Source organism: Arachis stenosperma, chromosome 3, assembly GCF_014773155.1.
Source record: "Arachis stenosperma cultivar V10309 chromosome 3, arast.V10309.gnm1.PFL2, whole genome shotgun sequence".
Classification (NCBI taxonomy): Eukaryota; Viridiplantae; Streptophyta; class Magnoliopsida; order Fabales; family Fabaceae; genus Arachis; species Arachis stenosperma.
In genome coordinates, this window is record NC_080379.1 from 42448692 (window position 1) to 42592870 (window position 144179).

The 144179-nt window shown below is 34.4% G+C and overlaps 8 protein-coding genes and 2 pseudogenes across 14 annotated transcripts in view; 4 read left to right on the forward strand and 6 right to left on the reverse strand.

Moving 5' to 3' along the window:
* Positions 1-46807: 46807 nt before the first annotated feature.
* LOC130967715 (40S ribosomal protein S7) lies at positions 46808-49804 on the forward strand. Of its 2 annotated transcripts, none has more exons than XM_057892705.1 (6): positions 46808-47051; positions 47292-47376; positions 47467-47540; positions 47629-47752; positions 49240-49422; positions 49524-49804. In XM_057892705.1, the coding sequence occupies exons 2-6, from the start codon at positions 47302-47304 to the stop codon at positions 49641-49643; spliced, it is 576 nt and encodes a 191-aa protein (XP_057748688.1). In that variant the 5' UTR covers positions 46808-47051; positions 47292-47301; the 3' UTR covers positions 49644-49804. The 2 variants fall into 2 exon arrangements, with proteins under 2 accessions (XP_057748688.1, XP_057748689.1); XM_057892706.1 differs by having other exon boundaries at positions 46882-47003.
* Positions 49805-50230: 426 nt separating this feature from the next.
* LOC130965985 (uncharacterized) lies at positions 50231-51392 on the reverse strand. The gene is made up of 6 exons (XM_057890734.1): positions 50964-51392; positions 50852-50876; positions 50685-50768; positions 50561-50590; positions 50373-50478; positions 50231-50297 (listed from the first exon to the last, which is right to left on the reverse strand). Exons 1-6 carry the CDS (start codon positions 51390-51392, stop codon positions 50231-50233), a joined length of 741 nt encoding a protein of 246 aa, XP_057746717.1.
* A 934-nt stretch (positions 51393-52326) lies between these two features.
* On the reverse strand, positions 52327-53983 carry LOC130970501 (uncharacterized). Of its 2 annotated transcripts, XM_057896605.1 has the most exons (8): positions 53642-53983; positions 53472-53556; positions 53270-53391; positions 53153-53177; positions 52971-53054; positions 52836-52865; positions 52647-52752; positions 52327-52556 (listed from the first exon to the last, which is right to left on the reverse strand). In XM_057896605.1, exons 1-8 carry the CDS (start codon positions 53828-53830, stop codon positions 52493-52495), a joined length of 705 nt encoding a protein of 234 aa, XP_057752588.1. In that variant the 5' UTR covers positions 53831-53983; the 3' UTR covers positions 52327-52492. The 2 variants fall into 2 exon arrangements, with proteins under 2 accessions (XP_057752588.1, XP_057752589.1); XM_057896606.1 differs by lacking the exon at positions 52836-52865.
* A 4783-nt stretch (positions 53984-58766) lies between these two features.
* LOC130968799 (zinc finger protein BRUTUS-like) lies at positions 58767-64006 on the reverse strand. 3 transcript variants are annotated; one of them, XR_009081741.1, is made up of 6 exons: positions 62051-62517; positions 61647-61875; positions 61158-61326; positions 60946-61038; positions 59771-60207; positions 58768-59606 (listed from the first exon to the last, which is right to left on the reverse strand). XR_009081741.1 is itself a non-coding variant. In XM_057894263.1 (5 exons), the coding sequence occupies exons 1-5, from the start codon at positions 62227-62229 to the stop codon at positions 60128-60130; spliced, it is 750 nt and encodes a 249-aa protein (XP_057750246.1). In that variant the 5' UTR covers positions 62230-62517; the 3' UTR covers positions 58767-60127. The 3 variants fall into 3 exon arrangements, 1 of the variants encoding a protein (XP_057750246.1); XM_057894263.1 differs by having other exon boundaries at positions 58767-60207; XR_009081742.1 differs by lacking the exons at positions 58768-59606; positions 59771-60207; positions 62051-62517 and adding exons at positions 62774-62983; positions 63679-64006 and having other exon boundaries at positions 60407-61038.
* A 58-nt stretch (positions 64007-64064) lies between these two features.
* Positions 64065-65811, forward strand: LOC130968798 (50S ribosomal protein L3, chloroplastic-like). Its single transcript, XM_057894262.1, has 2 exons — positions 64065-64581; positions 65099-65811. Exons 1-2 carry the CDS (start codon positions 64065-64067, stop codon positions 65386-65388), a joined length of 807 nt encoding a protein of 268 aa, XP_057750245.1. The 3' UTR covers positions 65389-65811.
* A 60-nt stretch (positions 65812-65871) lies between these two features.
* Positions 65872-67605, reverse strand: LOC130965986 (callose synthase 3-like; annotated as a pseudogene).
* Positions 67606-83983: 16378 nt separating this feature from the next.
* Positions 83984-85384, reverse strand: LOC130965987 (uncharacterized). The gene has a single exon (XM_057890735.1). The coding sequence runs from the start codon at positions 85382-85384 to the stop codon at positions 83984-83986; it is 1401 nt and encodes a 466-aa protein (XP_057746718.1).
* A 9798-nt stretch (positions 85385-95182) lies between these two features.
* LOC130965988 (uncharacterized) lies at positions 95183-99366 on the reverse strand (annotated as a pseudogene).
* A 1221-nt stretch (positions 99367-100587) lies between these two features.
* LOC130965294 (beta-adaptin-like protein C) lies at positions 100588-101945 on the forward strand. Of its 2 annotated transcripts, none has more exons than XM_057890044.1 (2): positions 100588-100807; positions 101429-101945. In XM_057890044.1, exons 1-2 carry the CDS (start codon positions 100799-100801, stop codon positions 101792-101794), a joined length of 375 nt encoding a protein of 124 aa, XP_057746027.1. In that variant the 5' UTR covers positions 100588-100798; the 3' UTR covers positions 101795-101945. The 2 variants fall into 2 exon arrangements, 1 of the variants encoding a protein (XP_057746027.1); XR_009081211.1 differs by lacking the exon at positions 100588-100807 and adding an exon at positions 100939-101073.
* A 38210-nt stretch (positions 101946-140155) lies between these two features.
* LOC130970267 (AMSH-like ubiquitin thioesterase 1) overlaps positions 140156-144179 on the forward strand; it is a 4457-nt gene continuing 433 nt past the window's right edge. The window contains exons 1-13 of one of the 2 annotated variants that reach the window (XM_057896293.1): positions 140156-140453; positions 141112-141176; positions 141321-141396; positions 141479-141658; positions 141816-141910; positions 142131-142236; positions 142344-142390; positions 142644-142977; positions 143075-143164; positions 143351-143413; positions 143498-143572; positions 143676-143738; positions 144058-144110. In XM_057896293.1, coding sequence (XP_057752276.1) covers positions 140340-140453; positions 141112-141176; positions 141321-141396; positions 141479-141658; positions 141816-141910; positions 142131-142236; positions 142344-142390; positions 142644-142977; positions 143075-143164; positions 143351-143413; positions 143498-143572; positions 143676-143738; positions 144058-144110 — 1361 coding nt within the window. In that variant the 5' untranslated portion in view covers positions 140156-140339. Of the gene's footprint in view, positions 140454-141111; positions 141177-141320; positions 141397-141478; positions 141659-141815; positions 141911-142130; positions 142237-142343; positions 142391-142643; positions 142978-143074; positions 143165-143350; positions 143573-143675; positions 143739-144057; positions 144111-144179 lie in introns of both variants that reach the window. The other variant, XM_057896292.1, reaches the window with a different exon arrangement.

Here is a 144179-nt window from a genome sequence, read left to right on the forward strand (position 1 = left end):
GGAGAAGAAGTGGAAGTTCATGAGGTTATAGCCCAAGAAATCTATAAGGTGGCGGACAAGTCCTCTACCTTAGCAAGGTTAGCCTTTCCTAATCTCATTTGTCACCTCTGTTATTCAGTGGGAGTTGACATAGAGGGAGACATCCCTATTGATGAGGATAAGCCCATCACTAAGAAAAGGATGGAGCACACAAGAGACCCCACTCATCATGAGATCCCTGAGATGCCCCAAGGGATGCACTTTCCTCCACAAAACTATTGGGAGCAACTGAACACCTCCCTAGGAGAATTGAGTTCCAACATGGGACAACTAAGGGTGGAGCATCAAGAACACTCCATCATCCTCCATGAAATTAGAGAAGATCAAAGAATCATGAGGGAGGAGCAACAAAGACAAGGAAGAGACATTGAGGAGCTCAAGCACTCCATAGGATCTTCAAGAGGAAGAAAGAGCCGCCATCACTAAGGTGGACCCGTTCTTTAATTTCCTTGTTCTTTATTCTTCTGTTTTTTGAATTTCATGCTTATGTTTATCCATGTTTGTGTCTTGTGATCATTAGTGTCTTAGTGTCTATGCCTTAAAGTTATGAATGTCCTATGAATCCATCACCTTTCTTGAATAAAAACGTGCTTAATTGAGAAAAAAGGAAAGGATTGCATGAATTTTGAATTTTATAATAGTTTAATTATTTTGATGTGGTGGCAATACTCTTGTTCTCTGAATATATGCTTAAACAGTGCATATGTATCTTGAATTTGTGGTTCATGAAGGTTGGCTCTTGAAAGAATGATGAAAAAGGAGACATGTTACTGAGGATCTGAAAAATCATAAAAATGATTCTTGAAGCAAGAAAAAGCAGTGAATACAAACAAAAAAAAAAGAGGCGAAAAAAAAAACCGAAAAAAAAAGAGAAAGAGAAAAAGAAAGAAAAAGAAAGAATAAAGTTGTGATCCAAGGCAAAAAGAGTGTGCTTAAGAACCCTGGACACCTCTAATTGGGGACTTTAGCAAAGCTGAGTCACAATCTGAAAAGGTTCACCCAATTATGTGTCTGTGGCATGTATGTATCCGGTGGTAATACTGGAAGACAGAGTGCTTTGGGCCACGGCCAAGACTCATAAAGTAGCTGTGTTCAAGAATCATCATACTCTACTAGGAGAATCAATAACACTATCTGGATTCTGAGTTCCTAAAGAAGCCAACCATTCTGAATTTCAAAGGATAGAGTGAGATGCCAAAACTGTTCAGAGGCAAAAAGCTAAAAGCCCCGCTCATCTAATTAATACTGATCTTCATAGATGTTTTTGGAATTCATTGCATATTCTCTTCCTTTTATCTTATTTGATTTTTAGTTGCTTGAGGACAAGCAACAATTTAAGTTTGGTGTTGTGATGAGCGGATAATTTATACACTTTTTGGCATTGTTTTTAGTATGTTTTTGGTATGATCTAGTTAGTTTTTAGTATATTTTTATTAGTTTTTAGTTAAAAATCACTTTTCTGGACTTTACTATGAGTTTGTGTGTTTTTCTGTGATTTCAGGTATTTTCTGGCTGAAATTGAGGGACCTGAGCAAAAATCTGATTCAGAGACTAAAAAGGACTGCAGATGCTGTTGGATTCTGACCTTCCTGCACTCGAAGTGGATTTTCTGGAGCTACAGAAGCCCAATTGGCGCGCTCTCAACGGCGTTGGAAAGTAGACATCCTGGGCTTTCCAGCAATATAAGATAGTCCATACTTTTCCTAAGATTTGATGGCCCAAACCGGCGCTCAAAGTCACCCTCAGGAATCCCAGCGTTAAACGCTGGAACTGGCACCCAAATGGGAGTTAAACGCCCAAACTGGCATAAAAGCTGGCGTTTAACTCCAAGAAGAGTCTCTACACGAAATTGCTTCATTGCTCAGCCCAAACACACACCAAGTGGGCCCGGAAGTGGATTTTTATGTCATTTACTCATCTCTGTACACCCTAGGCTACTAGTTTTCTATAAGTAGGACCTTTTACTATTGTATTTTCATCTTTTGATCACTTTAGATCTCTAGATCCGGAGCTTTTGATCATGTTTTATGATTGAACTCAATTTGGGAGGCTGGCCATTCGGCCATGCCTAGACCTTATGCTTATGTATTTTCAACGGTGGAGTTTCTACACACCATAGATTAAGGTGTGGAGCTCTGCTGTACCTCGAGTATTAATGCAATTACTATTGTTCTTCCATTCAATTCCGCTTGTTCTTGTTCTAAGATATCACTTGTTCTTCAACTTGATGAATGTGATGATCCGTGACACTCATCATCATTCTCACTTATGAACAAGGTGACTGACAACCACTTTTGTTCTACAAGCAACCAAGGCTCTAGTGAATATCTCTTGGATTCCTGATTGCACGATGCATAGTTGATCGCCTAACAACCGAGTGCTCGCCTGACAAACGAGCCAACCATTCCGTGATATCAGAGTCTTCGTGGTATAGGCGAGAACTGATGGCAGCATTCAAGAGAATCCGGAAGGTCTAACCTTGTCTGTGGTATTCTGAGTAGGATTCAATGATTGAATGACTGTGACGTGCTTCAAACTCCTAGCAGGCGGGGCGTTAGTGACAGACGCAAAAGAATCAATGGATTCTATTCCGGCCTGACTGAGAACCGACAGCTGAATTCCGCGTGCTGTGACAGAGCATATGCAATCGTTTTCACTGAGAGGATGGGAGGTAGCCATTGACAACGGTGAAACCCTACACGAGCTTGCCATGGAAAGGAATAAGAAGGATTGGATGAAGACAATAGGAAAGCAGAGAGACGGAAGGGAAGGCATCTTCATGCGCTTATCTGAAGTTCCTACCAATGAATTACATAAGTATCTCTATCTTTATCTTTTATGTTATTTTCGTTCATCACCATATCCATTTGAGTCTGCCTGACTAAGATTTACAAGATGACCATAGCTTGCTTCATACTAACAATCTCCGTGGGATCGACCCTTACTCACGTAAGGTATTACTTGGACGACCCAATGCACTTGCTGGTTAGTTGTGCGAAGTTGTGTAATGCCATGGAATTGAGCTACCAAGTTTTTGGAGTTCATGACCGGGGATTATGAGAGTTGTGAAAAGTATTGTTCACAATTTCGCGCACCATGGGGTTAGGGTCAAGGTAGGATCATTTATGGTTAAGTGGACTAGGATTTGAATCTTTGATTAGCATAGACTTTCCCACCTAACCTATTTAATGACCTATACAAGTTCAAACTACTCTAACTACCCATTCTTCACTCTTTCACATACTCATGTATTCCTTTTAAATTTCCAACACCTATGCATTGATTCCTTTTATTGGCTTCACTTTGGGGCATTTTGTCCCTTCTTTATTGTATAATTTTTTTTTCTTTTCCATCATCATTTTTCCATTTTTTTTCTTTTTCTTTGCATCATTTTTTTTCTTTATATATTTTCCCCGGCAACGGCGCCATTTTGATGATTGGATTTTTGACGGTTTAGAATTTCACAAATGAAATCTTGTCGAAGTATAGTCTCTAAACCAACAATAATCCTTTCATGCAAAAATTTGTTTGTCACAAGTACAAACCCCTAAAATCTATAAACCGAAGTATTTAAACCTCGGGTCGTTCTCCCTAGGATTTACAATAAAGTGTCTTGTTATTGGTTGTGAGTTATTTTGGGGTTTTTGAGATTATAGACAAGAATTATAAAATGGCAAAGGAAATAAACTAACAACTAACGAAGCTCTTGGCAAGGTATGAGAACTAAAAGTCCTATCCTAGTTATCCTCTTCAATTGTGATAACAAATTGTCCATTGCTCCCACTTAGTTAACCTCTAACTATGAAGGAAAGTCAAGTGGATGATTCGATTTGATTCCTCAAGTCCTAATCAACTCCTAAAGGAATGACTAGCTTTAGAGGCATTCAAATCAATTAGCAATCTCTAATTATCAATCAACAAAGGAATTAGATAACTCAAGAGTCACTAATTACTCCACCTAGGCCAAGAGATACAAAACCTATACTAAAATCCAAACAAGCATTTTATCAAACACTTGGTAGGCATAAAAGGAAAATATAGTAAATCAACAACAAGAATGAAATCTAACAACAATCATTGAAAGAAATTAACAACAACAATCAAAAGAAACACTTTTATTATGAATTACCTTTATTGAATTGGAAGAGAGTAAAGAGGAACAATACTAGATCTATAACAAAATACAAGAACAACATAAAGGAAATTGCAATAAAAGAATGGAAGAAGAATGAATGTAACAACAAGGGATTGAGAAGATAGAAGTAGAAGAAGATGAATCTAAATCTAAATCTAAGAACTAAACTTAATCCTAATCCTAATTCTAGAGAGAAGTGAGAGCTTATCTCTCTAGAAACTACCTCTAACTCCTAAAACTATCTAACTAATTATCTACCAACTAGTCTATGGATGTGAATGTATTAATGTGTTAATGTGTTGTCAATCCCCTTTAATCCTTGGCTCTTATATGCATTTTGGCGCCAAAGTTGGTTGCTGAAACCTTCCCAAAATCGCCAGGCACGTGTTGCATTAGTGAGGTCATGTGCTATCATCGGCGCGTGCGCGCATGGTACGCGTGCGCGTCCTTGGCTTGTCTCGCAATGTGCGCGCGAGCGCCTTGTGCGCGTGCGCGTGCATGGCTGACTTTGCTTCTTTGACTTTTTATGTTTCTCTCCATTTGTATGCTTCCTTCCTTGTTTCCTTTGATCCATGCCTAGCCTATTTCATCCTGAGATTACTAGCAAACATATCAAGGCATCTTATGGAATCAAAGAGGAAATAGAATTCATCAAAATAAGGGTTAAAAAGCATGTTTTTACACTTAAGCACAAATACGGGAGAGATTACGAAATCATGCTAATTCCTAGGCTAAATGTGGCAAAAGGCTCTCAAGATGCTCTAAATTTAATACAAAACAAACCGTCAAGTTGGGGTTTGTCACCCGCCTGAGTAGGTAGAGTTCGACGGCTCGTGCCGCCGAACAGCCGTGATTCTCCGTTCAGCCAACCAACCGATCAACACCAAGACCCCCGAAAGACGTCCTTTCGGAGGAACGGGAGCCGATAACGCCAAAATCATGCAAGAGCTCAGACACAGGATACAAACCTTGAAAGGAAGCTGGCAGCGAGGAGTCGATCCCACGGCGACGTCAGCCGATCCCACGGTGACGCCAACCGATCCCGCACCCGCACCCGCTCCCTTTCCCGAAGATATGAGAATCAAGAAAAAAGCCCGACAAAGCACGACAAAACGCATACGCAGGCGACCTTTCGGCCTACCCGAGGTAGGTCTGAGAGCCACGGGGAATCCCAAAGAGGGAAAGCCAAGAAACAACAGGAACCCATCATCATGGGAGCCACCCCTTTCCACCCCTCGATCCTCAAGGTCCGACTGCCGAAGAATTTTGACAAGCCAACGGATATGAGGTACGACGGGACTAAGGATCCCCAGGAGCACCTCACACCTTTTGAAGCAAGAATGAATTTGGAAGGAGTAGGCGACACGGTCAGATGCCGAGCATTCCCTGTGACGCTGGCCGGCCCAGCGATCCGATGGTTCAACGTACTCCCATAAGGGTCTATCACGGCCTTCGCAGACATATCCCAAAGCTTTCTAGCTCGGTTCACAACACGCATAACCAAGGAAAAGCATCCGATTAACTTACTAGGGGTTATCCAAAAACCTGGAGAGCCGACCAGAAAGTTCTTGGACAGATTCAACGACGATTGCTTGGAGATCGACGACCTTACGGACTCGGTTGCTAGTCTCTGCCTAACGAGGACTTTAGGAAGCACCTCACTACCAAGCCCGTTTGGTCCATTCAGGAAATTCAAAGTATGGCCAAGGAATACATCAATGATGAGGAGGTGAGTCAGGCTGTAGCAGTTAATAAACGGCAGCTTCCAAACCCCTCAACTCGGCAGGCCCCAGGTCGACAGATACAAAAAAGCTCCCAGGGACGGAACCCTAGCTAAGCAACCCAAGCAACCACCACGAGTAGGGAGGTTCACAAGCTACACGCCACTCACGGCGCCCATAGTGGAAGTCTACCAGCAAATTACGGACAAGGGAATCCTATCCAGACCCAGACCATTGAAAGAAAGAACGGGAGGCAACAAAAGCCTCTACTGTAATTATCACAATGGTTTCGGTCACAAGACCCACGACTGTTTCTACCTCAAAGATGCTTTAGAGCAGGCCATTCGGGAAGGAAAATTGAGTGAGTTCTCCCGACTTATTCGAGAACTAAGGAGACGGGAACGGGAGCGCTCAGAAGAAGATCGTAGCCGGACTATCAAGGCTAGACAAGAGCCTACAGGGAACACCGACAACCCCCAACTTTTGTGGTTAACAGTGTGGTCGGACGCGATGCCCCCCCAAATGCAAGTTAGCAGTAAAGAAGGATACCCGGATCCTTTCTATCTCGACAGGAGGTCCCACCGCCTTAAGCGGAAGACCTCCCATGATATCCTTCGTCCCAGAAGATCAGTGGTTTCACGATCTCCCTGAGAACCCCCCATGGAAATCACGACAATGGTTGGGACCGGGTTGGTCAGGCGAATCCTCGTCGATACTGAAGCTGACTCCAACATCCTATTCAGGAACATGTTCGACGCCATGGAACTCTGGGAGCCCGACCTCAAGAGTCACCAGCACGGGGTCATGGGGCTAGGCGACAACTATATAAAGGTCGATGGGATGATCTCTCTCCCAATCTGCCTTGGAGCCGGTGATACTAGGAGGTCGGTTATGGCAGACTTCGTAGTCCTCAGAGACTCCACGGCCTACAACATCATTATAGGAAGAAAGACCATCAACGAATTTTCAGCCGTGATATGTACTAAATTCCTAATAATGAAGTTCGTGACGGACAAAGGAGCTGTTGGCTCCATTATGGGAGACTTAGAAGCGGCGGTCGCCTGCGACAATGCCAGTCTCTCCCTAAGGAAAGAGTCTAAGAAGGCAGCCGGCATGTTCTTGGCAGACATGGATGTAAGGATAGAAGACAAGCCGAGACCAGAACCAAAAGGAGTCATGGAGAAGTTCCAGAAAGGAAAGACGGTAGAGCAGTTCACCTTCGTAAACAAAAATCTGCCCCATGAACTCAAGGGCCCCCTCATGGAGGTCGTAAGGGCAAACGGTGACCTCTTCGCATGGATGCCATCAGACATGCCAGGCTTGGATCCCGAAGTCATGTCTCGCCGACTAGCCGTCAAACCAGACGCAAAGCCAGTAGCACAGCGGCGAAGAAAGATGTCCCAAGAAAGAGCCAATGAGGTCGCCAAAAAAATAGTTAGGCTACATGAAGCCAGAGTTCATCAAAGAGCTCGAATACTCAACATGGCTATCCAACGTCGTCCTAGTAAAAAAAGCTAGTGGAAGATGGAGAATGTGTGTCGACTATTCCGACCTGAACAAAGCATGTCTTAAAGACTCTTTCCCCCTCCCCAACATCGACACCTTGGTAGACTCGGTGGCAGGATATCATTTCCTCAGCATCATGGATGCATACTCCGAATATAATCAGATCCCGATATACCGACCTGATGAGGAAAAGATGGCGTTCATAAAACCAGGAGGCACTTATTACTACAAGGTAATGCCATTTGGATTGAAGAATGCAGAGTCCACCTACCAAAGACTAATGAACAAATTCTTCCATGACCTCATCGGTAAGACAGTAGAGGTTTACGTCGACGACATCTTGGTAAAAATAGCAGAATAAAGCAGCCTTATAGACGATCCCGAAGCTGTCTTCAAAGCGCTAAGAAAATTCAAGATGAGGCTCAATCTACTCAAGCGCGTATTTGCCATGGAGGCCGGGAAGTTCCTAGACTTCATGATAATACAACGGGGGTAGAAGCTAACCCATACAAGTGCGAAGCCGTCCTCAAAATGAGAAGCCCAGGGTGCGTCAAAGATGTGTAGCGACTCACCGGGAAGCTCACAGCTCTATCCCGATTTTTCGGAGCCTCGGCAGAAAAGGCCCTCCCATTCTTCAACCTAATGAAGAAAGGAATCGCCTTCGAGTGGACCCTGGCATGCGAAGAAGCGTTCAGCCATTTCAAAAAGATACTCTCAGAACCACCCGTGCTCAGCAAACCCAGAGAGGGAGAACCTTTGTACCTATACCTGGCGGTGACCACACAGGCCATGGCGATAGTTCTTGTCCGAGAAGAAGATAAGACTCAATGCCCAATATACTTCATCAGCAAAGTACTCTGAGGGGCGGAGTTGAAATACACCAAGCTAAAAAAATTGGCTTATGCCCTGCTAACCTCGTCGAGAAGGCTCAAACAATACTTCCAAGAGAATGTGATCATCCTAAGAACCGACCAGGCCATTCGGCAAGTCCTCTAAAAACCCGACCTCGCAAGGAGAATGATGGCATGAGCAGTAGAGCTGTCCCAGTATGACTTGCAATACGAGCCCAGACAGGCAATCAAAGCCCAAGCAATGGCAGATTTCCTAGTAGATGTCACAGGAGAGACACCCGACATACCGAACACACGGTGGAAACTCCACGTCGACGGAGCATCCAACCAAATGTTCGGAGGGGCCGGGATCATTCTCAAGAACTCGGCAGGGGTAGCTTACGAACAGTCGATCAGGTTCGATTTTCCAGTCTCCAACAACCAGGCAGAGTACGAGGCACTGATAGGAGGGCTAATCCTAGCTAAAGAAATCGGAGCATCAAGGATAGAAGTTAGTTGTGACTCCCAGATCGTCACATCCCAGATAAACGGCAGCTACCAGGCCAGGGACACACTACTACAAAAATATCTAGAAAAGGTAAAAGAGTTATGCAAAAGCTTTGAGGAGGTCGCAATCCAGCATGTTCCTAGGGAAAGGAATGCCCGAGCAGACCTCCTCTCCAAACTAGCAAGCACCAAGCCTGGGACGGGGAACAGGTCTCTAATTCAAGGGCTGGCAACCGAACCAACAATCATCTTATGCGCAACCCAGACTCCAAGCCCCCCTCATGGATAGACCCTATCTTCCGATACCTGAAGCACGACGAAACACCCCAAGACGAGAAGGAAGCACAAGCCACCAAGAGAGAAGCCCCCAAATATGTGATCATACAAGGGCAGTTGTACAAGCGAGGGCTCCACCAATCCCTGCTCAAATGCCTACGCCCCGACCAGACGGACTACGTCTTAAGTGAAGTCCATGAGGGGTGTTGTGGTCACCATATTGGAGGAAGGTCGTTGGCAAGGAACCTTCATCCGAGTATGATATTACTGGCCCACAATGATGTCGAACGCCCAGGAATTCGTCAGAAAGTACAAAAAATGCCAAGAAAACGCCAACTTCCATAAAGCCCCACCTGAGGAACTTAGTTTGATCATGGCACCCCAACCTTTTGCCCAATGGGGAGTCGACCTCTTAGGGCCATTCCCATCTGGGCCTGGACAAGTAAAATACTTGATAGTAGCCATAGACTATTACACCAAGTGGGTGGAAGCGGAACCACTAGCTAGCATATCTTCAGCGAATTGCCAAAAATTCATGTGGAGGCAAGTGGTCACCAGGTTTGGAATCCTAGAAACCGTCATATCAGATAATGGGACACAGTTCACCGACAAAAAGTTTAAAGAATTCCTATCAGGACTAGGAATCAAGCAAAAGTTCTCTTCAGTCGAACACCCCCAAACCAAAGGGTAGGTAGAGGCAGCTAACAATGTCATCTTAAAAGGGCTAAAATAGCGACTTGAAGGAAAGAAGGGCTCATGGACAGACGAGTTAGCCTTAGTCTTATGGTCTTACAGTACCTCTCCCCAATCATCTACCGGCGAAATCTCCTTCCGACTCACATACTGGGTCGACGCAGTCATCCCAGTCGAAGTCGGGGAGCCGAGTCCAGGTTACTCATCGGAGGATGAAACGAGGCAGTCGAAAAAGATCTGATTAACGAAACAAGATAAATGGCACATCTAACATAGATAACAATCAAGCAAAGGATAGCCCTAAGGTACAATGGCAAAATGCTAAAAAGAAGTCTCGGAGAAGGCGACTTGGTCTTACGACGCAACGACATAGGGCCGCCAACCCCAGGAGAAGGCAAAGTGGCCGCGAACTGGGAAGGTCCTTACAGGGTAAGAGAAGTCCTCGGCAAGGGCGCCTATAAGCTGGAGAGGTTGGATGGAAGCGAGGTAGCAAAAACATTGAACATGGCAAACCTAAAGAGGTTTTACTCATAAGAAGGAGCAACCACATGATCTGACAACCTCACTCCCTCCACTTTAATTTCTTTTGCATTCCCTTTTTATTTTCCTTTTCTTTCACTTGATTATATATTACATTACTTCTTTATTTTAAGTCCTACCTATGCATATATAATAACTTTGTCTTTTGCAAGATATACGCCAATGCGACAAAATGACAAAACGACGACTGGTCGACCTGACGGAAACCTGGGACTTATCACCCTGGGAACCAAAGAGACTCAAAAGATAACTTAAAAAGCAATAAGCGACATAAATGGTAAATACCATAAAAACGGTAAACCAATCATAAAAAAGGCTACGACGACCCGAATAAGCGAAAGTGACAAAGTAAGCAAAAGCCACGATGGCCCGAGCAAGCAAACATAACCATAAAACGGCTTAATCAAAATAAAACATCAAAGTATTCGTTACAACCAAAGGCACCTTAAACATGCCCAAAGAGAAAAAGCAAAAAATTACAAAGGTAAGGAATATAAAAGCTAAAGAGAGGAATCCATCTCAAGGCTTGAGGATGTCAACAATCTTCCCGTCCTCCGCCGTCTTGAAAGCGCCCACCTGAGAAAGGTCGAGATCGGGAACCAGCACAGCCACCTGAAGCTTAATCCCCTCCTCGGTCAGCTTCACGGCCTCCCGGGCCCCTTGGAAATCTCTTTATTTTTCTTCTTCAGAACGGCTGCCTCCTGACAAGCTGTCGTTGCTGAGCTCTCCGCCAGCTTCAGTTTCTCCTCCAAATCCTTAATTTTCTTCTCAGCAGCAGCAGTCTCACCATGGGAAGCATGCAGATCTTTCATCAAGGCGAGGTCCCGCTCCACCAACCTATTGATTTCCTTGGCATCTTCCTTAGCCTTCTCCTCCTGCTCAGAAAACTTTTTCTTCAAAGACTCCTCCCGAGATCTTGAATTGGTTAGATCATTTTGGGAGTTCCAAAGCTTCCCCTCCATGGCATGCATGTTTCCCAAGACAGGTTCCACCTTCTTGGCGATAGCGGCAGCAAGGAGGAGACTACGATAGATCCACCTTGTTTGACCCGCAAGGTCGGCATCCCAGAAGAACTCTTTAGTACCAGGAAGCAATTAGGACTCGATAAAACCCCCAGCATCAAAGTTTTTTTCCATAACACAGAGGGCCTTCCCCGAGTCCCGCTTTCTCTTCTTCGGGTTGCCAACGACTTGCAGGTCGTCATCACTAGACCCCAAGTCCTCCTCTCCGAAAGGAACCTCCTCCTCCACACTTGGGTTCCTCGGGGCGTTCTCAGGAGGGACCTCAGCTGCCTCCACACGATCATCCCCAGTAACCTGGCCACTAGCCTCGCTAGTGACCTCCTGATCCTGACTCACCGAAGGGGTAGCCGAGGAGTCCTCATCACCCTCATTACCATCTCGGGTGAGGTTCATCAACTCAGCCATAGTAGTCTTTTCACCAGCCATGGAAACTGCAAGAAAAAGGCAAAAAGTGTGAGCAGCAGGAAAGTAAAACACTAAGCAAAAAGCACAAGAAAAATAAACTCACCAACATACGACCGACCGGTCTCCCGATCCCCCTTAACCATATGAGGATTAAGATTTTTCTCGCCAAAAATGGCCAACAAAATGTCAGCAATATTACGCTCTTCCGGGCTCAACCAATCGTAGGATATTTTTATCAAGTAGTCAGATCCCGTCCCGAAACTCCAATAAGTCGGGATCTGCCTTTCTCCCTCGGCGGTAAGCCAGAAGGGTTGATGGCCCTCAGCTGGTCTGAATTTAAAAAAAAATATGCTTAAAGTCATGAAAGGAATCCTTGAAGAGACAAAAAATCCTCCGACCTTGTTGGGCCCTAAAAGATATGTATCCTTTCTTTGTTTTCCCTTCCCGAGAAGGGTTGGTAAGGAGGAAAAAGTAGAGGAAAACATTCACAGAGACCGGAATCTTCAAGTATTCGCAAACTATCTCGAAGCATCGAATGGCAGCCCAGCTGTTCAGGTGCAGTTGTGACAGAACAACATCGCACCGGTTCAGCAAACCCATAACGAAAGGAGAGAAGGGAAGGCGGACTCCTAAGGTTATGAACATGGGTTTATAAACCCACAACCAGTCAACAACTCGAGGAGAGGCCAGGTTCTTTTGACAGACACGCTCCCGATCAGCAGGAACATAAACCTGGTACAATGCCTCCTCGGGTCCTCCTCCTCACAAGAGCCCGTCCTGGCAAAGATCCTGGAGGCTCTCACGGGTGACCTTAGATGGGGTGTCCTTCACATCGGAAGTAACCCAGGCGTAGTGATCAACAAAATCGGCCAACGACCGCTGAGCCAGGTTCGGAAGCACGGGGCGTTCAGCCATACCTACAGCGGGGGCACCACTTAGTTAGCACGAGAGGTCGGGAACCCTAAAAATAGCAAAAAAAAAAAAATACAAGCCCCTAGATACCCCTACGCTAACCCAACACTAACCCATAACTCAAGCAAAATCTAAAGAAAACCCAGTGGCGCCACCTCTAAAAGAAGAAGTAGCAAAAACAAGTGGAAACCCAGGCATGCATAGGGAAAAACGCGCAAAGAAGAACACACAAAAAACCAAAAGGAAAAAGCAAACAAAGAAAAACCATAAAAACAACGTACCAGGAAAATGCTGAATCCGCAAGGTTGAAGGAAGAATCCAAAGGAAAGAAGGAGCACCGAAAGCAGGAAGAAAATCGATGCAGCAGTAAGAACAGGGAAGAAAGTAGAAGCAGCAGCAGCGCAAGTGAACAAGAAGAAGGAGAAAAGAAGAGTGGAGTTATAAGGAGGTTACAAAACAAAAGTAGGGCAAAAGGCGTAACTGTCGAGAAAGAGCACCAAAAGGCAGCGGCATATTCGCCATTTCACACGAATTTCAAATCATGAAATGATGGGCATTTAATGCCCAGCGTAGAAGCCAAGGAGGCAGCGTCAGAGACGAGATGACCACGCGTGAGAAACACAAAACGCCATCAACAAGCTCCCAAGAAGAAGAACACATCCCGTTTCGGCGAGTAGGACAAACGCGCCTAGCCACGGGCCCCAAACCTCAAGGCTAGTGCGTTGGGGGCACTGTTACGGACTGCTACAAGTCCAGCCCAACTAGCCGTCGGGTCGGGGCACCACCCCTGACCCAGGCCCAAAATTATCCCGCACAACAGGGAGAATCCGACGGGTCGGTTCCTAACACCCGACCCGGGACACGCCCGACTTACCCTCTGACCCAAGTCACCAGTCGAGTCGATACCCTCGGGGCAGCACCCGAAGCCCCGACCCAAAGTCCGGAATGACTTGCTACTCCCACGTGGACTAGGTCAGCTCACAGAAGTTTCTTGGCCAGTGGGCTAGGTCATTTAATGGGCCCTCCCAGCATAATATATAAGGCGAGAAGTCAGCTCTCCCCCAAGGTACGTAACCCCCTACCTAATTTGGCTATCACCTCGTACGAACACTGACTTGATCGTCGAAGTGTCCTTGCAGGTGGCCATCCCCCTCGTCACACCATCTCTAGCGTCTCCAACTCGCAGTCCACATCTCTTTTAGCTCCAAGCCAACTCAAGGTTTCGTCCACTCTCCCTCTCATCATCACCCGACCCGTAGAGCACCCGAGATATCAAGGTAACGAACACATGGGTACAAATGGTCATTTATTCATTCTTTTTGTTTCACTCTCTTAACAAGAATAAAAACAAGAAAAGGAGAAAAAAATCAAACAAAAAAGAAATAAAAAACACTACAATAACACCAGAAGAAGGAGAAGAAAGAGAAGAAATAAAAAAATGCAGCAATATCAACAACAATAAAGGATAACGATGAGGTAGAAACATGCGAAAAAAAGAAGAAACACAAAAAAGAACTAGCAGAAGGAGGACGAAGAGGAGGAGGAGGACGAGAAGGAGAAAAAAAAGTGCAACAATAGCAACAACAATAAAGAACGACGATGAGGTGGAAAGTACAAAAGAAGAGTACTGTCGGATTTACCGGCGGAATAACAAAAATAATCTACCGGTAAATTTGTTACCATTGGATTTTGCATTGGATACAATCCGTCGATATAAATCTCGCTGGTAATTGATTACCTGTGGATTTATTTTTCTGACTGTAATTTTCGCAGAATCAACATCAGAATATGATGTGAAGGTTACAAAATTATGATGCCAGTTACCGTTGAAAATTACCCGACAGTAAATTTGGCACCAGACATTGTGACTTTGCGTTGAGTTATTGTTGAAAAAATTTGACGGTGATTTTTTTATTAAACTGGAAGATCATTATCATTGGATAATTCTGACGGTAAATTCGACAATAGATTTTTTTTAATATTTAATGGACCCAATAGTTAATAATTGATAATCAATTTCCAAAAAATAATAATTTATATATAATGTAAAATATCAAATATACAAAATAAAAATACGAAAGATTAAAATTCTGCTAAATTAATTAAAACAAAGCGTTAATGACTATGGAGCTTAATAATCAACCTGTTCGTAACATGTGAATTTGTGGTCATCTCTATCTGAAATAATATATATAATTATATTACAATAGTTTAATAAAAAAAAAAAGATATAAGATAGAATTAAGGCTAGTGTGTGTTATAATTATATGATCTTATTAAATAAAATTTAAACATACAACAAATTAGTTATACTAAAAAAAATTAAACTAATTTAATTAAATTTAATTGATAAAAATACTTGAATATGTAATAAAACCGATTGATTATATAGATGTTATTCTCTTTTATATATCACAATAAAAGTGCCTATATAAGTAGATATTTTTCTCTATATTACTACAAATTAAATTTAATATTAACATGACAAACTTATTGAGAACTTTAGATGTTATTAACTCACTCTAACATTACTTTGCTCTCTATTTTTATATATTATAATAGACAACCAATAATAAATAATAGATGTATAACATTTAAATAATGTCAAATTAAAAAAGTAAAATTATTTATCTTTTTTTAATGCCACTCATCTATACAAAAAAAAACATCTTTCCATACTAAATCTTAAGAATAATGTAGGTATAATTAGTTCATTATAACACTATTTTAATCTTTTCTTTTATATATTATAATAGATAATATAACAAATGAATTTCATAAAATAAAAAGAATTCTTCAAATAGCATATAAAATATTAGAATTTAGATCCATAATATATGAAATCATCTTTTATAGTGTCATTTTTATATAATTAGATAGCATAACATTATAAAAATTATAAAATTAATGTTAAATTTTTTATATAGATGTTATTCCCTATAGTATTATATAATTAGATAACATAATATTATAAAAGTGACTATGTATATATTTTTTCTTTATATTGTTACAAAATAATCGTAGTATCATCAATGGTAAATTTATAAAGAACGAATATTTTAGGTGTCATAAATTCATTATAACATCATTTTAATCTACTATTTGTACCAATTCAATCACTTTTTTAATTTGGAAGGGCTCAAAATCATTTTTTCATTTATTAGAAAATTCGTTTAATTTCACCGCCTTATTAATACCCCAAAAAAGAATAAAAAAAATCCATGATGAAATCAATTAGTAATACCTAAACCCTTCAAAAGTATTTCAAAGAACACACCTCTCCATCAATACCACATAAAAAAGTGAAAAATTTATCACATCGGAGTTTTATTTAAACTTAATTAAAAATATATAGAGAAAATTTAGAAAATATTCGTAATAACTAATAACTTAATTACTACCTTGAGCAATATCCAATGCATTGTAATAACAATAGTAAATGACCTGAAAAAGCTCTCCGACATCTGCCTATACATAATGACAATTCATGCGAAGTCGCAAATCGGTCCCGAATAGTGTCATCACATTCAGCGAAGGCAACACAGACAATTTCAACAATAATCAATATTATTGCTACTACACATCTAACAATGTTTCTAGCCATTAATCTTCTCCTTTTAATCATGCAATGTATATGTATGATAAACAAGGTTTTATATATAAGCTTAGAATATTCAATAACATTATTTTTCACTATATAAGTTTAAAAGTAGGAATTTTATTTATTTATTTAGTTTGCGTCTCCTCCTTATACTGAAGAGTTGTGAATTACTAATATAAACAAAAAAAAATTATTATGGCAAAAAGTCATCTTAATTTAATTTTTTTCTTTTAAAAAATTATTTTAGCTGGATTGCCTCTTGATAAATTCAACAGATATTTATTTAGAAAATAGACATTATTGTAAGTTGATATTGTGTATATAGTGCTAAAAGTTAAATATCGGTTACATATGTTAGATATTTTATAAAATAAATAATTTATATGTTAGATATTTTATAAAAATAAATAATTTATGTACCTTCAATTATAGTCAGAAATCTTTAATTCAATTTAGAATTTTCAATTTTTGAATCACCAATTTAAATAGAATTAGAGTATTTATTGTAACAAACTATAAATTTTTTGGATTAATTTTCTTTGATTATTAAACATTTTTCTAAATTTTTATAAACAGTCGTATTCTTTTTATCAAAAAATAAACCAATTGCCAATGTAATAAAAATTAATTAATAATTACAATATCATCTAAACTAATTTTTATATTAATAAATTAGACTACAAATAAAACAAAAATTCTAACATTCTCCCACTTGATCTAACATTTGTTACATGTAATTTGTAATTATATACTATACTTAAACAATTAAGACAAATTATACGAATCATAGCGGTAGTCTTCATTAATTAAGTATTACTTTCTACGTATTACAATGTAAATTTTTTTAATTAAATAAACTCTTTATGTGGTATTTCTGTAGGAATAAGCCCAATGCTTATTTTAGGTTCTTCACTAAATTTTATTTGTCATTCTCAATCATGTATGCGCATATATACTAATCAAATGAGAAAAAATAATAATAAGAATTTTATATCCAAATATGTCATATAATACAACATAAGTCATATAATAAGTGATGTTATGGAACATAAACCCATAGTGATAACATGATTCTTAAACAATCCTGATGGCATGTCTTTTGTCAAAAGATTAGTTATCATCTGTTTAGTACTAATATGCTCTATCTGTACCTCATTTGACCTAACTCGGTCTTTTATGGCTAAGTACTTAATATCGATGTGCTTACATTCGACTACTACTTCTATTATTCTTAGCCATAAATACAGCAACGGAATTGTCACAATAATCTCAATAGTCTAGAGATACAATCTATAATCTTAAGTCCAGAGATGAAATTCTTCAACCAAACACCTTGTGATGTAGCCTCAAAACAAGCAACAAACTTGACTTCTATAATAAAAGTGTCTACAAGTGATTGTTTTGTACTCTTCTAAGATACTGCTCCATCAGCAAGCACAAAGATGTATCTTAACGTTAACTTCTTAGAATCAACACATCCTGCCAAATTTGAATATGAGTATTCAATAATTTTTAAATTGACGGTTCGTTTATATGTAAGCATGAAATTCTTGGTCCCTTTAAAATACCTTAAGACCTTCTTTGCATCTCTTCAATGGATAATACCTGAATTACTTGATATCTTTCTAACATGCCAACAGCAAAAGCATATCAGGTCTTGTATAGTGTTGAGTTTGAAAAACTTGAATTTAATTGAAATAATGATCAAATATTATTAAAATATTAATTAAAAAATTATTAAATTATTATTTGCTTCCAATGGTTTGTTTAATATGTTTGTTAGTGTGCAGTATTAATATTGGGCCAAAAGACAAGATAAGCCCAACGTGTTATTAATCAAGCCTTCTACAAAAATTAATATAAGTGGCTGAATGTCTGATGAGCGGATATTTTATACGTTTTTTGGTAGTATTTTCATAGAGTTTTTAGCATGTTTTATTCACTTTTTGTTATGTTTTTATTAAATTTTATTCAAAAATCACATTTCTGGACTTCACTATGAGTTTGTGTGTTTTTCTGTAATTTCAAGTATTTTCTGGCTGAAATTGAGGGACCTGAGCAAAAATCTGATTCAGAGGCTGAGAAAAGACTGTAGATGCTGTTGGATTTTGACCCTCCTGCACTCGAAGTAGATTTTCTGGAGCTACAGAAGCCCAATTGGCACGCTCTCAATTGCGTTGGAAATTAGACATCTTGGAATTTTTCGCAATGTATAATAGTCCATACTTTGCCCGAGATATGATGGCCCAAACTGGCGTTAAACGCCAGCCAGAGACCCTTTTCTGGCGTAAAATGCCAGAACTGGCACCAAAACTGGAGTTAAATGCCCAAACTGGCACACAAGCTGGCATTTAACTCCAAGAATGGCCTATGCACGTGAAAGCTTCAAAGCTCAGCCCAAACACTCACCAAGTGGACCCCGGAAGTGGATTTCTGCACTATCTGTACTTAGTTACTCATTTTATGTAAACCTAGGTTACTAGTTTAGTATAAAAACTACTTTTAGAGATTCATTTTGTAACTTATGACATTTTTTACATTTCATATTGTATCTTCTACGGCATGAGTTTCTAAACCCCATAGGTGGGGATGAGGAGCTCTGCTGTGTCTCAATGAATTAATGCAATTACTATTATTTTCTATTCAATCACGCTTGATTCTATTCTAAGATACTCACTCGTACTTCAAAATAGAGAAAATGATGATCCGTGACACTCATCAGTATCCTCAACTTTATGAATGCGTGCCTGACAACCACTCCCATTCTATCTGAGCTCAACATAGTCATTAGGCGACAGCTTGAGTGCGTATCTCTTGGGTCTTTGATCCACGGACCGAGTCCGTGAGATTAGAACCTTCGTGGTAGAGGCTAGAACCAATTGGCAGCATTCTTGAGATCTGAAAAGTCTAAACCTTGTCTGTGCTATTCCGAGTAAGATCGGGAAGGGGATGATTGTGATGAGCTTCAAACTCACGAATGTTGGACGCAGTGACAGTGTGTAAAATGATAGAGAGATCCTATTCCGACACAAGTGAGAACCGACAGATGATTAGCCATGCGGTAGCTGTGCCTGGTATTTTTCATCCGAGACGAGAAATCCAACAGTTGATTAGCCATGCAGAAACCGTACTTGGACCATTTTCACTGAGAGGATCATACAGCCTGCCATGGAAGGAAGCCATGCGTGTTTGGAGAAGAACACAGTAGGAAAACAGATATTCAGACGATAGAACATCTCCGAAACCTCAACCTGTTCCTGATTACTGAATCACAAGTATCATTTATTTCATGTTATTTACTTTTCATAAACAAAATCATTTTTATCATTAATCTCCTGACTAAGATTTACAAGATAATCATAGCTTGCTTCAAGCCGACAATCTCCGTGGGATCGACCCTTACTCACGTAAGGTATTACTTGGACGACCCAGTGCACTTGCTGGTTAGTTGTGCGGAGTTGTGAAAAGTGTGATCACAATTTAATGCACCAAGTTTTTGGCGCCGTTGCCGGGCATTGTTCAAGTTTGGACAACTGACGGTTCATCTTGTTGCTTAGATTAGGAATAATTTACTTTTGTTGGTTTAGAGTCTTCTGTTTGAGTCTAGTTTCATGTTTTAAGTTTGTTGTCCTTTGAGTTTTTATTTTCCTAAAGATTTCCAAAATTTGTTCTTGGTGTTCATCTTGATCTTCAAAGTTTTCTTGGTGTTCATCTTGACATTCAAAGTTTTCTTATTTGTTTCCTTTGTTTTGATCTAAAAGTTTTAAGTTTGGTGTCTTTTTATTATTTTTCTCTTTCCTCATTAAATTCAAAAAAATAATAATAATATATTTTCCTTTATTTACTCATCATTTTCAAATTTCTTAGGTTGACTTAGTCAAAATTTTTAAAATTTAGTAGTTTCTTGTTAGTCAAGTTAAAATTTCAATTTCAAAAAATTAACCTTTTTAAATCTTTTTCAAAACAAATTCTTTTTCAATTTTCTTTTTTATATTTTTCGAAAATCTTTTATAAAATTTTTCAAAATCTTTTTCTCTTTCTTTATTATTTTCGAATTACTTGTCCTATTTCATTATTTTGATTGAAAAATTTTAAGTTTGGTGTTTTCTTGTTAAGAAAGTTTCAATCTTTAAAATTTTAAATCATATCTTTTCCAAATCTTTTCTTTTCTTACAAGTATTAATTTTCAAGTATCTTTAATTTTAGGACATATCTTTTTCAAAACTTCCTAACCACTTTCTCTCTCCTCATTTTTTTCAAAAATCCACACAAAAAATTTTCAAATCTTTTTTAATTAATTAATTAGTTTAGTTTTCTAATTTCTTTTATTTCTTTTTCCCTTCTTAATTTTTGAAACTTATATTTAATTTTTCATTTATTTTATTTTATTTATTTTATTTTATTTTTGATTTTCAAAAAAAGAGAGAAAATTGTTTATTTGCAATTCACATCATCTCCCTTTCTCCATCATGGACCTAAGTGAAAATGAACAGTCCAGAAGGACTCTGGGGTCATATGCTAACCCCATTATTGCTTCATATGGAAGTAGTATCTGTATACCCTCCATCAGAGCCAATAATTTTGAGTTAAATCATCAGCTCATTATCATGGTGCAGTAAAATTGCCAGTATTCTGGTCTTCCACAGGAAGAACCTACTAAGTTTCTAGCAGAGTTCTTACAAATTACTGACACAGTACGTGATAAGGAAGTGGATCAAGATGTCTACAGATTATTGCTGTTTTCATTTGCTGTAAAAGACTAAGCTAAGAGGTGGTTAAACAACCAACCCAAGGCCAGCATAAGAACATGGAAACAGCTGTCAGACAAATTCCTGAATCAATATTTCCTTCCAAAAAGGATGACACAGCTAAGGCTGGACATCCAAGGCTTTAAACAATAGGATAGTGAACCTCTTTATGATGCCTGGGAGAGGTACAGAAGGATGTTAAGGAAATTCCTCTCTGAAATATTTTCAGAATGGGTGCAGTTAGACATCTTCTACTACGGACTTACAGAAAAGGCCCAGATGTCTCTAGACCACTCAGCTAGTGGATCTATACACATGAGAAAGGCAATTGAAGAGGCTCAAGAGCTCATTGATACAGTTGCTAGAAATCAGCATCTATACTTAAGTAGTGAGTTCTCCATGAAAGAAGAGGCTAAAGCAGTATCCACTAAACTTAGTCCTCCAGAATAAGTTGTTGAACTCAATCAGCAATTATTTTTTTTATAATAAAACAGTTAGCAGAATTTAAGGAAATACTACAAGACACTAAAAACGCTAACAAGAATATGGAAGCACAATTGGATCAGACAAGACAGCAGTTATCTAAACAGATAATAGAAGAGTGCCAAGCTGTTCATTTATGGAGTCGAAGATATTGAATGTTTCAACTCAAGGCAGCAGGAAGCCAAGAAAAGAACAACTGACAGAGGATGACCAACCCACTACCCAAAATCCCTCTGAGGATAGTAAGAGCCCAGAGAGGAATGATTCTGGCATTCAAACGCCAGAAAAGGATGAAAAAGTGGCGTTAAACGCCCAGTGGATGGCCAATTCTGTCGTTCAAATGCCAGAAAAGGGTGGCAATCTGGCATTAAACGCCCATATAGCCCCCAATTTTGGCGTTCAAACGCCAATGAGGGATCAGACACCTGCAAGTGCTGATAACAACCCCCTTAAGCAGGCTTCTCCAACCACTTCTGTAGGTAGTAAACTTGCAGCAAATAAGGTTGAAGACTATAAAGCCAAGATGCCTTATCCTTAGAAACTCCACCAAGCGGAACAAGATAAACAATTTGCCCGCTTTGTAAACTATCTCAGGACTCTTGAAATAAAGATTCCATTTGCAGAGGCACTTGAGCAAATACCCTCTTATGCTAAGTTTATGAAAGAGATCTTAAGTCATAAGAAGGATTTGAGAGAAACTGAAAAAGTTTTCCTCATTGAAGAATGCAGTGCAGTCATTCTAAAAAGCTTACCAGAGAAGCTTAAAGATCCCGGAAGCTTTATGATACCATGCACAATAGAGGATTCTTGTACCAAGACAGCTCTATGTGATCTTGGGGCAAGTATCAACCTGATACCTGCATCCAGTATCAAAAAGCTTGGTTTGACTAATGAAGTTAAACCAACCCGGATATGCCTCCAACTTGCTGATGGTTCCACTAAAATTCCATCAGGCGTAATTGAGGACATGATTGTCAAGGTTGGGCCATTTGCCTTTCCCACTGACTTTGTGGTGCTAGAAATGGAGGAGCACAAGAGTGCAACTCTCATTCTAGGAAGACCTTTCTTAGCAACTGGACGAACCCTCATTGATGTCCAAAAAGGGGAGGTGACCCTGAGAGTCAATGAGGATGAGTTTAAGTTGAATGTTGTCAAAGCTATGTAGCATCCAGACACCCCAAACGACTACATGAGCGTCGATATTATTGACTCTCTGGTGGAAGAGGTCAATATGACTGAGAGTCTCGAATCAAAACTAGAGGACATTTTTAAAGATGTTCAGCCTGATCTAGAGGAACCAGAGAAAATAAAAGAACCTCTGAAAACTCCTCAGGAAAGGAAAAGCCTCCTAAACCTGAGCTCATAAGCTCTGCTTTAAAGCCATAGGAAGAGAAAGCACTAATTCAGGTGCTAAGGACACACAAGATAGCTCTTGGGTGGTCCATAAGTGATCTTAAGGGCATTAGTCCAGCCAGATGCATGCACAAAATCCTATTGGAGGATGATGCTAAGCCAGTGGTTCAACCACAAAGGCGGCTAAATCCAGCCATGAAGGAGGTGGTGCAGAAAGAGGTCACTAAATTACTAGAGGCTGGGATTATTTATCCTATTTCTGATAGCCCTAGGTGAGCCCTGTCCAAGTTGTTCCCGAGAAGGGAGGAATGATAGTGGTTCATAATGAAAAGAATGAACTGGTTCCTACAAGAATAGTTACAGGATGGCGTATGTGTATTGACTACAGAAGGCTCAATACAGCCACTAGAAATGATCATTTTCCTTTGCCATTCATAGACCAGATGCTAGAGAGACTAGCAGGTCATAAATACTACTGCTTTTTAGATGGCTATTCAGGTTACAACCAAATTGCAGTAGATCCTCAAGATCAAGAGAAAACAATATTCACATGTCTATCTGGGGTATTTGCCTACAGAAGGATTCCATTTGGTCTATGCAATGCACCTGCAACCTTTCAGAGGTGCATGCTCTCTATCTTTTCTGATATGGTGGAGAATTTTTTGGAAGTCTTCATGGATAAATTCTCAGTATTTGGAGACTCATTCTGCTCATGTCTTGACCATCTAGCACTTGTTTTGAAAAGATGCCAAGAGACTAATCTGGTTTTAAACTGGGAGAAATGTCACTTTATGGTGACTGAAGGAATTGTCGTTGGGCACAGAATTTCGAACAAGGAAATAGAGGTGGATCAAGCTAAGGTAGAGGTAATTGAAAAATTACCACCACCTGCCAATGTTAAGGCAATCAGAAGCTTTCTGGGGGAATGCAAGATTCTATAGGAGGTTTATAAAGAATTTTTCAAAAATTGCAAAATCTATGAGCAATCTGCTAGCTGCTGACACACCATTTGTCTTTGACATAGAGTGTCTGCAGGCGTTTGAGACTCTGAAAGCTAAACTGGTTACAGCACCAGTCATTTCTGCACCAGACTGGACATTACCATTAGAACTAATGTGTGATGCCAGTGACCATGCCATTGGTGCAGTATTGGGACAGAGGCATGACAAGCTTCTGCATGTCATTTATTATGCTAGCCGTATTTTAAATGACACACAGAAGAATTACACAACCACAGAGAAGGAGTTACTTGCAGTGGTTTATGCCATTGACAAGTTCAGATCTTATTTAGTAGGATCAAAAGTGATTGTGTACACTGACCATGCTGCTCTAAAATATCTCCTCACAAAGCGGATTCAAAACCAAGGCTCATAAGATGGGTGTTGCTTCTATAAGAGTTTGATATAGAAATAAGAGACAGAAAAGGGACAGAGAACCAAGTAGCTGACCACCTGTCCTGGATAGAACCAGTAGCAGGAGCATCCCTCGCTCATACTGAGATCTATGAAACCTTTCTGGATGAGCAATTGTTTGCCATTTAGGAAGTACCATGGTTTGCAGACATTGCAAACTATAAAGCTGTGAGATTTATACCCAAAGAGTACAGTAGGCAGCAAACAAAAAAATTAGTTTCTGATGCAAAGTACTACTTGTGGGATGAACCATATATCTTTAAGAGGTGTGCAGACGAAATAATTCGTAGATGTGTACCTAGAGAAGAGGCACAGAAGATCCTATGGCACTGCCATGGATCACAATATGGAGGACATTTTGGAAGTGAGCGAACATCCACAAGGGTTCTCCAATAATGTGGCTTCTACTGACCTACTCTCTATAGAGACTCCCGAGAGTTTGTACGTAACTGTGACAGTTGCCAGAGAGCTGGTAATCTGCCTCACGGTTATGCCATGCCTCAGCAAGGGATCTTAGAGATTGAGTTGTTTGATGTATGGGGTATTGACTTCATGGGACCTTTTCCACCATCATATTCAAACACTCATATTCTGGTGGCAGTAGACTATGTATCTAAATGGGTAGAGGCAATTGCAACACCCACCAATGATACTAAGACAGTGTTGAAATTCTTTCAGAAGCATATCTTCAGCAGGTTTGGTGTCCCTAGAGTACTAATCAGTGATGGAGGCACTCATTTCTGCAATAAACAGCTTGACTCTGCTCTGATCCGATATGGAATTAACCACAAAGTAGAAACTCCATATTATCCACAGACAAATGGGCAGGCTAAAGTCTCAAATAGAGAACTTAAACGAATCTTGGAATGGACTGTAAGTACCCGTAGAAGGGATTGTGCAAGAAGTCTGGATGATGCTCTATTGGCATACAGAACCGCATTCAAGAATCCTATAGGGACCTTTCCATACCAGCTTGTGTATGGAAAAGCCTGTCATCTGCCAGTGGAACTGGAACACAAGGCCTACTGGGCGACCAGGTTCTTAAACCTTAATGCTAAGGTAGCTGGAGAGAAGAGATTACTCCAGTTGAATGAGCTAGAGGAGTTCAGACTCAATGGTTTCGAAAATGCTAAAATTTATAAGGAGAAAGAAAAAAAGTGGCATGACAGAAAGCTATCATCTAGAGTCTTTAAGCCAGGATAGAAGGTTCTACTATTTAACTCTAGGCTCAGATTGTTCCCTGGAAAACTGAAATTCCGGTGGAAGGGGCCATATGTGATTACAAGTGTGTCATCATATGGATATGTAGAGCTTTGGGATATTGACTCTGACAAAAAGTTCATTGTTAATGGGCAGAGAGTCAAACATTATCTTGAAGGCAATGTTGAGCAAGAATGCTCAAAACTGATATTAGATTAAAGCTCAGTAAAGTCCAGCTAAAGACAGTAAAGAAGCGCTTGTTAGGAGGTAACCCAGCCATTAGCAGAAATTAGATGTTTTGAGTTTATTTAATTTTGTTATTCATGTTTGATAATATATTTCAGTAAATAATTCAAAAAAATGAAGGTTCAGAACATAAAGCAGAGGAATCACAGAGAAAAAGAGCTCACTGGCATTAAAATGCTAGTAAAGAGGCATTTTGAGCGTTAAACGCCAAAATGGCTATCATTCTGGGCGTTTAACGCCAGTAAAGATACCATTCTGGGCGTTAAACGCCAGAATGGGCAGCATTCTGGGTATTTTACGCCAGAAACAGCAGCATTCGGGTGTTCAGAAAAATGTCCAGTGACAAAAAAATTTTGGCGTTTAACGCTGGCTAGCGTTAAACGCCCAAATTGGCCACCAGATGGGCGTTAAATGCCAGAATGGCTATCATTCTGGGCGTTTAACGCAAGAACAGTAGGGGGAGGTAATTTTATTTCCAATTCATTTTTTTTTCAATTTTTCATGTTTTAATTCATAATTTTCTGCATAAACATATTTCAATTATGAATTTTGTTTATTGTTGATTGTTGCTATGATGATGTTGGTTTGTTCTGCTATTAGTTACTTTGTAGATTGAATTTTTTTTCTTTAATGATATTATGTTCTGAGTAATGTTAGGAGAAAATAGTTCTGCTTCATCATCAGTTCCTACTCTATCATCCGCTGTTGTCCATGCTCTTTTCTCCGTTTGCGTCTACTGCACCGTCCCCTACCTTGTCTGCTGAGGTTTGGTTACGGTGTGTGTTTGGATTAAGCTTATTTTTTGTTATAAATCAAAGATTAGCTGAACATGTTCTCTCTGTGTAAAAAGTTAAGCATAGAAGTTTTGTTTTAATTCAATTTAGTTTGAAATTAAGCTAAGTTGTTTTATTGAGCATAATGTTAATGTCAATGGTTGTTTCTTAATTGTTGGTTGGTTTATTTTGTTAGCATGTAAAGTGGCTGGGAATCCCGAGTTGATTCTCTCAATGGATGTCTTAATGTTTCACAAAATAAGTTTTTAAATTATGGTAATATTCAGGGACAAAATTTGTTTGATGACTCGACTGAGGACATTCTCGGTGGCAGCAGACCTGGAAACAAATTCCGCGGCTTGTCTGAGAGTCAAGTCCTTAGGAGTTCCTCAACAGATAAAGAGTGAGCAAACATTGTTGCTAAGATCAAAGTTGTGGTATGCTTTGTGTTGCATGTTTCTTAGTCGGTAATGGCTTGGCTAGTGTCAACGTGTATAGATTTTAAACTTTGAAGGTTTTTGAGTGTGCAAACAATGAATTAATTGATTCTGATTTGGATTTGAATTTAGTTTGGCGCATTTTAAGTTGTCAAAATGATGCAAAGCAATGAGTACTACTTTTCTTTATTATGTATATTTTTCTTTAGTCAAACTTCAGGGACACAAAAATTTGTCTGTAATAATTTTTAAGTTCCAGCATTGTCATATTCAAAATGAATTAGTATTTTCACTTAAGATTATGCCTTGCTATTATATTTTGAAAATAATGATGATATAATTTGAAGTAGTTATGACTTAGATTAGTATTATGGTATTTTACAATGATGATATAATGTGATTATGGATCTTACATAATACTTTACAAATCAAATTTGATGGTAAATATTCAATTATTAGTTTTCTTTAGTAATTTGATTCAAATAGTTAAGCTTATTTGTTGATATTAAATTAAAAAAATAGTTGGAACTAATTTCAATGCAACATGAGAAAACTATTGTAAATAAAAAATGATATAATTATAGAAAACCGTTGTCAAAAGTTACAAAAGACAATGGTATTAAAAACCGTTATCAAAGGCAGTTACAAAATGACAATGGTACTAAAACCGTTGCAAAAAAACACTACCAAAGGCAACGCTTTTAAACCGTTGTCTTTATGAACAACAAAACTACAACAATTTAAAACAGTTGCCTATCTAGTTATGGTTTTAAACCGTTACGTCACGAAAGAGAACGGTTTTAAACTGTTGTCTATCCAGTAACGGTTCTAAACCGTTCTTTAAAAATTGTTGTCAAAATCGTTGTTTATGCCAGTAACTATTGCAACCGTTTTTTGGTTGCCGTTGCCTTAGGTAAAAAACCGTTGCCTATAAGCATTGGTAACGGCCGCATATACCACAGGTCAAAAATCGTTGCCAAAGTGTTGCCTAAAGTTTTAAGAACAGCTTTCTGATCTATGGCAACAGTTTTCGATCGTTGCAAAAACCCTTATTTGTTGTAGTGTGTTAGCACATTATATTTATGTATGCCAAAAAATTATTATAGTTTAGATGGAAGGATTGCGGGACTTGTTCTCCTGATCTAGTTATTCCTTTCAAATTGTGTTATTTCATGTTTGCTATATGGGAAAACATATTTCATGGTCCTAAATAGAATCAAATCAAATGATTATTCACTTACTGTGACAATTTCACTTGGCACCACCGCTACGGAACAAAGAAATCCAGTAAATTTGGATGCACATCTCAGGGAATGACCATGTAAATTGTAGAAACAAGCAAATTAAATTTAAATTGAGTACACTGAATTCATGAGAACAAACACGAATTTGGCCAATGCAAAAAATAACCTAGAATAAATTCAAGAGACGCGCAATATTTTCAGCTTGAAGTACCATGGCACATAACTCAAAGAGGTCAGTTACTGCAATATTTTCACTCAGAAAGCAAAGGCTTCTCTACCAGGGGTTCGACGCCTTTTTAGCTACCACTACAACATAGTCATTCCACATGGAGGATACAAGTAACCATGATTCGTCCACTATTTACTAAATATAACCACCGACGACATAATCCAACTAGTGTAGCTTAGTTGTCTACTACAAGCAAATTGAAAAAAATGTACCATAACATTACATGTTGCCAAAAACCACCATTCATTCATTGATTGGTTAGTCTCAAACTTGTCTCAGATTACTTGCTAGCCTCTCGGTAACCCTGATTATGTCATGCATCATCTGCATCGACAACATATAGATGTCAATTAGTTGCACACACCTGATGAAACAAATTTAACTATTCCAACTAACAGTCGTACCTCCTCAATCTTCACACAATTGTCGTTGTTAAAATACATTGGGAGGACAGAATCCCAACTTTCAAAATGGGTATGCCTAGTCTGACCCCCCTGATTTGGCCAAAACATGGATTCTTCCACGTCTGAGTCATCCACCAGTTCACCCGCTTTAGGTGGAAGCACTTTCGACATGTCACATCGACCCTAACATAAACAAACATGTGATTGGTGAATCCAAAAAAACCTGAAACCATGTCACCAGTAATTTCGGTAAACAGATGCAATTATAAATAAATTTTTGACGCAAAGACTTAAAAGCTGCACCTTGCTAACCGTTACACTATGTGATATGCAAACTGTACCTAACAAGGTTGTTATAACATCCACGGAAATACATAACAGTAACACCCTAAACCCTATTGTTAAGAAGATTTTTGACATTCGCATTAATCCCTTCACATCGAGAAGTAGTGCAGAACTCGGCACATAATTTGTCTTTTAAGTACGCATTTGCCCACATTTTCCACTTATCATAAGTTTTCTTTGCCCAAAAACTATCATGAAGTCAGTATTCAACAACAGCTGCGTCCCACTCTGCCTCAAACTCTTCTATCTTCATATTTGGTGAACGAAATTGTGATTCATTTGTTATTGTATTTTGTAAAATTCATTGCTTTTTCTTTCCCTGGCAATGGCGCCAAAAACATGATGCCAATACCATGGTTCACAACTATGTGTGGTCACAACTCCGTTCAACTTAACCAGCAAGTGTACTGTGTCATCCAAGTAATACCTTACGTGAGTAAGGGTCGATCCCACAGAGATTGTTGGTATGAAACAAGCTATGGTCGTCTTGTAAATCTCAGTCAGGCGAATAATAATTGATTATGGATAAGTTCAAAAATAAATAATAAACAGAAAATAAAATAGTAAATAGTTACTCATATAATTCCATGGTGGGAATTTCAGATAGGCATATGGAGATGCTGTGCTCCTCTCGAATCTCTACTTTCTTATTACATTCATCCAATCCTTCTTACTCCTTTCCATGGCAAGCTGTATGTAGGGAATCACCGTTGTCAATGGCTACATCCCATCCTCTCAGTGAAAATGGTCCTATGCTCTGTCACAGCACGGCTAATCATCTGTCGGTTCTCAATCAGGTTGGAATAGAATCCCTTGATTCTTTTGCGTCTGTTACTAACGCCCAGCCTTCAGGAGTTTGAAGCTCGTCATAGTCATTCAATTCCAGAATCCTACTCGGAATACCACAGACAAGGTTAGACTTTCCGGATTTCCATGAATGCCGCCATCTATCTAGCTTATACCACGAAGATTCTGTTGGGGAATCTAAGAGATATGCGCCCGGCCTAAGGTAGAACGGAAGTGGTTGTCAGTCACGCGCGTTCTTAGGTGAGAATGATGATGAGTGTCACGGATCATCACATTCATCAAGTTGAAGTGCAACGTATATCTTGGAATAAGAATAAGGAGAATTGAATAGAAAATAGTAGTAATTGCATTGAAACTTGAGGTACAGCAGAGCTCCACACCCTTAATCTATGATGTGTAGAAACTCCACCGTTGAAAATACATAAGTGAAAGGTTCAGGCATGGCCGAATGGCCAGCCCCCCAAAACGTGATCAATAGCCTCCTAAGATGAAGAATAATACAAAACTGAGACCAAATATGTCTAATACAATAGTAAACTATCCTATTTATACTAGACTAGCTACTAGGGTTTACATGAGTAAGTAATTGATGCATAAATCCACTTCCGGGGCCCACTTGGTGTATGTTTGGGCTGAGCTTGATCTATCCACGAGCTGAGACTTCTCTTGGAGTTGAACGCCAAGTTATAACGTGTTTTGGGCGTTGAACTCCGGGTCGTGACGTGTTTCTGGCGTTTTACTCCAGACAACAACATGGAACTGGCGTTGAGCGCCAGTTTACGTCATCAATTCCCGAATAAAGTATGAACTATTATATATTTCTGGAAAGCTCTAGATGTCTACTTTTCAACGCCGTTAAGAGCGCACCATTTGGAGTTATGTAGCTCCAGAAAATCCATTTCGAGTGCAGGGAGGTCAGATTCCAACAGCATCAGCAGTCCTTTGTCAGCCTCCTATCAGAGTTTTGCTCAAGTCCCTCAATTTCAGCCAGAAATTACCTGAAATCACAGAAAAATACAAAAACTCATGGTAAAGTCCAAAAATGTGAATTTAACATAAAAACTAATGAAAACATCCCTAAAAGTAGCTTGAACTTACTAAAAACTACCTAAAAACAATGCCAAAAAGCGTATAAATTATCCGCTCATCACAACACCAAACTTAAATTGTTGCTTGTCCCCAAGCAACTGAAAATCAAATAGGATAAAAAGAAGAGAATATACTATAAATTCCAAAATATCAATGAATATTAATTCTAATTAGATGAGCGGGACTTGTAGCTTTTTGCTTCTGAACAGTTTTGGCATCTCACTTTTTCCTTTGAAGTTCAGAATGATTGGCATCTCTAGGAACTTAGAATTTCAGATAGTGTTATTGATTCTCCTAGTTAAGTTTGTTGATTCTTGAACACAGCTACTTATGAGTCTTGGTCGTGGCCCTAAGCATTTTGTTTTCCAGTATTACCACCGGATACATAAATGCCACAGACACATAACTGGGTGAACCTTTTCAGATTGTGACTCAGCTTTGCTAGAGTCCCCAGTTAGTGGTGTCCAGAGCTCTTAAGCACACTCTTTTGCTTTGGATCACGACTTTAACCACTCAGTCTCAAGCTTTTTACTTGGACCTGCATGACACAAGCACATGGTTAGGGACAGCTTGATTTAGCCGCTTAGGCCTGGATTTTATTTCCTTGGGCCCTCCTATCCATTGATGCTCAAAGCCTTGGATCCTCTTTACCCTTGCCTTTTGGTTTTAAGGGCTATTGGCTTTTTTTGCTTGCTTTTTCTTTTTCTTTCTATTTTTTTTCGCCATTTTTTTTCACAAGCTTTTGCTTTTTCACTGCTTTTTCTTGCTTCAAGAATCAATTTTCATGATTTTTCAGATTGTCAATAACATTTCTCTTTGTTCATCATTCTTTCAAGAGCCAACATTTTTAACATTCAAGTGTACTGGTGGACGAAATTGTGATCAACAATAATGGCTCTTTGACATGTGCCAAAAAAACTAACTCAGCACTTTCTTTTCACAACTCCGTTCAACTAACCAGCAAGTGTACTGGGTCATCCAAGTAATACCTTACGTGAGTAAGGGTCGATCCCACAGAGATTGTTGGTATGAAGTAAGCTATGGTCACCTTGTAAATCTCAGTTAGGCAGATTAAATGGTTATGGGTTTTCGAAAATTAATAATAAATAGAAAATAAAAAGGGATAGAAATACTTATGTAAATCAATAGTGGAAATTTCAGATAGGCGTGTGGAGATGCTAGAATCCTTTTGAATTTCTACTTTCTTATTGCTTTCATCCAATCCTTCTTACTCCTTTCCATGGCAAGCTGTATGTAGGGCATCACCATCATCAATGGCTACTTTTAATCCTCTCGGGAAAATGGTCCTATGCGCTGTCACTGCACGGCTAATCGTCTGGAGGCATCACCCTTGTTGATAGCTACATCCCATCCTCTCAGTGAAAATGGTCCAAATGCTCTGTCATGGCACGGCTAATCATCTGTCGGTTCTCAATCAGGTTGGAGTAGAATCCATTGATTCTTTTGCGTTTGTCATCACGCCCAGCCTTCAGGAGTTTGAAGCTCGTCACAGTCATTCAATACCGGAATCCTACTCGGAATACCACAGACAAGGTTAGACTTTCCGGATTCCCGGGATCCTACTCGGAATACCACAGACAAGGTTATACTTTCCGGATCCCCATGAATGCCGCCATCTATCTAGCTTATACCATGAAGATTCTGTTAGGGAATCTAAGAGATATGCGCCCGGCCTAAGGTAGAACGGAAGTGGTTGTTAGTCACGCGCGTTCATAGGTGAGAATGATGATGAGTGTCACGGATCATCACATTCATCAAAGTGTTGTGAAATGTATATCTTGGAATAAGAATAAAAGAGAATTGAATAGAAAGTAATAGTAATTGTATTGAAACTTGAGGTACAGCAGAGCTCCACACCCTTAATCTATGGTGTGCAGAAACTCCACCGTTGAAAATACATAAGTGAAAGGTTTAGGCATGGCCGAATGGCCAGCCCCCTAAAACATGCTCAATGGCCTCCTAAGATGAAGAATAAAACAAAACTGAGACCAAAGATGAAACGTGGTCAAAAGACGACTAATACATTAGTAAAAAGTCTTATTTATACTAAACTAGCTACTAGGGTTTACATGAGTAAGTAATTGATGCATAAATCCACTTCCGGGGCCCACTTGGTGTATGCTTGGGCTGAGCTTGATCTATCCACGAGCTGAGGCTTTTCTTGGAGTTGAACTCCAAGTTATAACGTGTTTTGGGCGTTCAACTCCGGATCATGACGTGTTTCTGGCGTTTAACTCCAGACAGCAGCATGTACTTGACGTTCAACGCCAATTTACGTCGTCAATTTCCGAATAAAGTATGGACTATTATATATTGCTGAAAATCTCTGGATATCTACTTTCCAAGGCCGTTGAGAGTGCACCATTTGGAGTTTTGTAGCTCCAGAAAATCCATTTTGAGTGCAGGGAGGTCAGATTCCAACAGCATCAGCAGTCCTTTTGTCAGCCTTTTTCAGAGTTTTGCTCAAGTCCCTCAATTTTAGGCAGAAATTACCTGAAATCACAGAAAAACACACAAACTCATAGTAAAGTCCAAAAATGTGAATTTAACATAAAAACTAATGAAAACATCCCTAAAAGTAGCTTGAACTTACTAAAAACTACCTAAAATCAATGCCAAAAAGCGTATAAATTATCCGCTCATCACAACACCAAACTTAAATTGTTGCTTGTCCCCAAGCAACTGAAAATCAAATAGGATAAAAAGAAGAGAATATACTATAAATTCCAGAATATCAATGAATATTAATTATAATTAGATGAGCGGGACTTGTAGCTTTTTGCTTCTGAACAGTTTTGGCATCTCACTTTTTCCTTTGAAGTTCTGAATGATTGGCTTCTTTAGGAACTTAGAATTTTGGATAGTGTTATTGACTTTCCTAGTTAAGCATGTTGATTCTTGAACACAGCTACTTATGAGTCTTGGCTGTGGCCCTAAGCATTTTGTTTTCCAGTATTACCACCGGATACATAAATGCCACAGACACATGACTGGGTGAACCTTTTCAGATTGTGACTCAGCTTTGCTAGAGTCCCCAGTTAGTGGTGTCCAGAGCTCTTAAGCACACTCTTTTGCTTTGGATCCTTTTTACCCTTGCATTTTGGTTTTAAGGGCTATTGGCTTTTTTTGCTTGCTTTTTCTTTTTCTTTCTATATTTTTCGCCACTTTTTTTTTGGAAGCTTTTGCTTTTTCACTGCTTTTTCTTGCTTCAAGAATCAATTTCATGATTTTTCAGATCATCAATAACATTTCTCTTTGTTCATCATTCTTTCAAGAGCCAACAATTTTAACATTCATAAACAACAATATCAAAAGACATATGCACTGTTCAATCATTCATTCAGAAAATAAAAAAGTATTGTCACCACATCAATCTAATTAAATTAATTTCAAGGATAAATTCGAAATTCATGTACTTCTTGTTCTTTTGAATTAAAACATTTTTCATTTAAGAGAGGTGAAGGATTAATGGAATTTATTCATAACTTTAAGACATAGTTACTAAACTACTAATGATCATGAAGTAGAGACACAAAACATAGATAAGCATACAATATAAAAAAAACGAAAAGCAGAAAGAAATAAGAACAAGGAATGAATCCACCTGAGTGAGAATGGCGCCTTCTTGAAGGTCCAATGGTGCTTTTTGAGCTCCTTTATGTCTCTTCCTTCCTTCTGTTGCATGATTCCTAGTAATTTGGTGTTCCTATCCTTAGTTGCTCCCAATAATTGTGTGGAGGACAATTTATCCCCTGAGGTATCTCAGGGATCTCTTGATTTACTGTTAAATGTTCTACCACTGAGCTATAAACCCTTTACATGAGTCTTTCCATCTCCCATGACTTAGAGGTGGAAGCTTTTGTCTTCCCTTTTTTTCTCTTCTTCTTTTTTTTTTTTTTTGGATGTCTCTGGCCTTAGGTGCCATTAATGGTTATGGAAAAGCAAAAAGCTATGCTTTTACCACACCAAACTTAGAAAATTGCTCGCCCTCGAGCAAGAGAAGAAAGAAGAGAAGAAGAAGAAGAAGAAAATGAAGGAGAGTGAGGGGAGATGGATTCGGCCAAGGTATAGTAGAGGGGGTAGTGTTGTGTGAAAATGAAGTAGAATGGAAGGGTATATATAGGGAGAGGGGAGAGGGTAGGAAAATGTTTTTGAATTTTGAAGGTAGGTGGGGTTTATGGGGAAGAGTGGATGGATGTGAGTGGTGAATAAGTGATTGGGAAGAGAGATAGAGGTGATTGGTGAAGGGTTTTTGGGAAGTGTGACATGGGGAAGAGTAAAATAGGATTAGGAGGTAAGGTGGGAATATAGTAGGCGGGGATCCTGTGGGGTCCACAGATTCTGAGGTGATCCTGTGGGGTCCACAGATCCTGAGGTGTCAAGGAATTCCATCCCTGCACCAAATAGGCATGTAAAATGCCTTTGCACACCATTCTGGCGTTTAAACGCCGAGTGGTGCACGTTCTGGGCGTTCAACGCCCATGTAAAGCATGTTTCTGGCGTTGAACGCCAGTTTCATGCTTGTTACTGGCGTTCAGCGCCAGCTTTTCTTCTAGGCACATTCCTGGCGTTCAGCGCCAGAATGTTGCTTGTTTCTGGCGTTCAGCGCCAGATTCATGCTCTGTTCTGGCGTTGAACGCCAGCCAGATGCTCCTTACTGGCGTTGAACGCCAGCCTATGCTTCCTCCAGGGTGTGATTTTTCTTCTGCTATTTTTGATTCTGTTTTTAATTTTTATATTTTTTTCGTGACTCCACATGATCATGTACCTAATAAAACACAAAATAAAAATTAGATAAATAAAATTGGGTTGCCTCCCAACAAGCGCTTCTTTAATGTCAATAGCTTGACAGTGGACTTTCATGGAGCCACAAGGTGATCAGGTCAATGTTGTATAGTCCCAACACCAAACTTAGAGTTTGGATATGGGGTCTTAACACCAAACTTAGAGTTTGGTTGTGGCCTCCCAACACCAAACTTAGAGTTTGACTGTGGGGGCTCTTCTTGACTCTGAACTGAGAGAAGCTCTTCATGCTTACTCTCTTTTGTCACAGAGGGATGGCCCTGTGCCTTAAACACAAGGTAGTCCCCATTCAATTGAAGGACTAATTCACCTTTGTTGACATCTATCACAGCTCCTGCTGTAGCTAGGAAAGGTCTTCCAAGGATGATGCATTCATCCTCTTCCTTCCTAGTGTCTAAGATTATGAAATCAGCAAGGATGTAAAGGCCTTCAACCTTTACTAACACGTCTTCTACTATTCCATAAGCTTGTCTCAATGATTTGTCTGCCAGTTGTAATGAGAACAAGGCAGGTTGTACCTCAATGATCCCCAGCTTCTCCATTACAGAGAGTGGCATAAGATTTATCCCTGACCCCAGATCACACAGAGCTTTTGCAAAGGTCATGGTGCCTATGGTACAAGGTATCAAAAACTTGCTAGGATCTTGTTTCTTTTGAGGTAAAATTTGCTGAATCCAGGTATCCAGTTCACTAATGAGCAAGGGAGGTTCACTTTCCCAAGTCTCATTACCAAACAACTTGGCATTCAGCTTCATGATAGCTCCTAAATATTGAGCAACTTGCTCTCCAGTCACATCTTCATCCTCTTCAGAGGAAGAATAGTTTTCAGAGCTCATGAATGGCAGAAGGAGATTTAATGGAATCTCTATGGTCTCTATATGAGCCTCAGATTCCTTTGGATCCTTAATAGGAAACTCCTTCTTGCTTGAGGGACGTCCCAGGAGGTCTTTCTCACTAGGATTTTCGTCCTCCTCCTCCCTTGTGCATTCGGCCATATTGATTATATCAATGGCCTTGCACTCTCCTTTTGGATTCTCTTCTGTATTGCTTGGGAGAATACTGGGAGGAGTTTCAATGACTTTCTTACTCAGCTGGCCCACTTGTGCCTCCAGATTTCTAATGGAGGATCTTGTTTCACTCATGAAACTGAAAGTGACCTTTGACAGATCATAGACTAGATTGTCTAAATTAGAAGTGTTTTGTTCAGAATTCTCTGTCTGTTGCTGAGAAGATGATGGAAAAGGCTTGCCATTGCTCAGCCTATTGCGTCCACCATTGTTAAAGCCTTGTTAAGGCTTTTGTTGATCCTTCCATGAGAAATTTGGATGATTTCTCCATGATGAGTTATAGGTGTTTTCATAAGGGTCACCTATGTAATTAACCTCTGCCATGGCAGGGTTCTCAGGATCATAAGCTTCTTCAGAAGCTGCCTCTTTAGTACTGTTGGATGCATGTTGACATCCATTCAGATTTTGAGAGATCATGTTGACCTGTTGAGTCAACACTTTGTTCTGAGCCAATATGGCATTCAGAGCATCAATTTCAAGAACTCCTTTCTTCTGAGGTATCCCATTATTCACGAAATTCCTCTCAGAAGTGTACATGGATTGGTTGTTTGCAACCATATCAATGAGTTCTTGAGCCTCTTCAGGCGTTTTCTTTAGGTGAATAGATCCACCTGCAGAATGGTCCAATGACATTTTCGAAAATTCAGATAGACCATAATAGAATATATCTAATATGGTCCATTCTGAAAACATGTCAGATGGACATCTTTTGGTCAGCTGCTTGTATCTTTCCCAAGCTTCATAGAGGGATTCACCATCTTTTTGTTTGAAGGTTTGAACATCCACTCTCAGCTTGCTCAGCTTTTGAGGAGGAAAGAATTTATCCAAGAAGGCAGTGACCAGCTTATCCCAGGAGTCCAGGCTATCCTTGGGTTGTGAATCCAACCATATTCTAGCTCTGTCTCTTACAGTAAAAGGGAAAAGCATGAGTCTGTAGACTTCAGGATCAACTCCATTCGTCTTTACAGTCTCACAGATCTGCAAGAACTCAGTTAAAAATTGATAAGGATCTTCAGATGGAAGTCCATAGAACTTGCAGTTTTGTTGCATTAAAGCAACTAGTTGAGGCTTAAGCTCAAAATTATTGGCTCCAATGGCAGGAATGGAGATGCTTCTTCCATCAAATTTGGACGTTGGCTTTGTGAAGTCACCAAGCATTCTCCTTGCATTATTATTATTTTCGGCTGCCATCTCCTTCTCTTGTTCGAAAATTTCTGAAAGGTTGTTTCTGGATTGTTGTAATTTAGTTTCTCTTAGTTTCCTTTTCAAAGTCCTTTCAGGTTCAGGATCAATTTCAACAAGAGTGCCTTTTTCCCTGTTCCTGCTCATATGAAAGAGAAGAAAACAAGAAAAGAAGAGGAATCCTCTATGTCACAGTATAGAGATTCCTTTATGTTAGTAGAAAAAGAAAGGGAAGAAGAATGAAGAAGAGTGGGTTCGAATTTTTTTTAGATGAAGAGAGGTGAAGAGAAGTGTTAGTAATTAAATAATTAGTGATTTTCGAAAATTAGAGATAAGATGTAATTAAAATTAAAATTTAGAACAAAAAGAATTTTTGAAAAAGAGGTGAGATATTTTCGAAAATCAGAGAGGGAAAAGTAGTTAGGTGGTTTTGAAAAAGATAAGAAACAAACAAAAAGTCAAATAGTTAGTTGAAAAAGATTTTAAAATCAAATTTTAAAAAGATAAGAAGATAAGAAGTTAGATAGGATATTTTAAAATCAAATTTTGAAAAAGATAAAATTTTGAAAAAGATAAGATATAAAAGATAAGATAAGATATGTTTGAAAAAGATTTAATTTTTAGATTAAAATTAATTACTAACAAGAAACTAAAAGATAAGATTCTAGAACTTAAAGATTGAACCTTTCTTAACAAGCAAGTAACAAACTTCAAATTTTTGAATCAATCACATTAATTGTTAGTGAATTTTCGAAAATATGATATAAAGATAAGAAAAAGATTTTGAAAATATTTTGAAAAAGAATTTTGAAATTTTCGAAAAATAGAAAAAAAAATGAAAAAGATATAATTTTTGAAAAAGATTTTGAAAAGATAAGATTTTTAAAATTGAAAATTTGACTTGACTTGTAAGAAACAACTAATTTTGAAAATTTTTTGACTAAGTCAACTCAAAATTTCGAAAATTATGAGAAAAATAAGGAAAAGATATTTTTTATTTTTGAATATTTTAATTATGAGATAGAAAAACACAATTATGACCCAAAACAAAAAAATTTTGGATCAAAACACATGATGCATGCAAGAACACTATGAATGTCAAGATGAACACCAAGAACACTTTGAAGATCATGATGAACATCAAGAACATAATTTTGAAAGATTTTTGATGCAAAGAAAACATGCAAGACACCAAACTTAGAAATCTTTAATGCATGGACACTAACAAACAAAAAATGCATATGAAAAACAACAAACAACACAAAACAAGAAAACATCAAGATCAAACAAGAGGACTTGTCAAGAACAACTTGAAGATCATGAAGAACACTATGAATGCATGAAATTTTCGAAAAATGCAAGAAAAATTTTTAAAGCATGCAATTGACACCAAACTTAAAAATTGACTCAAGACTCAAACAAGAAACACAAAATATTTTTAGTTTTTATGATTTTATAATTTTTTTGTATTTTCTTCAATTTTTTTCGAAAATGTTCTTTAGAAAAACAAAAATAAAAAAATATTTTTGAAAGATTTTTGAAAACTTTTTGAAAAGAAAATTACCTAATCTGAGCAACAAGATGAACCGTCAGTTGTCCATACTCGAACAATCCTCGGCAACGGTGCCAAAAACTTGGTGGACGAAATTGTGATCAACAATAATGGCTCTTTGACATGTGCCAAAAAAAACTAACTCAGCACTTTCTTTTCACAACTCCGTTCAACTAACCAGCAAGTGTACTGGGTCATCCAAGTAATACTTTACGTGAGTAAGGGTCGATCCCACAGAGATTGTTGGTATGAAGCAAGCTATGATCACCTTGTAAATCTCAGTTAGGCAGATTAAATGGTTATGGGTTTTCGAAAATTAATAATAAATAGAAAATAAAAAGGGATAGAAATACTTATGTAAATCAATAGTGGGAATTTCATATAGGCGTGTGGAGATGCTAGAATCCTTTTGAATCTCTACTTTCTTATTGCTTTCATCCAATCCTTCTTACTCCTTTCCATGGCAAGCTGTATGTAGGGCATCACCATCATCAATGGCTGCTTTTAATCCTCTCGGGAAAATAGTCCTATGCGCTGTCACTGCACGGCTAATCGTCTGGAGGCATCACCCTTGTTGATAGCTACATCCCATCCTCTCAGTGAAAATGGTCCAAATGCTCTGTCACGGCACGGCTAATCATCTGTCGGTTCTCAATCAGGTTGGAGTAGAATCCATTGATTCTTTTGCGTTTGTCATCACGCCCAGCCTTCAGGAGTTTGAAGCTCGTCACAGTCATTCAATACCGGAATCCTACTCGGAATACCACAGACAAGGTTAGACTTTCCGGATTCCCGGGATCCTACTCGGAATACCATAGACAAGGTTATACTTTCCGGATCCCCATGAATGCCGCCATCTATCTAGCTTATACCACGAAGATTCTGTTGGAGAATCTAAGAGATATGCGCCCGGCCTAAGGTAGAACGGAAGTGGTTGTCAGTCACGCGCGTTCATAGGTGAGAATGATGATGAGTGTCACGGATCATCACATTCATCAAAGTGTTGTGCAACGTATATCTTGGAATAAGAATAAAAGAGAATTGAATAGAAAGTAATAGTAATTGTATTGAAACTTGAGGTACAGCAGAGCTCCACACCCTTAATCTATGGTGTGCAGAAACTTCACTGTTGAAAATACATAAGTGAAAGGTTTAGGCATGGCCGAATGGCCAGCCCCCTAAAACATGCTCAATGGCCTCCTAAGATGAAGAATAAAACAAAACTGAGACCAAAGATGAAACGTGGTCAAAAGACGACTAATACATTAGTAAAAAGTCTTATTTATACTAAACTAGCTACTAGGGTTTACATGAGTAAGTAATTGATGCATAAATCCACTTTCGGGGTCCACTTGGTGTATGCTTGGGCTGAGCTTGATCTATCCACGAGCTGAGGCTTTTCTTGGAGTTGAACTCCAAGTTATAACGTGTTTTGGGCGTTCAACTCCGGATCATGACGTGTTTTTGGCGTTTAACTCCAGACAGCAGCATGTACTTGGCGTTCAACGCCAATTTACGTCGTCAATTTCCGAATAAAGTATGGACTATTATATATTGCTGGAAATCTCTGGATGTCTACTTTCCAACGCCGTTGAGAGCGCGCCATTTGAAGTTCTATAGCTCCAGAAAATTTATTTTGAGTGCAGGGAGGTCAGATTCCAACAGCATCAGCAGTCCTTTTGTCAGCCTTTTTCAGAGTTTTGCTCAAGTCCCTCAATTTCAGCCAGAAATTACCTGAAATCACAGAAAAACACACAAACTCATAGTAAAGTCCAGAAATGTAAATTTAACATAAAAACTAATGAAAACATCCCTAAAAATAACTTGAACTTACTAAAAACTACCTAAAAACAATGCCAAAAAGCGTATAAATTATCCGCTCATCAATATTCGAGTACAGCCACCTAGTGAAAAGTTGTCTTAAGCCTTCATCCTTCACATTCGAAGTCAAGTTCTTCTCCACATGCCAAGCACACAGCCTATGTGTGGCCTCCGGAAACACCGCCTTGATTGCTGCCCTCATTGAGTCACACCCGTCTGTCACAATCACCGGTGGCTTTTTGTTGCACATTACCTCTAACAAATTTTCAAGCAACCACGTGTATAACCCAATGCTTTCATCCAACACCAAACCAAACCCAAATATGGTTGTTTGCATATGATTGTTCGAACCAGAAAAGATTACCAAAGGTCTCCTATATTTGTTTTTCTTGTAAGTCGAATCAAAGGAAAGCACATCACCAAAGTGTTGGTAATCAACCCAGCTCCCACCACCAGCCCAATACAAGTTCGCTAACATATTGTTGTTCGTCAAATTGTACCTAGCCATGCACATCAGATTCGACACTGCTTTTCCCTCTAAATAAATTATTGCGGTGTTAGCGTCTCCATCAACAATCTTCTCCCGCTTGGTCTTCTCGATGTAGTTATAGGCGGATATCCTTTTTGGTGAAACCCATTAGAGTATATCCCCGGCTTGCCCTGCCATATAACCTAGGATCTTCGACGTCGGGACACCATGTCCCTGCATGCCATTAATCTATGCCTTAGCTGAACAATTCATATCTCTAAAGTTGTTGATCATATGAACCATCCTCTTAGGAGTTAAATCATGGATGTGGTCTAGTATAACTTTTCTAACCCTCCAAATTTCGCTGACCTCATCCCATAAGATTGACAACTTTGTGTCACAGTTTGTCCGCGTCTTTAATATGTAGTCCCTTCCTGTCAAGCCTTTCGTAATGTATGCGCTACTTCAGCCCTGCTTTGTTGCAAAAAAACCTCCTCCTAATCACCCTTCCATTATCATCCTTTTCCGAGTCACCCTTCCTAATACCGAACCCATGACATTTGCCATATCTCTTATAAAACTCATAGACTACTTCGTCCATGCAAAACACCTTCCTCATCATATCGGCTTCGGTCAGCATTAGCACGTCTCGATATTCAGTGGCTTCTTCCTCCACCCCTTCATCACAAGCATCAGTTTTACCGTCTCCAATCGGTGTCTCATTTGTTGCAGACTGTGTTCCATTTCTAGCATCCTCTTGAATTCCAGCACCTCAGTTAACTCCATCATCTAGTTTAGCCTCCATCCGCACAATTACACCACTGGCACAAATCACCTTTACTTGCTCAAATCAAATGGAAAATCAATATACTCAAAATCCATTAACATCAACTACACATCGTTCTTTACAACATCAAATAAAACAACTGCACCAAGTAACACAGATCTCTAGTTTTTTACTGTTGCAACAACAAAACCGAAAATATATTCTGCAGAATTTATTAACTAGATAAAAAGAGTTGACAACTTTTTTTTGGAACATAAAACTAACGCTACATTCTGCTGTCACTGAACTCGAGAATTAGCGGCATGTCCAACTCCAATAAAAAATGCTTTGCAGAAGCTAAATTTTCCTAATTTTAATCCTACTAACCAGACTCATCTACCCAAACTAACTGCATATACAACATTCTCCAACCAACAATTAACCATTTAAATCATGCATACATAATTATTACTAAAATCAGCACGATCAGTATAACAAATACAAAGCCGGAAACAAATACGTTTAATAATTTTAGACTTCCTTAATGTATTATTAAACTATCTTGCACAAATATGAACAACACAACTCAACAAATCCACCAGAATATACTCTTTCATAACCTCCGATTCACCTCTGCTAACCACTTCATGTATACATATATCGAATTCGAAATAAACTTCACCCTTTTCCCTTCTAGTGGATTTTCACCACCCCCAAAAGAGTAAATATCACTATGTTACTCCAGAAAATTAAAATAATTAAAAAATGCATACCAAACTATTGTTTTTTTGTCCTATATACTTACCGATTACTGCCTAATGTGCTTCCCAGGATGCGAACTCCCTTGCAGCTTCTCACATTCTCACCGGAACCGTCAACCTTGGATTGGCCCCAGATCTTTGGCAATACAAAAAACCACTAACTCCCAGCATGTGTCGTTGCTTCTAGCTTATTTTTACCTCTCTTTGTTTCATCTGCCTTTAACCAACAAGTTGTTATTATTATTATTATCCACAAAATTTTAATTTTATTTCTCGGTCCAAAAGGAAAAAACAAACAACATTACAATTGAAAGAATTTTTGTTTTAAAATATTTGAGTATATTTGGACAATTCAATCTGACCTAAATGAAATATAAATCAACAATTCATTGAACCTAGATTCATATTTAATTAGTTATAAGTTCATATTTTCTTCTTTTATCAATCACAATCTAAGCACAATTTCTTCTATATCAACGTGAAATGTATTAAAAAATTCTAACATGAACAACGTCTAATTACCTTAACTTTATCTTCCTTTCCCATGGAACATCGGCATAACCTCTAGAGACCTGAAAGTATATCATGAGTTAGGAACAAATTAAAAATAATATAAAACCAAAAAAATTATTTTATAATAAAATAATATAAAATATAAAAAAACACATTAAAACATAATTATGGTCTAATATAATTATTATTCCTAAGTAATTCTTGGTTGATACTATCATCCATACCTAAAAATTACCAACAATCCAATAATAATACAATCCAACAACTAGTCAACTAATCAATGCGTCAATAGCAAGTTTTAGCACCCAACAACTAATCATGCTTCAAACAATAAACTATAAGAATTAATCGTGCTTCAAACAATCAGCTTCAACAATTAATCGTTTAACAATGCTTCAAGCAATCAGTACCAAAAAATTAATCATTTAAAGATATATCTGAGTACATTAATATATATAGTTTCAAATGCAAAAAAGTATCTTGTTGGATGAAAGGCCTATTTTTTCACTTTTATAAATACCCCATCTTTGGTCACTAGGCATTCATTTTTCTAATAAAACAAACTCCTCCTCTGCTAAGTGCAAAAGAAGAAGCTAGCTAAATTATATATATATTAAGGCACTACTATAACAAATAATCATGCTTCAAGCAATCAACTTCAATAATTAATCATTTAACAATGCTTCAAGCAATCAGCACCAAAAAATTAATCATTTAATCATGCTTCAAAAAATCAGTTTCAACAATTAATCACTTAATAGTTAATAATGCTTTAAGCAATCAGCACCAAAAAATTAATCAAGGCTCTTAAACAATATTTGTTTAAATATAGTGAATTTATCTATATTGAACAGATTAGCAAAGACTGGCGCATCGTTGTCTACTACAGCAATACTGGGGACAGAAATACTGATTCCTCGGATTGACCAAAAAACTCTGCAGTCCAACTATCTGCAGCTATCATAGCCTGGGCACGGATTCATGCTTCAAACAATCAACAGCAAGGTTTAAAACCAACAATTAATCATGCTTCAACAATTATTATTACAACAAATTAGATTTATACCTAGGGTTAGTGGAAGAGAGGGAAGAATGCAGAGTTGGCGGCGAAGGGACAGTGGCTGGGGTGGAAGGGTCGAACAGGGCTGGCGTCGGCGGGAAGACACTGCGCGACGGCAAGGAGTGGTGGTGGTGGTTCCGATTTCCACGACTAACTTCGAGACGAAAAGGGCTGTGCGAATCTCCAAGTTGGCTCCAGGAACTTGCGACAGTGAGTGACTTCCACGGAAGGTGGCTTCGAAGGTTGCGATGGCTGCTACGCAATGGAAGCTTCAAATGTTGTGCGACGGAGGCTTCGAAGGTTGCGATGACTGCTGCGCGATGGAGGCGAAATGAGCGAGCAAGAGATGGTGGCTGTTGGAAGGAACGACGACGGCGGCAGCACGAGGCGGTGGCTGGATGGAGGTGAGCTCGATGAGATTGAGACTTGAGAGGCAGCCCTCCTCCCTGGACTGTGTGTGTGAGAGACGGAGAGGAGATCGATTAGGGGCTAGGGCTTGCGCGATGGAGTAAGATCAAGGATTGCAGGTTCAGTGAGTGAAAAACGGCGACGTTTAGTTGCCTTCTCCAAAAACTGGTCGGGTCACGGTTCGCTTCGACCGACCGTTTCCTAAGCGGTTCACCTATTTGATCACGGTTTTTAAAATATGCAGTTTTACCTATTATTCAAACCGCTTTTCTTCTTGGTTCATGGTTCGACCAACCGGTTCGAATCGATTTTCAGATCCTCCGATTTACCGACATTGTTGCCGGTTACAGCAGTTGAACTGGCCGACCCAGTGCGTTTTTTCAGAACCATCTTAACATACAACATTTTGAATGCAAATACAAAAAATTTAAGATTTCATACCTCGAATTATTTTAAATTGTTTTAAGTTTAAATATAGATTTTGGCTTCAACATAGACTTTCAAAATTTATATTTAAACTCAAAATACTACTATTTAAATTTTTTAATTTATTTAATTTCAAAATTAAAAATAATTAAACTGAAAGAATTAAATATCTAAACAAATATTTTTTTTAAAATAAATAAAGTTATTAATTTTTTTATTGCAAAGAAAAAATTTTTAGAACTGAATAACATGGACTTTACAACAACATAGATCAGAAAGAAGCATCTTCTCTCTTTGTACCCTAAATCCGTAATTTTAGAGCTGTCTTCTCTTTTTTTTTTTAAATATTATAATTATTATTATTTATTTTCTTTAGTTTTATATTTTTATTGTTTATTACTACTATAATAGTATTTTTATGATCTAATTTCATGTTCATGTCCAAAAACATATTTCATGGCCCAAAACTTAAAACAAAAACCGTAATTATGTTCACTTTATGTTCACTTTAGTTTTGTTCCATAACATAATATAAAACAATGAGATCAAATATTTACTGGGTCCTCAAAAATAGGCCCAATAACATAACTGGTATGATTAATAAAAGATCATCTAACTAAGTTGGGTTGGTCTAGTAGTTAGCTCACTAGTTCGAATCCCGCCTTGTGCATGCAGCAACCCATTGGCCAGTGACAAACCCTTAAATAAAGCTCAGTACCGCGACGGATTAGTCCTTGATCTGCCGGGTTGGGGGATACCGTGGAAACAAAAAAAAAATTATTATTATCATCTAACCAAATTTTCAGTATACATCAACATCGCCATCAGTTTTGATGCAGAAATTATGGGCAGTTTGGAAGCAGCAAAACCACGCGTCCTTTCTTTCACCATGCCACATACTTTCAGCAGCGGCAGAAAAAAATTCTTTTCAGCACGGTAGGATGAACCTTTCAGGTAAACATAGAAGCGTTTTATTTTTTGACTTCCATTTTCATAGGCCTGTGAAACACAAAGCCCATGTAAGTTGTTTAGCATATCCCTACCAAAAATATTGAAAGGGTTTAAGGCCCATAGAACACGAGGTTTGCAATATTGAACGAATCGTAGTCGTCATCCTCGGAAGCAGAGGAGCAAAGCAGCGGGCTTGAAGGCGCGGTATCAATGCAACCTTTTCTCTTTGCTGCAAACTCGGAGCAGGTGACTCTCACTCCTTTCACAAATCTCCGTCGCCTGCGTCTTGCTCAGGTCCCTCTTCTATTCAACAAAGCTTCTACTTTTCCCTCATTCTTTTAATCGATTACAGAAATCAGTCAAAATTTCAAGAAACATTCTTTAATGCTATATTGCTGATTCAAATTTGTTAAGATGATTTCTTGTATGGTCAATTTGATGTTTTCCCTATTTATCTTTTTTCTTATAGCATTTTTTTTGTTGATAAAGCTATAACTTAATTGTACCATTTTATGATTCCTTTTGTTTGTGTAGAGTTGTGAAGATGTTCACATCAAGGAAAAAACTTCACAAAGACAAGGATGCTGAGCCAACTGAGTTTGAAGAGTCAGTTGGGCAGGTTTGATTTTGAGACTGCCATTGAAATATGAAATATTGCTAATTGGTATTAATTACAGCCACTGAGTGCATTCAACCTTTGTTATTGCAGGCATTGTTTGATCTTGAAAACACCAACCAAGATCTTAAGAGTGACCTCAAGGATTTATATATTAATTCCGCAGTGTAAGGATCTCTCTTACATGCTTCTCTGAGCATGAAGGTTTATTTGATTTAAGTATGTCTTATGGATAGCATTTTCCTTAATCTGCAGTCAAGTTGATGTTTCTGGGAACCGCAAGGCTGTTGTTATCCATGTCCCTTACAGATTGAGGAAAGGCTTCAGGAAGATTCATGTTAAGCTTGTTAGGGAGCTTGAGAAGAAGTTTAGCGGCAAGGTTAGCAAACCCTTAACTTTTTTCATGTGTAGAGTGTAGACTGTAGACAAAAGTCGTATAACCTAGTTTTACATTTATTATTTATACGGTAACCTCTGACAGAAGTCAATGGATATTATCAAGTATCAACTGCAGGGAAGAAAAATAAACAGTCACATGGCTTCTATTATTAATTTACTTTACTTTATTATTAAGATATGCAATCATTAAAATAAGTTTGGTATGATTAAAAAGTCATGAGACTCTATAAGTAGGTACTGCATCAACATACATGTTGGAGTTGCAGAGAAAGGTGCAGATTATGAACGGTTTTGAAAAATACAGACCCATTACTTCTCATAATAACTAATAGTTGGTAATTGGTATACTTTTCAAAACAAACAAAAATGCATGTTATTAGTAGCAACAAGAAAGAAATCGAAGATGCAGAAGAGAAAAAGAACAATCACTACTCTGTCCCACATTTTAAGAGACATGACAAAGAAACTACGTCCTAGTTGATAAAATGAGCAATTAAACTTTCTATTAATCTATGAAAGTTGCAAGTTTTTATAATGAGAGGGGAAATTAAAGCGGAGTTACCAACAACAAAGGAGCAAGCTTTCCAACCACCACGTTTGGATCTAAGAGCAGGTTTTCCTTTAATATTCACTGTTGCATCTTGTGTGTACTCCTCACTCCCAACACTTCCTTCTTCCATAGTCATAATTGTTTGATTGAGAGTGGAGATATGAGAATGAGAGAACTACTCTGTGTTACTCTGCTCTCAAGTTTGATGAAACTAGGAACCATCTTTAGACCTCACTTTCAGGATACACTTCTTATGGCCCCCATCTTTTTATTACCCTTTTCTCATTTAATTTTGCATCTCTTTTCCCCCTTTTTCTATTTTTGCTTATTATCATCATCATCTTCTCACTAGATGGTATAATTTATATCTTGTTTATGCCTAAACCATTCTGATGTAACTATTGCCTCGGTGGCATCATCTATAACTTGAGAAGTTTGTAATTAGCGGGCTAGACTGCATACATTACACCCTTTGTGGTGTGGCCCTTCTCAGACCCTGCGTTTACACTGGATGCTTACCCACCGGGCTGTCCTTTGTTAATCTCAGCACCAATCTACTACCTTACTACTTTATCTAGATTTACTAATATACCATGCATTTTGGTGCAACTTACTGCTCATTGAATGGTAATCCTGGGTCGTTTAATACTTGATTGGATAAACGCTATGAGGAGGATTGCATGTCTTATCAACTTCATATGTTATGGTTGGGAATTAATTTTGTTTGGTGTCAACATGATATGGCTAAGTACTCCCTCTTCCTGAGAAAGTGTCAATTCCTTCATTAGCTCCTTAAAAGTAGACAAATAGTTGCCCATTTAATACACTTTTTACCTGGTTAATCTTATCGATGTCTTCTCTGATCTAACTTCTTAAAGTAGCTATATCTTGTTAATGGACTCTTCATAATCCTGTAGGATGTAGTCTTGCTTGCCACCCGGAGGATAGTGAGACCTCCAAAGAAGGGTTCTGCCGTTCAACGCCCCCGAACCCGCACCTTGACTGCTGTTCACGAGGCAATGATGGAGGACATTGTATTGCCTGCTGAGATTGTTGGAAAGCGTGTGAGGTATAGACTGGATGGATCCAAAGTTATGAAGGTAAAGCCTTTGCTTTCAACAAAACTTTTATTCATCTCTTGAATCATTCTTATATTTTAAATTCTAATAAAATGTTTCATTGGTGCTTTTTATGGGGATAGGTTTTCTTGGATCCAAAGGAGCGAAACAACACGGAGTACAAGTTGGAGACCTTTTCTGCTGTGTACAGGAAGCTGTCTGGCAAAGATGTTGTGTTCGAGTATCCCATAGCAGAGAATTAGATTCAGTGTTAGCTTGGAATTTGTTTTGAGAACTGCATATGATTAATGCTTGTTAAAATTTTGCCTAACTTGTTTTTTGCTTGAGCATGTTTTCTTTTCGTATTACTGGTTTTTGACAATGTAGTATCTAATTTTTATGCTCCGATAAAAAGTTTAATTTATTCGCAGGTGTATAATTTTTAGAAAAGCTTCTTGTTGAGAAGCAACTCCATTTGATGTCACTAATCAATCAGATCATATAAGCAGAAAAATAACAGTAATAAAATCTTGGTGAATAAAAGAATGTGAAAACCGTTCCACTTTATGTTATGAATGAAAGATGTTCCCTTGTGTTCGTTTTAGAGAGGAATTACTTTGATGACAAAATAAGGTAGTTCCATATTCACATACACTCCTAATGCCTTTTGCGGTTTTGCCGGAACTAGTTTTGACAAGATACCCAACAAACATATAGCATTTTTCTTTATGAGTAGATAGATAGGTAAAAAATGGACATGGATACTTTGAAATGACCCGAGAATCTTGATATCATGATATGTATACAGCAGTTGAGTTGTCATTCGAATATTGAAGAATTAGAATCTGGCTCATTGTGACAAGATCACGGTAGCCACATACATAGCTCCACAAAGAAATACGATTGATATGAAACCCCTGCAATGACATGATGAGTAAAAATTCATTGTTTTCTCCTTCAAAATCTGATCAAACGTAACAAGATATACTCACCAAACGATACCCCATCCAACGCCATTACAGCAACAAGGGCACACTTCCGCAAATTTTTCTGCATCACTTGTATTTACTCTTCGCGATATTAGGTCATCATAAATATCTGCATTATCCTTTCATTAGTTTTTCATCATACAATCAAGAATGTGATGTAATTCACCAATTCGATATCTCCAAATACGTACCATAAATGGAAAACAAGCTGTTCATTACACCTGCATTTTGATTATATACAAGACAAATGAAAACTGAAAACTGCATCAAGGGTTCCATTAAATAAAATAAACCGTGCTTCAAAGAAAATGTGACCTATGAACAAGATAATGAATTGTAGTATTTTAACTGGGGTTGTCTCTTGCAGATACCATGTTCCTCCGATGAATATTATAAATCCTGAGAGCAAGCAACACAAGGAAATAATGCTAAGAATATATATATGATCATGATGATGCACTATATGGAAAGTACATGCCTACCAACACATAATCCTCCAAGACTCCACTGCATGAACATCAACAATAAAGGTTACATTCATCAATCTATTAAAATGAGAGATGAGAACTGAATAAGATGAGATCCTATACATACATTTCTTGCAATGAAGAGGACAAGAAAAAGAGCAGCAATAAAAAAAGCAGCAGCAACTCTGGTAGAAACAAGGTTGGTGGATGCAAGGATGAAGAGCATGCCCCAAAATGATGAACCAAGATATCCAGCTGGCAAGATGCATAAGTACAAGCCTCCACGGGTCTTGGTGGCTCCACCTTCGTCGGAATGAACCTCCATTCCTTCCACACTGCCACATGTTAGAACACAAGCCAAGGCATGGCTTAACTCATGCAGAAATACCGTTATAAGCTTAAACGGTTTCAGCAAGAATGTTCTCCATAGCACCAAAATCACGATGCTGTAAACAGAGACAGTGATCATGAACGCCACCTGCTCCTTATTGCAGCACTTTTTGAGTTGCCACGTGGATGCTTGGGATAACTCGTCCCAATTGAGTATCCGTGACATCTCTTTCTTGATATCAATTCAACAATGTGAATGTCTTCTTCTTCTTCATTATATTAAAGCTGTTTGTGTGTTGAATTGCACTACAACATACTTAGGGCTGGCAATTCATACCCTACCCGCGGGTACCCAATCCGGTCCAACCCGTCCGGTCCAACCCGTTCGGGTAGGGTAGGCTACCCTAGGGTAGGGTATGGTCCGGGTATGCCTGCGGGTAGGGTAGGGTAGGGTACGGGTTTAGGGTGTACCCTACCCTACCCTACCCGCACCTCAAATATATAACACATATTTTATAAAAATTAGGTATATAGTTAAAGAAGTGAGAGTTGAACCTACAACCTTTCTTATGTAATGACTTACAATAAATAAACAACCACTAAACTAGTTAGTTAATTTAGTAATTTAGAGTACTAGTTTGTTATTTTTTATGTCATTAATATGTATAAAATTTGATATGATTGAATTTTATATTTACTTTGAAAAATTTTTATATATCTGCGGGTAGGGTAGGGTAGGATAGGGTTTAGAACTTTAGGGTGCGGGTAGGGTTAGGGTTGAGAGATTTTCAACTCGCGGGTAGGATAGGGTAGAGTATTAATAGAATTTTCAACCCGCGGGTAGGGTTAGGGTAGGGTCCAAACCCTACCCTACCCTACCCATTGCCAGCCCTAAACATACTAACCGTATTTCGTTGATGCACAATCTATGTTATCTTGTAAGTTGTAATGCTGTTGGAACTTGCTATTCTATCTATAATTAGTAGTAATTTAAGGATGAGAAACGACTTGAAAAACTTATTTTGAAAAACTAATATTCTAAAAATATTTAGCATTATATTTTCAAAAATTCATATTTTTGAAAAACAATTCTTTTTTTTTATTTTAAAATAAAGAGTCAATACATTATTTTAATTTATGCAGATAATAATCAGCGATAGTAAAGGCTATAATACAGAGTAGATTGTGAAGGAAATAATCATCGGTAACATTGTCCTTAATGAATTGTACATATTTCTTGTCTTTTCTTCTGAAGTGAAAGCAAAGTCTTGTTTCCACTTTACAAATGGAGCTTTTGGGTTTGGTGAAAATGAGATTGAGTCTGCGTTAGGACAAGATGACAGCACCCAGGTACACAGCTCCGCATAGAAACACAAATGATATCAAACCCCTGAAATTCAATGCAACCCAACAAGTAGATTATGAATTAATCAAAGCATTAGAAAAATCTAAGCTAAGCAAATCAAATAAATACACTCACCAAATAACACCCCATCCAACACCAGAACAAGGGCAAGGGCACTCCTGTGCGAATTTCTCTGCATCACTTGAATGCACTCGACGCGATATCAAGTCATCATAGATATCTGCAATTTATTTTTCATATAAGGAAGAATAACGTATCAACAGATTATCAATAAATTGGATCATGTAGTCCTCAAACACATACCATAAACAGAAAACAAGCTGTTCATCACACCTGCATTTTTATTTTACAAGTTGTTAGTAATATAAAATGTGAATGAAAATTGTCACATTCCTAACTGACTGAAGCTAATTATGAATCTCCGTATTTGGTATTTACCTATGAACAAGATAACATATCGTAGTATTCGAACTTTGGTTGTCTCTTGCAGAATCCATATTATTCCAAGGAAAATGATAAATCCTGATCGAGGCCTCAACAAAGAATATATATTTAAGTATACAAGAATGATTTTTTTTCATCATATATAATTATAGAAGCAGTAAGCATATATGATATACCAATGCAAAGTCCTCGGAGAGTCCACTGCATGAAACATGAAGAACAAGGGAAGGTTCAGTTTAATTTGTCATAGCATATCAAGAATAATAATAATAAAATGAATTGCATTGACATACATTTTTGGCTACAAAGAGGACAATAAGTAGAGCAGCAATAAAACAAGCAGCAGCTATTCTAGCGGTAAGAAGCTTTGTTGACGCAAGTATCAAGATCATCCCCCAAAATGATGAACCAAGATCTGGATGGATTCCATTCTCACCAAATCAAAATGCAATAATTAACAAGAAAAAGAAAAGAGAGTGAGTAAGAGAAAGATACATCCAGCTGGCAAGATGAAGCAGTAAATGCCTCCACGGGTTTGGGTTGTTCCACCTTCATCAGCATGAACCTGGATTCCTTCTACCTGGCACACAATGAGGAATGCAATGAGCTTATTGAATGATTGGAACCTTGATGACTAATAATAAGGAGGAGTGTGACAGACATACATGGCCGCATGTAAGTTTACAAGCAACGGCGTGGCTTGCCTCATGAAGAAAGACGGTAACAAGCTTGAAGGGTGTGAGTAGCAAGGTTCTCCAGAGCGCAAGTATAAGCACAGTGCAGACAGCAACAGTGACAAGAAACACCACTTGCTCGTGGTTGCAGCAATTCTTGAGCTCCCAGTTCGGTTTCATCTTCTAAATCTATCTCATCACACTCACTCGATTCAGCACAAGACGACACAGTCAACCCGCTCCGCTCCTTTCTATTTCCATTTTTTAAAGGGGATACATCTGTTCTATCACTTCTATGTTCATTATTTATTTGAAAAAGCATTTATTGTTATATTTTTTTTTTTTTTAAAGACAGGAATTTTTATTGATTTCTAAAAAAATCCAACTTGGACAACAATAATAAGAAATGATAAATAATTAAATACCAAAGGAATACATCAAAGAAAGAAACATTAAAATAAGACATGTAAGGAAAGGAAAAGTGGAACTATGTTTGTTCTTGAAAGAGAACATTGAAGAGCTCGGCAACGAGGTTTTTTACTGCTGCAACGATTTCTTGTGGCTGTATATCCTTATTCTCAAAGACCAATTGATTGCAACTTAGCCAGATTTTCCACATGGCTGCTGTAATTGTGGATTTCTTTCGGAGGTTCAAACTTTCAATACCAAGGCATAACACTGTGTTTCTCCACCATGGCTAGAGGTCTGATTCTACAGTAGGTACGTTCATTACTCCTAGTCTTGTCAAATCTTTGATGCCTTTGAAAAATTAATTAAGCAGTCCATGACTAATTCTGGAGCATTCTTACATTTAGGACATATGGTTGGGAAATTGAAGATTCTAGTTCAGTGCGCTGATTCACCGAAATGTCTCCATGGATAGCTCTCCAAACGAAGAGCTTAACTTTTGCTAGGGCTTTGATGGACCAAATTGACTTCCAGATCATCTTCTAGGTGAAAACTACCAAGAGAAATTCTATTGGGACGTGGAAAAATCTGAATGCAACTGCATAACCAGAATTCACAGAGTAAGAACCACTCTTTTCTTTACTCCATATTAATTTGTCTAGGCCTGAATTTTTTCTAGTGCTAAGTATATTTTGAGCCACAGAAGGAAAAAAATAGGCGTTAATAAGTGATGGATTCCAGTGACCACCAGTCTGAAGTAATTGTGAAACCTACTGAAGGTTTTGGTTAAGAGACTGATAAAAAAATAGCATATTTAAGTTCTCCTTCAGTTACTGGTCTTGTAAGAATGCAGTTCTCCCTACTTGTCACCTTAGTTGTCAAACCCTCCAAAACTTCAATAAGATCATCTGGATTAGAAGTAGTGAACAATTCATCGTAGAAAGATTGAACAATTCTGCCAATACCAGTTGTTTCTAAATAATACTCACCATTCATATCTTTCAACCTTTCAATTTGGTTGTGTCTAGAATGCATTCTATACTTGGAGTAGAAGAATCTAGTATTCTGATCTCCCCATTGTAATTACTTCATTGTAGACTTCTTCCAATACCATTCCTCTTTCTCTATAGAATCTTGTAGGGTGGATTCCAAAAAGAGGATAGTAGCTCTGTTTGTCAGGCCATTCTTTGCTTTTTTCAGCTTCTAGCTTTACCTTTGTCTCTTGAATCAGCTTCTCCGAATTGCTTTGATTGCTAATATGCTACTGAACAATGTTGTGACGACACTGTTTGAGTTTACTAAAAAATATGAACATTGGAGAAAGAATTTGGGTTACCTTTTCAAATTGCTGATTTCTGAGGTTTTTCTTACTATGAAAATGAACAGCCACCATATTCCATAATTTGCTATTGCTAGAATTCAACTAGCTATAATGTATAAAGAAATCCATAGACTTAATCACCAAAATTTGAAATTCATCCTTCCAAGCAAGTTCCAAACCCCCAGTTGTATCTTGAGGGTCAATACAGTAAGAGTTTTTGAAGCCCAATCTGTCACACTAACCGAACAAATGAAGCATTATTTTTAGTTTCATAGAGAAATAGTGCTTCGGGGGAATGGAATTGACAAATTCCTTTAATATTGTGAACTGCTAGGATCTTCTCCAAACTCCGGCAGTTCCAGAAGAGCATCTTCATTGAGTTAGGTTGCGAATTGTAGGTTGGCACCCTCCCCCATTTCAGCCATGATCATATCCTCCATATTATCTCCCTGCTACCTATTCTCTCTTTTGAGTTCAGAGTATATTCGTTTAGTTCCTGCTACTGAATTTTTCCCCACCACAATACTCCTTGCCAAATGCTTGAGTTTTGGTCTATTAGTTGAAACCCCAGCTTAAGTACCTCTTATATCTCGGTTCTGATTAGAATGTAAAGTTTTCACTGCAAGGCTAATTGTTTATTGAGAAAAAAAAAAAAAAAAAAAAACTAAATGGCCTTGAGTGACTGATTGAGATTCTGCTCGCTATCTTCTGTGATTGTATTCTCTATTGGCCCTTGTTGTTGAACCACCATTGTAACCTTGTTGTGCATATTATTATTGCCTCTTCTAGTCTGCAATATTAGAGGTTGTCCATCCTGGTTACCTCTCCCTTTTTCCTCCATTGATAAGGCTTCTAAACTCCGAAGCAAACACACTGAAGTAGGCTTCTTCGATCTCTCTCCCTGTTGTCAGCCAAATCTCGGGTTACTAGAATTAGTGTTTTCTTTCATATCCTCAATTCTTTTTTTCGTCTGGTCTGTCTTCAACCACTCCCCCCATTCACCTTCTAGGCTATCATCTTTATTACCACCTTCTTGAGTATTAGAACAACTGAGTCTCGTGACCTAAATGGCCACATAAGGAACAAAAGCATCCTATTCTTTTATACTGCAGTTGAATTGTTATTACTCAACCATTAGGACCTGCAATTTTTACCGATTGCTCCAATTTCTGAGTTACATCTGAGGAGATTCTCACCTTCACTGTCCTCACTTCCTTTCCTTTGACAAGAAAGACATCCAAATCAAGAATAACACCGAGAAATTATCCAATTTTCCTTTTCAATTCCTTTGTTTTATAATACTCTAGCAGCTCCCATAATTGGATCCAGATTGGAACAAAACAAAAATTATCCTTCACCGCTTTCATGTCCATTGACCATCTTTTAATATTCAAGATATAGTTTTTGAACAGCCATGGTATCTCTTTCTCCACCAGATTAAGGGCTTGTTTGGTGAGCTTTTAAGAAAAGATCTTTTTTGAGTTATCTTTTTTTAAAAGATCTTATAGAGAAGTAAAAGTAATTTTATGTTTGGATATCTCATGTAAAAATGTCTTTTTATCTATCAATTATGTTTGGGTATAATAATATAAAAGTACTTTTTTGTTTATTTATTACATGAAAAACATTTTTTTTAAGGAAAAAAGATCTTTTAAAAAAAGATGTAAATTACAGCTTCTCAAAAAAGATTTTTTTTTTTATTTTACTAGTGTTTTTACTTTTACTACTAAAAATTTGCCAAACACGTTAAAAAATTAAAAAAGATATTTTTTCATTGAATGAAAAAATATCTTTTTTTAACAAAATAATGGCGCCCAAACATGCACCATAATAATAAAAAAATAATTGAAAAGTATTATCACCATGATCAATTAAAATATATGATTGTGATTTGTCTTTACTGAAATAGTATGATACGGTTATATGCTAATAGTTAGGGATATATTATCATCATTGACATGTGGGACCATATAATGTGTGATACCTTGCGTGATAAGAGAGTGAGATAAAAAAATCAATAATATGTAAAGAGGTTATATAAATGAAGTCAATTTTGGAAATTTTTGACTAGTTATAACTGAATTATTTTAGTTCCTGAACTTTTTCCGCATCATAATAGCTATAAGAACTAGTTTAACAACTCATTCAAAAACATCAAAAACATATGCACATACATGAAGACAATCCAAAGTAGAATTTAAAATTGTCAAGTTCTATCTCAAATGCAAGTCGAAATGGATTTAAAATAAGCTTTGCATCAAGTCCATCAAGTGTCTACCATCCTTAACCTTCTATGACTGATCTGTTTCTGTTCTAGTCACTGCCCCATATTTAGATTCATCTGTGCTCGCTACAATCCAAAATGTATTCAATTTAAACTATACCAAATACATTATGTTCAATGTTTTATCCAAAAAAAAGAAGAAGAAGATGATGATGATAATGACGAGTGTTTCTGGTTTAAGTTATAAAGAGGAAAAATGATTGAATTGGTGCAATTACACTTACTCAGCTAATTCTTGGCAAAAAGTAAGCCACGTCACTCACAACGTTAGTACTCCAGTGACCAAAAATATACATAAACTAACATGGTTACAATTTTTCGAATATGAAAAATTAAATTAGAGCAATTGAAATTTTGTAAACTAAATTAGTACAATTTGCGAATCTCAAGATCCGGACTTAACTCATAAATTCACTTATACATAGATAACAAATTTGTGAATTCTTTTTTAAGAAAATCATGTTTTCGATAAATAAAAATTAACTATTAAACTATAAACTAATCATGCACTTGCTCGGATGACTCAAATCTCCAAAAAATTCGAACTAAATTAGTGTTAACTCGTGTTGTTGATGCACTTGCCAACAACCGACTGAGAACTAGCAAAAATAAATGAGACAAGGTTTATTTATTTATAATGCTTATAATTAATAAATAAAAATTATCTATTTATAATATATAAAAAATTAGAATATTCTTACAATTATTTTGAGAAATTTGATAATCTTTTAATATATTATATCGTGTTCTTTTAGGTAATATAGTTTTATTCTTTACTTTTTATTATTATTGTTTTTTTTTATTTTTTATCTCTCTTTGCTATTTATTTCTCTTTATAAATTATTCTATGTCTTTAATATTAATATTATTTTTCTTTAATAGATATAATTAAGCACTAAAATTTATTCATTTTCTCATATTACTCAAACTTTTTACTACTTTTTTTATATATAAAATAACATTCACATTTATTTAAATCTCATGTCCCTCACTCTTTGTCGTATCCCCCTCCTTTTTTGTCATATTAAAGTGTGTGTTTTGTTGAGAGTAAAACAGATTCTATTAGTTAGCTATGTTAAAGATTCATTCTTGAGGTGCTAGTTGTATTAGTAGTTACTAATTCTGTTACAATGGGTGTATAAATACTCTAGCTCTCTCTAAAAATGTTTTTCAAGTTTCGTGAATAGAATTCAGTAGTAGTATTTCACCTTATTGATTTTCTTGTTACTTTTAGTTTTAAATAGTGCACAATTGAATTTTTACATCAAGTCTGTGCTTTTCCTCTCTGCATTATTCTGCATTCTTCTTGGCTGTCTTATGGTGCAAGCTAGTCAGAATTCCTTCATGGTATCAAGAGCCTAAGGTGTGAAGATCCATGGCTTTCTCAAAGGTGAATTCAGGAGATAACTCCAACGCCAATGTCAATAACAATTCTAATATCTCCAACATGCAATGAAATTCCTTCAACCAAAGACCCTTCACTCTAATTACTAATAAACTTGGTGTTGGTGAGAAGAATTTCGAAGCCTGGAGACAGTAAGCACTAGCGGCAATTAGAGGACAGGATCTTGAGGATCACCTCTATGCAGATCGTGTACCATCAGAAAATGCTTCTGTCACCAATCAAAATAGCAATCCTGCTGCATCCTCTCATAAGATTTGGAGACAAAACGACAACAACCTCATCTCGTAGTTGCTTGCTTCTATAGAGCCAGAATTCAAGAACAAGATGGTATCTTGCACTTATGCTTATGAAATATGGTTCATCATTGAAGAATACTTTTCCAAGTCCATAAAATTCAGAGTGAAACACTCAATCAGAGCTCAAGGCTACCAAGAAAAGATGCCTTACAACTTCTGCATACATATCAAAAATCAAACTCCTGACAGATTCAATAGCAGGCCTTGGCAGTCCCTTGACCTGTGAGGAACACATTGAGATCCTTCTTGAAGGACTCAATGAGGATTATTAGATGCTGCTAACAACAGTTAAATCAAAGCTTGAAAATTTTACTCTACCATAATTTGAAGCCCTAATATTACAACATGAGGATATGATTGAAATATTTAGAAAGTCAGATAATTTGATGGCTCAAGCTCAGCTCACTCATGCTTCTTTTTCTTTAATTCCTAACATTGCTCAGAATTCTGGAGGAAGAAGAGGTAGAGGTGGTAGGTCTGGTAGAGGAGGAGGTTCTATTCAGGTCCATCAAGACCACAATGTCAGCTTTGGGGCCGAATTGGCCACATTGCATAGCATTGCTATCACAGATTTGATCAAGAACTCCCTACCCTCCCAATCTCTAAATTTTAGACCTTCAACCCCATCTTTATCCTTAGTTGCATCCACCTATTTTGCTGCATCTCCAAACCCAAATTCAACAAATCCACCACCACCTCCATCTTCATCTTTTCATCATCCTATAGCATTCATGGCAGTACCTTCCTCAATATGTGACCCTTCTTAGTATCTAGATACAAGAACTTCACACCATGTGACTCCACATTCATCCAATCTTTTGTCATCATCAGAGTACAATAGGCCTGAACAAGTTAAAGTAGGTAATGTGGCAGGGATGCACATTTCACATATTGGTAATTCTATTCTTTATGATATTAATTCAAAAAGATGGTTCAAACTCCAGCAATTAATTCATACTCCACAAATAACAAAAAATCTTATTTCTGTCTCAAAATTTGCTGAAGACAACCATATATTTTTTGAATTTTATGCTTATATTTGTTTTGTTAAATGCCAGTATACATAGAAGATTCTTTTGCAAGGATATCATAGTGGAGGAATTTGTAGATTTATCAATGTTGCTGTTCTAAGATTCACAAAGATTGTTGCTAACACACGTTATGTCTACTAAATCTTCTTCTTTCACTTTATGGCATAAAAGACTTGGCCATGCATCTAATAAGATTGTTCAGAGAATTCTGATTGATTGTAATATTTAATATTCCAATAAAATTCATGATTCTGTTCCTTCAGTATGTGAAAATTGTGTTGTTGCAAAAATGCATAAATTACCCTTTACAGATTCTGTTTCTACATACAATGCTCCATTGCAACTTGTGTTTTCTTATGTGTGGGGTCCTGCACCTCTAATTTCTCATTTGAGTTTTAGATTTTATCACCTTCATTGATGCCTATTCTAGGTATACATGCACTTATTTACTTGTCAATAAATCTCAAGCTTTTTATGCCTTTATGCAGTTTAAATCACTCATGAAAAATCTTACAAATCATAAAATAAAGTCTTTGAACAGGACAGCAACCTGAAGCACCAGAAGACAAACATAGACCTTCAATACGAGCCTTGCAAGCCCACCCAGAGAAGAGTGTAACTATAGCAGAATCCATTTCTGGAGCTGAAACAGATTGGGATATTGTCAGATATAGACTTTTGTTTTTGGATGAAAAATTGTCGGATGAAATTGTGAAATTTCATTTCTTTAAGCAGGCAAATATATTAAAATAGACATATAACCTGCCGACTTCATGTTTCTCAGAAACATCTTTGTTTCTTCTGCAGTTAATGATCCTATCAACCATGGAAGGACACGCTCAATCAATTTCAGAGGCATCATGCACAAGCTTTGATACAGAAGTTCGCATTGCCTTTTAAAGCTAAAGTGCTTTCTTGCAAGTGGAAGGACCTATGGAATAGATCAATTAAGCGCATTTAACGTTCCTTGAAAGGTAACTTGTGTTGCAACTATCTTGTCAAAATCACAGAATAAAATTTAATTATGCACTATGAAACAAAAACTTTCAGTGTCATACTTATGATAAAATTCGGTTAATTAACTGATATATACGAGAATTGGTCATATTTATCAACTTTGAACATATGATGCATATCCCACAAACCAAATATATCAATCTTTATGTTGCAGAATAAAACCAAATTTGCTAACTAATTCCGAATTTCCAACAAACACCTCCAAACATTATCACATAAACATTTATGACTCACCTGAACTTCTTCATTATGGAAATGTCTCTCTATGGTTTCCATTATATGATCAGCATGTGAGCATAACTTTGAAAAGAATTCAACTTCTGAATTAGATGTTGCTCCTTCACTTTGAATACCTTCAATCAAACACCGGAAGTCATTAAACTGGCTTTCTTCTTCAGCATGCTCCTGAAAAAATGACAATTCTCCATCTACTGCTGGAAAAATAACTTTGTCCTCAGCAATACTGCATTGCCAGGAAAAAATAATCAATACCTCAGACATGGAAGGTTGTCTTACTATTCAAATAACATCAGATTTACAATACTATAAGTTTGCAGAAAAAATACATACAGTACCATGAATCAAGTATGGAAATTTTTAAAAGAAACATAATTGGGTAAGCTAAACTAAGGTGATACCTATGAAATATACAAACTTCAGCAATGAACTGCAATCTTTGATTAAAAGAGGATAGATTTGTAAAATCCCCTGAACTTTGTTTCTTTCTGGTCTCCACTGCTATCTCACTTAGCTCTTTTCTAATTGCATTATGCCAGAGCAATATTCTGGATGTGTTGATGTTAGTCGATGGCACCATATCACTCTGATCCCCAAACTTAAGGGTACTATCATCCCATTTGGCCAGCTATTTAATACAACAACCCCTAAACCCCACGCTATGCCCAGAACCAAGGCGAGTCCAAACAAGGGATGGGCACAAAAAATTTCCTGTATTGGGTCATTTCTACTGGACAAGTGAAGTAAATAATTTTTAAAACCCAAAAATAGAAACACATATATGGCTTTAGTGTCCTAGAATTTATTAAACCTCTCATCATAAGATTAATTTGGATCTAAGTTCCACCACATTGGCCAATTTGGCATCCTCCCACATTCCAAGATTTAAGAATAGTATTTAAATTCCTTTTAGAATAAGGAGGATCCCTTATTCTCTAATCTCTTTGTAGCCTGTCATTTTCTCATCATTTTAATGAATGTCTTGTTTAATCAAGAAGTAACATTAGTACCTTTAGGATGAAGAATGGCAAAAAGTAAGTCCATTTTGCTATTGCCTTATTCTGGATTTATCTTATAAGGTCCAAGTGGAAATTCAAGGTAAGGACTAGTAAACAAACTTATACCTGCTCCTCTTCCTTTGCCATGTGTTGACTAACTGACGTCTGCAAAGCTCCTGTGCAGGATGCTAACTCTCTAGGAAAACTTTCATCGTTGTGGGTGGAAGAATTTAGCAGCTCAAATAGATGATCAAAAAGATTGTTTTCACCTTTGTGTTCAAGAGAATATGTCTTTGCAACATTCTTCACACGTATATCAAAGGCTGGAAAAATCACCTATATTCCAGAATAATATATTTCACTCAGAATGTTCGAGAGCTGAAACCATAGCCAAACAGGATTGATGCAGAAGGATTGATGCAGACAAATTAACAGAATAATTTTTGCCAAAAGTATGAAGGTGTCAAGTAAAGCAATAACAGAAGATTAAGAAATTACTAAACAACACCTGTTTCTTTTTCCTCCTACTAACTCTTTCCAAGAGCAATAATAGAAGATTAAGGAAAAACACAGCAATAAATCAAGCGATTTCGGACATGAAAAACTAGAAAAGCATAATCGCTGGCGGCAGCGATTACGAAATTGCTCCCCCTGTTATCATAAATATTGAAGCTAGTTATCATACCAGTAGAAATAAGCTTTCGTTGAGCTAGACCAAAGTTTGACCTAAATATATGAAGAGGAAATGGCAGAGACAGAGAACACACAAACAAGAGCACCATTTGGATTCTGTATCGAAAAATGTAATCAGCTATAAACCTTAAGTTTCTGCACCATTTCCATCTGCAAGGAGAATTCAAAGACACAGTCCAAAAACGAAAAAACTCCGAAAAAAAACAAAATGCATTGCATAGGTCAAAATGCAGCTTTAACTAAAGAACATATTTTATCCATTGATTAATTAATTAATTGTAATTCATAATCAGATTCAGATGGAAAACTACACGTCAGAGAGAGAGAGTATAACTTACAGTGATCGGCCATGTCGAAGGTGGAGAGACTGGCGTCGGCGTAGCGGAGCATGGCGTGGACGGCGTCGTATCGGTCGATCGGTCCCAGCCTCCGCTGGTCTGCCACATTCTGTTGAGGCCTCTGCATATGTCGAGGGAATCGTTGCCATTGCTCAATTTACGCGCTGATTCTCGGTCGGGTATAATTAACATTTAAAAAGGAAAAAAATTAAAACCTAAAATAACACTTTTCTTTTTCGTTAACTAAAAGCCCGGATTTGGGTCGGGTATATGTATCCATTTTATAGGGGAACAGAACAAAAAGGATAAGAAACTTATCGCCTATGCTTCCATAACCCAAGTGAGTTTCAACTGAGGGTCCTCTCGTAAAGCGAAGTTCAGTTCAGATGTCAATAATGTCGATCTGTTCGGCGATATCAGGGTGTTACTGGCGGAGCCCAGATTTGTTGAGCAATCGGGAGTCGAAGTCGTTTCTGAAACTGAAAGCGGGGAGCAGCAGGAGGCCGAGAAGAGCGGTGGTGACGATGAGCATGGAGGCTGGAGTTGGAGTGATGGGCACGAAGCTGGGCATGATGAGCTACTTCGAGGCCGACGGAGAGGTGGTGCCCGTGACGGTGGTGGGCTTCAAGGAAGGCAATATCGTGACGCAGGTGAAGACGGAAGCAACTGACGGATACAGTGCAGTCCAGGTCGGATACCAAAGGGTGAGGGACAGAAAATTGACTAAACCCGAAATGGGTCATCTCCAGAAGGCTGGTGCCATCTCCATGCGCCATCTTCAGGAGTTTCGCCTTCTCTCCGTCGACGCTTTTCAGCCCAACCAGCGTCTCGTCTTCGATCAAATCTTCCAGGAGGGCGATCTTGTTGACGTCTCCGGCACCACCATCGGCAAGGGTTTCCAAGGTTCTTTTCTTTTCTTTTCTTGCTATTTGCTTTTGCTCATTCTCTTAGAGAATCATGCTTTCAAATTCTCAGGCAAAACACTGAATTAAAATATGAAATGCAAGTAAACATAAATGTATATTCTTTTGTCCAACGTCTTTAGAATACTCATAAAATTAAGGGAAAATTAACCCTAAGGACTACCTATTATTAAGAAAGACTAAATTACATCAAAATTATTTAAAAATATTTATTTAAATAAAATTTAAGAAGAAAGACCAAATTATTATTTTAAATAGATAATAATACTCTTAATTAATCTTTGGCATTAAATGATTATTTTTCAAATCCTAAATTTCTAAATTCAGTAACCTTAAATTTCTTATTTTTCCTTCGTCAAGAGGTGATGTTCTTTGTGATGGCATTGAAAAAGAAATCCGAAGATCAAGTGATGATAATGGTTTGGGTATGCATGATAGTAGCATTCAACCCTCAGCCAGAAGTGAACATTACTTAATTATCTTAAAGTATTGTGCAGGTGGAATCAAGCGTCACAACTTCAAGAGGGGCCTAATGACCCATGGTTCTAAGAGTCACAGACAACTAGGATCAATTGGTGCTGGAACTACACCTGGCCGTGTATACAAGGGAAAGAAGATGCCTGGTAGGATGGGAGGAACCAAGAGGAAGATTAGAAAGCTTAAAATTGTCAAAATCGATAAGGATCTTAATGTGGTTATGATCAAAGGTGCTGTCCCTGGTAAGCCAGGGAATCTTCTGCGAATAACTCCAGCCAAGATTGTTGGGAAGAACATTCCAAAAAATTAATGTGAGTCATGGTTTTTTGTTTTTATCGTTTTTCTTACATTCCTGTTTATTATCTTCTTAGCGTTATTCAATCAAACTCCTCCAAACCTGTCATTCAGCATGTGGGAAGTGCAAATGAACCTTATCCTAAGGGTAGCGAATGGTATTGCTATTTTGGCTAGAAGCAGTGCTCTCGGCAATGAGAACTATTCTGAATTTCTGAGTTGTTCAACCTTGGAGTGATTTACAAATTACAAGTATTCATGTTAAGGCATTAGCCTCGTGAGGCAGTGCATCCATGTTCAGGTTCCTCTACCTTTTAGGATGCACATCAAAGGGCCTAAATAATTTAGTTTAGATCGTGAAAGAAGACAACAGGTAAAACCAAATTAGAAAAGAAAAACTTGCATTAATGTTTGATAGTAATCAAGCCTGAGCCTCTAACCACGCCCCATTCATAGTTACTTGCAACTAATTACAATTGTTACAGAAAACCTTGTTGAGCTATATATAACAAGGTATTCGGGCTATTAAAATAAAAATAGTAAGGCTTTCTTAGACAAACTATTCCTTGTTGCGAGACGACCACTCCTTCCTTTGGCCTCCAAGGATACGGGAAATTTGCAATCCTCTGCCAAAGGCTTGGTTGAAGAGCATACGTGTTTGAAATTCTGAAATAAAAGGAAACCAAGCAAGAAATGCAACGGGAGCGAACAAAAGCAAACCCATCACAATCTCATAACCACGAGCAAGAGTCTTTACTGATCCCCAGATTCCCGCATGCCGTACCACCGGTTTCAATGCTTGTACAATCTGCAAAATAAAAATAACAATGAAAATCCAAAAGCACAATGCTTGTACAATCTGCAAAATAAAAATAACAATGAAAATCCAAAAGCACGAGACTTGAAAAGAATATACATTTATTTGGTGCAAAGGGTAATAATAAAGCACCTGCAGCATTCCCCAACCAGTTGGCATGAAGGCAAGAATACAAACGACAACGTCCTGCATTGTCATGTGCGGAAGGACAATCAAAGTGACAAGAATCGACAAAAAAGTTAGGAATATCAATCCCTTGATTATATGCAACAGCATTTCTATAACTATGACCAAATAGTTCGTACACTGCGAGCAATATCATGAGCTCAAGACCCTTAACGAAGTGGCTGCGAGAGTACAGTCTATAGTTGTCGGCAAACTTGGCATGAAAAACAACAAACCCTCGGCCAGTTGGTCTATATTTTGGGCCTCCATGGAGCAATGTCCTTCCAAAATAGTGAGTCTTTGTCCCAAGCGAAAAAGTGAAGAACACGGGCCAAATGCAATTGCATTAATATGAACTCACTAAGTGCTGTTCGAAAGCCTCTTTCCAAGCCAATTTCCATCAGCATGGGCAAAGCCATTAAAAATCCTATTTGAACAAATGATTGAGAAGCAAGAGCCACTTGAAGAGGATTATTGTCTCGAATGGCTTTCTGCGTAGTCAAACCTCTTTCAAGCCCGCTCAGAACAAGATAGAGACGACCATAGAGGAATACATACAGTGAGAACAGTTATCTGCACAAAGTTAGGGGAGCTGTTCAGAAGCCATGGTATAGAAAAACCAAAAATGGGGTAAAAAGTAACTAGAGCGCATCATCAGTGAGTGTTTGTTAGCATGGTAGCTCTACTGATCTTTAAAAGTTCAGGAGTTGCCATTATGTGTTTGCCGAGACAAACGTGCACATGCATGCTTTTTTTTTTTTAGATCGGCTCCCCTAATTGACCAGGAAAAAGAAAGAACTGCATAATATGTTACTGAAATTTAAATCATGTGATTACATACGAGAGTGCTGAAATAAAATCCAACTGTGGTGAAGTAACAGGACAGCATTCTGAAGAAATCAAAACGATGTCCAAGTCGGTATATGTGTCGACTTAGTGTTTGTTCTCCATTTCCATTAGCTATCTTAGCTTCAAACATAGAAATCTGGTTGAGACCCACATCTCTTCCCTTCCCAACTTGTATGTACTCATGATGAGTAACATTGCCTTCCCGCAGTGTAGAGTTGAATCCTGGTGGAAAAGAAAACAAAAATAGAACTGCAGATAAAAATCAGTTCGTAAAGGCATAAAGCAAAGAAAAGTATATAACAACAACCTATTTGCAGAAGTAAGGGTATTTATTTTTAATGTGTATTTTATATTTTGATGTGTATTTTATATTAATAGCTGATTTTAGTATATACCTAGCATGGTTAAATTGAGATATAGTGATAAATTACCACATAAGAAGAAAAATATATAAATGTAAATAATCAATGAGGATAAAATAAAAATAAATGGGCGGTCAACGAAAACTTTATCAAAAGAAAAAAAAAGGTGAGCTCAAAATCTATAAGGTTATATTTTAGAAAGGTTTGTTATGTTTATCATACCATATGCTAGTTTGATGTGCATAAAGTGGTTGGAGATAACGGCTCAAAAATAATGATTTCATGTGCTTACTACTAAGATCACATATTACCCCACATAACTTAATCATGCGCATGCAATCTATGAACCAAACACCAGAAAAGACCTGTGTGATTTTTCATTTTTCCGATTCATGATTGAACCAAGCACTTCACATGGATATGATTTCTTCAACCTGGTAGAAATCACTTTCTCATTTACCAAACTAACTTATATTCAATAAGGACAAAATGCCACCATTACATTCGTTTTTCAAAAGTTCTGTTTGGGTGTATAAAGATGGCAAGACCCAAATTTGATGAAACTTTTGAATGGAAGAAAGGATCTAGACATCCACCCCAATTTTCTACTGTTCCACGTTAAAATTGGATTTAGAATGGCATTGGATAATCCACCATGCTACCTACACAATCATATACCTTCAATTGATAACTGAATGCACCTTCCACTTTGTTAAGATTCAAATCCATCTTAGGATGGAAAACTCCAATAGCTTTCTTCAAAGCGAAACATTGAAACTATCAATTCAAGTACTGTATTTGTTGAGATCCTCGCTCTAAATAGATAAGCAAATTTCCATAACTAATGAGCCTAGTCGTTAAAGTTTTCCAGAGGTATCAATTTTGAAGGACAAGCTATATATTTTCCCATGCAAGAGACATAATATCATCTGATATAAATAATATATGAATGGACAAAATAGAGAAAAATCCTTGTGGCAAAAAATACTAGTTATTTTAGTAACTAAATTTAATCAAGTTGGTCTAGTAGCTTATTAATACAATAGAAACCATTAAAAAAATTGTAAATCTACTATAGAGAGAAAAACAAATCCACTTTGACTACTCAAGTGATCTGTTCTTGCTGAATTTGGCCGGTGTATAGCTCGTCCGTCGATGAATGTTTTCAAACTTCTCGTCGGAATGAGTTATACGTCGGCAAGGAGGGAACAAGGGGGTGGGTACGTGCAAAAGACACTCCGACGCTCAAGTCAGTAAGTGTTTAAGAGGTATATAATAATTCTATGAATATAGAATGTAAGACATGAAATGAAAGTTATCATGTGTTATGTTGTGTTTATAATAATTCTATGAATATAGAATGTATTACATGATATAGAACTTATCATGTTACTCTATGAGATTAGATATAGAAGATTCCTTTTATAGGCATAGAATTGATGAATGATATTCATGTTATGACCGTTTGGTCATTAAGATTGAAATGATGGTCATTAAGTTGGTAATGAAGGTGTCAGTTACAAGCAAAGAATGAATGATAATTAACGCCGAGTTATAACTCATAATGTACAGTAAAGACCGAGTTATAAGGTGACAGATCACAGCCCCCAAGCTTTGTCTGCCGATCATATGATTCAGGCTAAGCTTAGACAATAAAATAATTTATAACTCGGTTAAAAGATAACTGAATAATGATATAGTGAGCCCCCAAGCTTAGTCGGGTTATTATATCGGCACTTATTCAAAAAATAATTGAGTGATAAGAGTCATTCAATCAAAATAGTTGCGTGGGGGGTACTTTTCTGCTTAAGAACAATTTTAGCATTTGATTGTATGTGAACTGAAAAGTTCAGAGATGGATATCTATTGACGGAATCGATTGTATGATCCGATGATATAATGGTTAATTGTCTTGGGAATTTTTCCGGCCCACAACAGCTTATTGATGATTTTCTCGCTCAAAGCAATTAGTTATTTGAATATTTATAATTTATAGCGAATGTCTAACATGAATAAGATAAATTGAGAAAATGAATATATACAACTCGCAATGTATATCGAATAATATATATTGTAAAAGTAAAAGAGTTCAAAGTAGAAAAATATACCTTGAAAGTTGATAGTTATAAAGAAAAATATGAAATGTATGAATGTCATACATGTCAAATGTGAAATATCTGAATTTTGTTTTATAGAACATGCTTTAATTTGATAATAAAGCAATAAGATAACAGTCATATAATAATATAATAAATTTTGTTTAGCTATGACGTATATTCCTTGTGCAAAAGTAATAAATTTGCATGTTTGTAACTATTTTTTGTTTAATAACTTTCTGCATTAAACAAATAGTAAAATAAAATTTAATAGCATAAAATGAATAGTGTAACAGTTATATACAATTAATATTTGATGGAATCCAATTTTAAAATTTGAACTCATCATTACCGTCATTTAATTGTATAAATAAAATCATTAAACAATAAAAATATAATACATAATGAAATAAAAATGCAATTGACATGGTTGTTTATATGCAATTATTGTATAGAACATATATTGAGATTTGAATATAACTAATAAATAAGTAAATATTAGTTATACAAAATATAAATGCAAAAATATGTTGAATAAAATATATAATTTTACTTGTGTAAATAGAGAACTTTGAAAAAGTAAGCAAAATTGATAAATGAGTTTGTGCTCAAATTGATTGAAAATCGAGTTTGTTCTCGGATTGATTGAAAGTCGAGTTTGTTCTTGGATTGGTTCATTGATCGATTATGAGATGTGAAATATTATATATGATACGTAAAAATAAAGCAATTTGAATGTATAAAGTACATACTTTATGAAAAGTTACGATAGATTATATTTTGATAAGAGGTATTAAATAAAATCTTAAAAAAGATTGTTAAGATTGATTCAAAAATTTGAATGTAAATCAAATTTTATGAACCTAAATGGAGTGGGAATTATTTTACTCGTTCCCACACAGACGGCGCCAATTGTTCTTGCTGAATTTGGCCGGTGTATAGCTCGTCCGTCGATGAATGTTTTCAAACTTCTCGTCGGAATGAGTTATACGTCGGCAAGGAGGGAACAAGGGGGTGGGTACCTGCAAAAGACACTCCGACGCTCAAGTCAGTAAGTGTTTAAGAGGTATATAATAATTCTATGAATATAGAATGTAAGACATGAAATGAAAGTTATCATGTGTTATGTTGTGTTTATAATAATTCTATGAATATAGAATGTATTACATGATATAGAACTTATCATGTTACTCTATGAGATTAGATATAGAAGATTCCTTTTATAGGCATAGAATTGATGAATGATATTCATGTTATGACCGTTTGGTCATTAAGATTGAAATGATGGTCATTAAGTTGGTAATGAAGGTGTCAGTTACAAGCAAAGAATGAATGATAATTAACGCCGAGTTATAACTCATAATGTACAGTAAAGACCGAGTTATAAGGTGACAAATCATGATCAATGATCAAAAACTAAATGAACAGAGACACGGAACCAAAAACTACGATAGTTATAAACAAATTAAACATAAACTGATCTAGCGTGACAAATAAAGAAATACCATCTTGAATATTACCTGTGGAAAAGTCACTCTAATTTGTTCTAAATGAAAAGTTTCATTCAAAAAGAAAAATGATCAGCTTTGGGGTTGAGTCTCTATACCTCTAAATAACATACACAAGACATTTTTATAATCTCATATGTCCAATTAGGCTCATCCATATCCAGATCCAAATCATTTATACATATATACATAATGGAGTTTTATTAAACATAATCATTACATATTTATACTATTAGGCTCATCTTATTGATTCTCTTGTTACTTTTAGTTTTAAACTTTTACAACAGGTTTGTATGTTTTTTTTTCTGCATTATTTTGCATTCTTTTTGGTTGTCTTGTGGTGCAAACTAGTCAGAATTTCTTTTTTTTTTTTAGTAAAAGACATATCGGTCTCTGACCTTTTTAAATTTGGACATTTTCGTCCCTTAAGATTTGAAAATACTTTTAACCCCCTCACCTTATAAAATCTGAGACAATTGAACCCCTCCGTTGATTTAGGTTGGAAAACGGCATCGGAGAAGGCTGATGTGGCTGGGGGAGTGTGAGCTGTCCGTTTAGTTTGCTGAGCTGGATGGGAAACTAAAATTTGAAGGACAGATCGATCCCTCACACTCCAAACGACATCATCCCCTTCCCTGAGCCCTATTTGATCGAAAATCTTGGAGGAACACTTAGGTGTTGATGCTGCGATCGTCCATGATGAGTGAAGGGCGCTCTTCATGCACAAGACCTGGAGGGGGATCTTCATGCGTTGTGCCAGGAGGATTTGAGCGAGATCCGGTTGCGCCCAAGTGCTACTGCGACATCTATGCCATTATGTACAAGTCAAGAACGACTAGTAACCCTAATAGAGTGTTTCTTGGGTGTCCATTATTCAAGGTAAGTGAGCGATTTTTATAATAGTTGGGTTATAGTGTGCTGGGTGTTAATGGGTGATTCACTGATATTTTTTTTCCAGGCTAAAGAACCGTACTGCCAGTACTTTGTCTGGCTGGATGTACATTTGAAAAAAATTAGGGCCTTTGAGCCTGAAGCCTTGGGTACGGTGAATGAAGCTGAGGGAGTAGCCGTTGAAGAACAGCTGCTTCGAAATCAGGATATTGAGGAAAAATTAGAAGAGTTGGAGAGGAAGCTGTTGTCTATTGAAAGCAAAAAAAACTTGAGTTTGTGGCATATAACTGTGATTGGTGTAGTAGTTGTTGTTGTTGCTGTATGTATGTTGAAGGGGTAAAGATGATTGATGTACATGGAGTTGGTTGTAATGGAACTTGCCATTGCTGGCTTTTGAATGAAAAGTGTATTAGTGGATTGAATCCATTTTTATTTTGTATTTAGAACATCTAAACATTATTCCAAGCATTATACAAGATAGCAATTCTGGATAGATTTTAACCAAAACGTTACAATGACAATGTATCTGATTTAATCCAAAACATAGCTAAACAGCATGAGTTAACCCCAAAATATGAAAATGTCTGGTTGGCATGTAAACAAGTTTGCCAAGATTACTCTGCTAAAAAGCATTGTCTAAGTTATGATAATAAGTAGCAAAAAAAAAAAAAAAAAAAAACACAGAAATCATGCAGCTTTGTTCACTTCTTCTGAGGCTTGAGAATTCTCTTTGTGGCACTGGTAGTTGCTTTCATGGTCTCCTTCGAGGGTGCCCTGCTGGTGTATCTGCTTTGAGTTTGTTGTGTGTGTGGTGCTGGATTTGGTGGTGGATTTGCACTTGTTGGGGGTCGAATAGTTGGTTGCTTGGGTCTGAAAGTAGGTGCAGCAGCATTGGAGTCTGATTGGTCCACTCTTGGCAGCTGGGATGGAGGTCTGAATAGAGTCTGTGCTGGAGCAGAAGATTGGGCCATAAATGGTGCAGCAACTGTTGCAGACCCAGATGCCTCCCCGGCACTAGGTTCAGTCAATTTTTCACCCTGTGATTGATTTTGATCCTATGTAACAAAGAGACAGCAATGTAACCAAATGGGGTAATTAGTGCTTAACCTAACCAATTTTTTATTAGTGACTAATAATAAGAAGTATAAAATGGTTCTAAAGCATTTTTGGTGCTGACTTACCTCTGGTTGAGGGGCTGATTGTGAAAGGGGAAGCAGCACCAGAGATTGTGAGTTGTCAACTGTCTTCTTGGATTTTTTCTTTTTTGGTTTTCAGTTGGGGTTGCTTAGAGCTCCTTTACAAGTTTTATAGTTATGCCATTTCTCGTTGCACTTGCTACATGTACCTGAAAGCTTCTTTTCAGCTTGTCTCCCTGAATATGAGCCTCAGCAGGGTCCTTGTTGCGGTTGTGCACATTTGGCCTCCCAATAGGCCGTTTGATAGGTGGCGGGACAGGCCTCAGCTGCTCAGTTGCAGTCCAGAATTCTTCACTAGGAACGGGCTTGATGTAATGTGCATATGTCTTGTGAATGGACTCCATACACAACCATGGATGCACATAATCCTCAACCTGGTCATGCCTCTTTCTGATAGCAGCAATAGCATGTATGCACGGCATGCCTGCATAATCAGTAAAACTTACATGTAAACCAGCATGATTTTAGATAAGACGAAAACATAAGCTTTGGGGTTAAACCCTTTATCAGTCAATTGCCATGTGTTGCATGAACAGGTGTGTTTGATTAGATCCACATCCACTTTCGTCTTCTTTCTGGTTACCTCAAACATTTTTCTTTCATTGTCTCCCACCCACTCAGCTATCCACCTACTGCTTGGTTTTATCTTCATCTGCAACCTTTTCTCCTGAACTGGTGCTAGCTTACCACTATGGTGTTCTAACAATCTAATGTGCTTGGTCATCCTCCTCATTAAGTAGCACTTAATCTCCTCACACATTGTCAGCACAGGTTTAACTCTGTATTTTACTACCTTTGCATTGAACACTTCGCACATATTATTAGTCAGGTTATCCACCTTGGGTCCATGACTAAAATAGGCTTTAACCCAAGTGGTAGGTTCAAATTTCATCAAATATTTCCATGCCGCATTGTTAACCCCCTTTAGCCTATCCATTTTCTCCTTGAATTTTGGTTCAGTTGTACACCTAGCACACTCCCACACAATGTCTCTAATGTGCATGTCTTTGAACTGATTAATAAAGTTCTTCCATATATGCATGACACAGTTTCTATGATGTGCCCTTGGCATTACCTCTTTTAATGCTGGTAGCAGACCCTAGTCAAATATATTTTTGGAAACAAATAAACACCAATCTATAAACAGCATTATAGGCTACCCTAACAAACCCTACAACTAAACACATTATAGGCTAACTCAATAAACAGCAACAAATAAACAGATTATATGGTAACTCAATAAACACCAACAACTAAATAGATTATAGGCTAATTCAATAAACACCAACAACTAAACAGATTATAGGCTAATCCAATAAACAGCAACAACTAAACACATAAAGGAAAGTAAGAGTCTTACCTTTTGCTGGTCGGACATAAAGTTCCAATCGAATTGGGAGGCATCACCCAAATCTTCTTGAAGTAATGTCAGGAACCATCTCCGTGATTCCTTGGTCTCAGATCTTGCAACAGCAAATACCACAACATAGAATTGGTTGTTAGCATCCTGGGCCACTGCTGACAGTAACTGGCCTCCATGGTATGTCTTAAGAAAGGCTCTGTCTAGATGGATGAAAGGCCTACATCCACTCTTGAAGCATTTCTTACAGCCCTCGAAGTAGATATATATCTTGTCAAATACAGGAAGGGACTGAGGGATAGGCTTCACATCAATTCTTGCTGTCGACCCAGGATTACTCTTGAGAATCTCCATCCCATAGTCCCTGAGCTTTCCATACTGTTCTTTTTCGTTTCCCACTAGCCTTTCCTTGGCTTCCTTTACTGCCCTATATACCATCTTCGGATGCACAACTAAGTTAAACTCTTCTCTGAGGAAATCAATTGCCTTATTAGTTGTCATATGAGGTTGACTTGCCATTCTCTTTTCCACTTTCTTACTGATCCAGTGTTGATAAGCAGCATTGCTACCCAGATCTCTTGCGCATGTGTGCTCGGACTTGTAAGTCTTAACCTGGAAGCATAACAGTGTCTTGTTGTAAGATAGATGTGCCAGCCATGGACAGCTTTCACCCCTGCAGGCAACTCTCACCCTTTTTTTATCATTTTTTATCTACAATAGTTCTCTCCTCTCAGATATGAACGTATCTTTGACAACCTCTTTGAAGCCATCTATGGTTGCAAACTTGGTACCCACCTCAAATCTCCCCTCTCCAAACCCATACTCTTTATTAAACACTGGAAATTCATGCTTGTTTCCCTTATCCTTTGAAGATACTGGTGTGTGAAGGTCCTCAGATGCATACTCATAAATTGGGTCATCATCATCTGAATCTTCCTCATTCACATAAAGCCCTATTGGAGGCCTGCCATTGGGATGCACAGATGGGACATCTTGTTCAGCATGCACAGAAGCACCAATTCTTTGGGGATTGACATTAGGCACACTTTCTTTGGGCTTGGCAGTAGGCTTGGTTCTTTTGGGCTTCGCACTAGGCCCAGTTTTTTTTGGGCTTGGCAGCTGGCCTGGTACCTTTGCCATCAGGCCCACCTGCAATCTTTCTCCCAGCACCTCTCTTATTCCCACTTGACTCTGCCCCTGGCCCTCCCTTGACAGTGACCCTTCTTTTTGGCAGCACTTTCTCCTTTCCTTTCAGAGTTCTTCTTTTCTTCATAACATCATTCTCCTCGTCACAGCTAGAAGAGTCATCATCAGAACTAGTTCCACTGCCATTCGGAGGAGCTTTATACAACTCATCCTCCCCACTACCATTCCCATCCCCTGTTGTCGATGGTGATGACTAAAGCTCCCGCATGATATTGTCAACATCAACTGAATCATTAAATTCTTCCGGCCCTTGTTCTGCAGCAGCATCTTCTTCCACAATATGTAGCTCATCAACAGGGTGATGGAAGTAAATGTAGAACTCGTTGCTAGTTGAATTCTTCAGCTTGTTCTCTCGCATTTCATTGATTCATGCATCCCCTCTCAGAATGTGCAGTCCAAACTCAAGATCATTGCTCGTTGGGTCATACCAATATACTGCCATGTATGTTGCATAGCCCAGACCCTTGAATAGTGTAACCAAATCTCCAAAATTCACGAAGTCCAGATCCATCTCTGGAAATTTTTCAACCTTCCTATCAATATACTCATGAGTGCCACTGGGTCCTCTACCAAAATGACCTCCATGGTGAAAAACAGGTACCGCATATATATCAACCATCTGCATTATGCACAGATATAGCAATCACACATTAAACCCTAGATCAAGTGCCTGAGATTTTGAAATCAATTAAATCCCTATAGAATTTTTTTCAGTCTTTTCCCCGAAACAGAGCATGCGATCATGACTAACCCCAACCCCATGCATTATATTCTACCAAATAGTTAGACAAGAACGAACAGTATATTCCACTAATACCTTTACCTCTGTAGCAGACGACAGCTTCTTGCCAGATGAAGCCTGTCAAGCCCTTCGCCACCCGCAACGTCCACTGAGCACACAACACCTTCTCAACGAGTTGAAGACGTTCTTTTTTTGGAGGGAGAAAGAAACTGTTTGTCTTCTAGTAGGATTTTCAGTAATTACAGGTGTGGCTTCTGGGTGTTATGGGAATAACATTATGTGAAATGGGCTCAGGGAAGAAGACGACGTCGTTTGGAGTGTGAGGGATCGATCTGTCCTTCGAATTTTAGTTTCCCATCCAGCTCAGCAACCTAAACGAACAGCTCACACTCTCCCCAGCCACATCAGCCTTCTCCTGTGCCATTTTCCAACCTAAATCAACGGAGGGGTTCAATTGTCCTAGATTTTACAAGGTGAGGGGGTTAAAAGTATTTTCAAATCTTAAGGGACGAAAATGTCCAAATTTAAAAAGGTCAAGGACCGATATATCTTTTACTCTTTTTTTATGTAAGGACAACTATATCTCATTTTTTTTGTGTGTATATATATATATATATATATATATATATAATATGATTTTAATAATGGTAATTAATAATCTTATAACTAATTTTTTTAGCTGAAAATGCATGATATCATGTCTTAGCAATTAGAATACAAAATTTTTTTCCATCTATTTTCTTACTTTAATTACATATAGTGAATTTTTTTTGTTTTAATATAATATTTAAAATTTTAGCCATATCTTTATAATCAACCATAAAAATATCTTTTTTTTCAACTTTACTTTAAATAAGTAAAAGCGATGTGAAAGGAGTCAAAGGAGAGAAACAGACCTGAAAATAAAGGGCAATTTACCAAAATAAATAATTTATTTTCTAATTTTATCAGAATACACATTTTGCAAAATGGATACCAAAATGCATTTTTTTCATAAACTATGTAAATCGTGTGACAGTAGATCCACGGTTTATAAATGAACGTAAACCGCTACAGGAGTCTCGCAGATTACGTTCGAAGCCAAACTGCACATAATCCATAATCACTACAAGAAAACTGACAGATAGCGGCGGTTATTTAGCAGCGGTTTTATTCAACCACTGCTAAATAGAATCTGTCAGCGGTTCTTGAGGCGGTTTAAAGGGACGCTACCAAATGAGCTAATCTTGCAGCAGTTTTTCGATTACAGCTGCAAAATGTACCGTTTTACAGCGGTTCTTGTGACGGTTTTAGGGGACGCTGCTAAATAATCTCATGTTGCAGCGGTTTTTCTGTAACCCCTGCTAAATGTCCAGTTGTTGAATACATTGATACTCATTTTGCAGCGGTTTTTTTCCAACCGCTGTAATATTATTTTTAACTTGGTTTTTTTTGTATAAACATTATTGCCTTCTTATAACTATTCTAGTCCTCGCTTTTTTTAATGAAAATACACGTTTCAAATACTGTAACTTAATTAATGCATTAAATAAATTTTTAATTTTGTGTTACATAAAAAATAATTCAGTTATTAAAAAGTATATTTATACATGAATAGCTAAAAACGAATTTACGAATTAGGTTTTCTCTTGTTGTATCAGCCATTTTGAGTTCGTATTTAACCATAACTGGTAACATAAAAATCAAGTGAACGTCCGAATTCATATAATCAGAACATAGTTCAATGGAGCATAAAAATCAGAATTACTAAAGTAGACAAACAAGTTTTGAGTCAAAATTTCTCATCAACATCGTATTGACCTAGCCAGAAATACTCTGTAAAAAAAGCGCTGCAGTGACGTGATAACGAATCTGATAAGTCATCTCCAAACCATGGCAATTTGTTCAGATCGAAACCCCCTTTTTGCAGCATGTACGACATCTTCTCTATGTTGGGTGTTTAAAGCTTCATTCTCTTCTTCTGGAACCTTATTAAGCTCAACATCCCTGGAGATGTCATTTCCACCGGAGGAGATAGCATCTAAATCGTCTTCTAAATCAGTGTCTGCTCCATCTAGAGTATCAGCAACTATTTCGCCTGAATATTTAGCTGACACTGAATATATGAACATGCAACCAACAACATATAAATCTACTTAATTAAAAGATAATGATAACTTCCAAGTCATTCTAGTTAGTAAGGAAAAAATTACGGAATTATGGAAAGAGGACTTTCAAAATTAACAAATACAAAATTAACTATTACCGTCTCCTTCGTCGGTAGTTTGGACAGATTTCTTGGAAAAAAGCTCTCTAATAGCACGTTCTATATACTTAAATTCCTCTTTTGAAGCAATCTCCAACTCAACACCATGCGAGTTATTAAAGTGCATCTGCACCATAATAAAATGTATAGTTGATGGTCTATTTTGTAAAGCATATTGTATCTCTGTAATTCACTTTCTGTGCTAAAAATTTATTTGCAACCTTTAATTCATCAAGTATGTCTTCAGATGTCCTACCAGCTACAAATATCACAAAAACATAGCCAAATTTTCCTCGTACCTTGATCCCCATTCATGAAGTTCCTAAAAATTTTTAGCATGAACGTAACAACTATCACTGGTTAAATGTTGTAAGCATATAGCAACTTAAAATACTTATCATTCAAATAATGTTTAACTCAAGTGTTTAAGGGTATGGCTAATGAACAGACCTGCACAGTAGCTTCGTTCGTCGTTTCCAAGTATTCATTAGAACAAGATCGTCCTAATATAGCATCCAACCAAGACCTAACATTCAACTTACGTGACCATATGTCTCTGGCAACCGTAATTGCATGTTCCAATGAAGAGAATGGAGAGGCCATAGCCATTTTGTTAGCGAATGTTGTGCCTGCACAGCATGATGAGAAATCCTCCATTTTCATTTCTCCTGTTACAACACCATTTTATATTAACTATATTTGTCAACGATAACAATACTGTAATTGAAGATAATTTACTCGATGTCATAATTTTCTTTATTGGAGGTTAAGAACAATAACAATGATGATGAGAACAACAAAGCCTTGACAACTAACTTTGAAAAGCAAAAAAAATCGTTGGAAGAAATAAGGAAATGGTGTATTCATGAAAATCAACTTGAAATGAAAACTTAATTCAAAGACGAAAACAGAGATACTAATGTTACCAGCAAACTGCACACATCATAAACACTGTTAAAATTATTAGACACACAAATATTCTATGAATGATGTACATGTTTTTTTTGCCATATTTTCACTATGCCACATGATCGATGTTATCAGAAACATCTTCTGTTAGGTCTTCTATATCATCATCCCTTGCCAACTGTAAATTACTTATGTCACCTGCTGCTGACATGTTCAACCCGGGCTGTGGAGAAAAAGTAGCTTCAACTTTTTCATTCTCTCCTCCCATGTCATACAAGTCTCATGGTTTCACATGAACCACTACACTTCATTCTTGATCTACTTCATCACGTACAGAGTACACGAGATTGGCTTTTGATGCCAATATGTACGGTTCATCCTCTTCTCGATCACCGGTGTGAATTGGACGAGTGAAATTAACGCTGGTAAGGCCCAGATGGTCTTGTTTGATTCCTCTGCCCGTAGTTGTATCAGCCCAAATACATCTGAACAAAACCACTGTGAAATGACAGCTGTAGTTTAGTTCGATTATATCCACAATTTTTCCATAATATGGAACACTACCAATAGCCACTCTATTGTCACGCATGCTGGCATAACTTCTTGTATTGGATTAGGCATAAACTCCACTATTTTGTGTTTTCAGCCCGTCTTCCTTTGTGATAGTTCTAAACTTGTACCCATTGACGTTGTACACCCCAAAACGTCTTGCCTGAAGCATGGGACCACATGCCAGCAACTTCATTTCTTTTGAATGTACAATACTGTCCATTCGAACCTAGCACCATAAATTATTGTTTGTTCGTATAAAACATTAGAATTCATAATTTATAATACTAGGGCACAAATAAGTTGGTCAGATTAAATTTCTACGAACCTCACGCTTGAACTGGCGAGGAAATTCTGCATGCACAACACTATCTATCTTAGATTGCGACCTTGTTTAATCCCGTAATTTTTGCTTGATTTCTGCCCTAAATGTACTTTATCACATAACAAGAAATTAGTCCAACGACTAAGTGTTTGAAATGGGTTATATTCATGCTTAATGATTACATGTGCATACTTACTCAATAAATGGAGCGACGACCTCGCAATTGACTAGCACATGACGGTATGCCTGATCTCTTTCCATTGGGGTCAGTACAAAATGTGAAACATCCCCTGAAGCTTTTCTAATTTCTGGGAACATAGTACTTCCTGTTGATGGTTTCAGTGGCTAAGAGAAGGGGGGTTGAATTTTAGCCCCCTTTTTCGCTTGATAACACTTGCTGACTTGTCAGACTAATTCTGGAAACTTTTACTCTTTTTATCTCTTCACTGCACACGAGACTTTTTGTTTTGTCTCGTCCCTAGCCACGAGACTTTTCTTTTTGTCTCGTCACTTGGCACGTGATAATTCTGATTTTTGCTCCTGTGTAGTAGAAAACAGAAATGGAGTAGAAAGGAGAAGAAGATTGCACCCAGATATATCCTGGTTCGGCTACTAAGTGCAGTACAGCCTACATCCAGTCTCCATCACAAACATGATGGAATTTCACTATAATCAATCTGATTACAACTTGTAAAGTGCTAACCCAACTTACAAGGGGATTCCCACAGAATCATGATACACAACATAGATGAACAAAGGAACTCTAAGACATCTATGGCTTTTTCTTTTAATTTTGCACTCTCTGCCTTTTTCCGCTCTATGGCTTTTTAATACAAACCTCACTGTCTGCCTTTTTCCATGAGACTCAAGACATGACAAAATTAAACAGAAAAATTACAAAACAAAATACATTGAAGGAGAAGAGAATACTGTTAGCTCAGGTAGCTCTGAGAACTCTGTGTCTTGCACTCTCAAATTTTTTCCTTGCTCCAAACAGTGGCTGTTCTCCCTTATTATAGAAGAGAGAAGCCTCCACTTATTGAAGCCAAAACCGAACCAAATTCTTCCTCCTTCAACAAACAGAACCAGTTCGGCCACATAGAGAGAGAAGAGATAACCATGCAAAACCCAACATGCAATTACCTCTAGTCCTTCCTTGATCATCACTCTTCATCAATCCGGGCACTCCATCCTTGGCTTCCTCTCCAAGATGGATTTCTGGCCCTTGATGCTTCATGATGATGATGACTTCATCTGCTTCAATCTCTGCCTCAACCATCACTTCGCCACTCTAGCTACTCCCTGTGGTGGTTGAGCAGAATCAAAGGCAAGCCATGCTTCAAGAATCTTCCTTGCTGGCCGAATCTTCATCTTCCTTTTCTGAGCATGAAGAGCTCGAGATTACCTCACCAAATCTAACCACATTTGGTGACAATCTCAGCCACTACATACTTTTCTTTTTCCTGCCATCATTAACTTGATGGTCTTGATGCATGCAACTTCTTCTTTTTCTTTGTTGATGAGCATAGCGTCCATAGCTTCCTGGACAAAGACCGAGGAAGAAACAAGAAAGAGATGAGAGAGAATAAACAACTTAGAAGAAAAGCAATTCAATGTGATAAACCACTTTGTTGGTAAAAGTTGCTTTTACTTCCCTAGTTTAGAGTGGCGTGTAGTCATTATGGCCATCAATCAATTCAGCTGAAACTTTTCTCTCTCATATTTCCCATGCATCAATTATCAATATAATAGATTTTGAAATCCATCACATGGTTAAAAGCTTGGATCCGTTGGAAGCATTTTGCTTTCATTTTATCTTGGTTTCGGACCAAGTTTGGAAGCATTCATCAATAATAAGATTTGGGCTTTGTAGCATTAAAATTAAAACTGGCCCAACTAGTTAACATTTGCTTTCCTGATGAATCTTGTTTCGGATCAAGCAGGAAACTTTCATCAAAATTAACCATGGGCTTGGTTGTAACAACATTGAACTTGGCCCATCAATATAAAAATTCAGCCACTTAATATATAACTTGTAGCAAGGCTGATTATTGGGCTTATACCACAAACTCATTTTTCGGCCCAACATAAAATCTGCACAACAAAATTATTAATTAAGCAAATATGAATTAGGATCAAATTAATAATTTTGTAATTAAATATTTTAATAATGTTTGTTCATCATCAAAATTAAATAAGAGTTTTCCAAACTCATCACCTTTATTGTTTGTAATAGCCATAGGTTGATCGTCAACTCGCGCTGGTCGGTTAATTCTAGTCTCAATATTATCCAAACATCTGGAGCAGAATGTCAAAATCTCCTCGGATAAATAGCCCTCCGCAATTGAGCCTTCTGCTTGTGCCATGTTACGCACGTATTGCTTCAATCGTCCTAAGTACCTTTTACATAAATACGACATAACGCTTAGTAAATACGTAACAAAATTGAAAAAAAAGGTCTTAAATGCGTTCAGTAGCAAGCTAACCTTTCTATTGGATACATCCACCGATAATGTACCGGGCCACCAAGTTTTAGTTTATCAACGAGATGCACCGTAAGGTGAACCATGACAGTGAAGAAGGATGGAGGAAAAATCATTTCCATCTGACACAGAGTTTGCACAACATGATTTTGAAGGGCACCAAGCTGCATAGGATTTACAACCTTTCCACGGAGTTTTCGAAAAAATGAGGACAGATTTGCAATCACAGTCGATACCGGACTTGGCAATGCATCCTTCACCAAAATTGGAAGTAATTGTTCCATTAGAATGTGGCAGTCGTGACTCTTCAACCCATACAACTTGCGTTGTCGGATGTCAACACAATGAGCAATATTGCTCGAGTAACCATCTGGAAAGACCACGTTCTGTAGAGTCTTTAAGAATACATCCTTCTGTGGATTCGACATTGTGAAGATTGCTGAAGGATATTTACCACCTTCGTCCGGCCACAATTCAGGCCTTATGCCCATGCTTTGTAAATCTTTGCGAACTTTAAGATTATCTTTTGATTTGACACTATCGTTTAAGATAGTGAAGACCACATTGTCACAAATGATTTTTTCTATGTGCATCACGTCAAGGTTATGATGCAACATGTGATCTTTCCAGTACGAGAGATCAAAGAACACACTCCTCTTTTTCCAATACGAGTCATCTTGATCTGCATCTTCACCAATGCGTCTTCTTTTGGCTGTCATAGTTGAGTTCTTCCCAAATGATACTTGCATGTTACACTGCTGCCTTAAGACATCTGTTCCAGAATACTTCTTTAGTGGATCCCTGCTTTTAGCTTGTCCGTCAAATCGACTACGGTCTAGTCTATATTTATGGCTCTGAGTCAAGAAGCGGCAATGTCCCATGTAACACTATTTTCGACTGAATGTTAGTCACTGAGGTTTAGCGTCCACATTACAGTGCGGACATGCTAACCCACTGTACGTGTTCCATCTAGATAAGTTTCCCAACCCCAGAAAATTGCTAATAGTCCACATTAGCGCCACACGCATCTTGAAAGTGGTCCTCTTATTAGCATCATAAGTTTCAACACCATCCCACAATTGCTTCAACTCATCCACCAAGGGCTCCAAATATATATCTATGTCATTACCCGGTATTTTAGGACCGGGAATAATCATAGATAGGATAAAAGATGTTTGTTTCATGCAAAGCCATAGAGGAAGATTGTACGGAATAAGAATCACAGGCCAAATGGAATACTTCGTACTCATATTTCCGAAAGAATTAAATCCGTCACTAGCTAAAGCTAAACAAACATTGCGCGGATCGTTGGAAAAACATGGATACTTTGCATCAAATTCTTTCCATGCTTCAGCGTCTCTTGGATGCCTCAAGTACCCATCATTATTGTCAGACTCTTTATGCCATACCATGTCAGTTGAAGTCTTGCTATACATGAATAACCGTTGCAGTCGTGGTATAAGAGGAAAGTAACAAAGAGTTTTTGCTGGGAGAGGCTTTCTGTTCTTCCTGACCGATATTTTAAGTTTCGTAACGGAACCCTTTCGCATTTTTTGCTTCCATCGTGAAGTCTCACACTGCTTGCATTTGGCCACGTCTTCATCATCACCCCGATACAACATGCAATCATTCGGGCATGCATCAACCTTTTTGTATTCAATTCCCAACTTTCGTATAGTTTTCTTCGCTTCATAGAAAGTGGATGGGAGTTTCGCTTGCTCGAATGCATCCCGCAATAAGTCCAAGATCATCGACATAGCCTTGTCACTCACCCCGCACATACACTTAATGTGATACAGTTTCACCATAAAAGACAACTTTGAGTATTTCGAGCAGCCGGGATATAATTCCTCCGTTCCATCTGCAAGAAGATCGGCAAAATCCTGTGCCTCACGACTTGGACCATCGTACAAGTACGGCAACTCCAGATCATCGTCTTCTACAGGATCCCCTGTTGTGGTCTCCTCACCTCTAGGAGCCATTGTGAAGTTAAATGCCTTATGCACCATTTGAAGATATAGATTTTCCTCGATTGTAACTTTCTCAAGTATCGGTGTGCAAGTAGATCTCTCCTCAGCTGGTTTTTCACCATGACGCAACCACAAAGTATATCTAGGGGGGAAAAGCTTTATCAACAGGTGGTCGTGCGCATCCTCTCTTCTTTGCATAAATTGAAATCCACATTGAGGACATGGACACTTTATCATGCTATTCAACGATGCATTCGCAAATGCAAAGTCTAGGAACTTATTAAGTCCTCGTCTATATTCTATGCTATCTCGTGGCTTAAGAATCCAGGTTTTGTCCATATCTATTGTACACCAAAAAATGCACATAATTTAATTTTATACAAATGCTTGATTTATACCGTGCTATTTTAAATTTATTTTTCAAATTATTTTGATCTAATATAATATAATTTGAATTAAATGGAATTTATATTCTAGTTAAACTTTAATTTTTTACTTTAATTAAGTCATCGAATATTTAGTACATATATTTAAATATTTTAAATTGCTAATACGTATATTTATATATATTTTTATTTAAATTAGTCTCTCAAATTTTTATTAATAATAACATATTTTACTCAAGTTATGTAACATATAAATAATTATAATTTAAATGTTTAAAATCTAAATAAATATAATTTAAAATTTTAAAATTTTTAAACCTAATTGTTTGGATAATATATAATTTCATATATTTGTTAATAATTTTTTTTGGTGACTTAAGATGGATAAATTAAAAAATAAAATAATGTCCAAAAAATTTAAGAAATTCATCAAAATTTTTCCAAACAGTTTTATCACAAAAATTAATTTAAGATGATTATGTTATACACCAATAATATAAGAAAATTAGGTGAACTAACTGAACCGGTCAGGTTTATCAAAAGATCGGTTCTCTAAAAAAAATAGAAAACCCCACCCCTAAAACACCCGACCCTCTCTCCCATTTGTGTCACTCTCTCATACAAAACAAAATCCCTAGTTTGCTTAACCTAGGGGAGAAAAGACCGCCGCCAACATTAGCCCCCAGGCACCGCCCCACTACCCACTGTCAGCTCCCTGAGCCGCCGCCAGTCTTCTCTTCTTAACCGTATCTGCTCGTCACGGGCCACTCACCGTCGCGGGCCATGCACGGTCGCGGGCCACTCACCGTCGCTGCTCACTCACGTCGCAGGTAAGTTCTGGGTTTCTACTTTCTGGCATTGTTTTCAACTTTTCATTTTTGGTTCTGGCCTTGTGTTCTTCAGACTTCATTTCTTCTGTTCTTCTTATTTTTTTAGTTTTTTAATTTTTTAATTTTATTTTTTATATGATTAATCAAATGTATGTTGAGTTTGAGAATTCTGCTTTCTTCAATTTTTTTATCTTTTCAATTCTGCAATGTTCAATTTTTTGATTCTGTCAGTGCTACTGAGATTGAAATTTTAAATCATTAGTTAAATATGCTCCTGTTGTGTATTATAGTTTTTTTATTTTGGATTGATTTATTGTGTGATTTGTTGATTTTTCTTAGTTAAACTTTCTAAAAATTACTGCTTTAGTTCATTGCTGAACCTTGTTAAGCTTGCTTTAGTTCTCAAGTTGCTTGTTGCTTAAATTTAAAGGGATTGTGAATTTGGATTTAAGTTGTTATTGAAGTTTCCTTCGTTTGGGTGTTCTTCAGTTTCCAAATGAAACTTACCCTTTGGCAATTTAAGCATACACGTTCAAATTAGAGCACCCGAGAATGCTGATTGTTAGATATTTCTTTCATTGTTGCTTTGTTTTCAAAATTCCTATAGGTGTTGTGTTGTTGCTGTGTTTTAAATGTTCTTTTGAAACTTTGTTGTGTTGTTGCTGTGTTGTATTTCTTTTTAATTGAATGTTTGTACTGATTAGCTCTCTGAGGACCTGCACACTGACTAGCATTATTGCAATAAAGCTTTCCATGTTAAAATTTTTTGGCAATAAAAACTTTGACACAATGCGATAAATTTAAATACATTTGGAGTTTCCTTATTGTGTAGGAGAGATTTTAGAAACCTATTTAAAAAATTAGGTGAAGCACTTAATAACTAACGAGTTTCGGGGGATAGAGTTTAAAGATTTAGTTTGGAGCATAGCAATTAATCTTTAAGACAAAACCAGAGCTAATAGGATAAAACAAGCAATATTGTCATACGAATGAAAAAAATTAGTTAAATAACTCTAGTACTGAGATTTTGAATTGCTTGAAAAATTAAGTACAATGAAACCTTGATTTTAACAATTGGAAAGGAGATTAGAGTTTATCACTGAAAATGGTGGTACCTGGAAGAATGTGTAGTTGGAAAATGATGAAACCCACAGACGACTATTGTTGGCACCCAAAATTTAAAAAGAAGAAGAGTGGAGATAATGAGTTTACAATTATACTTAAGTGAAATCTGTTATTATATAGTCGACCAAACTCATTTAAAATATAAGATATTATCAAGTCTGTTTTGAAGATAAGTAAAAGAAAAAACAAATTTGCCTATATTCTCCGGATTTACAGTCTATTTTTGAACAGAAGGCTTTTTTTAGTTACAAATAATTAAATATAAGGATAAATTAATTAAATAAAAGGTTAAATTAAGTAGTAAGAGAAACGGGCTACTCAACTCAGATAACAAAAAAATTTAAATTTGAAATCAAATAAGCTAGTTAAGTAAAAGCCGAAAAACCTGATTGAGATGAAGTTGTTAGGATTTCAAAAAACCACCCAACGTTTTAGCAAAATTTGAAATCAAATAAGATATTTAAGTAAAAGCCGGAAAATCTGATTGAGATGAAGTTGTTAGGATTTCAAAAACTACCAAATATTTTAGCAGTCAGTGTCACCCCTCTTCATAACCTACTCTGCGCCTCCTTCACTCCGAACCACTTTATAATTCTTATTTCAGATAGATTTTGCATGAATACTGAGCTTATTCCTCTGCACAATAATCATGTCCTTTTAATCATTGAGAAGAAGGCTCTTAAATTTAACCAAAGGGTTGAAGTGATTCTGAAACCGTGATTTTTGGTTCTATAATTTCTGCCCAGTCACTTAAGGTGAATAAATTTTCCATCATTGTTCCTTTTTCACTCTCATGTAATTAATTTATATTGTTTATATCTTTCTGCAATTCATGATTAGTTTGATGATGATTTCTCCTATGTAACAGATTTTCGTCTTTTGCATTAGCTCTTTTTCGTAATGTTTTTCATGTTGTTACTGCAACAAAGTTCCAAACAACAAAGATAAGCATTGGGTCACGTTGTTATCATTTTTATTCTCCAAATTGTTCCTTCAAAAAATGTTTATCTTCTTTTCACGGAGTTCCAGCACAAGCAGAACAAGCAGTTATAGCACAAGCACTACAAGCAGGAGCCCTAGATTCTCTTCTTTCCACAGAGTTCCGACACAGTTCCAGCATACCGACGCCTGCCGCCTGTATCAGTGTCCTCCATCCACCGCCGCTGCAGCACCCCTGTCCCCTCTCTTTTTGCCCTGTTCTAGTTCTATTCTTCCAGATTCTGGTCCATTTTCCTGTTTAATTTTACTAAGTTTGATTAATTTGGTTAATTATTTGATTTTGGAGCGAACACACTTGGGCCCAACTTCTCAAAGTTCTTCATTCATCTTCGAATTAACCTGAGGCAAACACTTTTGTGGCCCAATTTCTCCTTCCTGATTTATTTATTTATTTATTTTTATCTATTAATGTCTTTTATCTATTTGTCTCTCTCTATTTTTTTTGGTCTTACAGAATATACACACTCTCCCTCAGTCTAACCCAGAATTCGAACCCTTTTCAATTTTATATTGTATTGTTTGAACTCTGAATAAATGAGACCCCAAAAAAATCTTATTATAAATAGACCAGTACTTTTCTATCTCTACTGAATAGGTTACATGAGAAGTTCATATTTTGCTGTAATTATTGAGATTGTGTGATCCTATTTATCCACTATATCGTATCTGATTTTGCTGCCGTATGCTTACCAATTCAATTGGATTGTGCGTAAACATTGCTGTTTAGAATTATGTACATCATACTATCATGCTATTCTTGAGTTTGAATTGCTGCTGGGATTCTTGAGGTTGAGCTGCATTTTGATTAACTGATTTTGCAACTTAGTTCTTTCTCCAACCATTAATCTGCGTTGATTGTGATTGTGTTTTTACCTTTAGGAACAAGATATAATTTTGTTATTGTTATTCATTCATCCATTGCCTCGAAGATTCTATTGTTCTTTGTGTTTTTTTTCTGCTCATTTTTTTGTTTACGTCCTTTGATGCTTTTTGTTTACCTTGAGATCTGAAATGTTGCTGTCCCTTTTTGTTTATGTTGATCTGTTTTTTTTTTAATTCTGTCCACATGAAAATTATAAGCTAATTAGAAGCTTTGTTTTTCTTTTGTTGGATTTGGTTGTTCCTTTGGTTTGGACAGGGAGGGATAAAAAAATCAGACTTTGATTAAAATTGGATTTTTGGTTAAAAAATCTGGTTTTAAAATTTGATGTTAAAAATAAAACCAGATTTATCATTTGGATATTTTAAAACCAGATTTAAAATTGGATTTTTAATTTCGATATTAAAAAACTGGATTTAACATCAGGTTAATAAATGACACCAGATTTAAATATTAAACCCGCTATGAAATAGGTTTTTGTTTCTTCAAACCCGTTTTAAACTAGTGTCTCTTTTTAATCAGGTTCCAGTTTGGTATCATGAACCATAAAATTGGTTCTAAAGTGGATCTTGTTTGGATTTTTGAAAATTCAAACCATGACGACCCCTACCCAAATGTTATGATACTGGATTTTTCTCCCTTTGGTTATTGATGATCTGCTTCTTTACATGCAAGATAGACCTGTTACGTACCATTTAGACGTTTGCAATATTTACAAAATTAATTAGAGATACCTAAAAAAGTTGTTGCTATAGAAAGGTTGAATAAGTATCAATTTTTAATGCGTCTTACCCCTCATCTTTGGTTTACGGCCTCAACACTGGGCATGACTGGTTTAGAAAAAATTTAATACGATAGATATTTACATCTCAAATGTTTCTATTTAACAACTTCTCTAATGCTCGATTTGCTAAGGTTACATTAATTTCTCATTTTACTTAGACAAATGTTTGTTGGGGATGAAAAGTTGTTGCCATGTCATCTTTAACACCATAGAGTTTGTCTCCTTTATTAGCACCTTTGAAAGTTGATAACAAACTTTTCATGATTATTTAATGTCATTTATTTATTATTATTCAGCAACAAAATTGCTATATAATGTCTTAAACGTTGTTTGAAACTTGATTTATATAATTGGTATAGTCATTGTGCACTATTTGGTTTTCCATTGTCGTTCTATTGCTGGTTCTCTAATGACCTTGTGTTGTGTAAAGGAATAATCAAATGCCAAGAAAACCTCGGTACACCGTTAGTAATGCAGCTGGAATTGTACCTGGCCCTAATAGTCAAACCCACGCTACTTCGGTAGGTTATTTAATGCACCAGTTATTTAAAATGTTCATTTGCCTTTTAGTGTATACACTTCTTCAATATAATTTGTGGGAAAATTGAATAAAATAAATAGATGTTCTAACTACTTTTTTTTAGCAAACGGATGGAACGCATGATACGGGAGCAAATACTTCAAGTGCACAGCGACGTGCAAGAGCCCCTCCACCTCCACGTTCCGGCAACGGTGCTCGACAATCCCGTATTAATGCTGTACCCTTTTGACCACCTCACAATGAAACACGGCTGGCTTCGTCAGGTGACATTGGGGACGCTCGAGCTCCTGCGACAAATAGAAAGCATCCATCGGATTCACATGAAGGTGTAGATGACCATTCAGAAGATGCAGACTATGACCCGGAGGCGGATGAGATCGAGTCATTTGATGACCATCTAGACAACATGTTTGCCGCACATGAAGTTGAACGTCAAGGCAATGCCAACAGCAAAAAAAAGGACACTGATTATTGGGTTGTTGATGTCATAGGTATTCTTCTGATGCTTGCTTCTTAGTAAATGTAATGATTCTTCTCCGTGCATTATATTCTCTTCGTAAACTAACATTTGAAGTTTGTTCATTGCTGTTAGAAAATGGTGTGATCTCTTCTATGGAACTGACTGTTAAGGAGGCATTAGCACTTCCTCCTAGAAAGAAGATCGTTCTACACCATAACAGAAAGTTGCAACAAGTTGGTCAGGCAGCGGGCTTATTGAGCGGGTTCTTGGGGACATTGATTTTCAACAATTACTAATTTGTGCAAAGAGTTGGAAGACAATGAGCAAGGCTTCCAAGGAGCACGCGTATGACCAGGTTAAGGTAATGTTTACTCTTTTGTTTGATAAAGTAAGGCGCTACCAATGCTCGGTGTAAATTACTATTTTTTTACATATTAAATGAACAATAGAAGGAAAAATTAAGACACACACACATGATATCGACCATACGAATTTTTATAGAATATTCGATAAATTTCTAAGGAATTTTTATATAGTTTAAATTGCAGTATATAATTATACAGCTTAATCCCCAATTAATCTGATCCTTCGTGTATAGCAATGTAACTAATAATTGTAGTAATAATAATAACAATAATAATGATAAAACTTATAAACCTCATGAGAATGTTAAAGCTGCTCCTATTGCTATTAATTAGAGAGTGACTAGCTATTATTTATAATTTTCGGTTAGATGAAAATATCTGAGGAAAATAAATTTGGAACACATTTGCACAAGTTGATTATGTTACAGTCCTAACTTTAAAATTTTGAATGTTTATGTGGTTTTAATTTTTTCTTGAGAGATTATTTCATTGTTTCCTTTCTATGGGGATGCTGTTTTTTTGGTGATGCAACTCTCCTTTAGTAGGTGGATTTCTTTGGTTTTCTATTTTATTTGTTTTAGTCTGGTAAATTAGAGAAGGATAGTGCATGTTGGGTTTCTTGTAGTTGACTTCTGTGAATTTTGTTGTCGAGAATTATTGATGTCATAAAGTATGTCTTTTGATAATACATAAGTCTGTTTAAGGTGGTTAATTATTATATGTTGTCGATCTGAACTACTTGTAGCAAGTCTTCCACTATGAGGACGATAAAAGAGGGTGGATAAAGCGGAAAATTGTACAAAGAATAGGAAGCTGCTGGAGGAATTCAAGAAATCATTTGTTCCATAAGTTTTATGATGAAAAACTAACTTTTAAGGAAAATATCAAGCGTAAGCTAGCAGGAATAGAGGCAAATCACTGGAAAAAGTTTCTTCAATATCGGTTGGACGATGACACGAAGGTAACAAATATGTAGTTGAAATTTCATTGTATGAAATTTTAAATGGTAATGAATTACTACTAAATATGCTGAATTTTTTGTGATAGTGGAAAAACTACTGTCCAAAAGTTCATCACCTTATCATTTTTTGTTTCCTGAAGTTGTACGCTCAAGGCTGGTTTATAAAATCATTAACAGTGTAGTAATTTATCCCGATAACATTAATTTTTCTTTGTTTTGTGTGTAGGAGAAGTGTAAAAAAATGCCGTTAATCGTTCAAAGCAACAATACACACATACCGGAGGTTCTAAAACGATGGCAAGAAAGAGACACGAAGAAGTAATTAATTTAACTTCAGTTCAAGAATATTGACGTGTTTCTGGTAATACAGTGTTGTCTTTAATACAAATGTGTGTTGATGATTGTTATAGGAGAAACGACAGGGAAGGCCTATTGGGAGAAGAGAGGGATGGACCATGAGTCATAAAAAAAATGGAAAGTATATGAATGAAGAAGCGCGTTTGGTTGGGGTAAATCGTGTTCATTACTTTTTCAAATTTTCCTTTGCAATTACTATCATTGAATTTAGATTAGTGTAAATCTGGACCTCACATGTTTGCAGGAAGCAATTGAACTTATTGAGAGCCAAGACCCCTCTAGCAAGGAATTTTCACATAATGATTTCCTTGCACAAGTGCTTGGAAAGGAGCACCCAGGAAGAGTTCGTGGACTCGGTATTGGTACATATCCGAGTCGGTGTTTTCATAACATTCCAGAGTAGTCGGACTATGGTGTACAGATTGAGGAGTATCAGATGGAGATTGTGAAACTCAAGGCGGAGGCAGCAGAACTCAAGGCAGCAGCAGCAGAGGAAAAGGCAAAGAAACAGAGAATGAAGACAGAGGCAGCTGAAGGGAAGGCAAAAATACAGACAATGGAAAATTTGTTGACATACATAATCCAGCAGCAAGGAGGTAATTTGCCACCTGAAATAGCTACGGATTTGGATTCTTTGAGAAGTGCACCAACCTCATCCCATGCAAGATGATGTGTGGGCACTAATGATTTGACTTATCAGTGTAGGAATCGGAATACTCTTTTATTATTTACTTTCATAATGACTTTTGAGATATTTATTTGTAGTTTTTTATTTTGTTGACTTTATTTGTAGTTTACAGTAATGGATGCACTGGATGCAAATTATCATTATAATGATTCACCATTGCAAAATTAATTATGTTTTGTTTCGTGTGTTGTTTTTGGATTGGCTGTTGGTTATTTTAATAAATTAACGCAATTGAGTGGATGAACATATAAAGAATAAAAGAGTTGTCATATTTTATTATAAATTTTGGTTTTTTTTAAAAACATGTTACTCGACATTTGGCAGTGATTTTAAATTCGCTGCTATATTCATAACAGGATTAGTAAACGTATGCCATTTTGTAGCAGTTGACAACCGCTGCAATCTCCCTTAAATCATATTTTCACGATTTAGTAGCGGATAAAACCGCTGCAAAATACCATTTAGCAGCGGTTGTACCAGCGGTTACTAATAACTGCTGCTAAGGGTTTAGCCGCACACTATCTTTCAGCGGATTTATCAACCGTTGCTATCCGTTTGGCAGCGGTTAAAAACCGCTACTAATCCTATACATAACCGCTGCTATCTGCCGGATGTGGTGTAGTGATAGGGGTGTCGCAGTTTGTGTGTGAATCGCAAACGTCCATAAACGGCTACACCCCTACTGCGGTTTTGCTTGACGACCAACGTGTGGGTTTTGCTTTTTTATATATATAAATAAATAAAATAAAATGAGTATTTCTTTAAATACAAAATGAAATTGCACATCATTTCAGTCATGGTGGCTGCGAATTGGATATTGAAATCATTTTTTTATATCTGTCCACTAACACTTGCGAAATGAGACGCAAACAAAATAGAGCATCTGCTATTTTTCTGTTATCGCAAGCGAAATGACTTCCATTAGAATATTATGATGGATAAGGAATGATCATATTGAATCTTCCTACTTAAACAATTATAAGCTTAGATGTTTCACAAAAAGAGAGAAGGAGTTGTTAAGAACAGGTTTAGATTTCGTTTTTTATTTTTATTTTTTAAAAATAATTTTTATTTTCAATTTTTTATATTTAATTTTTCTTTTAAATATTTTATTTTTAAATGTTGAAAATAATAAAAATATGTTTTTCTAGTCTATTTTTAAAATGTATTTTGTAGGATTTGAATTCTCTGATATTTGAATTTCATTTTAGAAAGTAAAGTGTGATCTCTCACCATTGATTTCATATGTGGGACCAAGAATAAATATGAAAGAGAAATTATTTAAGGGTAGAAGATCACGCTTTACTCTCTAAAGTGAAATTCAAACTTTAGAGGATTCAAATCCGTATTTTGTAATATTTTAAAATATAAAATTATATTTTTATTAAATGCACGTTTTTAGTTATTAAATTTTTTATTAACAATTTCTTTTTATATAATATCAAATATGAAATACATTTGTTGAATTTATAGTCAATTTAGTTCTAAAATTTAGGATTGAACAAGTATATTTGTTAAATTTTTTTATTTAGTACTGAGTACGTACTACCGGAATTAAAAGAATTATGGTGAATAATAGATTAATTTACTAGTCTTATTTTTTAATGGTTTTTTTTACTAGTCTTATTTTTTAATGGTTGATCTATATAAATATAATTAATTATTTTAAGATTGTAATTTATTTCATATTTGATATTATATAAAAATAAATTATTCTTAAACTTGAAGTAAGAATCAGGAGCATCATTGAGATTCCCTTGATCAAATGGCAGAGAACTTAGCCAATGAAATAAACCAATAGTTAGAGAAGGCATCGTCTGAAAAAAATGAAAACAAAACTAAATAAATAAACAAAACATCACAGGCCCAAAAAATGATCTTTTGATAAAATTAAAACAAACGCAGTGGGACCGGTATAGTGATGCATGGTGATGCAAAGCAAGAAAATAGAGATACAGAAGCGAAAAGAGTCGCAGTTCATGAACGTTTGCATTCCACACACAAACCGCCCGCTGATTATGTGCAGTTTGGCTTGGAACGTAATTCGCGAGACCCCTATAACAGTTTACGTTCATTTGTAAACTGTGGGTCCCCTGTCACGGTTTACATAGTTTATGAAAAAATGCATTTTGGTATCCATTTTACAAAATGTGTATTCTGGTAAAATTGAAAACCAAATTATTTATTTTGGTAAATTGCCCGAAAATAAATGTAAACTCATTTTTATATTTAAAATTATTTTTCTTTTTTTTGTGTTTGCTTCGATACGATGGTAAATTCATATGTACCGATACGTTTAAAATATGGATAAATAACAACAAGCCATGTGGAATTTATTTTCCACGTCAGTATCAGATTTCTTGTATTATATATCATATCACTAATTTTACTAAAATACTCTTATAATTTAATAAAAATAAAAAATATTTTTATTTAATTTTTAAAAGACTTAAATACCCTTTTTAATATATTAGACAAAAATTACTCTTTTAGATTAATCAAAATATTTAATTTTATAATTTTAAAATTTAAATAATCTAAAAAACAAAAACAAAAACACATTTACCAAAATTATTTATCTTCTCCATAAATCCTAATCAATCATTCATACCAAAAAAATTAAACAAATCTAAAAAATACTAAAAAATTACTTTATTCTTTGTTTTGCTAGATTTCCCACCCAACCTTCATATCTCTTCTGTGTTTGTATCTTCCTCTCTTCTCTTCAATCTCGTCTCTTCTCCCTGGTAAAGAAGACAAAAAAGCTTCCTCCACGGCGCCCTACCAAGATCACCACAACTTTTGCACGCGTCTCACCCAACCGAGAAGAACGTCGTCGCGTCAGAGAGCGTCACCATCTTGTGCGTTTCAAAAAGCATCGACGTCTTCTTGGTTCCATCGCTGTCTTTCTCGTTCTTCATCACCGTCGTCAGCCTCTCCCTTTCGATAACTCCCTCCCTGCACTATCCATTCCTTCTATGTAAATAGTGTTAAGATGTTTACCTGTTGGGAGAAAGCATAAGCTAGTGCTCTTTCTCTTCTAGTTGATGCCTCCATTCTGTTCTGCATTCACATTTTTGATACATAGCTACTCACAATGCTATCATCCCATTCTTTCTGAAAATCTCATAAACTATGCTAGTTAACAGAATTCAATCGATGGCTAATTATAACTAAATTGATAAGCTTAGCACCTTCAATCACTCTTTTAACACTTTTATTTATGCAAGAATAAGATGAACTTTGGTGAATTATTTTAAGCTTAATCTGAATTCAAGTCTTTGAATTTATGACAACATTTCAAGTGAACCAAAGATAGTTGTTTTTCTTCTAAAAAAATCATGAGCTGTTACTTGCTAGTTTCATGAATTTAACAGAGTCTTATGTTATACCTTCTGCTTTGTTTTCGCCTTCAACCGAAAACATTTCGGCCGAATTTGCAGTTTGAACTTCAACTGAGGTTCCCATGGACTTTCTATCTGGACTTTCAGTTACTAAATTGAGCTGAACTTCACCATTATTGCATCTAATTTCATCCTTTCGATGCCTTAACTGAAATTTATAGCACAATAATCATAAGAAGAAGGAAAAATTACTAAGCATCATATAAATAATGAATTTATTGATATAACTGATGTGAATATATGCAAATTGATGTAATTTAAGTTTATTGGGCTAACCAGAAAGCTTCTATATGCTTATTAAATCCGAATTGCTGCTGTTTTTCTTCACTCAAAAATGTAGACCTACTTGAATTTGGCATTTCTTCTTGTTCTATTATATTTGATGATAATCAGTGGCTAAGAGAAGGGGGTTGAATCTTAGCCCATTTTTGTTGAATATTAATTTCTGCCTTTTAGAGAACCTTCAGGAGATATTTCTGCTTTTGTTTCGTGTCGAGTTGAGAGACACTTTTGTTTTGTCTCGTGCCGAGTTGAGAGACACTTTTGTTTTCGTCTCCAGATTAACAGAAACAGAGAAAGGAGTAGAAAAGAAGAATTAACACCTGATATATCCTGGTTCATCCACTAAGTGCAATGTGGCCTACATCCAGTCTCCATCACAACAATGATGGAATTTCACTATGTTATCACAATATTACAAATACCAATTTCTCCCTAGGAACTGCCCATTCCTATTTGGGACAAATCCATATTCAATCCGCAAAGTACTAACCCAACTTGCAAGGGAATCCTGACAACAAAACAGAAATACATACAAAGAATTTCTGAGATAACTATGGCTTTTTCTTTAACTCTCTGCATTTTCCCACTCATTGGCTTTTTCTTACAAAACTTCACATTTTACCTTTTACCAATGAAACACAGACAGACTAAATTGAGAAAAAAAAAGTATTCAATGAAAGCCATAAAGGAGAAGAATAAACAGCTCAAAGAGCTATGAGAACCCAAACGTGTTCTCTCACTCCTTGTTTCAATCCTTGGCCGTTCACTCCTATTATAGAGGAGTGAAGCTTCTAGGGCTTGAAACCTTCTTCAACACATGTTGGTTCTCTTCTCCCAATACACATGCAACAACGGCGTGACAGAGGAGAGAGAGGGTAGAAGCAGTGACCAAATCAAACATGCAACCATACCTTCAATCTTCTCTTTCAACCTTTTTCTTCATGCATCTTGAATCTGAGCCGTTGAATTTTGCTTTGGCTCTAAGTTTTGATTCTGAGCGTTGATGTAGTTCTGATCCAGGCTGGCTTTTTGCCTCCAATATTTGCTTCTTCCTATGTGTAGCTCAGCGGCTAACTTCCTTCTCTGATGAACAAAAATGGAAGTGAACTTTTGCACCGAGGCAGATCCTTCCTTTTCTTGGCAAATAAAATCTTAAAGCTTTTTCTTCAAATCATGCCTTCAATGGCAAAAATCTTGCTTTGCCTTATTTTAGATCTTTTTTCATCATAGTCTTTCTTCCATCCTAGCTTTTTCTTTCATTAGGCTTTTGATGACTTCTTCTGATAACTTGTACTTGCTTCTTTTCTCTTATGGATGTGATATAACCGAAAGCAAGGAGAGAGAGGAGAGAAAATAAAGAAAGCTTTTGGTGGAAGCATTAAGTGAAATTAAATCAAATTGAGTTTCCACTTCCATTCCCCAAGACATGTGAAGCTTTCAAAGCACATTAAACTCAATTGAACTTTAGCTTTCAGTTACTAAAGCATAAAGTCACATGTCAAACTTTTGGTTAATAAGGAATAAAATTAATTGAATTGAAAATAACCAAGGCATGGAACAATGAAGCATGCTTTTGAAATCTTTGGACCACTTTGAGTTTCTTTGCCTTTTAGCCATATGAAGTGAATAATTAATATTGGGCTTTGGGAGACTTGGGTTCCTTTGGTTTCCTTTCTCTTTTAATATTCAGCCACTTGAAGAGAGCAACTATTATTGGGCTAAGCATGTTTAGTAACTAAACTGGGCTTTCATCACTTGAACCAAGAAACAATTTTATTTTTCTTCCTGCACACTAACAAAAATAACAAATAACCCATTGGAAGTTATTAAATAAGACACTTAATAATAATTTTAATAATTTCTTAATTTATATTTTAATAATGGTTAATCATCATTTAATTAAACATAAGTTTTCAAACTCAACAATATTCTCCACAGTCTCTTCACTTTTGGCATATGCTCTATCACTTAAGTTCTCTATATATTATTGGTTGTGTAACTGTAACTTCAGAACTCTTTAAGTGAAGCTGAATCCTCCTCTGCCACAACTAAATTGAATTCATTTCCACACAAGTATGATCTAATAGAACCCCATCTTCGATTTTCTGTTGAATTTCACCTACCCTGAGAAAAAAGTAACAAAATTTGTGATATGATCAATATATATAGCATTTTTTAGAGACTCACTTTGCTTTCGTATGATGCAGCAGAACCATTTCTGGAGAAGACACCTCTTACCAATTCTCCAGTAAAACCCATATCTTAACTAGCTTTATGAATTTGAGAAGAGATCAGAAGAAATAAGAACTCTGAATGAGATTTATATTAATATGGACAATGCAAAGATATAGCATATAGAGGATGATGCTACTAACTTTAGCATTTCTACACTATTATAGTAAAGTGATACAGGCCAAGCTACATTCTCACTTGTCCTCTATGATAATAATGTAATCTTAGTCTTAATATTTTCTTAATATGTGCACCAAAACTTTAAAGACACTTATTATTGTTACTTACTTTATCTTATAATATGGTGAAATCACATGTTAGCTAGAATTGAATATGAACGTGATCTATATGCAGGGATTTGCAGAGCTGGAATGCTGGCTCTAAATCGAGGAAAAAAAATAATAGAAGCTGGAAAGTTAAAAAGAAAAAAAAAGAAGGGTATATGAATTTAATTGCAATGTTTTTATTGTTGTCATGTACATCATCCTGTCATTTCTATTTCCGTATTCGATTCCATATTGTTCTAAGTTAAGCTAATACCCCTTGTTTTTACTTAATGACCAGATGGGGTCAATTTTTTATCTTGGATGTTCTCTCTAGATACAAGGCAACCAATGCTCGTGAGGCTGAAAACATAGTAGAAAAGAGTTACTCCAAGGTTACAGCATGCCAATTATGCAGTTGTACTATCAGCTGTTAAGGTAAATTTTGTTTTTTTTTCCCTTTACTTATTATCTTGCATTACATACTAGAGATCACATTTTGTGTGGTTTGCTCTCATCACCAGCACTGATGTGGTTCGAAATCTCTGTAAAAAGATGGCTCCTCCTCTTGTGACATTACTCTATGCAGAACCCGAAATCAATATGTAGCCCTGCGGAATATCAATCTTATGGTACAAAGAAGACCACCAATTCTTATACCATGAAATTAAGGTGGTCATCTAAAACCGATTTTGTTGAATTCTTCATTAAGAAATAGCACATTTGGGCACTAGTGAAGAATTTCTCTTCTCTAGTTTGGATATTGGGCTTATTATATATCTGCAGGTGTTTTTCTGCAAGTACAATGATCCTATCTATGTGAAAATGGAAAAGTTGAGATTCATTTCAAGCTATTTTTACTTATTTCTTGTTTTATGTAGTTTGTATTTGGACCTTCTGTCCTTTCATTAATGAAATATGTTCTTTTCTGTATCTTTTTTTATAAATAGCAAGTTATCTTGTTACACTGATGAGACTTGTATATCTTTCATTCGCTTGGTGCTGAATTGCAGCTTAACAGTTGCATATTAATTATCAGTGGCTGCATCCTCATGTATTATATTAACTTGTTAAGCAAGGGGCTAGTTTTGATTTCTTTAGTCCTTTGATGTCGACTTTTTTAGAAAGGCTGTTCGCGCAATTGGTCGTTGTGCAATCAAATTAGAGACGATTCAGATATTGAGGGCCCACAACAGATGATTCAGGTACTGCCTCATATTGCATACAACATACTTGTCAAGAACTGAACCCCTTATTTATGGACCAATTAAAGTTCTCGAAAAGATTCTAAAATTAAAAGTTTTATGGAGAGCATAGTGAAATTTCTTGATATATTATTATCTAGACAGTCCTTTCACACCCCATTTTCAGTGTGTCCTCAAAACGCCATCTCTAAATTATATAGGAAGGGTGTCAAACAAACTGATCTTTCTCTACCAAAATTGAGTTGTAGAACCTCTGTTTTATATCTGTGAGATCTTTTCCTTCAAAATTATAGTCTAAATCAATATATCTTAGATAATTATGTGTATTCCTTTGTCTGTATGTTATGGACCATGATACTTTCTTCTTCCTCAAAAAATCTAATAAATCTCTCTCTCCCTCGCTCAACTTTATTGACTAGTGTATTCCTAGAAAGGTTCCAAAAATTGTTGGAAGCAAAACAAAAAGTTTACCATTTTGTTATTAGTTGTATAAGTTGGTTCTGGGAATCTACTATTAAGCACACACTCCTATGATCAACCTTTAGTTCAAATTCTTACTTGACTTCTTTGAATATCAATTTTGAGCTGTAACATTTAATGGTCCTAACTTGTCTTTCTCAGGTAGCTAAGGATGTTGTGTTAGCTGAGAAACCTGTGATAACTGATGACTCAAACCAACTTGATTCGTCTCTGCTTGATGAGCTCCTTGTCAACATTACTACATTATCTTCAGTTTATCACAAGCCTCCAGATGCATTTGTGACCCGTGCACACACCTCAGCCCAGAAAGCTGAAGATGAAGAGTATCCTGAGGGAAGTGAAACAGCATATTCTGAGTCATCTTCTGCAAATCCTGCCAATGGTGCTGTTTCAACCCCGGAATCCGTTGCACCGCCATCACCTCCACCTGCCGTGCCTGTGCCGGATTTACCTGGTGATTTGATGAGTCTTGTTCCTGCTGATGAACCAGCTACTCCTGCCGGGTGAGTTAAACATGGATAATTTTGACACAAAATTGTGGCTTGCTTATTTGATATTTCCTATAAGATGATTGGCTATATTCTGTTCTAATTATTTTACTTGTTTAGAACATTATTACTTTTGTATTGAAATGGTGGCCGACAATGATTTACATGAAGTTGTGTTGTATTATAATATGTTAAAATAGGGTTATGTGCATTCTGGATAAACAAACATATGTAATAGACAGTAATAAAAGCAACAGTTCTTTTCTACCGTTGATTGCTTTCTAAATCAAATGTATGGATTTGTATATGAAAACTTTTTTTCTTCTTTCAACTCTCTCTCGCCTCTCTCTATAAATTTATTTTATTGAATTAGAAAAGGGAAAATTAAATGTTTAAAATTGACCGGGGGATAAGTGTATACTATACTTGAGAAAGGAGGGTCTTTGACATGTAAAGCTATCGTTTGTTTATTCACGACACCTAGAAAATATAAATTATTGAATGAAGACACTGGGTAACACGTTCTCGCCTACAGAAGCAACATTAATGTATGTGTTAGGTGGCTGAACCCAAATTTGAGCAACTCAAGGACAAAAATATATTTCACACTAAAATGCCTTTGGAGGTAGAGTGAAATATTTCACACTATAAAACTGAACCAATACTACAGTAATTACAAACCAAGTTTTGAAAGCAAGACATGTCTAGCAGTATCCGGTAAGGCAGTAATCTAACATTGGGCAATCTCATATCTACATGATACATTGATGCTGAAAGCTTTTATTTTTAACACTACAGCAAATTTATATCCATTGGGAGTACCCAGCAATAGAGAATTCAAGGCTTCTAAACTATCGCAATTATATACTTGCAGTGTTCTCATCATCATGCAAATCTAGCCATAGTTTGTTCCGTGTACACAACAAAGTAGGGACTTCCGTAAAATTTAAAAACAAAAATGTAGACTTTACATCTGGCATAAAATGTAAACAACACTCGGGAGCAAGACTTCCAGAGTCAAATGAGTGGTTGAATGACAATTCCCTATCACATATCATGAGTGGAACGGCTACTATCTGTGATCCTACATTTGAGCTTTGCTGGGAAAATAAGTTGGGGTATGAAAAATATGGATCATCATCTAATGAAGGCAATCTATTAGGCTGGTGAGCAGAGAATTATGATTTTTTGGTAAAGAAGAATCAAAATCTGCTTTGAGTGTATCGAATGAAGGAAAACTTGGTGAAGCAGATAGAGAGTATGGTGAAGCAAAGTGATCCTGGTTAAGTTCAAGAGTATTTCCGCCACTGCCATCGGAGGTACCTCTAGAATTATGCTTAGCTAGATGTCCCCTTTCTGTAGTAGATTGATTGTCGCCCACTACATAAAATGCGTTCACAGAGAGCTGCTATCAGGTGACTGTTCACTAATTCGGACTTGAGCAAGACTAGCTGCTGAGCGAGCTGCAGCTATAGCACGTTCAGCAGTTTTTGTGGCAGCATGAGAAGCAGCCAACACATCCTGCAGGTCCACATCGGCTTCAGTTTTTGTGCTCAACATGGGGGCAGGAGAATCACTATGTCTAGTAGAATATGATCCAGCCGGTAGTGGAGGGGAGATAAACGGCACAAACTGCTTGCTTTCCATTTTACCAGATGTATTATGGGGTTCATCTCTCTGAATAGTTCATATCTCGTGAACTTGCTCATGCCTTACATCTGGGATATCTCCAGAGTAGCTAGATGAACGAAGATCAACTTCAAGAGGTGGAACAACTGGAGCTGTGGCAACATTTGCATTTGGCTGGACCGATACCTTAGGCACATCAGGGAAGTCCAATATGTCTGAATCGGAATCAGAATCAGGTTGTTCTTTATTGAATGTATCAGGAGAAGTATTTGACTCTTCATCCTGTTTTTCTTCAGGTGGTGGCACGTTTGACCCAACAAATTGTGTGGGGCCATTCTGACAATGAAAAAACATTTTAAGATCATGGTGCAAAGAAAGGAAAGCCAACATGAGATTGTTACTGTTGCACTAGTCACTACTGCCTAATACTTACCAGCAAGTCCTCGTGTTTCTTAAGTAGCTTTTGGTAGAGAAACAGAAACTGAAAGATTGAGACTGAAAGACAAAAACTTAGAGATAGAAACTGAAATAAATTTCCGTATCCTATTTAGTGCAAAATGGGTGACAGAAATTGAAGCAAAAATGAAGCTCTAATTTAATTTGTACAAAGGATAAAATTAGAATTAATTAATTGAAATGAGGATATTTTAGGTATAAAATGTTATTAAAGTTTCAATCTTCATCTCTAAAAATTTCAGTCCCCTGTGTCCCTACTTTTTGGAGGTACTAAAATTTTGAAGACAAATACAGAAATTTTAGTACCAATTTCTGAACCAACAAACATGATACTGAATTTCAGTCTCCCAATCTCTATCTCAGTACTTCAAAACAAACACTACCTTAAAGAACTCAGTTTCTAAAGCAGCTGGATCCCATTCTATCTCATGCTCAACAACAATTTCTTTTAAAAGGTTCAGTTTCTTTTCAAGTGATGGAGCACGAACCGACAGCAGCTCTATTAAAATCTATTCAATATTTACATTTAATTTTTTTTCCTCAATATTTGCATTTGATTTTAATTTTATCTTTAATGTTTCGTTTATTTATTTTGCTTTTATATCTAATATTTTAAATATGTTTAGTTAGACCGTTTACTTCATGCATACAATAAAATTAAAACATGGTATTTGCATTTATAATCTTTTTTGAATTTATTGAGACAATGCTCAATTTGGTTCCTAAACTTACATACAAACATTAATTTAATCTTAAAATTTTAATTATCTTTATTTAGTCTCTAAATTTTACAAATATAACTCATGTTAATTTCTAGAACAATTTTTTATCTACACATGTTAACAAAATGCTGATGTGAACAACCATATATCACATTGCTGGATTCTATAATACAATATCAATTTGAGTACTGGCACTCAAATAGTGGTGTTAATGTATTTCTTTATCAAATTTTAAAAAGATGGTAATATAATTAACATTATTTTAAATATTTCAATTATCATTATTTCATATTTTTATTTTGTATGTTTGATATTTTACATCAGATTTAAAGCAATGCTATAGATGGACGAAAAATAATTGCTAAAAAAATATAAAAAACACTACTGTTGGAATGTACCGACGATAATAGCCCAACTAATTTTTATAAAAAAACAAGTCCCTTTCTTGTAAGATCCAGAAATTTCAAAAAAAAAATCTTATTAAGAACTAATTTTGATTTATTTATTCATTACATGCGTTAACTTCAGAAATTATTTTATTAAAGATAATTAAAACAAATTTTGATGGATTGAGTTTAAAGTAATTTAAGGTTTTATCTGATTTTATAATTATCGAATTATTTTCTATATTTAAATAATAAAGTTTAGCAAATTGATAGTTAAATATATTTTTAAGTAATTTTAAGGGATTAAATTGGATTTCAAATTAATATGATATACTCTAATTTTATTAAAATTATCATCAAATTCCAATTTAATCCCAAATTCTCAAATTAAATCTTAACTAAACAAAATCCTAATTTTTCTACCTTAATAAGATAACGGAAACCAAAATTGTTTTCTTCTATATATTTATATAAATTTTAACTAATAAATATCTAATATAAATACTATATGCTATGTGTATTAAACAAAAAGACTACTAACTTTTAAACTGTTAAAGAGAAAATAAAGATTAATAAACTATTAAACCATGATTCACTATGGATGCTTCTTTTGAATATCAATTCCCTTCTTTGACCTCATCATTAATTTTCTTTCTTTTCCTTGCTTACTGTTACACGCCGCCGCTAACCCTTTTTCCCAAAACCCAATTACTATCAGCTTTAGAAAAAAACTAAAGAAAGAAAAGAAAGAAAACGTTGAGGGAGAGAGGGATAAACGGAGACAGAGAAGAAAGAATAGGGTGAAAGGGAAGAGAGAAGAGGGAGATCTGGAGGGAGGAAAAGAGCGTCGGGGAGGGGGAGAGCTCACCGCCGCTAGGATACCCAGCTACCGTAGCGCCGCCACCTCCAAACGCTGTCGTCGCCGCCGTTCGTGAAGAGGGAAGAGAGAGCTCGTGGGTGAGAGAGGAAGCGTCGCGCCAGCCACTGAACTCGCGTTCGTCGTCGTCTTCACGGGTTCCTGTCGCCGCCGTCGTCCCCGCCGTGAAGCCTGTCGCCGTTGCTGCAGCTGTCAGCGTCGTCGTCCATGGGTGAAGCAGAGGAGAGAGATCCGCGAGGAAGGGAGGACCGCGCCCGTCCAGCCGCCGCGCACAGTCGCCGCTCATGTTGCCAGCGCCATCCCCGTCAGATCCGTCGTTGCCAAAGCTTCTGGTCGTGCCTCTGTCGCCGGACAACACCGCTGCCACTTGGAACCCCCATTGAAGTCGGTATCTGTGTGGTAAGCGCTAAGCTTGCTTCAGCTTCTTTGTCTATTAAGTTGGTTTTTACCGTGAGGGTGGTTGCTGAGATTATCTGTGTCAGGATGTATGATCACATGGTCACTGCAAGTTTTTCTGTCCTGCGCCACCATTGGAGCCGCCCAACCGTGCTGAAATCCCTGCTGCTCTGTGTTCTTTTATAGTAAGTATTTACGTTTCGAAAAACCTCTGCGTTAGTGTCCTGTTACGTGTATTAAAGTCTATGCGATATTGATGTGTTAGGGATCAATAGCCGAGTGTACATGTAGTGATTGAGGCTGTCTCTGCTTTTGGGAAAGCAAGCGGAGCAGAGGCTTCAGTTGCCGCTGATTTTGGGCTGAGAGAAACGAGTTCAGTTGATGCGTTTGGGTTATGGTTTCGCGTGTCGAGGTAGGGGTTTTCTTAAAATCTATTTTATATTACAGAGTTGTGATAAATAGATATTGGTGCAAAAAGATTTACTTCTGTGATTGTATTTGTCTTATGGATGTGAAGGCTTGTTGGACTGAATTATTGAGTGCTTGATTGCGTGAGTGGTGTGTGGTTGTGGATAAAAACCGGTTTGGAATGTCATTTACTTAATTATTAAGAAATGTGGATTTTCTTGGTTCTAGAGTTTACTTGGTAATATAAATGAAATGATTTTGGAAATAATTTGAGATATGAAAATAAATTGATTCTGGGAGCGGTTTGATTGTGAGTTGGTTTGATTTTATGAATGATTTAGCATTTGAGCTGATTCGATTTTAAAAAGAGTTTTATTGTTAGAATTGGTTGATTTCAAAATAATTTGACATTGGAACTGGTTCAATTTTGGAAAATGTTTGAGATTTGGAAATGGTTGAGAAAATGTTTGAGAAATGTTTGGATGGGACCCGAAAAGGGTGGCAGTGTCCGAGTTTTAGAGGAGATGCTGCCGAAATTTTATAAAAAGAAAGTTTTGCCTGAAGTGATGATTTAAAAAGATTTAGTTTTTGAACATTATATGTTTTAAGATTGATTTATTTAGAAAAGAAAGAATTATGTTTTGAATTGAGATTGTTGATTAACGGAAAGAAGGATGATGAGGATTGATTTGAAATATGATTTTTGAATGAATTTGGAAATGGGATATGGATTGATGAACGTGATGATAGTGAAAATGGCTTAGATGTTGATGAATGATGAATGAATTATTTATATGGCTTATGAATTTGAAATATCTGAGATACGAGGTTCCCTGGATTAAGTGCCGTGGCTTGCCACCACGTGTACCAGGTTGAAAACTCGATACTCTGTTGACCCTACGACGTAAGTGTGACCGGGCACTATATAAATTCCCGGGAATGATACCCCCATTGAGTAATATTGATTATTTGATAAAAAGCTATGCATAGACTCTTGGGGATGCACGTCGGGGGACGGTCTAAGGACAATTCAGACTTGTCGGGTTGGCTGGATAACCGACAGATGAGCCTCATCAGCCATAGGACAGGCATGCATCATATGCATTTGTATGCTTTGCTTGGGTTTGAACTTGTTTTGGTGTGCCTAATTGCTAAACTGTTCTTAACTGCTACTTGAACTACTTGCTGTAACTGCTATCTACTTGTGCTTTCCTTGTTTGCCTTGCCTGTGTTTGTCTTGGTGTGCTACATTTGAGAATGAACCTTGGTGCTGAATTAATGACTGTGTTGTTTGGTTGTGTGGTTGGTTTTTGATTGAGATTTGCTTATGAGAAAGGAAAGACTTTGAATTTCTGAAAATGTTAAACACTGCCTCTTTGAAAAGGTTTTAAACGATTAGCTATTGAATTTTAGAAGTATTTATAAGACAACGATAATCACAGAATCTGAAAATAGTTTTCTTATTGAATATCTTCTTATGACAACTTTGAAACTCCGTGGTGAGACCGTGTGGTTAGGTTCTCACCCCCCTACAGCTTTATCCTTTCAGGAACCGGATGAAGAAGCGTTAAGAAGAGTTATACTGCGTTTGGTTGATATGTTGTTGTATTAATTAGATTATTTTATTCCCTCGTCTTTGTTATTACAAATTTGTAAGAGGGATAGGATTTATATGTTTTATATGTATATTATATTATGAGTTATTATGTAAGGAGTCTTGTATATGAATCTATGCCTGTTTGTATTTTTATTAAGATAAAGTGTTTATTTCTGGTTTTCAAGGAAATCAGCGATACAGTGTCGAGTCACAGGCTCCTATTTTAGTATTTAGTATGTAAGGTAGTCGTAATACTCCTTGCTATCAGAGTGGCGCAGCCGGAAGTGTGACTACTGATAGTGAGGGTGTTACATTATGGTATCAGAGCAGTTCTTCCTGTAGAGCCTGAGGAATGGACTGATTATGCTTCAATTGCATACTCTGAGAGTCTGTCATGTAGTAGGTCTTGTTTGAATAACGAGAATTAGAATTTGATGCACATGACTGCCTAATAATTAACATTGTTAGCTTACCGTTGCATATCTGTTGATGTTAAGTTTGGCCACCTTAATGTTGATGGCTTATGTGAACGGGAAAGTTAATAGGTTATTATAGGCGAAAAGGAATTGATAAGTAATGGGTAATGCGAGTCACGTGGTTCGCGGATGCTAGGGTTCGCTTTTCGTGCTAGGTTTCGATTTATGATTCTTGTTTATGTCGCTTAGGTTGGCATATCGTTTCTTTTTTTTGTGTTTACTATCCCCATTGAAGTTCTTTGACTCGGATTCCTTTCTTGAACCATGATTGATCATTCTCCGACCGTATTTCATTATTCGTCCACAATCTTATTTGATTGTATTCTTAAGAATTTGTTTGAGTCTTTTAAAAACATCTGTCTTTACCATTGATTATATTCTTCTTTAAGAATCCTGTGCTCATTGATCTGATCTTGAACTTGTTTTGGCATAATGCTTGATCTTTAAATCTTGAGCGATTTGAACCTTGAAAATTATGATTCGAACTAAGTTAACTTTGTAAATTGATACTTTTGCTTCATGTTTAATGTATACCTTAAACTTACCATATTCTTGATTATCTTCCAAATTTTCGGCATCATAAATCCTGACCTTGAATTTCTCTACGTAATCTGTGTATCCCCTTGACGTAACCTGAGCTTATTTTGGATTGGAAAAGTTTTGAATTGATCTTTTTCTTACTTAATTGTGTTTCCCAATCATCCTTCAAATTTTTGGATAAGATTACCTTTAAATTTAGCATATACTTTCCTACATGAATTCTAAAATTTCTTTATATGGTTTAAATCTGTTTATCTGTAAAGCTTCACCTAATCTTCTATAGAAATTAATTCCTACTTTGAATTTCCTTCATTAACTACAACTTGATTTATTTTCAACCTTATCACAATTTTTAAACGTATTCTTATATGATTTTACATTCGAGTATTTTTCAAGATTCTTAAAAAAAAAAAATATTAAAGCAAAATAAAATAAAATTTTATTCATAGTCTAATTAAATTTTATTTTACAAACTTTGCATATTTTATTTTAACTACAATTGTTTTGATGTAATACCTTATTTAAACTTTTTGTATTTCTTTTGAGAAAATGAATTCATTCCTTCTTTAGATTACCCATTCTTTGTAAATGCCACCATTGATTTTTAGTCTTCTTTTCCCTTCAGCTCGAATCCAGTTTAAATAAAAGTACCGTTCTTCCTCTTGATTCTTTCTATCGGAGTTCTTAAATTCAAAATTCTTTCTTAGGATTACAATTTGATTTCCTAGCTTATGTTTTTATGCAAATTTTTATTTGACTATCAAAAAAAAAAAAAATCTTTCAAAGTTTTCGATGAAAAATTTTATCCTTAGCATAACTAATTTTCATTTCACAAATCTTACATAATCTAATTCGACTTGAATTTGTTTTAACATGACGTAATATTTACGTTTTTCATGATTCTCTTGAATTTTATAGGCAATTGCCCTGTTTTTCTCTATGGTTTCTATTGGAGTTTTGTTTTAAACCTTTTTAAACAAGTTTTGATTTATTCTTATGCAAAGTTGTCCCTGACTTTGAATTGCTTTGCTTGAGCAGTGCCTCTCTTTGATGTGATTTGAACTTGTTTCGAGGCGATATAACCATCTATTAAAGTTTTAATAAAATCGCTTTCAATTCAGCCTACACTCATTTACCTTATACTCTGAAAATTTCGATTGTAATGCATCATCTTTTCTTTTATGAGTAAAACTTTATGTCAAGTTTTCTTCCAACAAGATTGTAGTTTTCATACATGCTTGAAAAAGAGAAAATACAATTTAGCTCTTAGTCAAATTAATCTTTCCATTTTCAAAGTTTGTGTAATATATTTCCACTCGAATTTATATTGAAATAATGCCACATTTACGCTTTTATTAATCTTTTGAGGGATGTCTATTACCCATTTTCTCTTTCAGAATATGAAATAATTCCCCCTTTAAGTTTTCCATTCTTTAAGAACAATGCATTCGAAAATATTTTTAAACCATACTCTTGAGTTCTATAAACTTTGTTTTTGGTTTGGATATTATTCTTCTGTAAACCTCATATTTCTTGACTCAGCTTGAATTCGTTTCAAAATACTGCATTGTTTTTCATCTTATTGATCCTATCGAATCCCTTCGACTCAAAGAGTTACCCTTAAAGTTATCAGTTGATCCTTTTTCAAACATTCTTCATTACTTGTTTATCCTTGTCTACTTGTGATTTCAACAATTCTTTCAAATTCTCGCGAACATGGTCCTTATTGCTTTTCTTTCTTTTATATGGTCTATTATCCTTTTGAGTATACTCGAGATTAGTTTTGGTATCTTGTGCGACCGATAGATTTAGTAAACGACACATTAGTCCTTTAGGACACATTTGGTGAACGCAAAAGGGTGAAACTTGTAAGTGTACGACGCCACAGGGAGTTGTGAAACCTTGTTTTACGTGAAAGAGTTCTGTTGATGTGGGACTTATGATCAGTAGTAAGGATTGCAAAGTGTTTGACAAAATTAAAAACCTTTGGATGAATTGTTCAATGAAGTACGGTTGAGAATGGTGGAGATAAGTTATGCTGAAGTTTAAATAGTTAAGACTCTGAAGTTGGTATGAGATTAGTATGCGGACGTTAAGCACATCGTTTAACCCCGGCTTGTTTTATAACCTTTTGCTGCCTTACTTTACCATCACATGTTTGGAACATATCACCTTGTACATCAAGCCTATCTTGTAACTTCTATTTTGCATAACACTTATACCCTTTATACCTTTAAACCATATGAAAATCCTGGTATTTGAAACTATATATAGAGGACTTTTGCATTTTCTTTAAATGAGTTCAAGAGGAAAATGATATGAAATCTCTTTTATTTTGTATCAATTTTCGAGGACGAAAATTTTTTATAAGGTGGGTAGGATGTAAGATCCAGAAATTTCAAAAAAAAAAATCTTATTAAGAACTAATTTTGATTTATTTATTCATTACATGCGTTAACTTCAGAAATTATTTTATTAAAGATAATTAAAACAAATTTTGATGGATTGAGTTTAAAGTAATTTAAGGTTTTATCTGATTTTATAATTATCGAATTATTTTCTATATTTAAATAATAAAGTTTAGCAAATTGATAGTTAAATATATTTTTAAGTAATTTTAAGGGATTAAATTGGATTTCAAATTAATATGATATACTCTAATTTTATTAAAATTATCATCAAATTCCAATTTAATCCCAAATTCTCAAATTAAATCTTAACTAAACAAAATCCTAATTTTTCTACCTTAATAAGATAACGGAAACCAAAATTGTTTTCTTCTATATATTATATAAATTTTAACTAATAAATATCTAATATAAATACTATATGCTATGTGTATTAAACAAAAAGACTACTAACTTTTAAACTGTTAAAGAGAAAATAAAGATTAATAAACTATTAAACCATGATTCACTATGGATGCTTCTTTTGAATATCAATTCCCTTCTTTGACCTCATCATTAATTTTCTTTCTTTTCCTTGCTTACTGTTACACGCCGCCGCTAACCCTTTTTCCCAAAACCCAATTACTATCAGCTTTAGAAAAAAACTAAAGAAAGAAAAGAAAGAAAACGTTGAGGGAGAGAGGGATAAACGGAGACAGAGAAGAAAGAATAGGGTGAAAGGGAAGAGAGAAGAGGGAGATCTGGAGGGAGGAAAAGAGCGTCGGGGAGGGGGAGAGCTCACCGCCGCTAGGATACCCAGCTACCGTAGCGCCGCCACCTCCAAACGCTGTCGTCGCCGCCGTTCGTGAAGAGGGAAGAGAGAGCTCGTGGGTGAGAGAGGAAGCGTCGCGCCAGCCACTGAACTCGCGTTCGTCGTCGTCTTCACGGGTTCCTGTCGCCGCCGTCGTCCCCGCCGTGAAGCCTGTCGCCGTTGCTGCAGCTGTCAGCGTCGTCGTCCATGGGTGAAGCAGAGGAGAGAGATCCGCGAGGAAGGGAGGACCGCGCCCGTCCAGCCGCCGCGCACAGTCACCGCTCATGTTGCCAGCGCCATCCCCGTCAGATCCGCCGTTGCCAAAGCTTCTGGTCGTGCCTCTGTCGCCGGACAACACCGCTGCCACTTGGAACCCCCATTGAAGTCGGTATCTGTGTGGTAAGCGCTAAGCTTGCTTCAGCTTCTTTGTCTATTAAGTTGGTTTTTACCGTGAGGGTGGTTGCTGAGATTATCTGTGTCAGGATGTATGATCACATGGTCACTGCAAGTTTTTCTGTCCTGCGCCACCATTGGAGCCGCCCAACCGTGCTGAAATCCCTGCTGCTCTGTGTTCTTTTATAGTAAGTATTTACGTTTCGAAAAACCTCTGCGTTAGTGTCCTGTTACGTGTATTAAAGTCTATGCGATATTGATGTGTTAGGGATCAATAGCCGAGTGTACATGTAGTGATTGAGGCTGTCTCTGCTTTTGGGAAAGCAAGCGGAGCAGAGGCTTCAGTTGCCGCTGATTTTGGGCTGAGAGAAACGAGTTCAGTTGATGCGTTTGGGTTATGGTTTCGCGTGTCGAGGTAGGGGTTTTCTTAAAATCTATTTTATATTACAGAGTTGTGATAAATAGATATTGGTGCAAAAGATTTACTTCTGTGATTGTATTTGTCTTATGGATGTGAAGGCTTGTTGGACTGAATTATTGAGTGCTTGATTGCGTGAGTGGTGTGTGGTTGTGGATAAAAACCGGTTTGGAATGTCATTTACTTAATTATTAAGAAATGTGGATTTTCTTGGTTCTAGAGTTTACTTGGTAATATAAATGAAATGATTTTGGAAATAATTTGAGATATGAAAATAAATTGATTCTGGGAGCGGTTTGATTGTGAGTTGGTTTGATTTTATGAATGATTTAGCATTTGAGCTGATTCGATTTTAAAAAGAGTTTTATTGTTAGAATTGGTTGATTTCAAAATAATTTGACATTGGAACTGGTTCAATTTTGGAAAATGTTTGAGATTTGGAAATGGTTGAGAAAATGTTTGAGAAATGTTTGGATGGGACCCGAAAAGGGTGGCAGTGTCCGAGTTTTAGAGGAGATGCTGCCGAAATTTTATAAAAGAAAGTTTTGCCTGAAGTGATGATTTAAAAAGATTTAGTTTTTGAACATTATATGTTTTAAGATTGATTTATTTAGAAAAGAAAGAATTATGTTTTGAATTGAGATTGTTGATTAACGGAAAGAAGGATGATGAGGATTGATTTGAAATATGATTTTTGAATGAATTTGGAAATGGGATATGGATTGATGAACGTGATGATAGTGAAAATGGCTTAGATGTTGATGAATGATGAATGAATTATTTATATGGCTTATGAATTTGAAATATCTGAGATACGAGGTTCCCTGGATTAAGTGCCGTGGCTTGCCACCACGTGTACCAGGTTGAAAACTCGATACTCTGTTGACCCTACGACGTAAGTGTGACCGGGCACTATATAAATTCCCGGGAATGATACCCCCATTGAGTAATATTGATTATTTGATAAAAAGCTATGCATAGACTCTTGGGGATGCACGTCGGGGGACGATCTAAGGACAATTCAGACTTGTCGGGTTGGCTGGATAACCGACAGATGAGCCTCATCAGCCATAGGACAGGCATGCATCATATGCATTTGTATGCTTTGCTTGGGTTTGAACTTGTTTTGGTGTGCCTAATTGCTAAACTGTTCTTAACTGCTACTTGAACTACTTGCTGTAACTGCTATCTACTTGTGCTTTCCTTGTTTGCCTTGCCTGTGTTTGTCTTGGTGTGCTACATTTGAGAATGAACCTTGGTGCTGAATTAATGACTGTGTTGTTTGGTTGTGTGGTTGGTTTTTGATTGAGATTTGCTTATGAGAAAGGAAAGACTTTGAATTTCTGAAAATGTTAAACACTGCCTCTTTGAAAAGGTTTTAAACGATTAGCTATTGAATTTTAGAAGTATTTATAAGACAACGATAATCACAGAATCTGAAAATAGTTTTCTTATTGAATATCTTCTTATGACAACTTTGAAACTCCGTGGTGAGACCGTGTGGTTAGGTTCTCACCCCCCTACAGCTTTATCCTTTCAGGAACCGGATGAAGAAGCGTTAAGAAGAGTTATACTGCGTTTGGTTGATATGTTGTTGTATTAATTAGATTATTTTATTCCCTCGTCTTTGTTATTACAAATTTGTAAGAGGGATAGGATTTATATGTTTTATATGTATATTATATTATGAGTTATTATGTAAGGAGTCTTGTATATGAATCTATGCCTGTTTGTATTTTTATTAAGATAAAGTGTTTATTTCTGGTTTTCAAGGAAATCAGCGATACAGTGTCGAGTCACAGGCTCCTATTTTAGTATTTAGTATGTAAGGTAGTCGTAATACTCCTTGCTATCAGAGTGGCGCAGCCGGAAGTGTGACTACTGATAGTGAGGGTGTTACATTTCTCATGAGGGAGAGTCTCAAAGAAAAGGAAAGAATTCAAATTGGAGGCGGAAATTAGAGTTACAAAATTCAAGAAATTAATTTATTTATATATAAATTTGGATAAATTCATAATTTTATATTCGCATGTATTTAATAGATTTCATGGGGCAAGTACTTATGTTTGTATTCCCATTAGGGGTAGCAAACGGAAAAGCCTGCCATCCGGCGGATTGGACCACGCCGCCCTACCTAGTGAAGCGGTTCTGAATTCCTCCCCCGTCCCGTTTAACAGTAGGTTGGCGAGTTGGCAGGTCAATCCCGCCAAATCTCTCTTTTTTTATAAATCATTAAATATTAAACAATATATATAATTTCACAATCATTTCAATAAATTTATAATTTCTAAATTTACAAACATTCAAATTTTTATAATTATAAATATGTAATAAACATAATTATAAACTAAATTTTTTAAAATAAAATAATAAAACTAACATTGTCCAAAACAAAACAAATATTGTCCAAAATATATAATTAAACATCTTCAAATTTATAATCAATCAAACATAAAATATAATCCAAAATATAACTTAAAATATCTTCAATTATCATTTTTATTCTTTTGTAGATCAATAACATCATTAAAATCTATAAAAAAAAATTGTCCTGACAAAAAAACGCTTGGCCTGACAGAGAAGCCTTCCCCGCCTCGCCCCACCAAAACCTGTCAAAACCCACGAATTAGGCGGTATAGAGTAGGCGGACTTTTTAAATTTGGTGGTCTCAAATTTTCAACCCACCCCGCCTATGTTGGTGGGTTACGCGGGCCGGCCCGACAGATTTCAGCCTGTTTGCCACTCCTAATCCCCGTCTATTTTCGCGTGACAGGTCGTGAGGATTTCACAGGTCCCCATCTAATCCTAAAACACGAGTAATTCCTGCAAATACATTTTTCGGCTGTTTTTATAATCATCCCTATTGCTAGCATTCGTTGGCTTGTGACATGAAGTTATTTCAATCACTCAGTAAATTATTAGATAATTAAAATCTATGATATATCCCTTTTTATAAAGTCACATGTATCTTTGTTATAACAATATTAATAGGAGATAAATGGATAAACACTAAGCTATTGTTTGGATATAAGATGGAAAATAAGAGGAAAGAAAATAGAAAGAAAGAGAATGAGAAGAAAGAAAAATAGAAAGAAAAAAAATATATATATATATATATATGTTGTTTAGATGAAGAAAAAATAAATGAAAATAAAATAGAAGAAAATTTTTCTTTTACTTAGATGGAAGAAAAAGTAAGAAAAGAGAAAATTACAATAGAGTAAAATTATATTAATATTTTTATATATTATATATAAATTATAATTCAAAGAGTAACTCTATATTTTTACCCATGTTTACACTTGTCCATCAGTTTTTTTTCGCAATTTTGAAAAGAAAAAATTTACATAAGCTCCACATACACCTTTTTTGTTTTTCATTCAATTTCTTTGTTGATCAAAACAATGGAAAATTGATTTTTTTTTTCCATTTTCTTCTCCAACATTTTATTTTTCTACAAATTCTTCTAATCCAAACAATATGTAAATAAGCCACATTTTTCATATATATAACAATAACTAATATCATATATTATAACTTGTGAAATCATAATATTTTAAGAAGTGATGTATAGACAACTTAAATATTGATAAGTCTAAAAAAATTTTTAAAAAATCAAAAAATAAAAAAAATTACATGTTTATCCATAAGATTTTCTTTTTAAAAATTTGTTCATAGTCTACGATTAATAACTTTAAAATTATATATATATTATTTATTTTATATATTTTTTATTTTATAGAGACTTATAATTTTTTATCGATGTTATTGGTTATAGAGAGATTTTTACTTTTAAATAAAGTTATAAAAAAATTAAAAACAAAAATTTGTTGCAATTTTTTTATCATTCATTTAGTTTTTAGTTTAAATTAAAATTAAATTATATATTCAATTTATATTTATTTGTTTATCCTAATGATTGTATATAGTAGATAATATATTTAAGTATGTTTTGAAAGAAACTATTGAATTTTATATAATTGAATTTTCATATAATTTTATAGATAATATATTTAAATTTAAATTTTCATAAATTAATTTATTTTGTTAAAGTGAATTACGCAATAAAAAATCTATTAAAAAATTATATATTGAAGTAAAAAATAATCTATTTATAAATAAAAAATTAAAAAATTATTCTTAAAAGTTGAATATGCAGATAAAAAAATAAATTATAACTTACAAAAATTATCTCTAAAATTTATTACAATAAATAGTAAAATTGTAAAAATTATGTATCTATATAAATTAAATTATATTAAATTATAAAATATCTATATATTTAATTAACTTAATTAATTAGTTGTAATGGATTTGATTTAATAATTTAAAAAAATTTGAATAACCATTTTTAAAAATATGTCAATCCAAATAATATAGATTAAAAAAAGAAAAAATATAATTAAATTATATAATACAATATAATATTTCTAAAAGTTTGTTTTATAGCATCTAATACTAAGATATTATCCATAGTATAATCTAATTTCACGATTATTCAAACCTTATTTTTATGAAAAATCGCATTATTTACTTTGAAAAAAAATTATTTACTCACTATTATAGTATTATAATTTAAATAAAATATATAATAGATATTAAACCAATTTATTTTAATAATTATTCAGTCACAAATATTCATCAAAGATATGAGATTTAAGAGCATACAAAGTAAATATAACACTTACAACTTTTATACTACCACGATAAAATGATTATTATAAGTCTTTTTAACATAAATTAAACAGAACAACATATAATAATATAGAAACAATCAAATTCCAAAAAGTTATAGAACACCTATCATACACTACGACTGTTAACATTGAGGAAGCTTTAACAATTTATTCTTTTATTAGCTATCTTTTTTTCTATTCACTTTATCTACAAATATGTTAAGGACTAAATTCTATGCTTCGGCCTTTTAAAATCTCATATATTCTTGTCAAACACAATATTATTATGCATAGTCTAAATTTACTAAAGAATTGAAAATAACGAAAGCATCCATCTATTCTTTATAGAAACTATTGAATGGAGAAACCGTTGGTAAACAAATGATGTTTTCTTACAATATGTATGTTTTTTTATGATGATAAAATAAAAATAAAAGGTATGGAATAAAATTATGTATATTTAAGTTAATTTTAATCTTTTTTAATAACAAGATTTGTCATAACATGATTGATAAACAATAACAATTAATATGGATTATATATATTTTAAGGGGTATGTTTAAAACGAGCTCAACAATTATGTGCTTATTGAATGAGCCACACTTATATAGGCCATTAGATTTTATTAGATGAAAATCAAATTCTAATATAAAAGAAGAGCATTGATGGACTCTAACAAATATAGAATATCCTAATACATAAATAAATATTTTAAATGGCAATACTTTAATACACAATACTTTAAACGGCAACAAAATCTTTTATTCTTAAATAATTAAATATAAAATATATAAATATAAAATATATGAGTATTTTTTATTTAATAAAATTAATTATTTTGCAAAACTTTTTTATAATATTAAAAAATTATATTAAAATAATATTTTAAACTGTAACATAAAAATATAAAATTATTAAAATTTTATTTTATATTACTTGATAAATAATTAGATTATTATATTCAAAATTTAATAACTAACTATTTTTATTAAAGATATTATTATATAATATAATTTTTCATAAAAATATTTTAAAAATATAATTTATTTATAATATTATATATAATACATGAAAATATTAATTTTTTATTTTTTAATTAAAAAAATAAAATAAATAATATAATTTTAAATACATATGTAAATAAAAAAAGTTAATATTTTCATGTATTATATATAATATTTTAAATAAATTTTATTTTTACAAATATTTTAATAAAAAATTATATTATATAATAATATATTTAACAAAGTAATTAGTTAATAAATTTTAAATATAATAAACTAATTTTTTTCTCAAGTAATGTAAAATAAATTTTATTTATTTTATATTTTTATGTTGTAGTTTAAAATATTATTTTAATATTATAAAAAAAATTTGTATAATAATTAATCTTAATGAATAAAAAAATTTATATTTTTTGTATTTATTTATTATATATTTTTTAGAACAAAAGAATTTTATCTTTATATAATAAAATATGTGATAATCTTCTTATATATATATATATATATATATATTAGGGGTGGTAAAACAGTCAAATCCGTCGGGCCGACCCACCGAACCCGCTAAAAAAGGTTGGTCGGGCTAGAATTTGAAACATGTCAAATTAAAAAAATTCACCAAATTATGTATATATGTTCCAAGTATGTGACTTTATTTATTTTATTTTACAATTTCGTATATATGTTCAAATTATGTGACTTATTTTTTTAAATAAAGATGGTTCTATTGACAAATATTATTTTGAACAATTTTATTGAAGCTAAAAATTTAATAAAAAGTTATATTATAATTTGACTATTTTTTATTTGTAATTAAGTGTTTAATTATTATTTTTTAGTTAATTTTAATTAATTTTATTAAAAAAAACAAAGTCAAATGGCTAGCATTTTGTACCCACTTTAGTTGGCGGGGTAGGCCGGCCCGTCCCGCTTAAGGTGCGGGCCTAGGTGAGGCGGGGCGGGTTGGGGCGAGCCGGCCCGCATTGCCACCCCTAATATATATACTATCTAGTAATTTTTTATACACTAAATAATTATAATCATATAATAATATTGAAATAAAAAAACATATTAAATCTGTTACAGTATAACTATTTAAAATATCATTTTAATATAATTTTTTAATATTATAAAAAAATTTTGCATAAAAATTTTGCGGGTTTGACAAAATTTTTTAATTTAACAGGTTTCAAATCTTAGTCCGACCCACCTTTTTTAGTGAGTTCGACAGGTCGGTCCGACGAACTCAACCCGTTTTGTCATCCCTAATATATATATTAAGAATATTATCACATATTTTATTATATAAAGGTAGAAATTTTTTGTTCTAAAAAATATAATTAAATAAATACAAAAAATATAAGTTTTTTTATTCATTAAGATTAATTATTATGCAAAATTTTTTTATAATATTAAAATAATATTTTAAGGTATAATATAAAAATATAAAATAATTAAAATTTATTTTATATTACTTGACAAATAATTAGATTATTATATTTAAAATTTATTAACTAATTACTTTGTTAAATATATTATTATATCATATAATTTTTTATCAAAATATTTGTAAAAATAAAATTTATTTAAAAAGTTATATGTAATACATGAAAATATTAACTTTTTTATTTAGGTATGTATTTAAAATTATATTATTTATTCTGTTTTTTTTTTTAAATTGAAAAAATGAAAAAATTAATATTTTCATGTATTATATATAATATTTTTAATAAATGTAGTTAGTTAATAAATTTTAAATATAATAATCTAATTATTTGTCAAGTAATATAAAATAAAATTTTAATTATTTTATATTTTTATGTTAGTTATAGTTTAAAATATTATTTAAATATAATTTTTTAATATTATAAAAGATTTGCATAATAATTAATTTTAATAAATAAAAAAATACTCATATATTTTATATTTAATTATTTAAGAATAAAAAATTTTGTTGCCTTTTAAAGTATTGTGTATTAAAGCATTTATTTATGGGGTATGTCTAAAACAAGCTCAACAATTATGTGCTTATTGAATGAGTCACATTTATATAGACCATTAGATTTTATTAGATAAAAAGCAAAGGCTAATATAAAAGAAGAGCATTGATGGAATCTAATAAATATAGAATATCCTAGTACATAAATAAATACTTTAAATGACAATATTTTAATACACAATACTTTAAAACACAATATTTTAAACGGTAACAAAATCTTTTATTCTTAAATAATTAAATATAAAATATATAAATATAAAATATATGAATATTTTTTATTTATTAAAATTAATTATTATACAAAAATTTTTTATAATATTAAAAAATTATATTAAAATAATATTTTAAACTGTAACATAAAAATATAAAATTATTAAAATTTTATTTTATATTACTTGATAAATAATTCGATTATTATATTCAAAATTTATTAACTAACTATTTTTATTAAAGATATTATTATATAATATAATTTTTTTATAAAAATATTTTTAAAATATAATTTATTTAAAATATTATATATAATACATAAAAATATTAATTTTTTATTTTTTTAATTTTTTAAAAAATAAAATAAATAATATAATTTTAAATACATACCTAAATAAAAAAATTAATATTTTTATGTCATGTTATACAAAAAATTTTTTTATAGACATATTGACGTACACAATTGACGTACATAACGTATTGTACATAAAAATATTCATTAAGATTAATTATTATAAAAAAAATTATAATATTAAAATGATAGTTTAAATTATATTAAAATTTATTTTATATTATTTAATAAATAATTAAATTATTATATTTAAAATTTATTAACTAATTACTTTGTTAAATATATTATTATATCATATAATTTTTTATCAAAATATTTATAAAAGTAAAATTTAAAAAATTTATATATAATACATGAAAATATAACTTTTTTATTTAGGTATGTATTTAAAATTATATTATTTATTTTATTTTTTTTAAATTAAAAAAATAAAAAATTAATATTTTTATGTATTATATATAATATTTTATCGTTTTTGTCCCTAACGTTTAGGGCAAGTCCTATTTGTGTCCCTAACGTTTAAATCGTCCTATTTGTATCCCTAACGTTTATAAAAGTGATTCAATGTTATCCTATTATCAATTATACTAACAAATTAGATTATATTTTTCAATTATTCTCACTTGAATGTATAATTCATTCTCAATTAGGTCTCACTTAAATGTGTTCGATTTTAATATTATATCCACTATTTGTGTTTAGATTCAATTATGTCTCTAGAAAAGTGAATTATGTAAATGTTGTAGGAATTAGTTTCAACTTTTGATGAACTATTTTTCGGAATGGATCATCGATTCTATTCCAGACATTTGTATTTTAACTTCAAAAAGAGATTTTTAAAACTCAAACTAAAGCGTTCATGATGTGTAATTGACGGATAACATTGAATCACTTTTACAAACATTAGGGATACAAATAGGACGATTTAAACGTTAAGGATACAAATAGGATTTACCCCAAACGTTGAGGACAAAAACAATATTTTACTCTTAAATAAATTATATTTTTAAAATATTTTTATGAAAAATTATATTATATAATATCTTTAATAAAAATAGTTAGTTAATAAACTTTGAATATAATAATCGAATTATTTATCAAGTAATATAAAATAAAATTTTAATGGTTTTATATTTTTATATTATAGTTTAAAATATTATTTTAATATAATTTTTTAATATTATAAAAAAATTGTATAATAATTAATTTTAATAAATAAAAAATACTCATATATTTTATATTTATATATTTTATATTTAATTATTTAAAAATAAAAGATTTTGGTACCGTTTAAAGTATTGTGTATTAAAGTATTACCATTTAAAGCATTTATTTATGTATTAGGATATTCTATATTTATTAGAATTCATCAATGTTTTTCTTTTATATTAGCCTTTGATTTTCATCTAATAAAACCTAATGGTCTATATGAGTGCGGCTAATTCAATAAGCACATAATTGTTGAGCTCGTTTTGGACATACACTTTTATATTAGCTTTTGATTTTCATCTAATAAAACCTAATGGTCTATATGAGTGCGGCTAATTCAATAAGCACATAATTGTTGAGCTCGTTTTAGACATACCCTTATTTATGTACTAGGATATTCTATATTTATTAGAGTCCATCAATGCTCTTCTTTTATATTAGTCTTTGATTTACATCTAATAAAATTTAATGGCCTATATAAATATGGCTCATTCAATAAGCACATAATTGTTGAGCTCGTTTTAGACATACCCTATTTTAAGTATAATATACATTTTATGATTTTGTACAAAACAATATTAATTTTAATTTATATATTTATTATTGGGTATTAAAAATAAAAAATATTTGTATTGTTAGCACTTTTCAAACCTTTCTCAACTCCGACTGTAATTAGACCTAAAAGGTTGACCACCTCGTCGGAAATAAATGTAATCGAATCAATTTTGGTCTGATAATGCTATACATTGACATAATTATAGGAGAATTAACTTCGGTGAGATAACAATATGGTATTTAGTTACCACAGGAGTATTTTTATATATAGAATTATCAATCAATTATGTATGACTTCTAATGAAAATAATATATTCATCAACATGCGGATATCGTTTGTTAGGTAAAAGATAACAGATTGACAAGAAAAATTAATTACAATGGATATCATTATAAGAAATATTTTTTATGTAATACTATATAAAATATCATGGTTACCTTGAATTACTACAGGTTCAACTTTCATTGGCAGCGGTAAAATGCTTAAATTCAGACATTTTCGGACTATAATATTTCTCAAACAAATAATTAATGAAACACTCATCCATACTTTATCATTTTAAGTACATTTATACATAAAAAAAAAGAAGAGTTGAAATAGTAAAAGTGATAAAAATTATTATTCTTATGATTTTGTATGGTATTTATATATAAAAGATCAGAATATTATGATTATCTAATAAAATTAATTTGTATTTATTACATTCAATTTGAATAAGTAAAAAATAATCTTATTTTAATTTAGTCATTAATTTACATGATTTGATTTGATTTAATTATTAGTAAAAAATATCTGGAGAGCCTATTTTATTCATAAATTTATTATTTTAATAATTAATAAATTAATCTAATTAATTAATTAACACAGATAATTAGTATAATTAATTTGGTTTAATAAATTAAAAAATACTAATAGAATATTAAAAAATAAATTAAAAAATACTACTAAATCAAATTGATATAAATTATAATAAATTGTGTGATATTTAAATATCTAATAAAATTAATTAGTTGATATAGTTAATTTATTATAATAAATTGTATTTAATGAGTTAAAAGAAATAAATCGCTAAACACTCTTAAAAGTATGTCACATCAACTCTATCATTAAATGCTGAAATATAATTTTTATATAATAAAATATATAATAAATAGAATAGATGAGAATATGATATTTGACATATTTTAATTATAAAATTGGTAATATATAATAAATTTTTTTATGAATCTTTATTGTTTGTTTGTTGCTAATTTTTACGTAATTATTTAATAATTTTTTCTTATAAAACTGTCAACTATCTAATATTATGATTTAGTTAATAAGAATGATGACATTAATATTTTTTTATAATTCTTGTTATTATTTATAATTAGGAAAGAACCCTATATAAATTTATTTTGTTAATAAATGTTAATTTTGTTGTAAAATTTTATATTACCTTTAAAATTTTAGCGTAATTGAGTCTAATTTTTACATTTTGAAATAAATTTACTCAAAAAAATTAATATGTAGATCACATTAGTATTACAAAATTATGTTTTTAACATAATTAGTGGTGCTTACTTGAACCATTAAATTTAGCTTCTAATGATATTAAAGTCAACCTATTTTATTATCTTGTACCTTCAAAAAATTTACACGACTGGCATAAAAGTCTAATAATTGAAAAAAAATTAATTACAATGAGTATATTTATTTTAACAAATATTCTTCTATCTAATACTATAAAAAAATATACTGGTTGCCTTGAATTACTATAGGTCAATTGCCATCCGCAGTAATAAAATGTCTAAATTGAGATATATTCATCAAACAAACAATCAATAAAATATCATCCGTACTTTCTCATTTTGGGTACATTTATACATAAAAAAAATATACATAAAGAAAAAAAAGAAGAAGAAAAGAACAGTAGAAATAGCATTTGCGATAAAAATCATGGTTCTTATAATTTTGTGTGGCCATCTATATATAGTAGACTAGACGACTATGATTATCTAACAAAATCAATTTGTATTTATTGCATTCAATTTGAATAGGTAAGAAATCATCTTATTTTAATTTAGTCCTTAATTCACATGATTTGAGTTTGGCTCAATATATATGATTTGATTTGATTTAATTATTAGTTAAAAAAATATTTCAGTTGTCTATTTTATTCATAAATTTATTATTTTAATGACTCATAAATTAATTAATTAGTGCACACAATAAATTTGATTTAATAAATTAAAAATACTAATAAAACATTAAAAAAATAAATTAAAAAATACTACCAAATCAAATTGATATAAATTACATGATCTTTAAATATCTAATCAAATCAATTAGTTGATATAATTAGTTTATCGTAATAACTTGTATTTAATGAGTTAAAAGAAATAAATAAAAAAATACTCTCAAAAGCATGCCACGTCAGCTCCATCATTAAGTACAGAAACCCAATTTTTATATAATAGAATAGATAGATTTCACAAAAAAATGTCCATCAACATTACCATTGGATTAATTGGCGGTAAAATAGCGCCAAGACGTACAATATGGCACCAAAATCCGACAGTAACGTTCAACAAATTTCGTTATTATAGTTTCTCTTTTTCATCGTTAAATCCGATGGAAATTAGCGTCGGACGCAAAAAATTCGCTGGTAAATAGTTATCGACGAGAGTTATACTGTTGGATTTATTTCGCCGTTAAATCTAACGATATTCGGTAATTTTTTTTGTAGTGAGGATATTATGATTCTGATATTATATTAGAGAGATAAGAAAGAATAATAAAGAATTGATTTGTGTGTATTTTAATTATATAGAATGATATAATATAAACAAGTATTTATTGGTGTTAAAAAAATTGAGATAATAAATACGTAATATCTTATAATAAATATTTAAATATGTTAAATAATTTTGAGGAAAATTAATTGATGTTAATATATTCAAACAATGTCTTTGGTGGAACACTACTTTTCTATTGTAGATTTCAATGGAGTGGTGCTTGTCATAATTGGTTTGACATATATGATCAACAAATTAAAGGGACACGGAAAATGTGAATAATGCAATTGGCATATAACAAACAATGGACCATGTAGGGAGGTATCTTATAACAATGATAAATATATAGTTGCTCTGAGTGGAGAGAAGATACTTGCTAATTAAATAACTAATCTTTATACTATGTACTGTAATATGTTGAGAGTATATATATCATAGGTGATGTTCTTGTAATAATGCATTATTATAAGAAATATTACAAGCCAACAAGTGAGTTATAATTTAAATGATATAATTTCTTTTATTATTTAAAAGTCTTGAATTTAAATTTCAATTTTAACTTAAAAAAAAATGCATTATTACAATAAATAATATTTAAAAGAGATTAGTAGTGGTAACAATAAAGATGACCATCATAATATTGTATAATATAATTCGTCCTCTTAAAAACTAATTTCAAGAAAATACAAATTATACATAATTAATATCTATAAAAAAATTTAGAAGAATTGCATTGAAAAACTTATTATTGGTGGTTGATTTAGTAATAGAATTTTAGTGTATATGACTTTATGTAGCATGATTGAAAAAATTATCAGTAATAGGCTTATAATATACCACATTTTCTAAGTTGATTACTGAATAACAATTATACAAAATTTTGTTATTGTCTAATTTCATGATTACACATATTCATTATGTTTCTCGTCACAATGCAAAGAACATGATTGGTATTTATGAGTTTATGAAAGCCAAAAAAATAAAAAGAAATGGAATGAAGACAAAACACTGACTAAAAAAAATATTTTCTCAACATGTTTTGTTATTTAATTTAATTAAAAAAGTAGTTTTTTAACCCAAATTAAACTAAAGATACTTTTAAGAAGAATAGAAAAATCATCACTCAACCTAAATCAAGACCAGGAGAAGAGATAAAATAATAAATAAATAAAGTAACACCACATATTTCAACTAACATCAAATTTATTTCAATGAGAATTTATTTATTAAAAATATCTTTATTGGTGGTGATCTTGTAAATTCATCATCCAAAACATTTATATAAAAAAAATCAACATCGATCTGGATTCCATGAATACCAAATATCTGTATTATTTGGTACATACCTAGAAGGTCCATTTTCATATATTCTATAAATACATTGTTTACATTTTTTCCAGTCTCTATTTTCATTATATATTTCGAACCAATGACACACACTTTGCCATCGAAAACTACAAAAGAAAAGTGTGCCACCAAAAAAATTAAGTCTGAATCCAAACTCATATGTATCCATATACTTCACAAGCCTCGCTCCAAGATCATCTTCTTTGGATTTACAATGAACTATTAAGTCTTCCTGCTTTTCCATGTAATTTTGGATGGTCACATGTATTTTTGGTGTAAATTCGCCGCTGCTTAATAATAATAATTGAACCATAAAAAGAAGGAGAAGCCATACCATGAAAATGCTTCGAGCACAAAGACCCATTGATGTTTTTATAATTATATATCTCTCTCTCAAATCATTGTTGTGTGTATATATATAGGTGAATGTTATGGTGCCTATCACTTTCTATTTAAGTTATTAGAAAAGATAAATAAATAATATTTAATAAATTTTATATGATTTACTTTTTATTTTAAATATTTTTTTTACTTTAAAAAAAAATTAAAAAATTTAGTCATCATAACAAAGACACCATAGAATTGAGGTGAATATTATGATATTTATCACTTTGTATCTAAGTTATTAAAAAAGATAAATAAATAATATTTAATAAATTTGATATGATTTACTTTTTACTTTAAACATTTTATTTTTTACCTTAAAAAGAAAATTAGACAATTTAAATATCATAACAAAGCACCATAAAACTCACCTCAAATTGAAGTATTAACTACTAAGGGTGGAGACAAAATTTCGAAGCTCACGTGCCTAATTTAAAATTAACAAAACCTGATATATATGATCCAAAAAAGAAAGGTAAGAAAATATAGTTCCCTAAAAAGGTGACAAATAATAGGGATATCTGCGGATCGGGTCGGATCGGATATGGTCGAAAAGTCGATTCGATCTGCACAATTTTCATTGGATCAGATCGGATATGGTATTCGCGCTTTTTAGTGTCAGATATCGGATCGGATATCAGATATATCCGCATTATTAAACCTTTTCTTTTTAATCATATTTATATGTAAAAAAATTCAATAAAAATATTTTTTTTATACTTTTAAACTTATTTATTCCTAAAATATTTTTAATCAAACTCTTTCTAAATAACAAAAATAAAATAATACAATATATGAATAATAATTACTAACTTAAACATACAAACAAATAAATATAATACCAAACATATATATTTATTTATTTTTAATTATTATTGTGCGGATCTGCGAATCCGCAGATCGGATACGCGAATGTAGAGCAGATATCCGCAATCCGATCCGCAAAGGGTGCGGATCGAATCCTATCCGCAAAGGGTGCGGATCGGATCCTATCCGATCCGATCAATTTGCAGTTCGGATCGTATCCGCAATTTTCGGATCGGATGCGGATATTTACCACGAATCTGCGGATACGATCCAATCCATGGACACCCCTAACAAATAAATTCAAATATTTCTTTTTTGATAAAAACTAAACTATATATTTTCATATTTAAAATTTAGTTTTACTCCAAAAATTAATCCGTTAATTAATTTATACAAATATTATATATACATAAAAAATTATAGACTATTTTATATATATATATATATATATATATATATATATATATATATATAATTTAACCTATTTTTAATATATATTTTAATATGTTATCAACTTATCATACTGTTGGCTGATTTTGTATTTCAAATTTTCAATCACCAAGTATGATTTATTATTTTTGAGAATGTCTAAATAAGTACAACAATTATATATTTATTGGATGCGCTATATTTATATAGATCATTAGATTTAGTTAGATAAAAATTAAAGGCTAATATAAAAGAAGAACATTGATGAACTCTAATAAATACAGAATATCCTAGTATATAAATAAATGCTTTAAATAGTAATACTTTAATACGCAATACTTTAAATGGCAATAGAATCTTTTATTTTTAAATAATTAAATATAAAATATATAAATACAAAAATATGAGTATTTTTTATTCAATAAGATTAATTATTATATAATAAATTTTTATAATATTAAAAAATTATATTAAAATAAAATTTTAAATTGTAACATAAAAATATAAAATAATTAAAATTTTATTTTATATTACTTGACAAATAATTAGATTATTATATTCAAAAATTTATTAATTAACTAATTTTGTTAAAGATATTATTATATAAAATAAGTTTTCATCAAAATATTTTGAAAATATAATTTATTTATATATAATACATGAAAATATTAATCTTTTTCATTTTTTAATTTTTTTTAGAAAAATAGAATAAAAATAATATAATTCTAAATACATGCCTATCACATTATATATTTACTTATATTAGTAAGATAAACTAATCAAACATACGTAATTAAAAATATAAAATATATAAATACAAAAAATAAATATTTTTTATTTATTAAAATTAACATTTAAAGTTTCATATATATAATATTTAAAATTATATATTTATAATAAGATCATTTTTTATTTTTATTATTTCCAAATTTTTTTATTGTTTTAGTTAAATATTTTATTCTCTAACTCGACCAAATTTATATATATATATATATATATATATATATATATATATATGAAAAATTAGTGTAAATGTCATAATATTTTCAAAATATTTTTATTTTTTTGTATTTATATGTTTTATATTTTTAATTACGTAAGCTTGATTAGTTTAGGTCTTACTAATATAAATAAATATGTAATATGATAGGCATATTTTTAGAATTATATTATTTATTTTGTTTTAAAAAAATTAAAAAATAAATAGGTTAATATTTTCATGTATTATATATAATATTTTAAATAAATTATATTTTTGAATTATTTTGATGAAAAATCATATTATATAATAATATGTTTAATAAAATTAGTTAGTTAAAAGTCACCAAAAAAAAATTAGTTAGTTAATAATTTTTGAATATAATAATCTAATTATTTGTCAAGTAATATAAAATAAAATTTTAATTATTTTATATATTTATGTTACAGTTTAAAACTTGATTTTAATATAATTTTTTAATATAAAATTTTTTTGCATAATAATTAATCTCATTGAATAAAGAATACTCATATTTTTGTATTTATAATTTTTATATTTAATTATTTAAGAATAAAAGATTCTGTTACCCTTTTAAAGTATTGTGTATTAAAATATTATCATTTAAAGTATTTATTTATGTATTAGGATATTCTGTATTTATTAGAATCTATTAATATTCTTTTTTCATATTAGCCTTTGATTTTCATCTAATCAAATCTAATGGTCTATGTAGATATGACGCATCCAATAAGCACATGTGCTCATTTTAGACATACCCATTATTTTTTATATTATATATAAAAAAACTACAATTAATTTATTCTTAATTTGTGAACAAGTACGGCAAAAAAAAAATACAAGTGTCCGTGTGTAGCATTATCCATTGAATAAAAAAAAGTATTTTAAAAAAATAAAAAATTTTAAAAAACTAAATTTTTTATTTTCAATTTTAATATTATAAGATTAAATTTTTTTATTTAAAATAGAAAAATAAAATAAAGTCCAACAATATCTAGTAAACAATAGATCTTTGACATGTACAAGATCAAGAAAACGCTCTTGAATAAAACCATGTATATCAACAAATCTCAAAACAAGTGTCATTTGTTCTCTTTTGGATTCATCACGAGCTTCATCTATTACAATGTAAAATTTAGAATCTCCAATTTTCTCACAAATATGCTTTCTCACCTTGTTTGAGAGGATATGCAAGATTTCTTTTTGAATTTGATGTGAAGTATATTTAGCATTATATGGAATATTTTTTAACACAGTTTTTGCAACTTTATCATTGTAAGATGTTATAAGTTTTATCATTTCAAGAAAATTACCTCAATTTTTTTATTCTGGAGTCTCATCATGGCCTCTGAAAGCACAAGCTTGAAATGTAAGCCAACGAGTTGCATCAACGGAGGATTCTAAACGCAATCGATTCTTTTGAATTTCCTCAGAAGTATGATCCTCAATTACATTTTGGATGTGACTTGCCTGATTCAGTAAATCTAAACATGCTCCAATTGCATTATTGTGTGGTGAGCATTGAGCAAGGATATCCAATATGTTTAAAAAAGCACAATTTTTTTCATCATTAATTTTTTTCTAATTTTTAAACCCTCTACTAATAAAAATATCTTACACATTATGTCCACTGGATTTTTTGCTAAAAAATAACAAAATAAACAATATGCAGCATCTTCAGAAGGTGAATACTCTAACCATGAAGGAAAAATACCAAACCAAGCATATTGAAATAGTCTTGGATGCTTTGTACCAAATAGAGGATAATTGTCAAGATGCTTTTGATATGGACTTCATTTAAGATAAGCTCGTCTAAACTCATCTCTCTGGTTTGTGTGATATTGCCAAATTTGAAACCGTTTTTCAGGATCTCGTTCCAAAAAATTAAGGTCAAACTCATTAGATGCAACTCTTTGAACTTTTGAAGGTTGTATCTCACTTTCTTCGTGATTCATTAAAGTAGAAGTACTATCTACAGGTGTTGATATTGTAGAAGTTATATGTTCTCCTTCTTGAATATTAGCCTTCCTCTTAAAAAATGCATCAATTTTTTTATTTTTCATCATTATTTTGTATAAAAATTTAAATATATATCCTATAAAATATGTAAAAAAAAGTTAGAAGGATAAATATTAAAATTTATAATATTTATTAAATTTTTTTTATCAATTTATGCAAATACAATAATATCAATACTTATTGAATAATATTCTAATATTTTTTATTATATAAAAATTAAATTAAATAAATAGTAAAATATAAAATCATATTAAATTAAATAAATAAAAAATACCTAATTTTTTATATTTGAATTCAAAGACAAAGAGAGTGTTGCTTGTTGAATAGAGAAGCAAATCAAAGCAAAACGTGTTTTTATAATGAGAAGCAAAATAGCAGTGTGTTTTGCATAATGAAAAGCAAAGCAGCAAGCAATATGTTTTTATAGTATTTTTATAATAATAATTTTTATTTTTTATTTTGTTAGATAATCTTCTTTTATTCTTATTTTTTGTTAGATAATTTTTTTGTTAGATAATTTTTTGATTTGATTTGATTATTAGATGATTTTTTATTTTTATCCTTTTTTGTTAAAATCAAATCAAATCCAAAATATTATCTAACAGATCAAAGTTGAATTGACGATATTGGTGTTGCCCAAAAAAAGAGGAAAATCGAAATTGAAGTGTTCTAACGTGTAACAAAATCAAAATTACTATGCAACAAAAGCATGAGATGGAAATTGAATCTGGAGATTTTAAATTATAATAAAGCATTTAAACCAACTGAACTATTTTTTTTATTTTTTGAAGAACTATTACTAATTGTTTTATAAAAAGTTTACGGGGTCATGTGATCTTGGCAGGGCGCTGTGGAGGAAACTTCTTCGTCTTTTTTATCTTCTTTATGAGAGAGACGAGACGAATTTGAAGAGAGGAGAGAGAGTTGGGTGAGAAATCTAGGATAACAAAAAGTAAGTAATTTTTTTTGCAAGAATGATTTATTAGGGTTCATGCAGAATGTCAATAAAATTGAAATAATTTCTTTTAATATAGATAAATAATTAAATGTATTTTTTGTTTTTTAAATTATTTAAATTTTAAAACAGTAAAATTAAATAATTTGATTAATCTAAAAAAATAATTTTTGTCTAATATATTAAAAAGAGTATTTAAATCTTTTAAAAAATAAATAAAAAATATTTTTTATTTTTATTAAATTATAAAGCTATTTTAATAAAATTAATGATATGATATATATTTTTAAAAAAAAAATTGATGCTGACGTGAAAAATAAATTTCACATAATTTATTGTTATTTGTCCATATTTTAAACGTATCAATACGTATGAATTTATTATCGTACCGAAATAAACACTTTTTATTTTTTATTGCTTCTTTTTTACTTTATGTTTACTTTGAACTTTTTTTTTATCTAAGTGATTATTATTAATATTCATAAATGTTCAATTATGAATATTATATTCACGCGTTTTTTCTTACAAATCATTTATATTCACGCGTTTTCACATTTTTCTCCGTACTTCTTTTTCTTTTTTCATATCTCTTCTTCTTCTTCTTCGTAATTTTTTTCTCTCGTTATCGTCGTCATCGATTCCTCCTCTTCCTCCTCTTCTGCCTTCTTTTTTATTGAAATTCTTTCTCCTGTTTTCTTTTTCTTTCTTCTTCATCATCAGTTATCTCGTTGTTGAAGATAATAAATAATTCAGGTTCAGATTGTCAATTGAATCAGAATGAAATTGATCATTGTTTTGAATCCAATCAAGTGGCTAAGGTGTGGTTCAATTTAGAATAAAAAATATAGCATTAGAGGAAACATTTTTCTGCAGCAAATTTGGGTGTACCATGAAGATATTTGAGTGTAACACGAAGATATTTGAGTGTATTCTGATAAGTTTTGCATAATTCAAAACTCATCCTCTTTCTCCTTCTCATCTTCTACTGTTTCTTCTTTTTTTATCATCATCACCATCTTCTTCTTCTTTTTTTCTTATTCATCTTTTCTTTTTTATTTTACCTTCTCAATTTTCTTTTACTCTCTTAACAAGAATAAAAAAATCAAACAAAGAAGAAGAAGAAACACATAATGCTGCAAAATTACTTGGAAGAGGATGAACTTACATTCATTTAACTAAAAGAAAGAAAGAAATAAGGAAAAAAAGAAGAAGAAAAAAATGCAGTATTAGAGAAAATATTTTTCTATATTTGCAGTAAATTTTGGTGTAATACAAAAATATTTGGGTGTAACATGAGGATATTTTGGTGTATTTTAAGAATTTTTGAGTGTATTTTTATTCTAATAAGTTCTGCATAATTCAAAACTCTTCATCTTCCTTCTCTTCATCTTCTCCTGCTTTTTCTTCCCCATCTTCTTATTTCGTTTTCTTATAATTCTTCTTGGGAGAAAAAATCAAACAAAGAAGAAAAAAAATACATAATGTTTCAAAATTAATAGAAATAGGAGGAGAAAAAAAATGCAGCAACAACAACAGTAATGAAAAAATAACAATGAAGATGAAACATGCGAAGAAAAAGGAAGAGAAACGCAAAAAAAGAAGAAAAAAGAAGAAGAAAGAGGAGGAGGAGAAGGAGGAACGTGAAGAAGAAGAAGTGTCTTCTATAATGGTGAGTGAGAGCACGCTTTAGAAACGGTTGAGTGGCGTGCGTATTATCACGCTCTAGTGAGTGAATGTAGTTTTTGTTAGACTTAGCCAACTTGTAAGACTTGTAAACCAAAAAGACTTATATGTATAGCATAACTCATTTATTAAATAATGTTATTGATTCTATATAACTAACTGAAGGTTATGAAATAAATAAAATTGAAAATTAAAATACAAATAATATATAGTTTAAAAACATATCAATTGCTATAAAATTCGTTGGATTTCACAAATCAAAGTGCAAGCTTAGAATTTGATTCACTTGACTTTATATTCGAAAAACATATTTAGTTAATTTTAAAATTAGAACTCCTCTTTATATATATATTGTGTCATTATACAAAAAGAAAATATGATATGTATTTCCATGATCTAAATGCATGCTTATGTAAATAATTGAATTTTTGAACTTTTAGTTAAATATTATTTTATTAAATCTCATCTCATTATGATTTTAGAGAAATATGTAATGTTTTATTGAGTTATTGTTAAATAAACTAATAAAAATAAACTTATAAAATTGATAATGCTTATGATTATGTTAAGTTACAAAAAGAAATACAATTCTACATTAAGTTATAAATACCAGCTTTTTTATTTTTTTTCTTTTACTGATCTTATTTTTAGGATAATTTATCAAAATAAATAATTTATCTTTCAATTTTATCAGAATACATATTTTGCAAAATGGATATCAAAATGCATTTTTTTCATAAATTATGTAAACCACGACAGGAGACTCACGGTTTACAAATGAACATAAATCACTATCGGAGTCTCGCAGATTACGTTCTAAGTCAAATTGCACATAATCCGCCGTAGGGATGTCGCAGTTTGTGTGTGAATTGCAAACCTCTATATTTCGCTTTTGTATCTCCATTTTCTTGTTCTGCATTACCATGCATCAGCATTAGTCTTACTGCATTGCTTGATTCTCCCATCATGCTCTCCAATTCTCAAGTTATTCCGCTCTCTCTTTTATTATATATATATTTTTGTTGATTTTTCAACGACCTTTTTATTATTTTGTTTCAATTTTATTAAAAGACCAATTTTTTGGGGCCTATGATGTTGCGTTTATTTATTTAGTTTTGTTTTCATTTTTTTTCTTTAGGTTATGCATTCTCTAACTGTTGGCTCATCTCATCGGCTAAGTTCTTTGTTATTTGATCAAGAGAGAATCTCAATGATGCTCCTGATTCTTACTTTTAAGTTTAAGAATAATTTATTTTTATATAATATCAAATATGAAATAAATTACAATCTTAAAATAATTAATTGCATTGATATAGATCAACCATTAAAAAATAAGATTAATAAGTTAATCTAATAATTAGTTTAGGTAGTACGTACTTAGTATTAAATAAAAAAATTTAACAAATATACTTTTTCAATCCTAAATTTTAGAACTAAATTGACTATAAATTCAACAAATGTATTTCGTGTTTGATATTATATAAAAATAAATTGTTAACTTAATAAAAAAAATTAAATAACTAAAACCGTACATGTAATAAAAATATAATTTGATATTTTAAAATATTAAAAAATACATTTTAAAAGTAGACCAGCTGAACATATTTTTATTATTTTTAACATTTAAAAATAAGGTATCTTTTAAAAAAAATTTAAATGTAAAAAATTAAAAATAAAAATTATTTTTAAAAAATGAAAATAAAAAACAAAATCTAAACTTATTCTTAACAATCCCCTTCTCTCTTTTTGTGAAACATCCAAACTTATTATGGTTTAAGTAGGAAGATTCAATATGATCATTCCTTATCCATCCTAATATTCTAATGGAAGTCATTTCGCTTGCAACAGCAGAAAAATAGCCGCTGCTCTATTTTGTAGGCGTCGCATTTTGCAGGTGTCAGTGGGCAGATATAAAAAGATGATTTCAATCTCCAATTTGCAGGCACCATGACTGAAATGATGTGCAATTTCATTTTATTTTTAAAGAAATAATCATTTTATTTTATTTATTTATATAAAAAAAGCAAAAACCACACCTTGGTCGTCAAGCGTTAGGGACTTTCCACTGTTGAGATGTCAGACATGGGTAAAACACTGAAGCTGATAAAACTATGCTAAAGTTGAAGGTCTAGGTTGGAAAAATATTCAACGGGAAGCAAAAAACACATATATACAGAAACCGCAAGACCCCTACCGTGGTTTCTAGCCATTTTGCATATCAACATAAACCACAGTAGGGATGTAGCGGTTTATAGACGTTTGCAATTTACACACAAACCGCGACGCTCCTACCGCGGGTTATGTGCAGTTTGGCTTCGAACTTAATCCGCGAGACTCCTGTAGCAGTTTACGTTCATTTGTAAACTGTGGATCCTCTGTCGCGGTTTACATACTTTATGAAAAAAATACATTTTGGTATCTATTTTGCAAAAATGTGTATTTTGATAAAATTGGAAGTCAAATTATTTATTTTGGTAAATTGGCCTAATTTGTATTTAAAATTTTATATTTAAATAAAAATAATTATATTCAATCTATATTCAAGTATTTCGTTAAAATTAATTTATATTTTAAATTTGTATTTATAAATAAATATTAAAATATATCACAAATATATCATTTTTTATTTGGTATATTAAAATGAAAATTTGAGATAAAGTAAAAACATAAAAATAAGGGCAATTTATTATAATAAATAAAATGGATACCAAATTTACCAGAATGCACAAAATAGAAAAGTGATACCAAAATACATTTTTTGCGTAATCTATGTAAACCGTGATAGGATTCCGTGGTTTACAGAATATACGTAATCCGTTATAGGGGTGTCGCAGATTACGTCCAAGAAAAACTGAACATAAACTGCGACAGGGGTGTCGCGGTTTATGTGTGGGCGTGAATTTTGCATAAACCGCGAGAGGGGTGTAGCGATTTATGCATTACTATAAATACGTTGAAGGGGTCTTGCGGATTACATTTGTGCTGGAAGAAAAAGTATATCACAAATAGAGAGAAAAATGGTTGAGCTGAGTTGAGATTGGATCCGGAATCATGACAGAGGCACGCAGTCTATACAGGTTGAACGACATTGCGCACGTGACTGGGAGCATAAACGAAGATGTTAGCATTATAATTTTTAGTTAATGTATTTTGTATAATGTTGTTCGTATTTTTCTTTGTTTTGGTTATTTTTAGTTTCGTTATTGTTAGTTAATGTATTTAAATTTAGATTTAAATGATTATTTTAATCATAAGAATGTTATATTTCAATTATTATTTTTATCGTTTATGTCTTTCATTGAATTTTGTGATTAGAAAATAGGAAGTGTATGTTACCAGTTTAAACTTTAAAATTGTACTTATGTGGTAGATGACTATAAATTTTGTGACATGCTCCAACCGACTAGGTGTATATATAGTGTTCTGAGGCAGCAGAACATGGCTTTGCATGACAGGATCATACCATATCTGGAGAGGGCCGGTTTGTACCACCTGGCGAGGCTCAACGCCAAGTGGTTCTGGCTAGATGACATGATTCAGGATGACAGATCTGGTGGCGACGGAGTCGGCCATGCCGATCATCGTGTCCGGCATGGCCGTCCTTAGCGTCGGGATGGTTCATCAGGGGGTACATCTGCTGGTCCTGGTGACAGACTCGCTGAGCATGCAACGGCGGAGACCCAAGAGGTTTCGCTTACACATGTTTCCAGCTCCCAGATATACCACGACATCTATGGCTAGATGTATGATGACCTGGCGGGTCTGACTTTCACGATAGATATGGACCACGAGGTTGGGAGTTTATAGTTCTATTTTGACTTTGCAGATCTCATCCGGGATGACGGCTCTCCACATTTTCAGCAGCAGACCCCACAGGATCAGGTGCCTGAGACCCAGCCCTAGATGGACGTTGCGCAGGGGTACCGCCCAGATATGGATGATATGCAATGGTACTAGTCGCAGATGTCTGACCCTCATGGATTCCAGCCCCAGCTACTTGTAGACCTGAATGAGCCTGCTGGCAGTCCATATGACAGTTGGTTGGGCATGGGAGGGATACCTGCATCTGCATATGGCGTGGGCATGCCGGTTGATCCTCCAGCACAGCAGCGCCAGAGGCCTATCAGAGTGAGATGGGCCGCTCGATGCGGTATAGGGTCGCATCTCCTGGGTGCATTTGGACATGACTCTGCCGACAAGGATAAGGACAGGCAGGTGCCATAGCTTACTATTTTATGTTTTCATTGATGATACCTATGTATGTCAGAACCATGTACTTTTGCATTAGATGTGTTTGTACTTAGTTTATTTCTATTGAATTAGGTGTATGTAATGTATGTTTTTAGTTAACCACACACTTTGTATTATGTTTATATAAATTGTATACTAATGCATAAACCGCTATACCCCTCTCGCGGTTTATGCATAATTCACGCCCACACGTAAACCGCGACACTGTCGCGGTTTATGTTCAGTTCTTCTTGCACGTAATCCGCGACACCCCTATAGCGGATTACGTGTATTCTGTAAACTGCAGGACCTCTATCGCAGTTTAGATAGATTACGCGAAAAATGCATTTTGGTATCACTTTACCATTTTGTGTATTCTGGTAAAATTGGTTTCTATTTTATTTATTATAGTAAATTGCCCTATAAATTATTCAAATAATCTAATCAAATTTAACATTAAACAAAAAAAATAAAATAAAACTCATATGAATTTTTCTATATTTATTAAATTATAGGGTAAAGTATACTTTTTGTCCCTGAAGTTTGGCAAAAGTCTTAAAAATATCCCTAAATTTTATTTTGTTTCAATTTTGTCTCAAAAGTTTTCAATTTGAAACAAATATATCCTCGACGGCTAAATTTTCAAAAAATTTAAGACCAATTTAACAATAATGCATAAAAATTATGCTTGATTTGCTTGTGTCGAGGGATTGTTCTTATGAAATTGTTGTTGAATCGGTCTTAAATTTTTTGAAAAATTAACCATCAGGGATATATTTGATGCAAATCGAAAACTTTTAGAACAAAATTGAAATAAAATAAAACTTAGGGGTATTTTTAAAATTGTAGTCAAATTTCAAGGACTAAAAATATACTTTATCCTAAATTATAATATCGTGGACATAGTTTAAGGGCTTGTTTGGATGAACTTCTAAGAATAGATATTTTTTTTTAGTTTTCTTTTTTTTTAAAGATCTTATGCAAAAATAAAAGTAATTTTATATTTGGGTATCTCATATAAAAAGATCTTTTTATTTATTAGTTATATTAGGATATAACAATATACAAATATTTTTTTATTTATTACATAAAAAATATTTTTTTTTAAAAAAAAAATCTTTTAAAAAAAATATAAATTACAGATTTTCAAAAAAAATATATTTTTTTTATCAAAATAATGATGCCTAACAACCATTAATACTTTAATCTAGTTTTATATAAAATTGATTGATTTTAATTTTACACGAGTTTTGTAATTTTGTTCTGATCCAAGCAGACCCTCAACCAAAATCCCAAATGACATGGCAATTTCTGATCTGTGTGCCGTAGCCGCCATTGACGACAAAGAACCAGAGCTAAGCTACAGCTTGGACCCTGAAACGGTGTCGTTTTCTCTACCGTAAAATTCGCAGCTTTGGCATATTCCGTGTAAAAAAGATGAGGTCTTCTTTGGAGACGATCAACATCGCTGCAAGTACTCAGAAGCTTGAAGTTGATAATCGAATTTCTCTTCGTTTCTACTATCGGATTGCAGATAATATCCTCAAACAGGTATTTCTCTTCTGTTCTTCAAAGGCGTTATTATCTTCAAGTAGGAAGGAATTGTGGATACTCGTAGTTGGTGATGCTTGGCTTCAACTTGTTGATAAAAATCGATGCTTTAGCTGGTTTTGTGCTGTTTAGATGAATATAAGCATACCCTTTATTCGATATGAGGTCTAATTTAGATTCCTGGTATGGATTTTGTAGTGATCCATCGTTTGCACTGAAAATTGGTGTCAATTCCCTGACGTTTTGTGTCATAGTTGATGGCAGTTATTTGTTCACTTTCTAGTGGTGTTGAATAACTGTGAAATGTGCAACCTAGTATTTGACTCATTGGGTGACTATTCTTTCTTAGTCAATGGCTATTTGCTTATTTTGGAGTTGTAAAATATCTTGTGTTTTACTAAGCAAATAGCCATTATCTAAGCAAGAATGAGAGAGAGAGATTGGAATTTTCACCAGTTAATTGCTAATTGTGAAATACATATATGATATATCATCTGCTCACCTGTTGCATTTAGAATTTCTAAGTTTAGTAGGATATATACCAGTTAATAGGTATTCTCTTTATATCTGGAAACATTACTGCGGAAACTATATTTAATTTCTTGTTACTTTGTTCTGCATGCTTTCTCAGCTCCAAATATTTTTTTTTTTATTGCAGGCAGATATCTTTCGTGCTGAGAATAATATTGTCGATTTATATATCATGCTGCTAAGATTTTCTAGGTAATAGAAGTTCTTGTCGTGATATCATGTGCTATCATCACTTTGGATGGTTTAAACTTTAAATACATTGCTTTATTATTATTATTCAATATATATAATTTTTTTCCATACTGCATTGAGTGTCTTTCTGTTTGGTTTGGTTAGCCTGGTCTCTGAGACAATTCCATGTCACCGAGACTATAGAACATCTCCACAAAGCAAGAAAGTATCATTAAGAAAGGTTAACATTTTAACGCTTGTCTTTTAGTTAAAATGTTTTAGACATTGTTGGATGTAATCTGATTTTCAAACTCTTGCTATAGAGATTGTTAAATTCTATGAATGAACTGGAGAAGTTGAAACCACTGGTACGACAGAAGATCATTGAGTTTAACAGCAGGCAAGCATATCAACACAATGGGTGGGAAAAAAATCATTCAAATAGTTTGATGCATTTCTCTCCAATGAAAAAGGAAACCTTGCCTAGTTATGGTCTAATAAAGGTAAAATTGTGAGAGAATTTGTACTGAAGGTTGTAGCCTATCAGTGATAATCCAACAATTAGATCTTATGTTTGAACACATCTTTTTCTGTTTATGGGCTCCCCACCTCTCCCTGGAAATTTACTTTGTTTCCATAAGTTGGTATATATGTGACCAGGAAGTCAGACCAAGAGCTGGAGAGTTTGTCTCCGAGGGATCAAGGGGTCAGCCTTTTTCTTATGCAAAACCTATTGACGAGAAAATGAGACGATTGTAAGTATTGAACTCTTCTTCCATGTGTAATTGGGCTCCTTAACGCATAATCAGTACTGCATATATAATTTGTACTTGCTTTCCACAGACATGAACTTATTTGATGGTTTTGATTGGATAGCTATCCTTTGATTGTCACATGAGACTTGTGCATATGAAATTGGATAGAGATACGTGTAATTTGATTCGTAATCCTTGCAATTGTGCTCTCGTTTTGTAGATCTCTAACTCTCCCACGCCCAACAGATGAAACTCTCTCTAGACATTCGATTCTTGGTCCCAGTGGGCTTAACGGGCAGTGGCTACCACCTATAAGTGATAAACGGGTATGTTAGCATTTAGCTATGTCTTTCAACTCTGTTAAAAGAAAGTCATCCTGAGGTTGATTTCTAATCCAAAGACTTTGGTTTCTAAACAATCATCCTGGGTGTAGGTCAGGTATCCATCCAACATTGATCTCTCACCAATTGAAATTCCAAGGTTGTGGCACTATTTTATTCTATTTTGCCTTTCTTCGTTTTTTGACTTTACAATTGTTTCATGTTATGCATCTCATCTCAGCTTTTGTAAAATACTAAAGTTTATTTCAAGAAAATTTCAGCAAATGGGTCTATTTGGTTTTAACTTTTGAGGTTTGGATTCCATACACGATGCACCGCTGAGCTGGTTTATCTGTTTAAATTGATATACTAACTCCATTTTGTCCTATTGGATTCTGTATCTAAACTACCAGCCTACAACAAGATTTGGAAGATGGATCTCAGAAGAAAAAAGATAATAGCGCTGTAGAACACAATAATTTGGATATGAATTCCAGTCTTACTCAAACTGAGGACTGCCAGGCTCAGCATGCTGATGAACCTCCTTCTCTTATCTCTTTTGAAGAAGTAACAGAAATCACTCCTCAAATAGAAGTTATAAGACAGCCTTCTCCGCCGCCTGTACTTGCTGAAGTACAAGATTTGGTTCCTCCAGTTTCACATCAGGTGAATGATGTGGAATGTAAGATAGAGACCACATCATCAGATAATTTCCTTTGTGGCGAGTCTCCTCTGCAACTACACATTGTGAGAGATAATAAGATTTTATCATTAATCTTTGGTGAATTCTTCTTTTGGTTTGGAAATTCTTCCACTCTTTTCTAATGATTGTTTCTATTTGCAGTCAACTGCTATGATGGACACTTTTATGAAGTTTGCAAAATCAAATACTAAAAAGAATTTGGAGACTTGTGGAATTCTTGCGGGTTTGCTTGTAAGTGATCCCATTTTTGGCTTAAAGTAACATTCAAGAATTGGTGAAAACAAGTGATCACAGTTCTGTAGGTTCTAAATTTTTCACCAATGTTGTTGGTCTTATCCTTGGATTTGTCTCTCTTAGCTTATGCTTTATTTCAATAATGAACCATTGACTATTATTTTGCAAATACACTTGATGCAGAAAAATAGAAAATTTTATATTACGGCTCTAATAATCCCAAAGCAAGAGGCTACGTCAAGTTCTGTAAGAACTCGTTCACAAAACTTTTGGGAAATTATTATTATTATTGTTATTATTATTATTATTATTATTATTATTATTGAGCAGTGTCAAGCCACAAATGAAGAAGAAATATTTGAAGCACAGGATAAGAGATCACTTTTCCCACTTGGATGGATCCATGTGAGTTTTCAGTTTTCTGCTACTGGAGCAGTAATGCTTATGCTCGAACCTTTTGACTTATTTATAGCCTCATTTGTCTCATATGTTAATTCTGAATTGGCAGACACATCCTACACAATCTTGTTTCATGTCATCCATTGATGTACACACCCATTATTCATATCAGGTGAGTTCATGAGGTTTCTTGAAAGAGAAAGTATAGGGAATTAATTTTTAGTTTGCCAACATTAGCCAATTTCTTTTCTAATTCTAGAAATTCTCATTTTCTGGAGGATTTAGGGTTGAAGTTTATGATTTAAGATTTAGAATCTAAGATAAACAAAATAATTTTAAAAAATTTGGCTAATGTTGGTGGAAAAAAGTTGGCTTCCTAGTATTATTCTGAGAGAATTGTTATTTCACTCGATCAATATACCCGAGAGCTTCATGTATGTTTGATAGTTCTTTTGTCGTAACTTATTCGAATTGGAATGCTTTCTCCTTAGATTATGCTGCCAGAAGCTGTTGCAATAGTCATGGCACCAACTGACAGTTCAAGGTAATGTTGCATCTCAAACCGAATATTTTTTTTGTCCGAGGATGATTAGTCTCTCACTTTCGATGACTA

Excerpts from the sequence above, each read along its gene's own strand:
- LOC130970501 (XM_057896605.1), bottom strand. The coding sequence starts at position 53,830 with ATGAAACCGAACTGGGAGCTCAAGAATTGCTGCAACCACGAGCAAGTG. Across the intron at positions 53,392-53,471 it reads CTTCATCTTGCCAGCTGGAT|ATCTTGGTTCATCATTTTGG; the intron begins GTATCTTTCTCT and ends GAATCCATCCAG. Across the intron at positions 52,866-52,970 it reads ATATGTTATCTTGTTCATAG|GTGTGATGAACAGCTTGTTT; the intron begins GTAAATACCAAA and ends ATAAAAATGCAG.
- LOC130968799 (XM_057894263.1), bottom strand. The coding sequence starts at position 62,229 with ATGGTGCCATCGACTAACATCAACACATCCAGAATATTGCTCTGGCAT. Across the intron at positions 61,327-61,646 it reads TCCATAATGAAGAAGTTCAG|GTCCTTCCACTTGCAAGAAA; the intron begins GTGAGTCATAAA and ends TCTATTCCATAG. Across the intron at positions 61,039-61,157 it reads GAGAAACATGAAGTCGGCAG|CTCCAGAAATGGATTCTGCT; the intron begins GTTATATGTCTA and ends AATCTGTTTCAG.
- LOC130967715 (XM_057892705.1), top strand. The coding sequence starts at position 47,302 with ATGTTCACATCAAGGAAAAAACTTCACAAAGACAAGGATGCTGAGCCA. Across the intron at positions 47,377-47,466 it reads TTGAAGAGTCAGTTGGGCAG|GCATTGTTTGATCTTGAAAA; the intron begins GTTTGATTTTGA and ends TTGTTATTGCAG. Across the intron at positions 47,541-47,628 it reads TTATATATTAATTCCGCAGT|TCAAGTTGATGTTTCTGGGA; the intron begins GTAAGGATCTCT and ends CTTAATCTGCAG.
- LOC130965987 (XM_057890735.1), bottom strand. The coding sequence starts at position 85,384 with ATGGACAAAACCTGGATTCTTAAGCCACGAGATAGCATAGAATATAGA.
- LOC130965985 (XM_057890734.1), bottom strand. The coding sequence starts at position 51,392 with ATGTCACGGATACTCAATTGGGACGAGTTATCCCAAGCATCCACGTGG. Across the intron at positions 50,479-50,560 it reads CAGCTTGTTTTCCATTTATG|ATATTTATGATGACCTAATA; the intron begins GTACGTATTTGG and ends AGGATAATGCAG. Across the intron at positions 50,298-50,372 it reads GTTGGATGGGGTATCGTTTG|GGGTTTCATATCAATCGTAT; the intron begins GTGAGTATATCT and ends ATGTCATTGCAG.
- LOC130968798 (XM_057894262.1), top strand. The coding sequence starts at position 64,065 with ATGTCAATAATGTCGATCTGTTCGGCGATATCAGGGTGTTACTGGCGG. Across the intron at positions 64,582-65,098 it reads CATCGGCAAGGGTTTCCAAG|GTGGAATCAAGCGTCACAAC; the intron begins GTTCTTTTCTTT and ends AGTATTGTGCAG.